This window comes from Ambystoma mexicanum, chromosome 1p (assembly GCF_040938575.1).
Source record: "Ambystoma mexicanum isolate Mex_15411 chromosome 1p, UKY_AmexF1_1, whole genome shotgun sequence".
In the NCBI taxonomy this organism is placed as follows: domain Eukaryota; kingdom Metazoa; phylum Chordata; class Amphibia; order Caudata; family Ambystomatidae; genus Ambystoma; species Ambystoma mexicanum.
Genome location: NC_090921.1, coordinates 1,293,552,751 through 1,293,696,929, shown reverse-complemented (window position 1 = coordinate 1,293,696,929; position 144,179 = coordinate 1,293,552,751). Strand labels below are relative to the sequence as shown.

Below are 144,179 nucleotides of genomic sequence, written 5' to 3'. Positions count from 1 at the left end.
CACCCACCAGCACAAGGAGGACCCAGGGAAGGGAGATGCGGGCTCAGGCTAAAACTGAACGTGAGCCGCTCCTGCCAAAACGCACGCATACATGCCAACATTCAGACACAGCTGGGAGGGAGATTTCCAAAGGGAAATCGGGAGACCAACATTTCCCCATAGGAATGCATTGGGGCTACAGCTATTTCAGGAGGGAGACAGTGAAAAATAGCCCGATTTTTCACAGAAAAATCGGGAGTCTCCAGCCTAAATCGGGAGGGTTGGCATGTATGCACACGTATCGTCCTTTCTGTGTTGTACAGGCGGCCACAACACTTCAAGCATGTCACTAGAGACCCTGCACCCACGACCACGGCCACTACCTGAGGAAGGATGGATGAGGCAAGAGGGGGTACCTTATCTACGGTACCCCCGGCTATGAGAACTTTTTTTTATTTTTTTAAAATTATTTTTATTTTTATAATGCTATTCTAATTAAACTATAATACTATGCCTAACCTCCCCCCAATGAAACACTGTAACCCCACCTCACCTACACTATCTCCAGCAAGGAAGGCCCAGCTACAGGGAAGGCTCAGGAGCAGGCAACAGGACTTCACAATCTCCAAGCCCAACCTTCGCCTGCCTCCCGAACCTTCCCTGGAACCTTAAATACCCCAAGGAGGCGCTCTGGCCCTCACGGCCACTCGCTGGCCATGTGCAGCGCCAAAATAATCCACCCCCCTATCGGACATGCCTCGTGCTGCAATGAGTGATATGTGCATGGCTTCGTGGCATGGGGCCTCCCCCACTCCCACTGTGCACGCAGGCCAATCCCCACCCCCCCAAGCTGATGGCAATTAAAAACAAACAGTGGAGAAGGGAGCAGGTTGTCACCTAAGTGGGTGGCTTCTCGAGTGTGCCTGTGATCTGTGGCGGCAGACAGCCATCTTAAGTTCAAACATTCACACGCACTGGTTGTATCCTCTATTAATGGCCAAACCCGCCCACAGCCCGTCGCCCGCCCCCGGATGCCTCCAGGCAGGGACTCAGGGCAGCCCTTCACGCGCTGGCCTGGCACTTCTCGCCTCACATGGGCGTGCGATAGTAAGGGGGCTGCCAGGGGTCAGTTTAGATTCCAGTGCGTTGCATATTGCTTCTGCCCGGGCATGATGGAGTAGTGACAGGAGAGCCTGCGGTGTGCCCAAGGGCGCAGCACTGGCAGTGCTCCTCCTGCAAGGGGCACGATATGGGAGAGAGGGGGGGGGTGGGGAGGGCGATCCCTGGTTAGCATTTTCGGTAAGAAATACAATTCCACAGTTGAAAAGAAAATGTGGATGTCCATCTATATTTTTTAGAAGTCAAAATACTTTCAAGGACGTTCATGACCAACAAATCGAAGTAATTAGGTAAAACGAATTGGGGGGATATTTTTGTTGTTGCATTACGAGTGGAGGTAAATTTCACTGCCGTAGGAGGTATTTCAAAACATCTGTCTAATTACTTTATTGCTGGAATATCACTGGAGGCATTTCAGAAAGACCACCCGCATGTATATATTCAAACCATTTCCACCCTCACTTTGAACGTGGGAATAGTATGCAGTACTGAGTAGGGTTACATACCACTACTATACATATTTTTGAAAGCACAAAAGAGTCAGATCAGACCCCTTTATGCATTACATAGGCACCGTATTATCCCCGTCGAATGCCCCCATTGAAAGCTTTTTGTTTCTCTCTGTATCTGTACAGTAAACAAAGTGTACAAAAATGTTGGGCCCTTTTACAGTTTTTACTTCCATGGCTGGAGTGGAGGTAAAATCTGACTACTGTCAAGGCGGAATACCACATTGTAATGCAGTGGTATGTTCACTGTCAGTGGTATTCCCAATACCACAGAAGCTAAACAATTCAGTACCTGTGAAAGAGTAGGTGCGAAAACAGGAAGTAGTTAGCGAATACTTCCGGTGTTAGCGTTAATCTGGAACCAGTCATGATGATCTTAGTTGTTCTACCTACTGTGCTTTCATGTGTTAAAACAAAACGGAAGACAAACAGCAATCACATTTGTAAATGCCCCAGGAATGGGAGAGAGAGGCTTTGATAGGTTTTCAAGGAAAACAAAAGTACACTCAGGAAGAATACGACCGAGGCTCCAAAACTGGAAGTCTTATTTGAAACACAAGTATGGAAGTCTTCACTCCTATTCTGCAGGAGTTGTATATCTAAAGCAGTGGCGTAGGTGGCATTGTCCTATGAGTTTTATCCACCTACAGGGCGCTTGCCCACATGCGCACGCTCCCCCCTCCCCCCCTCGCTTGCTCAGTCTTTGAATGAGCATTTAGTGTTTAAAACCCTATTGGCCCTCAGCTCTTGATGCAAGACACGTTGGAAAATGCTGGACATTCAGATGTTCTGTTCCAAGCATCCACCTCCTGATCATTGCCATGTCTTCACAGTGCTCCAGCCACCTCCATTAGGTTTGTAGATTCACTTTCAAGCGGTCCTAGGCCCAAATCCTAAGGATTGCACCCAGAATCCAACAAACTGAGATCAACACTCATCTGCGAATGTCGCTAGCCCCACCCATCTGACCTCTCTATAGAACATGGGCATTTTTGGGCCAGAAATTGAGTTGCCCGGTGAATTTCCAAAGCCTCTGTCAACTGTCAGAGTAGGAGTGAGAGTAGGAGTGAGATTCTGGCAGGGTCACGTGCTGCGTGTAGATAAAGCTTGGTAATGGACACTGCTTGTAGATAAAGTTCCGTAATCCATGCTGCTTGTAGATAAAACTCTGTAATCCACAGTGCGTGTAGATAAATCTTGGTAATCCACGCTGCTTGTAGATAAAGCTCGGTAATGCCTGTTACATGTTACATTTCTGATTCTGCGCTGTCTTTTGGTTTCTTGAGATACATCTGATGCAGGAAGACTGGCCTACTGATTGGCATACAGACTGGCCTACAGCTGAACACCCAAATCAAGCAATCGCAGAGCCGTGGAATGCATAATGCCCCAGAGTGCCGGGCATGATAACAGTTCCCCCTGAGAATGTACACAGCAATGATGCTGCTGGCTCAAGTCCCAAGGCTGATAGAGGCTGCCTCACAGAAACAGCCTGCTGTTACGAAATGTACTTTCTTTCCCCTCTTCAACGAAATAACCTGTTTGTTATGATACGTAATGTTAATGGGTGGAGAATAAGATGTAGCTACTGCGTTGTACATAAGGATAAGCCAGCCTTGGGATGGGCAAAGCCAAATGCATCCCTCCCAAGCACTGGTGTGTGTTAGCATTACAGCGCTTTTCACCCCATTTCTGGTCTCTTGTGTATTATTTGTGCCTGAGTGCAGAATGCCTGGAATGCCTCAATTGGCGTGGGGGAACTGGATGAGCACTGGTATCGTGGGGAGCAGGACAAGCCTGTAACAATGCCCACTGCTTGTAAGTAAAGCTCGGTAGTGCATGCTGCTTGTAGATACAGCTCGGCAATGAACATGTAGATAAAGCTCGATAATACATGCTGCTTGTAGATAAAGCCTGGTAATCCATGCTGCTTGTATATGAAGCTTGGTAATGCCCATTGCTTGTAATTAAAGCTGTGTATTGCTCAATGCTTGTAGATACAGCTCGGTAATGCACATGTAGATAAAGCTTGGTAATTGTTATTGTTATTGTTATTTTGCACTTATATAGCGCCTTATATACCATTGGTATGGTCTGAAGGCGCTGGTAGGTTGAACGCCCTTGGGAACCGAGGTTCAGATCAGTAGAGAGAGAACGGAGAGTCAAAAAGGTGCGTGTGAGCACCGGGTATGTGTGCAGCTCGTGCGGTACTCGTGTAATAGCTGCTTCTTAGCGGTAGATGTGGTGGTTTAGAGATCAGGAGAATGTGTTCGTTCTGGCAGGATTTATCCGGAACGGATGTGGCTGCGTTAGGCCTGAGGAAAACGCCTGGCTGGGGGTGTGATACCAGCAGTGTTTACATAGAATGATGTGGAGTAAGCGGCGGATGTTGGTATGAGAACAGATATACCGAATGGTGTCATAGTATCTCTGTGTTCTAGTTGAGTGGTGATGTAAGGAGAGAGTAAGCGTGGTGGTGTGATATGATGGGTTATATGCTCTTTCATTGAGCACACTTCTAAATGCAACTTTCCCAGAGAGGGTACTGGGCGAACTTCTAAATTCAATTTTCCATAGCAAGGCTACTGGGCGAACTTCTAAATACAATTTTCCACAGAGAGGTTTATTGGGCACACTTCTAAATTCAATTTACCAGAGAGGCTATTGGGCACACTTCTAAATTCAATTTACCAGAGAGGCTATTGGGTATACTTCTAAATGCAATTTTCACAGAGCGTCTACTGGGCATACTTCTAAATTCAATTTTCCAGAGAGGCTATTGGGAACACTTCTAAATGCAACTTTCATAGAGTGGCTATTGGGAACACTACTAAATTCACAGCGAGGTTATTGGGCATACTTCTAAATGCAACTTTCACAGAGGGTCTTGGGCACACTTCTAAATTCGATTTACCAGCGTGGATGTTGGGCACATTTCTAAATTCACGGAGAGGCTATAGGGCACACTTTCTAATGCAACTTTCACGTGCTAACAATCACATTTCTATCTAGATGCGACGCAGGCCAATATTCACAATTCCATCTAAGAGTGGACATGCTAACATTCATAATTCCATCTAAGTGTGGACATGCTAACATTCACAATTCCATCTAAGTGTGGACATGCTGACATTCACAATTCCATCTGAGTGTGGACATGCTAACATTCACAATTCTATCAAAGAGTGGACATGCTGACATTCACAATTCTATCTAAGTGGGGACATGCTAACATTCACAATTCCATCTAAGAGTGGACATGCTAACATTCATAATTCCATCTAAGTGTGGACATTCTAACATTCACAATTCCATCTAAGTGTGGACATGCTGACATTCACAATTCCATCTAAGTGGGGACATGCTAACATTCACAATTCTATCTAAGAGTGGACATGCTAACGTTCACAATTCTATCTACGAGTGGACATGCTAACATTCACAATTCTGTCTAAGTGGGGACATGCTAACATTCACAATTCCATCTAAGTGTGGACATGCTGACATTCACAATTCCATCTAAGTGTGGACATGCTAGTATTATGGCACTCTATGTTATTGGTAGGTAAGATAGAGTGACAGAGGTTTTCTGGAGTAGAGTGATTGCTCTATTCCCCACCCATGCCACACTCACGGTTTTTGTTGGTGTCTGTTGTCTTCCTTGGCGTCCCCTGCGGACACCTGCAGACACATCCTGGAGCCGCCAATGTAGGAGCCGCCCTTGGCCTTCGGGCCCTTAGCCGCAGGGGGCTGCCGGGCAGAGGGCTGCCCTGGGGGTTTCGGATTTGTCTGTCAAGGGGCCAATCACGGTGGGGGTGGGAAAAATACAATCGGAAAGCTGGTCGGGATCGAGGCAGCTTATCAGGGATGGTGGGAGGGAGCGAGGGCGGGCGCAAGGGGAGGCAGGAAAGACACGGGGAAAGACGCGGCCTGCGCTGGGGGGTATGGAGGGGCTGGGGTCTCTAAAGGGGTTACAGGCAGTGGATTCAAGGCCTAAGGAGGCTGGGGGGCTCACCCACTCACCTGCACGGCCCAGATGGAAGTGGCGTGCAGGTCGAGGTGGCGGCAACAACACGGAAATCAAGGCAGCCTATCAGGGATGGTGGGAGGGAGCGAGGGCGGGCGCAAGGGGAGGCAGGAAAGACACGGGGAAAGACGCGGCCTGCGCTGGGGGGTATGGAGGGGCTGGGGTCTCTAAAGGGGTTACAGGCAGTGGATTCAAGGCCTAAGGAGGCTGGGGGGCTCACCCACTCACCTGCACGGCCCAGATGGAAGTGGCGTGCAGGTCGAGGTGGCGGCAACAACACGGAAATCAAGGCAGCCTATCAGGGATGGTGGGAGGGAGCGAGGGCGGGCGCAAGGGGAGGCAGGAAAGACACGGGGAAAGACGCGGCCTGCGCTGGGGGGTATGGAGGGGCTGGGGTCTCTAAAGGGGTTACAGGCAGTGGATTCAAGGCCTAAGGAGGCTGGGGGGCTCACCCACTCACCTGCACAGCCCAGATGGAAGTGGCGTGCAGGTCGAGGTGGCGGCAACAACACGGAAATCAAGGCAGCCTATCAGGGATGGTGGGAGGGAGCGAGGGCGGGCGCAAGGGGAGGCAGGAAAGACACGGGGAAAGACGCGGCCTGCGCTGGGGGGTATGGAGGGGCTGGGGTCTCTAAAGGGGTTACAGGCAGTGGATTCAAGGCCTAAGGAGGCTGGGGGGCTCACCCACTCACCTGCACGGCCCAGATGGAAGTGGCGTGCAGGTCGAGGTGGCGGCAACAACACGGAAATCAAGACAGCCTATCAGGGATGGTGGGAGGGAGCGAGGGCGGGCGCAAGGGGAGGCAGGAAAGACACGGGGAAAGACGCGGCCTGCGCTGGGGGGTATGGAGGGGCTGGGGTCTCTAAAGGGGTTACAGGCAGTGGATTCAAGGCCTAAGGAGGCTGGGGGGCTCACCCACTCACCTGCACGGCCCAGATGGAAGTGGCGTGCAGGTCGAGGTGGCGGCAACAACACGGAAATCAAGGCAGCCTATCAGGGATGGTGGGAGGGAGCGAGGGCGGGCGCAAGGGGAGGCAGGAAAGACACGGGGAAAGACGCGGCCTGCGCTGGGGGGTATGGAGGGGCTGGGGTCTCTAAAGGGGTTACAGGCAGTGGATTCAAGGCCTAAGGAGGCTGGGGGGCTCACCCACTCACCTGCACGGCCCAGATGGAAGTGGCGTGCAGGTCGAGGTGGCGGCAACAACACGGAAATCAAGGCAGCCTATCAGGGATGGTGGGAGGGAGCGAGGGCGGGCGCAAGGGGAGGCAGGAAAGGCACGGGGAAAGACGCGGCCTGCGCTGGGGGGTATGGAGGGGCTGGGGTCTCTAAAGGGGTTACAGGCAGTGGATTCAAGGCCTAAGGAGGCTGGGGGCTCACCCACTCACCTGCACGGCCCAGATGGAAGTGGCGTGCAGGTCGAGGTGGCGGCAACAACACGGAAATCAAGGCAGCCTATCAGGGATGGTGGGAGGGAGCGAGGGCGGGCGCAAGGGGAGGCAGGAAAGACACGGGGAAAGACGCGGCCTGCGCTGGGGGGTATGGAGGGGCTGGGGTCTCTAAAGGGGTTACAGGCAGTGGATTCAAGGCCTAAGGAGGCTGGGGGGCTCACCCACTCACCTGCACGGCCCAGATGGAAGTGGCGTGCAGGTCGAGGTGGCGGCAACAACACGGAAATCAAGGCAGCCTATCAGGGATGGTGGAGGGAGCGAGGGCGGGCGCAAGGGGAGGCAGGAAAGACACGGGGAAAGACGCGGCCAGCGCTGGGGGGTATGGAGGGGCTGGGGTCTCTAAAGGGGTTACAGGCAGTGGATTCAAGGCCTAAGGAGGCTGGGGGGCTCACCCACTCACCTGCGCGTAAAGCTGCGTACTCCACGCTGTTTGTAGATAAATCTTGGTAATCCATGCCTCTTGTAGATAAAGCTCGGTAATGCCCACTGCTTGTAAGTAAAGCTTGCTAGTACATGTTGATTGTAGCTACAGCTAGGTAATGCACATGTAGATAAAGCTCAGTAATGCATGTTACTTGTAGATACAGTTCGGTAATCCATGCTGCTTGCACATAAAGCTTGGTAATGCCCACTGCTTGTAAGTAAGGCGCTGTAGTGCACACTGCTTGTAGATACAGCTAGTAATGCACATGTAGATAAAGCTCAATAGTGCATGCTGTTTGTAATTAAAGCTTGATAATCCATGCTGCTTGTAGATAAAACTCAGTAATGCATATGTAAATAAAGCTTGGCAATGCACACTGCTTGTAGGTAAAGCTCAAGAAAAGCGCAATAGAAAATGAATGCAACCCGAACTGATCAAAAGTTGATTGTTTTTGTCAGAAGACAGTATGTAAGTGTCAGATTTTGAAAAATGCTGAATTTCAGCCATTGACATGTTTGTGACTACTCCCATTTTTAGGCACCAACTCAATGGGGAAGCTGTTGTCACCAGTTGGGATGTAGGCACTAACTTAGTCTCGATGTTCATGTTTCACAGTTTTATGATATGTATTATGTTATGAATTCATTTTGTGGCTTTTCTTTGTGAATTCTAGGTTTTACGTTCAGTAAGCTTTCACCTATGTGTGTGTTTGTTTGTTTATTTATTTATATTGCACTCCCAACCCGGAGGTAACGGGGCGCAGTGTGTACATTTTCAGATGGAAAAGTGGGTTCATTTTTGGTTACTACGTATGTATTACAGGGCCTGCGGTAGGGCCCTGAGGTTATGGTTAAGTTGGTTCATGTGCTGCTGGGCCCATCTGTGATTTAAGGGGGTCTCCCAGACTACCCTACCTTGTCCCAAGCCTGAAGGAGAGGAGTGTCACAGGTGTTACACTTCAAATTCCCCTTCCCTTTTAAGAAGCCCTCCTGTGTTAAAAATAAGTTACTGCCCTTGTACTCCTGTGAGTTATGCCGGTAAAATGGCTCAACGCTCGTTGCTGTGAACTGTGCTTGATCTGCAGGTCGCAGATCAAAGTCCCGCCAAGGCCAACTCAGCCTTTCATCCTTGTGAGGTCGATAAATGAGTACCAATTTCGATCAGGTAATACTACTAATGTATGTAACTATGTCCTATGTAAAGAACTTTAGATTAAAGCGTTATATAAAAAAAAACAAATTATTATTATTAGTTATGGTTCTCCTGTGTGCCTGCCAAAAGCAAGAAATGCACGAGAAAGCCTTATTGATGTGGTTGACAGCAGCTTGCCACTAGAGTCTGCAAAGTGTGGACTAACGGTTGTCAGTCAGTGAGGATCTACATAACAGGTGTATTTGTAGAGCACACATTCACCCCCAGAAGTGTATCTTGGCACTATTGGCAGATAACAGATTTTTACTGATACCCAACTCAGTAGTACTCATTTTATCATCCTTGGAAGGATGAGTGGCTCTGCCGGGATTCGAACGATTGAACACAGGCCCTTGTAATGGATGCATTAGTCCACTGAGCCACAGACCCAGATAAGTGCAGAGAGGAGTTCCTTTCGACAGCAGGTAGACTGTGCATGAAAATTGTAAATTGGCGGACAGAACTAAATAAGGATTGGTGGCTGAATGAAATACGCCGAGGCGAGGCAGGCCCCTCGGCCCGGTTACATCAATCCTTATACCACAACCTTTATCGTCCGCAGGTTTAAACACTACCACATAGGGCAGACCAGGGACATGGCCAGGCCCCAATAAAAGCCACATACTTTCTGGTGGCAAGTTGAGGGACATCAGGAGTTGGTGAGCAAGTGTAGGAGGAAGCTGTGGAGCGAAGAAGAGGAAGACAGTTGGAGAAAGGATGAAGGGAAGAGAGGCGGTGTAGAGAGGCATTGGAATGGAAGCTCGAGGGCCATGCAGGAGATGTGGAGAGAACAGCACAGTAGAAGGAGAAGAAGGAGAGTTGTCAGGAGGAATATCAGTAAGGACAAGGTGGTAGAGAGATACACATGAGACATCAAGGAAGTGGTTGGAGTGAAGGCTGGAGGAGGCGTTGAGGGGAAGATAACACCAAGGAGGAGGAAAGGAGAGAAACTGGGAGGCCCAATTTGGAGTCAGGAAGATGTCAACCCAACAAGAGACCATGGTGATCTAGGGATGGGGAGGATCACGCTTGTGGCAGACTGTTGATGAGATACAGGAAGAGAGGGCCAGGGAGATGACTCAAGGTGCAGGAGATGTTTCGGCCCAAGACCATTGTGATCTGAGGAATAGGGCCAGGTCCCTGAGACGGGGAGATGGCAGGCGGGAAGTAAATGTTGAGATATTAAACAACTCAGGTTTATTTATTTATTTAATTTTATTGGGTTTTTATAACACGGCTAATACCGCGGGTCCGGGATTCGAACCTCGGTTGCTCTGCATGGTCTTGCTTCCAAGACCAGTGGATTGCCCCTGTGCTATCCTCCGTTCACCTCCTCAGGCTCTGGGGCTTCACCAGATCACATTCAGCCCCGGCCCACACCTTCTTGTGATCTAGCATGCATGTGCATGTCAAACCGAGATTCAGGAGCCAGTGGGACTCCCCCGACACAAGGAGGACCATCTTGTCTGTCATTAGCATTCCTCTCTCTATGTGTTTGTTCAGAGGGGCCTGTTCTTTGTGCTCTTAAGTGAACTAATGGGAAGGCTATGTTTATTTTTCTTCTACCTGGTTCTGCATACAACAGAAAAGTCCTTTTTAATGTGTATTGTGGTCACTTGATGTAAACAGTTTATCACACACCCTCGCCCTTAGCATCAGCATTTTGTGTGAATGGAATGGGAAATCTCTGACCAGTCCGGCAATCATCCTTATAGCTTGATAATTTCACATCTTCCAACATAATTCACTGTTAGTTCTATTTCAGGCCTCTACCTCCTCCTCTGGTCCGTCTGAGGCAGTCTCTCCTCCTCCTTTCTCCTCCTTTCCACTGTTCACCCTTGACGATGTTTCTAGACAAGGCTGATCTATGAAAGTCTTGTCAAAGCAGGTTCTCCCCTGCTCATCCAGAACCATCAAGGACCAAATCGACACCCTTGTTGCAGCCCTGTCCGACTTTGGCAATCATTCCTTTGCCACTGGAACTTTCCCCTCCCCCTCAAGCATTCTCTTGTGCACCCTGTTTTAAAGAAGCCCTCGGCCGATCCATCCTCTTCGGCTCACTATTGCCTGATCTCCATCATTCCTTTCCTGGGCAAACTCTTGGAAAAGCTGGCCATCTCCCAGCTTATTCTACATACTAAATCTGTTGGTTGCCTCCATGACCACCAGTCTGGATTCAGAGCTGCCAGAAGCATGGAAACTGCTCTCCTGAACACCCAACCTTGACGCTAATCTCCCTTCTGTCCTCATTCTCCTTGATCTATCCTCTGCTTTTGACACTGTCAACCATGCCATCCGCTCAATCGCCTCTGCAACAACCTTGGCCTGGTTGACCACTTTTCTCACCGACCGATCCTCTCATGTTCAATTGGGGTTTTCCCTCTCTTCTATCACTCTCCCTACTTATGGTGTTCCCCAGGGGTCTAACCTCTCTCCCTGGCTCTTCAAACACTATCTGGCACCTCTTGCCCACTCATCGCTACTTTCTGCTCCAATTTTCAATGTTAAGTGGATAACACTCAGCTCTCTTTCAGGCTCTCGTCAGCCACCTCTGCTTCTTCTCTCATACCAGAATGTCTGGGCGTAATTCAAGAATGGTGTGCCACCAATGATCTCTGCCCTAATATCACAAAGGTCAGCAATGTCCTCTTCTTCAAATGAAGTTTCAGTCTCAAAATCCTCCCCCTCCTCCTCACCTCTGTCTTTTTTCCTGATTTTCTTTCCTTCCTTGTTTACTGGTTTCTCCTTTTTTTATGAAGATATGGACGGCCACGAAAGGACGCCACCACGACACCGTATAGGTAAGGCGGTGAAAGATCCTCCGTGACCGTCGGATAAGGGGAAAAGCCAAAGGCACAAAAAACCCCTAGTGGAAGATTTCAGGTTGTGATCCGTAAGCAGGTTGGGTAAGCTTCACATGAAGGATCAATGTCCACAGAAACAGAAGGCGAAGACAGTCCAAAATAGCAGGCAAGGTCGGTACACAGGAAGAGGAACAGTTCACAAAAACGGGAGGCTGAGGCAGTCCAAAATAGCAGGCAAGGTCGGTACACGGGATGATATTATGTTCCACAACAGCGGAAGGCAGAGGCAGACCTAATAGCAGGTGAGAGGAAGGAAGGTAGAGCAGAGTGGGAGTAGAATAGCGAAAGTAAATAGAAGAAAAAAAAAGAGGAGGGAAGATGGGACGAGGGAGAGAGAGAGAGACGGGAAGAAAGGGGAGAAGGAACGAAAGTAAGGGGAGGAAGAAACTGCAGGAACGGGCGGAGGTAACACAGAAGGCTTCCTAGAGAGGCAAAAGCAAGCAGACAACCAGGGAGCGTTGCAACGCGTACGCGACCCGGGAGCGGAAGGCTAAAAGCTCCCGGTCGCGTACGCGAACGGAGAAAGACTAGACCTGCAAGCACGTATGGGAGAAAGGAACGTGACGGCAGGATCTATGGCGGACAGTGTCGATACCGATCCCAGACTCGCCATCTACCCCACGATGTGACAGTATGCCCCCTCCGAAAGCACACTCCCCCGGGTTTCCCTGGATGAAAACGGTGGAATTGACGTAACAATCGAGGGGCAGTAATGTGGGATTTTGGCTCCCAAGTATTTTCTGAACAGGGGTATCCCTTCCATTTTACCAAATATTCTAATCTGCCCCTATGATATCGTGAATCGCATATCTGAGCGACTTCATACTCTTCTTGTGTAGGGTCAGTAGGTAGATGATTGGGTTTAGACTTCCGGGACCAGATATCCTCTACAAAGGGTTTTAACTGAGACGTATGAAATACGGGATGAACCCTTCGGAGACTAACAGGAAGTTGAAGGCGAAATGCAACAGGATTTATTTTGTGTGTAATCTTGTAAGGACCTAAGAACTTGGGAGAGAATTTAGAGGGGTGTACCCACCGGGGTAAATATTTCGTAGACAGCATGACTCGGGATCCTACTTCCCACCCTGGGACTTGTCTGCGATGTTTGTTAGCCTGGGTTTTATAACGATCTTGTGCCTCCTGGAGGCTCAACTTAGCCTCAACATGAACCTTCTGAATGTGAGTAAGGGAAGAATCCACCGAGGGTATGTGCGAGGAGGTTAAAGAGATGGGTGGAATGGAATGTGGCTGATAGCCATAGGTGCAAAAGAAGGGACTTATACCAAGTGCAGAATGGACGGAATTGTTATATGAGAACTCGGCCAAGGGTAAAAGGGGAACCCAATTGTCCTGTTGTAGGTTGATGAAACATCTTAGATACTGTTCGAGGGTTCCATTAAGCCGCTCCGTCTGACCATTGGTCTGAGGGTGGAAACCCGAAGATAAGGCTCTTTCTATGCCCAATTTCTCACAAAAGGTCTTCCAAAAGCGTGAGGTGTATTGGCTTCCCCGATCGGAAATGATCTTAGTGGGTATTCCGTGTAGGCGAAATACATCTTTCAGAAAAACCTCTGCCATTTCAGCAGCGGAGGGAATGCCAGATAGGGGGGAAAAGTGAGCCAGTTTGGAAAAGGAGTCTACCACCACCATGACACAAGTGCAACCCTGAGACCTAGGTAACTCGACGATGAAATCTGTCGAAATGGTGTACCAAGGACCTGCAGGAACGTCATCGGACTCCAATAATCCTATGGGTCTTTGGTGTGACACTTTGTTGCGGAGACAAATAAGACAGGACCGTACATACTCCTTGGCGTCCTCCTTCAGGTTAGGCCAATAAAAGTGCCTTAAGAGGTATTCGTGGGTTCCTTTGATGCCTCTATGTCCTGCAATCCTAGAATCGTGACACCATAACAGCGCCGTCTTCCTCTTGTCCGATGTGGGTAGATACAATCTATCCTTTACCAGATAGAACCCATCTTTGATGTCGTACTTGATATCGACGGGGTGAAGGTCCCCTTCGAAATTTCCTTTAGAAGTATCTCTGACTTGCTTAAGGAACGTAGATAGTTCTCCGATCTGTTTGGTCTTGGGAAACATCAATACTCTGGTGCCTTCTGTCTCTGCAAGGTAATCACTGCGACGAGACAGTGCGTCCGCCACCAAGTTCTGTTCTCCAGGAATGTATGTGATGTTGAAGTCGAACTGTGCAAAAAAGTGTGCCCATCTTGCTTGTCGGGTGTTGTAACACTCAAACTGTTTCAACACTTGCAGGTTCTTGTGGTCAGTTCTGATGGTAAATGGAAAAATGCCTCCTTGCAACAGATGTCTCCACTCGACACACGCCAGTTTCATGGCAAGTAGTTCTCGTTCGATGACTGAGTAATTCTTTTGACTAGAGTTGAGTGTTTTCGAAAAATAAGAGACAGGATATTCGAGATCGTTATGTGCTTGAAGTAGGACTGCCCCAACTGCCGCTGCCGAAGCATCAGTCTCCAGGATGAAAGGAAGACCCTGATCCGGTTGCCGTAAAACTGGGGCGGAGCCAAAGTCTTCTTTGAGAAGATGGAAACTCTCCTCGGCTGCAGCAGACAAAGTGAACGGCATAGACGTCTTCTTAAGTAAAGATGTGATGGGTAACACTCTATGGGAGAAGTTTGGAATGAACTTCCGATAGAAGTTAGCAAGACCTAGAAACTTCTGTACTTCCTTTACTGATTTCGGCGAAGGCCAATTTAGAATAGATGTGACCTTCTGTGGGTCCATCGAGATACCTCTGCTGGAAAGGATAAACCCCAAATAGGAGATAGAGGATGCAGAAAAAACACATTTGTTCAGTTTGACGGAAAGATGATTGTCTTGGAGACGTTGAAAGACTTCTCTGACATGTTCTTTGTGATCTTCTGGTGTCCGAGAAAACACTAAAATGTCATCCAGATAGACGATGGTAGTATGGCATAGTAGATCTGAGAATAGGCGATCCATGAAGCGTTGAAATATGGAAGGAGCATTGACTAAGCCAAAAGGCATTACTTGATATTCAAATAGCCCGAATGGAGTCCGAAAGGCAGTCTTCCACTCATCTCCTGCTTGGACTCGAAGTAAGTGATAGGCGTTCCTTAGGTCAAGTTTTGTAAAGATGGTGGAGCCATGTACCGCTTGAATTATCTCTGTTATGAGAGGCATGGGATATCGGTCTTTGATGGTTACTTTGTTTAGTCCCTGGTAATCTATGCAGGGACGTAGCTCTTGTGACTCTTTCTTGGGTATGAAGAATAATGAGGCCCCTGCCGGAGACTTTGACGGTCTAATAAGTTCGTTGGCTAGATTTTTGTCCAGATATTCCCTGAGATAGTGTCTTTCTTCCAGAGACAGGGGAAACATCCGACAAAAGGGGACCAGGGCCCCTGGCATTAGATCAATCCCACAGTCTTCAGGACGATGTGGAGGAAATTCCAGAGGTATCTTTTCTGTGACTACCTCGGTGTACTCTTGAAGATAGGTGGGTAGACAATGTACGGTTCTGGACTCACAACAACTTGATGTCTTGACAACCTCGAATCTAGGTTCCGGTAGGCATTCAGACTTACAGATCGCAGAGTGAAAACTAAGGAGATTTTTTGTCCAATCTATTTTGGGATTGTGTTTCCGTTACCAGCCTATCCCAAGGATGATAGGGAAGTGGGCTGCACGGATAAGGTCGAATGAGATCTTTTCAGTATGTTGTTGAACCGACATCATTAGTTCTTCCGTGGTGTGAGTTATTAGGCCAGAGCTTAAAGGTTCGCCGTCGACCCCCTCCACCTTCTGGTCCTCCTTCTTGGCAATACGAGGCACACACTTCTGAGTGGCCCAATAGGTATCCATGAAATTGCCGGCGGCGCCACAATCCAATAGAGCCTGAGCCCGAGCCTGAATCTCCGAGTCGCCCAGTAATAGAGTTACTGATAGAATCATGAGGCGAGCATCTTCTGGGATCGCAGGCGTAGAGACCGAAAGAGTAACATAAGGACTAGTAGAAGCCCCTCGGAAGTTAGTCCTGACACTCACCGAGGGCGACCGTTTCCCGACCGTCTTGGAGGGACGTCTGGGCAGTCCCTAAGTAGATGAGTAGAAGCCCCGCAATACATGCACAGGTTTCCTTCTCTGCGCCTCTTTCGCTCCTCAGGTGTAAGTGGAGCACGAGTAGTCCCTATCTGCATAGGTTCTTCTCTATTGGATCTTGCAGCGGATGTAGGGATGGGAGGAAGGGGATCCAAAGGAAGAGACACATAGGGTTTGGATTTCCTTTTCTCAGCACGTCGCTCAGTCATACGAAAATCAATACGAAGTGTAGCAGTCACGAGATAATCAAACGTTGTTGGACGAGCGATCCGGGCCAGTTCATCTTTGAGGTCCTCTCTCAACCCACGTCGAAAGATTGCATACTGAGCTTGTTCCTGCCATCCTGCTTCAGAAGCAACCTGCTTGAAGTTCGTGATGTAAGTAAGCAAATCCGAATTGCCCTGGCGTATATCCAGTAAATCTTCAGACGCCAAATAAGTACTCTCGCTCGGTAAGAAGGTATGTTGTAACAAAGTTTTGAAGGCATTATAATCTTGCAGCACAGGGTCGGTTCGGTTCACTAGAGGGGTGGCCCAAGCAAGGGCATTGCCAGTCATATGTGTAATCATAAAGCCAATTTTGGCGTGATCAGAGTCAAAAGTCTGCGTACGAAAAGAAAAGTGAAGATTACAAGCGTCCAAAAATTCTTTGACCCTTTTGGGGGCCCCATCGAATTTGCTGGAGACTAAAGGAAGAGGAGGTAGATCTGTTGAAAGGCGCTCTCTTTCTGTCACCCGCTGTTGTAAAGCAGCGTTGGCACCTTTCAGGTTCTGTACAGCGGCTATCAGTTCTTGAATCTGTTGAGGGGTAGCCATTTCGATATTGGGGCGTTGCAAACTATCACAAAGGTCAGCAATGTCCTCTTCTTCAAATGAAGTTTCAGTCTCAAAATCCTCCCCCTCCTCCTCACCTCTGTCTTTTTTCCTGATTTTCTTTCCTTCCTTGTTTCCTGGTTTCTCCTTTTTTTATGAAGATATGGACGGCCACGAAAGGACGCCACCGCGACACCGTATATGTAAGGCGGTGAAAGATCCTCCGTGACCGTCGGATAAGGGGAAAAAGCCAAAGGCACAAAAAACCCCTAGTGGAAGATTTCAGGTTGTGATCCGTAAGCAGGTTGGGTAAGCTTCACATGAAGGATCAATGTACACAGAAACAGAAGGCGAAGACAGTCCAAAATAGCAGGCAAGGTCGGTACACAGGAAGAGGAACAGTTCACAAAAACAGGAGGCTGAGGCAGTCCAAAATAGCAGGCAAGGTCGGTACACGGGATGATATTATGTTCCACAACAGCGGAAGGCAGAGGCAGACCTAATAGCAGGCGAGAGGAAGGAAGGTAGAGCAGAGTGGGAGTAGAATAGCGAAAGTAAATAGAAGAAAAAAAAAGAGGAGGGAAGATGGGACGAAGGAAAGAGAGAGGGAGAGAGAGAGAGAGACGGGAAGAAAGGAGAGAAGGAACGAAAGTAAGGGGAGGAAGAAACTGCAGGAACGGGCGGAGGTAACACAGAAGGCTTCCTAGAGAGGCAAAAGCAAGCAGACAACCAGGGAGCGTTGCAACGCGTACGCGACCTGGGAGCGGAAGGCTAAAAGCTCCCGGTCGCGTACGCGAACGGAGAAAGACTAGACCTGCAAGCACGTATGGGAGAAAGGAACGTGACGGCAGGATCTATGGCGGACAGTGTCGATACCGATCCCAGACTCGCCATCTACCCCACGATGTGACACCTAATGCCAGTAAGACTGAGATCCTCCTCATTGGGACACCTGCTCCCTCCTTTCCTCTCTCACTCTGGCCACCCTCTCTGAGCCCTCTTCCTTCTCCTTATTCTGAGGCTAAGAACATTGGTGTCATCTTCGACTCCACCCTCTCCTTCTCTCCTCACATCTCTGATGTCTCTAAGAAGTCAAACTATCAGCTGCACCTCCTCAGAGGTATTCTTCCTTTCTCACTTTCCCCCAGGAGCTCACTGACTCCATAGCTCTGCTCCTCTCTAGGATGTATTATTGCAGCAGCCTCTTTCTAAATCTTCCTGCCTCTACTCTTCAACCTTTACAACTTATCCAGAGCAGGACTGCAAGACCTGCCCTTGGCCTCAAGCCCAGGGTTCCTATCTCTCCAGCTCTGAAATCTCTTCACTGGCTCCCTGTGGCTGCAAGGATCAAGTTCAAGACCTTCTGCATTGTCCACAGGCTTTCTGGGACCTGGGACCGCTATACCTCCAACTTTCCCCATCAAAACATCTTCCTTCTCGAGCTCTCTGCTCATCCACCTCCAATGCTCCGAGAGTCAGACGCTTCTCCAAGCAGAGAGTTGGGGGCAGATCTTTCTCCACGGCAGGTGCCTCCCTCTGGAACAGCCTCCATGTCTCTCTCAAACTTGAGCAGAACCACCTCCGGTTCCGGAAGCAACTCAATACCTTCCTTTTCGCTTCTTCTTTCTCTTTTCCTCTCCCTTGCTGATGCACCTGACTGCTCCTCGCACTGGTCACCCTCTGAATTCTGGCCCAGACTCCTGCATGTCCAATTGCCCTTGCAGTGCCTCCGGGTTCCTCAGCACATAAGGGTCTGCATCTGCAAACCTACAGTCCCTTCTCTCTGCACTTATGAGCCAGCCGCGGGCTGCACTTGTGAGTTAACTGCACTTCCCCCTTCCCCTCCCCCCTGGCACTTCTCCCTTTCCCACTTCCCTGCACTTGCGCAATCTGAATGACACGAAGCCTATTAAGATCGTTATTTTGTCCTCCCTTTTTTTCCCCCACCTTGTCTTGTCGCACCTAGAAACACTTGTGTACAGGCGCATTATAAATGCCACATCATATCATGTATCATATAATTTCTCATGTGAACACTCAAAAGAGAGATGGATTCTTTTTGAACCGCTCTTTAGAGATAATATGTTCACTGGCTTTCTTTTAGTTTTCTTCAAGCTTTCTCAGTTTCCTTCCCTCCAGCAATTTGGAATAATTTGGAAAATCAATTCCAATAATTATTGGTTGAGGTAAACCATTTATTAAAACTCTTTTCAAGGACCTCCAATGGGCCTCATTACAAGTTTGGAGGTACCCATGCCCTTGATAAGGGCATGGCTACCCCCAAACTCGGGTCCGGCTTCGGGTCCCGCAAAAGGGGACTTACCGGGCCATTCCAACCTCAGCGGGCCTGGTAACTCCCCTTTCGCGGGACCCGGACCCGGTACGTCCCCATTCCCATTTGAGCCCCCATAGGGCTCAATGGGAATGGGGACGATGGAAGCAGCGGTACCATTCGTCCAGTTCTGCTCGCGGGTGTCGCAAAGCACGCCTGGTCTGACCAGGCGTGCTGAGCGGCACCCGCGAGCATAACTCGTAATGTGGCGGTACAGTGATAACGGCGCCTGCAGCACTACCGGCGCCGTTATCACTCTACCGCCACTGTCGTAATGAGGACCATTAGCTTGCAAGGTACTTTTTGTTCCCATGCACACAAGTTATCCTAATTGCCAATTAGTGCGCATAGACTTGTGGTTCAACCAATTCAGGAATTATTGTCATTTTTCTACTTCTGGAATCCTACACAGTGGTGGTTTCTTTTTGTCCCAATTCAAATGACATGGTTCTCCATTATAAGTTTTTTTAGGCTTACTGATGCCACCTCAGAGGGAAACGGATGTGCCTCTCCACATGTGTTGTTGGAATGTTGTCAATTCCACTTACACTTGAAATTCAGAGTATAAAGTATGGCCTCAAAATAGGAAGAATAATTGTCTTCATAATCTTGCCCATTTATTTGAAGACATTATTATCCATCCCTATCTAACTCATGTCTATCTATCCATCGAATCACAGATCATCTTTATGGATAATTAAACAACAAATGCCCTAACCCTGCATAACTACAGTGCCTCACAGCTCGTATTTATGGAGTAGCTGGACACATAATTACACTATCTTTGTCTATCAGTATTTTTCGTATGTCGTTCATTGTTCAACATCCACTTCTACGGTAAGGCAAAGAGATTGCATCACCCACTTTGGTATAGGCAAAGAGTCTAGAAATATAATCCACTACAGTGTTTTCTATAATGTTGAGTGTGGTATTAGTGAGATGTTTTAGCTGCTTTACTGTCAGATCCTTCACTCAACATCATTGCCAGTAGCTTCATGGTTATCCAACCTCATTGTTCTACACTTTTTCTTCTATGACCTCTGGTCGAATCTCAACTCCACTAGCATGCACTTCTCAATGTTGGTATAGGTAGTGTCCCCTGCAGGGTTTAAGGCTACAAATGGCAGCTGAATCTCTCCTGTTGAAAACCGAGCAACACACTGGCCCGATCGTTCCTCCAGCCAGTTCACAGTGCAAACAAGCCCCTAGAATCATCTGATTTATGATATTTTGCAGTGAGAAACTCCAGCTACAGCAATAATAATGTGATGGTGCAGATAAGATCAGTGACACGTAAGGCCACGTCCCCGTCTATTCCCAAGTGGCAGCGAACATATGGAGAAAAAAAAACTAGAATAAGGCACCATTTTGTGTATTCCACCTCCATGTTGAATGTAGCACAAGTAGCATTAGAGTTAGTTTGCCACACTGTAGGGAGCTAGTTTGCCACATTAAAGGGAGAGTTATATACTGTCACGCCCCTCCGAGGACGGTTGTCCTTGTGGCATAAATGGACCTTAGGACGGCGGGTGTCGGCCATTTTTACTCACAAGATGGCCGCCGTAACCGGTGTTGCGGGTCTAGTCTCTGCACAACCCGGTTTCCAGGAAGTGCTGCCTCCCTACCCGGGAGTTGGTATATCTGTCTCCGAGATCAGCACAGAGTTGCGTTGCTACTCCGCTATCACAACGCTACGTAAGTTCGCTTCTAGGCTTCCTTATACGATTGAAAGACATTTCATTACAGCTGTCTAATTCTTTTCCTGTTCTGCCTCGCCCTTTTTAGTGCAGCTCCCTTTGCCTCCCTTTCTCCCGATTCCACGGACTCCGTCCCTCTCTAACCCAAGTCTGCCTTCCGGGGCTTCTCCGGATCGCGGTAAGCTGAATTCGATACTCTTCGGAATATCTGTTCCCGTCTTTCCTTCCTTCCCGGCTCACTATGCTATCTCCCTTCGCATAGGTACAGGAACAAGTCACCCCGACATTACGACCGCCCACGCAAGACTCTGCTACACCATAACAACTTCTAGCTCCGCCCTATTAGCCTCTCAGGTAAAGACTTCCCTGTGGCTTCCCATTATTCTTTTCTACTTTCCCACGGTTTTCTCATCCAACCTCTTTTATAATTATAGAAGTATCCTAAGGCTGACTGGCACCTTTCCCCACACAATGTTCCTGTTTAAGGGTAATTTACATTACTCAGATTCTTACATATCCACTATTCACTTACCTGCTGATACTTACCAGTCTCTTTCTCTTTCAAGACGAACGACCTTCGGACTGCTCCGGAACCTCCGTCTGCAACTGAAGACATCATACCGCTACCTTCGGCACAGGGTTTTCTTCCTCAGAGGGTTTCCCTAGGATTTCTTCTCCTGCCTGGTTTTATCTAGGGAGGGAAGAAGTACTTGGGAGGCTTTTCGCTTTCTTCTCTCCGCTTGAAAATTGAGGAGCCGTTTTTCCCTGCAGGAAGGTGCCAGTCATAGGAGGAGGAGGAACAGAGGTAACTGTGAGTCTCTGGGGGATACCTGCCAGTTGTTTTCAATTATAAATATTGTGATCAATCACATCGGTTTGACAGTTAGCAACACCCAAAGAGAACAGAAAGGATTATTATTAAATCCCTAATTGGATTCTGAGCAGGTTAACCCAGGGATTCAGAGTTACAAGGAAATATGGACGCCTCTCAACAACAACAATTAGTCACTGCAGTACAGGCGTTAACGGCAGAAGTGCAGGCTTTAAAACAAGAGAATGCCTATCTTAGGCAACAGGTAGGCAGAGTCCCTAGCTGTTCTGAGATACCTCCTGGGCCCATTCCAGGGGGTTTATACGATGGTAACCCTCATAAACTTAAGGCCTTTATTGAGGCTTGTACCATTCAGTTCTCTTTCAAGACAGCCTTTTTTCAGAGCGATCGTGATAAGGTAGGACACATGATTGCCAATCTATCAGGTCCCGCTTTAGCATGGGCCACGCCTCTGGTTACTACAAATAATGCCTTATTAGATTCCTACCCTGCCTTTTTGAACAGTCTTAGAGCCATGTTCAGCCGGCAAGAAATCACGGTTTCAGCCCAAGAACAATTATTGGATTTCAAACAGGGATCTCAAGATCTGTTATCCTATATCACCAATTTCAAGCAGTTGGCTGCTGGCACGTCTTGGGCAGACGATGCTCTGATCACTATCTTCCGCAGAGGATTAAACGAAGAGTTAAAGGATGAGATCTCCCGAGTACCCAGACCTCCAAATTTGGCAGAATTAATAACCATGGTCATGCAGATGGACTACCGACTGCAAGAAAGATTAAAAGAACGACGTCGCTGTCGTTCCGTGAGACACCCCATTACTTACTCTCCTAGCTTAGGGAAATCTCAAACGGAAGAACCCATGCAGATAGGGTCTATCAGAGGTTGTCTCACTCCCGAAGAGCGCAATAGACGTAGGGTTAAGGGTCTGTGTATGTATTGTGGGTCCAAGGAACACGCAGTTCAAGACTGTCCCCTCATCCCAACCAAACGACAGGGAAACGCCATTACCCAACCGCAAGGGGAACCGCGGCTAGGGAATCAGTAACAGGTTCCTCATCCTCTATGATACCATCACAAGTAACAGAGATCCCCGATCTTACTATGTTGGCATTGCAGGTCCAGATTAGATGGGGTGATTCAGATCCCATTCCGGTCACAGCCTTAATAGATTGCGGGGCCGCGGGAAATTTTGTTGATACCCTCTGGAAGACCACTCATAATATACCATGTTCAGTTAAGACTTTGGCTATTCCAGTCGAGTCAGTGGATGGTAGTCCGTTAACTTCAGGACCCGTAAAGGAACAAACCATAGCTTTGCAGATGAACATCTCCTCCCCTCAAGAAACTATAGTTTTTGATGTAATCCGTACGGCTCACTATCCAGTAATTCTAGGGCTACCCTGGCTTCGTGCTCACAATCCTTACATCAACTGGAAGGCGGGCACTGTCTTTTTGGGCTCTGAACATTGTTTGACGCACTGTCTGTTGGAGGGAGCAGTCGGATTTCGCCCGACTATCTCCATGTTGGAAAATCCAGGTTCCATCTCTATGTTGAACCAAATACAGGAATTACCCCTCGAATACAGACAATTTCAAACAGTCTTCTCTGATTCGGAATATGCAGAACTACCTCCACATCGGAGGGATGACTGTGCCTTGGAACTAGTTCCTGAGGCACCGATTCCTTTCGGCCGCATGTATGTCCTATCAGGACGAGAACGTGAAGTTCTTATGGAATATCTGCAAAAGAATCTTCGTAATGGTCTTATTCAAGAATCCACATCACCAGCTGGAGCTTCCTTATTCTTCATCCCCAAGAAAGAATCTACGGAACTCAGACCATGTATCGATTACCGGGGCTTGAACAAGATCACGATCCCTGATCGCTATCCCATGCCTCTCATACCTGATATACTCGAAGCCGTTAAAGGAGCCACCATTTTTACAAAACTGGATCTCCGCGGGGCTTACCATCTCATCCGTATACGAACTGGCGATGAGTGGAAAACGGCTTTCCGTACTCCTTTGGGACATTATGAATACAGGGTAATGCCTTTCGGCCTGTCCAACGCCCCCGCGGTCTTCCAACGCTTTATGGACCACCTGTTTTCAGACATTCTTCTTCACACCGTTATCGTCTATTTAGATGATATCCTGGTTTTTTCTACCTCTCCATCAGAACATCGTCAGCACATTAAAGAAGTCCTACGGAGACTGTTTAACAATCACCTCTATTGCAAATTGGAGAAATGTGAGTTTCACAGAAACCAGGTTGCCTATCTAGGATACATAATTTCGGCAAATGGAGTATCCATGGACCCTAGGAAGGTTTCAGTTGTCACCGATTGGCCTATGCCGGTGTGCGTCAAAGATCTACAGAGATTTCTGGGATTTACTAACTTTTACAGACGCTTTATCCCACATTATTCTCAAGAAATACTCCCACTGACGGCTCTTCTTAAAAAGAATGTCCGATTCCTTTGGTCAGTGGAGGCACGATTAGCATTCGAGAGACTAAAGGAACGCTTCCTCACAGGACCCATTTTGATCTCCCCAGATCAAGCCAAGAGATTTATCGTTGAATCTGATGCTTCTCATCAGGCCCTTGGGGCTGTTCTGCTCCAAGAAAACGACCAGGGAATAGAATGTCCTATAGCATATCTTTCAAAGACACTGTCTCCCTCTGAAATAAATTATTCAGTGCTTGAAAAAGAACTCCTAGCTATAAAAAGGGCATTTGAAGAGTGGTGACACCTACTATTGGGGGCAAGACACCCAGTGGAGGTTCGGACTGATCACAGTAATTTACGCGTCCTGCAATATGCTCAAACCCGAAATAGCCGACAGGCACGTTGGGCACACTTCTTTTCACAGTATGAGATTGTTTTCACCTTTATTCCCGGAAGAGTCAATCTCAAGGCTGACGCTTTGTCTAGAAAGGACTATAACTCCTCTACGCCTTTCCGGACAGAGCTTCTGTTTCCCAGAGCTACATTCGTGCAGGTGGTTACCACATTTCTACAAAACGTGGCTAACTCAACTTTGCGATTTATCCAATCAAATCCACAGTTTCTGGCGACCTGGAAACTCACCTTGGTCCAAGGTTGTGCTTATAATGACAAGATGCTTTTCCTCCCTTCGAGTGAATTACGAAGAACGGTTCTGAATCTTTGTCACGACTCCTACCTGGCCGGTCACAGAGGTGTGGCTAATACTAAAGAGCTGGTCCGGCGTAATTTCTGGTGGCCGGAAATGACTCAAGACATCATGGATTACGTATCCGCTTGTGCCATCTGCTTGCAATCTAAATGCCCGCGATCTGCCCCTTCGGGTCTTCTCTCAGTAATGCCAGTCCCTACTCGTCCTTGGCAAATGATTTCCACAGATTTTATTGTCGATTTGCCACCCTCAGACGGTTGTACAGTTGTCATGGTCACAATCGATTACTTCACAAAATTGGCACATTTTGTTCCCCTTCCACGGATTCCTACTACAGCCCAGATGGCAAAGATTTTTCTTTCACGGATTTTTTCTCTTCACGGACTTCCTGAGACCATCGTTTCTGATCGAGGTTCGCAATACACGTCTCGATATTGGCAGCAGGTATGCAAGAGTTTGCATATCTCCCGGGCATTGAGCTCAGGATTCCATCCACAGACAAACGGTCAGACGGAACGTCTGAATCAAACCCTTGAGGGTTATTTGCGCTGTTACATCTCCTCCTCGCAAGATAACTGGTGTTCCTTGTTGCCTTTGGCGGAATTTGCGTATAATAACTCTCGACACTCGGCCTTGGGGTTTAGCCCTTTCTTTTGCTCCTACGGTTATCACCCTCAGTGTTTTCCCAGCAGTCCGGTCTCCGCTTCTAGGTTTCCCGATGTGGATCTCCTCATCAATGCTATTCAGATGGGACATTGGACAGCCAGAACCTCTCTTCTGGAGGCCCAGGCCCGTGTCAAACGCTCTGCTGATAGACGTCGCACTCCAGCTCCAAGTTTGGTGCCAGGTGATGTCGTTTGGTTGGCTTCTCGATTTTTACCTCGTCATCTGGTGCAGTCCAAATTGTCCCCGAGATACTTCGGTCCCTTTCGCATTTTGCAACGAATGGGGTCGTCTGCTTACAAGCTCGAGCTCCCTCCGTCTTGGTCCAGGATTCATCCGGTGTTCCATGTGTCGCAATTGAAGAAAGACGTGGTGGATCGTTTTTCCCGAACACAGATGGGGGTACCCCCTCCTGTCTGCACCCCGATGGGACCCGAATATGAAGTGGCTGGTATTTGTGATTCTCGTTTTTTTTCGGGGACGTCTGCAGTTCTTGGTTGACTGGAAAGGGTATTCTCCGGCTGATCGCTCTTGGGAGCCTGCATCGGCTGTTCATGCTCCGGCCCGCCGATTTTTCCGGGCCCATCCGGCTAAACCGGGTGGCCCGAGGCATTTGAGGGGGCATACTGTCACGCCCCTCCGAGGACGGTTGTCCTTGTGGCATAAATGGACCTTAGGACGGCGGGTGTCGGCCATTTTTACTCACAAGATGGCCGCCGTAACCGGTGTTGCGGGTCTAGTCTCTGCACAACCCGGTTTCCAGGAAGTGCTGCCTCCCTACCCGGGAGTTGGTATATCTGTCTCAGAGATCAGCACAGAGTTGCGTTGCTACTCCGCTATCACAACGCTACGTAAGTTCGCTTCTAGGCTTCCTTATACGATTGAAAGACATTTCATTACAGCTGTCTAATTCTTTTCCTGTTCTGCCTCGCCCTTTTTAGTGCAGCTCCCTTTGCCTCCCTTTCTCCCGATTCCACGGACTCCGTCCCTCTCTAACCCAAGTCTGCCTTCCGGGGCTTCTCCGGATCGCGGTAAGCTGAATTCGATACTCTTCGGAATATCTGTTCCCGTCTTTCCTTCCTTCCCGGCTCACTATGCTATCTCCCTTCGCATAGGTACAGGAACAAGTCACCCCGACATTACGACCGCCCACGCAAGACTCTGCTACACCATAACAACTTCTAGCTCCGCCCTATTAGCCTCTCAGGTAAAGACTTCCCCGTGGCTTCCCATTATTCTTTTCTACTTTCCCACGGTTTTCTCATCCAACCTCTTTTATAATTATAGAAGTATCCTAAGGCTGACTGGCACCTTTCCCCACACAACGTTCCTGTTTAATGGTAATTTACATTACTCAGATTCTTACATATCCACTATTCACTTACCTGCTAATACTTACCAGTCTCTTTCTCTTTCAAGACGAACGACCTTCGGACTGCTCCGGAACCTCCGTCTGCAACTGAAGACATCATACCGCTACCTTCGGCACAGGGTTTTCTTCCCCAGAGGGTTTCCCTAGGATTTCTTCTCCTGCCTGGTTTTATCTAGGGAGGGAAGAAGTACTTGGGAGGCTTTTCGCTTTCTTCTCTCCGCTTGAAAATTGAGGAGCCGTTTTTCCCTGCAGGAAGGTGCCAGTCATAGGAGGAGGAGGAACAGAGGTAACGGTGAGTCCCTGGGGGATACCTGCCAGTTGTTTTCAATTATAAATATTGTGATCAATCACATCGGTTTGACATATACACAGAGAGAGCGTAGTGAATGGTGGAATGCATAGTTAGCTAGGATACATATATATAAAGCCGTCTGCTGACCCTTTTTGCACGGATAACTATCGCCCTATCTCTATCACCCCTTTTTTGTGAAAACCGATGGAGAGGCTGGTCATCCCCCAACTGACCCTCCACACCGAAGTGGCTGGCTGCCTCCATGACCAACAGACCTTCCCAAGTGCAAATGGGAACTTTTCTCTCCTCCACCTCACTCTCTACTTGTGACGTCCCTCTGTCCTATCGCCATGGCTCTTCAACATCTATCTGGCCCTTCTAGCCCAACTGGTCTCCACTTTCTCCCCTCATTTCCAGTGTTATGCAGACGACACGCAACTCTCTTTCAAGCTGCCATCCTCTACCTCCTCCACCTCCTCCCTCATACCTGACTGCCTGACTGCTATTTATTCAGGCATGGTGCTCTGACAATTGATCTCTGTCTTAATGCCAGTAAGACAGAGATCCATCTCATTGGGACGCCTGCTCCTTGTTTCCCCCTCACTCTCTGGCCAGACTCCTTGGGTCCCATCCCCTCACCCACTTGTGAGGCAAAACGCATTGGGATCCACTTTGACTTCTTTCTCTCTTTCTCTCTTTCTCTCCCCACATCACAGACCTTGCCAAGAAGGCCCACTTTCAGCTGCATCTCCTCAGGAGCATTTTTCCTTTCCTCACCTTCCCCCAGAAGCTCGATGTCTCCAGATCCCTCGTTCTCTTTAGGCTAGACTACTGCAACAGCCTCTTCCTCAATCTGCCTCTTTCCTCCCTTCGCCCCCTTCAACTAATCCAGAATAGGACTGCAAGACTTATCCTTGACCTCAAGCCCAGGGACCGCATCTCTCCAGCCATAAAAAACCCCCACTGGCTCCCGGTGACTGCAAGGATCGAATTCAAGACCCTCTGCATCATCCATAAGACTGTCTGGGACCTGGGACCTCTTAGCATCCAGCTTTCCCTCCCCAAATACCCCCTGCCAGAGTCCTTCGGTCCTCTGGCTCCAACTCTCTGCAGGTAAAACATTTCTTCAAGCAGAGAGTGGGAGGTAGATCCATTTCCTTGGCTGGCTCCTCCCTCTGGCACGGCCTCCCTCACCCCTCAGACCTGAGCCGGATCTTCTTAAGTTCCAGAACTTCTCAAGACTTTCCTTTTCTCCTTTCCCTTCCCTCTCCCCTTCCTGTGCTAACTCTCCCTCTGTCGCTGTGACTGTGGCCTAGTCCCTTCAGAGTCAGACGGGGCCAGATCACCCCCTACCAGTCCCTGCAGCATCCTTTGCCAGCACTTGCCCTTGGTCTCCCGTCCCCCCTCTTCCTCTGTTACTTGCCACCTTGGCTCGGCCAGTACTTGCCCACCCCCACCCTTGGGGGCACCCCACTACTGTACTTCTCCCTCTCCCCCTCCCCCTTGCACTTACCAACTTGTCATGGACTTGCATGGTAGGATTGTCACAAGGACAATCTTTTCTGTCACAAGGTTCTACTTTTGTGAGTCCCATGTTCACCTCGCCCCCAATCTTGTCTTGTGGTGCATGGAAACATTTGTGTATAGGCGCCATACAAATGTCCAAAAAATATATATATATATTTATTTTAAAGAAAGGAAAAGTAATTGCACTTCTCCACACAGGGACAGCACTCAATGCGGTCAGGACGCCAGTATAAAACTCCAAAAAGTAAGTCAATCCACCATTCGCCAGAGTTCTTATGCCATATCCAGTTTTATTCAAGGCATTACAACCTACGACGCGTTTCGCAATGCTCCCGTTTCTTGCTCACATATAAGTCACTTTAAAACATTGAATTATTGGTTCATCTGCACATTAAGCGTTTTTGTACTAAAATGACTAGATATGTGTTTACTGTGATTTTGCACAGACCACAGTCACTTTTATATTAAACAGTCATTAATGGGCATGGAAATTTCATTTACAAATCATGTTTCTTAGGCATTGAAGCCAGCCATAGGTAATTTTAATTCATTGAACAGCTAGCTTACTTGCACATTAAGCGGTGATGCACTCAGATGACTTAATATGTGTTTACACTGCGATTTTGTACAGCACACTGTCAACTTTAAAATCTAAAAGTTATTAATAGGTATGCATTTATGCTTACAATTTACCTCAATTGGATGGCAGATATATGTCATGATTTAAGGAGGGAAAGTAAGACACATTCCCAAAGAGAGGTATTAAGACCCTACATTCTATCTAATATGACAATGTTACAAAATGGCAGCAACGAAACACCCAGAAATAGAAGAGGTTTGTGTGCTTGGAACATGGAAGAGGGACAAAACCCTTTTACCATAGAGTTTTACTATGTTTATATGTTGTGTACTAACGCCAGAACAGTCGTGTTGCTATATATATATATATATATATAGCAACATTATAAATGACAAGAGGACAAGAGAAACAGTTTTTTCCTTTGCAAGGCCCTGCACAGCACATTGCCAAGAAAGCACAGTCTTGCCATTTAAATAGCTTAATATTGATTTTTGTTGGTCCACAATTGTGTTCAGATGACTGAAAGTGCCAAGGTTGAGGAAAAAGGGAGGATAGCTGAAACTGCACGAGTAGGCCTTTCCCATGGGTTCTGTTTAGATAAGCAATACTTGAGTTTATTGTGTTGCTAGCAGACAGAAATATACATGTCTCCATCGCCAGGTGCACACAGTAACATTGCCAATAACATACTAGCAAGATACACCCACAGCGCCCCCAATGATGAAAGTAGTCCAACGCACGCACAAAGAACACATTAATAGGTTGAATAAATTGAAGGCAAATTGTCTTGTAAACTGGTCTCACGCTACAATGAATAAGCTATGTATGCCATGACGAAATTAGATCAAACAACAGCAGACAGCAAAATGTATCAGCGGGAGTATGGGACGAGCTGTCCAAGGGTGAGAAAATTGTCTTGGAATTTGGGGCTCGACATGGGAATGATGAGATGGGAGTGAGTTTGATTAGTTCTTTGACCAAGGTGATGTTTCGATCTCTCCCTTCCGACCAGTAGCTAATTGGACTGTTCTGGATAGGTGTAACACCCAAGGCCACATCATTAACAGGCACCAGTTTTTTAACGATTATCAGCAAGTTGTGCTACCAACCAATAAGAGCACAGTCTGATGATGTCCGGGACATGATGTCTTGCATAGTGGGAGGGACTCTGGGCAGACTGAAAGATAATGATTAGCCAATTGAAAGGAGAAATGTACATAACATATGTGCCTTTATTTCAACAGCCAATGGCAACTTGTAAACTTTTTTTTTAATGAATATGACGACGAAATGTGTTTGGTTTATAACCCATGGGCTACCAGGAAGTAGTTGGCAATGTCTGTGGGCTTTGTTCCAGCCCATTGTATCAATAAAGCTGGTTTATTCATGCATCGTGGTTTGTGCCCTTATTTTTATTGGTGTAGATTATTGGAAGTGTGTTTACAATATCTTACAACTTTAGCAATGTATCTTCAGGTTTTCCTTCTGTTGTCATCTATCAACCCCCTTACATTTGTATAGCTTCTGTGAAGGCTTGGTTCTTTTCATTGTGTACTAGTCTTGGAGCCTTCCACTGCTGAACTTGGGCCAGTCCATAAACATCTGATTTTTTAGCTTACGTGATAAATATTTGTCAGAGCTGCATTTGCCCATCTGCCAGAATCTTCATCAAAGCCTTCGTGATGGCAAGTGTTGGTCTTTCTTCCTATGATCAAATGCAAGAGTTGAAGGTGGCAAGGCTAACATTTGTATAGCGTTCTTGGCATGCGTTTATTTTGCCTCTATCCTCCTTCTGTGGGTAGGACCAATCCTCAGGTCCTTGTGATCCCACTTCTTACACTGAGGGCCTGATTCTTAAAACATTTTCATACAAACTATGTATGCGATAGGGCAGACCGTTCACTAGTAGGAACACTTTTGTTGCGCACATTTACATGAGCTGGTTAAAGGAAGAGAGAGGAACTGTTTGGGAGCAGAGACAGAGGGGTGTCACATTGGAGAAGCAAAGCAAGGTGTGCCATCTGGATGGAAGAAGAAGTTAAAATTGTGCATGTGAGGAAACCTATTTGGAAGGTGGCAGGAGAGGAGAGTGGTGTCTTGGAGGAAGAGAGGAAGGAGGGAGACACAATCTGGCAAAAGGATGAGCGAGAGACCAATTTGAGCCATTTTAGAGAGTAGCGAGGTGAAGGAGACTGAAGTGGGGATTTGTTTTGGGGAGCAGGTGAGAAGTCATGATCTAGGATGGGAGATTTGATGTGGAAAGGAGAAATTAGAAGGCAAGGGAGGATTATAGGAAGATGGAAAGCTATCGTCAGAGGAAGGAGTTTTGTTGGCAGGAGAGATAAGAGACTGAAGGACTGAACAGCGAGAGAAGGGATAGAGGCAGGCCATCTTAGGCCAGGGAGAACGAGAGTCCACTCACCTAGGTAGCCAGGACCGGGAGGATCCACAGGAGCAGGTTGGTTCAGGGGAGAGTACAGAGTCAGGTTGAAGGACGAGAAGGCATGACTATGCCGGGGGACAGGAAAGACAGTCCAGGAGTAGGAAGGGCAGAAGAGGGGCCCAGGCAGAACACTAAAAGGAGTAGAGGGTTAAGTTGGGGTTAGGGCCACGCTCCTCTGTCAAACCCCACCAGAGCATACCAGGTTCACCCAGACAGAAGAGCCAATCCTGAGCCCAGCTTGGTAGAAAGACAATGGCGGCCTGCTGAGAGGATGCCCTAAAGAGACCCCCTAGGAGGCAGCAAGCAGTAGGTCCCTGAGCACACCTGGCTAACCGTGAGCTGTGTGTCCACGCCTGGAGGAAATGCATGCTCCAAGTTAGGGGTCGGAGGTCTGGATTACCCCTGCCGGCCTGAAACTGGGAGGAGTGATGACATCTTCCTCGAGGAGGGAACCATTTGATTTGCCTCTGTTTGTTTTGTTGGTCTTGGAGGACATTTTGGAATATCTTGCTTTGAACCCGTCACTTGGCCTTGGTTGCTCTGTTTTGTTTCTGGAACTTGGGGAGGCAGTACATGTATCTGACAGACCCTCTTTGGAGCAAGAGGGGAGAATCCTATTCTGTTGACCCACAGTAGAGAGAGACTGGCCCTTCGCTCACCAAACCTCTCACTTAGGAACACCATTACCCTGCCACTTTGAGACGCATTCGTCCTGACACATTGCTTATCGGGTTTTTCTACCATCCAGACATATTCTGTTTTGGTTTGTATTAAAGGGCTCATAAAACACCGTAAACTAACCTTTGTGTCTGAGTCTCCATTCTGGCAACATAGTGACAGGCAATTGTTCTGCCGTCCTGTCACAGGAGTCGGTTAGTTTGGGAGCTAGGCAGTAGCTTTGGGGGGATGGAAGTGCAGGAGGAGAGGCGGTACAATGGGTGCAGTTTGCTAAGCAGTGCAACACAGTTGTTTTCAAGGTGTGGTAAGAAGGAAAACATGTTGCCAAAAACCTGCTGCGTGCAAGACAAACCTTAGGAAAAGATACACATCCGGACTCCAGCCCAGGAGCATGGCCCTTGGCTTGTGGGTGAGAATAAAAGCACCCAGGCAAGGGGCCAGAGATTCCTGTGGGTAATCGTTCCCCTAAGGCGAGGTGAATTCACAACTACTTGCTGGTAGCCATGTGCTGCATCCACATCCCAGGAGCCTAGGATGACAGCATACAGCCAAAGCAGTCATAACATCCCTGCAAAGAAGCTAAGAAAGTGTGCTGGGCCCCTATAAAAATCCTTGAACCATAAGTGAGCTGAAGACAGTAAGCTGAGAAAGTGCCTTGGCGTGGGACACATTGCTGTTAGGTTAGCCCTTGCACCTGTTTTGTAACTTCTCCACATTGACACTCTTAGACCCTATTAGACTTCCTGTATTTGAGTTGTGGATCCAGACCCCTGTAGGAGTTTATCCAACCCATATTCCTGAAGCCCAAGAGGTGAGGCCACCCCAACGGACGAGTAACAGATCATAGCTATGCCAGAGGTTTGGCCCACAGATGTTGGAAACAATTCCCCACGCTAATGATTGCTTTGCTCCACTCCTTTTCACCGCTGTGTAGCACCGCCGAATTGGTCATCCTATTTTGTTAAAACTTCCATCACTCCCCTTAAGCCTGCATCCGACACTTTCAGTCAGAATAATAAATGTGTTTAACTTAATTTCGTATGTGTCCAGTAATCAGTTGTTATCACATTGTAACAAGACTCTGAGTGTGATTTCACTCACGGTCTTTAGTAAAAATGTGTGTACTTTAGTTACATTTCCCAACATGCAGCGTCAGTCTCTTTCTCTGCGTCTCTTGTGGGCCTTTCAGTATAAAGGGAAACATTGGTCCGCAACAATGAGGGCATTATACAATTAGTATGAGCAGGTATCAGAGACAAAACGCCTCTAAAATCAGAGGATAAAAAGATTTGAAAGAGAAATTGAAGAGTCCCATTAGAAATGTAAGAAACAAGAGTCACCGGTCTGACAGCTGCCCTGCTGTTTCCGCAATTGGTAAAAGATAAGCAGGTTGAGGAAATGGCGGAGAACATAATAGAATTCTTTTCTGGCATGCCGACGATTCCTCGACAGAACAGTCGTGTGGACGGTGCATCTGCCCCACATTTTCCATCTGTTGCCGTTTCTCCACTGCCCCCATTCCCCCAACTCCCTCCCCTGTCCTCTTCCCGCCCCCTCCCTCCCACCGGGCCCGTGATTGGTGGCTCTCTTAGGAAGCCAAGAACAACTTACAGCACCATGCCCAGGATGTTCTTTTAAGGCCCGCGAGAGTGGGTCCTGCCCTCCTGCCCTGCTGGCACCTTTGGCCTGGTGAGTGGTTTCCCACCTGCCTTCCCCTTTTTCCCACATTTTATTTAATTATTTTCCCCCTGTTTGCCATTTCTCCACTGCCTCCATTCCCCAACTCCCTCACCTGTACTCTGCCCACCCTCTCCCGCCTACCTGGCCCGTGATTGGTGGCTTCTTTCAGGAAGCCGCTCTATTCACAGAGGGCTACAGGGCAGCCTTGCCCTGGCAGCCAGCTAAGGGCAACGGCAAAGGGCAGCTCCCTTATGGGCAGCCCCTATTCCCTCTTTGTCCCTGTTCAGCGACAACCAGCTATAGTGGTACGGAGCGAGCACAGCCATTATTATGCTCTGGAAAACCCTGCCACGCTTATATTACTACTACCTGCTGGTTTATGGTCTTTCCATTGATGGAAATGCATCGAAATGCAAATCCATCGATGGAAATCCACCGAATGCCATTGCATCGAAATGCTATCTTTTACATTTAAAAGTGCATGTCCATATATATTCGATGGACATGCACTTTTTTTCAATGCTTTTTCTTTGTAACGTTAAAATGTTACATGGAGCTGTCCAGTGCTGACATTTCGGAACTGACCAGCTCCTTGTAACGTTTTAAAGTTTATTGTGTATTGGGGGTTCCCCACCCCAGCCCCCCCAAACCCGAACACACACCCCCTAACCCAACTCTAACCCCAACCCTAACCCTAATCTAACCCTTAATCTAACTCTTAATATATCCCTAAATGTAACCCTAGCCCCAAACCCTAACCCCTAAACCTAACCCCAACCCCATCTCTAACCCTAACCCTAAATGTAACCCTAATCTAACCTTTATCTAACCCTAAATCTAACCCTAGCCCCAACCCTAACCCCTAACCCAAACCCTATCCCTAACCCTAATCTAACCCTTAGTCTAACCCTAAATCTAACCCTAAATCTAACCCATGTCCATCGAAATGAAGCATTGAAAATTATTCAATGAATATGCTTTTCGATGGAAAGGCAATTCAATTAATCATTTTCGATGGAAAGGTATTCAATGAATACGTTTTAGATGGAAAGACCAGATATCCTACCTGCTCTTAACAATGTGCTGATTTACAATATGCTCTTTGGTTTACCATTGCACTGCCACTACATCGCATCTAGAGGATCTGGTAGGGTGACGTATCTGTTGGGAAAAGGGTGGTGGGTAGGGAATTTATTGCACTGGGCAATTTACTGACTCCAGGTTCACTTATACTCATGTATTGTTTGGTGCTCTTGCAGTGTATGTTTGAATCTAGGTGCATTTTCACAGTGTTATGTTCTGAATCTAGGTGCATTTTCACACAGCATATGTTCTGAATCTAAGTGCATTTTCAGAGTGTTAGGTGCATTTTCACGCCTTGTAGATTTTGAATCCACAATTACAAACTCACTGTATTTCCCGCTGCGCTCTGAAATGCCACCAGATTATGCCTTGCCACACATCGCACTATTTCAGGGCGGCCAACGTGTTGAATTTGGATGTTTGTTGTGGGCTGCCACTGTATAGAATTCAGATGAACGTGGAACAAATGCCCATGAACCCACTAACCACCTTCCAATACTCTGCCTACTCACCTTATAACACAGAACAACATACTATATACCTACACCGCAACAAAACATAAGGCCATCATAAACCACAACGAATTACACACATCACAGTAAACTAAGTCAACCACACAAACTGCTCACACATCCATACACCAAGCACATTTCAACCACCAAACAACACAAACCAGCACACAGTGACCATTTTTTCCTAACTGAATGCTACCACAACACATCTGGAATAATTAGCGCGGCGCAAGTGGGCAAAAACGTGCGAATCGCAGTGGAATAGCGAAAATCGCAGTGCAATTGCGAAAATCGCACGAAAAGCAGCGCACGTCGATTCATGGAAGGCCGTGCGCGAGAAAACCAGCGGATGTGCGATGAAAAAGTGTGCGGCGCACGTTGGCGCACAGGCCATCTAACAGCGTGCGCCAGGTCACAGCGAAAATCGCACAGGGCACAGCGAAATTCGCACATAGCGCGGCGCACGCAACAAAAGTAGGCGGAACACGGGCGTAACACTCGGAATGGGGAACAACTTGTCAAAACGTGGGCGTCACGGGGGAAGTACAGGGCACAAGTGCGCGGAACGCCCACACGCTCGCCTACAACACGTATTCATGGAATAGAATAGGGCAAAAAAGCGCACGCTCAAACCAGCGCACAGGCACAAACACGACCGCCACAAGAAAGCAGGCGGTAGCGTCTCTGCGGCTGTAAGAAATGTGCGCCAAAAGGTGCGCCAACAAATAGCACCTATATACTGCCATGATGAATGTCCCATACTGTGGCCCTCCAGGAAAAATGACGTGCAAAGGGGTACCCACAAACACGGACACCCGCTGACAAAAAATACGTGTGCGTGTATACCGGGGTGCGCGGGAAGTCTAACACGCGATTTCAGCAGGGTACGTGCATCACAGGGGTTCGCGTGAAGTTATTCACGCGATCGGGCCTGGGGGAGCGGGCTACGTGTATTTCAGGGGTTCGCGTGAAGTTTCACACGCGATCGGGTCTGGGGGAGCGGGCTACGTGTATTACAGAGGTTCGCGTGAAGTTCCTCACGCGATCGGGCCTGGGGGAGCGTGCTACGTGTATTTCAGGGGTTCGCGTGAAGTTTCACACGCGATCGGGCCTGGGGGAGCGGGCTACGTGTATTACAGGGGTTCGCGTGAAGTTCCTCACACGATCGGGCCTGGGGGAGCGGGCTACGTGTATTTCAGGGGTTCGCGTGAAGTTTCACACGCGATCGGGTCTGGGGGAGCGGGCTACGTGTATTACAGGGGTTCGCGTGAAGTTCCTCACGCGATCGGACCTGGGGGAGCGTGCTACGTGTATTTCAGGGGTTCGCGTGAAGTTTCACACGCGATCGGGCCTGGGGGAGCGGGCTACGTGTATTACAGGGGTTCGCGTGAAGTTTCACACGCGATCGGGCCTGGGGGAGCGGGCTACGTGTATTACAGGGGTTCGCGTGAAGTTCCTCAGGCGATCGGGCCTGGGGGAGCGTGCTACGTGTATTTCAGGGGTTCGCGTGAAGTTTCACACGCGATCGGGCCTGGGGGAGCGGGCTACGTGTATTACAGGGGTTCGCGTGAAGTTCCTCACGCGATCGGGCCTGGGGGAGCGGGCTACGTGTATTTCAGGGGTTCGCGTGAAGTTTCACACGCGATCGGGTCTGGGGGAGCGGGCTACGTGTATTACAGGGGTTCGCGGGAAGTTGCACACGCGAATAGCCTGGGCGCGTGTATTTCAGGGGTGCGCGGGAAGTTCCACACGCGAATAGCCTGGGCGCGTGTATTTCAGGGGTGCGCGGGAAGTTCCACACGCGAATAGGCTGGGCGCGTGTATTTCAGGGGTGCGCGGGAAGTTCCACATGCGAATAGCCTGGGCGCGTGTATTCCAGGGGTGCGCGGGAAGTCCCACACGCGAATAGCCTGGGCGCGTGTATTTCAGGGGTGCGCGGGAAGTTCCACATGTGATTTGACAGTGTGGGTCCTCCCAGGTGTACCCTGTACACCCTCCACGGCCCCTGCAGGCAGCCCACACCACAGGGGACTACCATGCATCCCTGGTCATGTCCCGCAGGCAGCCCACCCACCATGGGCATGCCCCCCAGCAAAGGCACATGTCTCCTTGAACTAATGAACACCAACTCATGTCCCCTTGCACCCCCACCCCCCAGCACTGTGGGGCACCTGCCAGCAGGCCCCCACTCATGTCTCCCACCACCCCCACCCCCCAGCCACCAGGGGCACCCTCCACCAGGCCCCCACTCATGTCTCCCACCACCCCCACACCCCAGCAGTGCAGGGTCACCCTCCACCAGGCCCCCACTCATGTCTCCCACCACCCCCACACCCCAGCAGTGCAGGGTCACCCTCCACCAGGCCCCCACTCATGTCTCCCACCACCCCCACCCCCCAGCCACCAGGGGCACCCTCCACCAGGCCCCCACTCATGTCTCCCATCACCCCCACACCCCAGCAGTGCAGGGTCACCCTCCACCAGGCCCCCACTCATGTCTCCCACCACCCCCACCCCCCAGGGGCACCCTCCACCAGGCCCCCACTCATGTCTCCCACCACCCCCACACCCCAGCAGTGCAGGGTCACCCTCCACCAGGCCCCCACTCATGTCTCCCACCACCCCCACCCCCCAGCCACCAGGGGCACCCTCCACCAGGCCCCCACTCATGTCTCCCACCACCCCCACCCCCCAGCAGTGCAGGGTCACCCTCCACCAGGCCCCCACTCATGTCTCCCACCACCCCCACACCCCAGCAGTGCAGGGTCACCCTCCACCAGGCCCCCACTCATGTCTCCCACCACCCCCACCCCCCAGCCACCAGGGGCACCCTCCACCAGGCCCCCACTCATGTCTCCCACCACCCCCACCCCCCAGCAGTGCAGGGTCACCCTCCACCAGGCCCCCACTCATGTCTCCCACCACCCCCACACCCCAGCAGTGCAGGGTCACCCTCCACCAGGCCCCCACTCATGTCTCCCACCACCCCCACCCCCCAGCCACCAGGGGCACCCTCCACCAGGCCCCCACTCATGTCTCCCATCACCCCCACCCCCCAGCAGTGCAGGGTCACCCTCCACCAGGCCCCCACTCATGTCTCCCACCACCCCCACACCCCAGCAGTGCAGGGTCACCCTCCACCAGGCCCCCACTCATGTCTCCCACCACCCCCACCCCCCAGCCACCAGGGGCACCCTCCACCAGGCCCCCACTCATGTCTCCCATCACCCCCACACCCCAGCAGTGCAGGGTCACCCTCCACCAGGCCCCCACTCATGTCTCCCACCACCCCCACCCCCCAGCCACCAGGGGCACCCTCCACCAGGCCCCCACTCATGTCTCCCACCACCCCCACACCCCAGCAGTGCAGGGTCACCCTCCACCAGGCCCCCACTCATGTCTCCCACCACCCCCACCCCCCAGCCACCAGGGGCACCCTCCACCAGGCCCCCACTCATGTCTCCCACCACCCCCACCCCCCAGCAGTGCAGGGTCACCCTCCACCAGGCCCCCACTCATGTCTCCCACCACCCCCACACCCCAGCAGTACAGGGTCACCCTCCACCAGGCCCCCACTCATGTCTCCCACCACCCCCACCCCCCAGCCACCAGGGGCACCCTCCACCAGGCCCCCACTCATGTCTCCCACCACCCCCACCCCCCAGCAGTGCAGGGTCACCCTCCACCAGGCCCCCACTCATGTCTCCCACCCCCCCCACACCCCAGCAGTGCAGGGTCACCCTCCACCAGGCCCCCACTCATGTCTCCCACCACCCCCACCCCCCCGCACCAGGGGCACCCTCCACCAGGCCCCCACTCATGTCTCCCATCACCCCCACCCCCCAGCAGTGCAGGGTCACCCTCCACCAGGCCCCCACTCATGTCTCCCACCACCCCCACACCCCAGCAGTGCAGGGTCACCCTCCACCAGGCCCCCACTCATGTCTCCCACCACCCCCACCCCCCAGCCACCAGGGGCACCCTCCACCAGGCCCCCACTCATGTCTCCCATCACCCCCACACCCCAGCAGTGCAGGGTCACCCTCCACCAGGCCCCCACTCATGTCTCCCACAACCCCCACCCCCCAGCCACCAGGGGCACCCTCCACCAGGCCCCCACTCATGTCTCCCACCACCCCCACACCCCAGCAGTGCAGGGTCACCCTCCACCAGGCCCCCACTCATGTCTCCCACCACCCCCACACCCCAGCAGTGCAGGGTCACCCTCCACCAGGCCCCCACTCATGTCTCCCACCACCCCCACCCCCCAGCAGTGCAGGGTCACCCTCCACCAGGCCCCCACTCATGTCTCCCACCACCCCCACCCCCCAGCCACCAGGGGCACCCTCCACCAGGCCCCCACTCATGTCTCCCATCACCCCCACACCCCAGCAGTGCAGGGTCACCCTCCACCAGGCCCCCACTCATGTCTCCCACAACCCCCACCCCCCAGCCACCAGGGGCACCCTCCACCAGGCCCCCACTCATGTCTCCCACCACCCCCACACCCCAGCAGTGCAGGGTCACCCTCCACCAGGCCCCCACTCATGTCTCCCACCACCCCCACACCCCAGCAGTGCAGGGTCACCCTCCACCAGGCCCCCACTCATGTCTCCCACCACCCCCACCCCCCAGCAGTGCAGGGTCACCCTCCACCAGGCCCCCACTCATGTCTCCCACCACCCCCACACCCCAGCAGTGCAGGGTCACCCTCCACCAGGCCCCCACTCATGTCTCCCACCACCCCCACCCCCCAGCCACCAGGGGCACCCTCCACCAGGCCCCCACTCATGTCACCCACCACCCCCACCCCCCAGCCACCAGGGGCACCCTCCACCAGGCCCCCACTCATGTCTCCCACCACCCCCACCCCCCAGCAGTGCAGGCTCAACCTCCACCAGGCCCCCACTCATGTCCCCCTGCACCCCCACCCCCCGGCAGTGCAGGGGCAGCCTCCACCAGGCCCCCACTCATGTCTCCCACCACCCCCACCCCCCTGCCACCATGTGCAGCCCCCACCAGGTCCTCACAATCCCCAATCATGTGCGTAATGGTCAGCCTCCACAGCCAAAAAGCCCTACCAAGTAACCCATTCACCCACATGGAAATGGAAATCACATGTTACACCCCCAATGTACATGAAGCAAATGAACCCATGTCCGTCACACACATATTTTCCAATTGAATGGGAAAACACACATGACATGCATGAAACCAATGAGATGAAACCACACAGTGAACAATGGAAAAAAAAATGTATTGAAAAAAATACGAATGCCAAAGAAAGAAAACTTACTACAATGTAAATGTGAAAAAATAAGCTGCATGTCCGCATAAAAACACAAAACTAGAAAATCAAATCAAAATTTTTTTGTCCAAAGTGAAATGTAAAAACTCTCCATGCAACAAAGAACTATGTACAAAAATAACAAGGGTCCATCATCACAACTGAACTAAGGAAACCTCCTAAAAAACCTACCTAAATATCAACTATATACAAAAAGTGGAGCAGTGTCCGTCGACTCCAAATCATAATAAGAACGAAAGGAAACCTAAAACTAAAGAACTATATACAAAGGCGGCAGGCAAGTCCAGCGGCTCACTCTGTGGTGTCCCGGGCCAGGGCATCATCGAACTCCTGTTCGATGTCCCGGAGGCGGTCCAGTTCCATGGCCCCGAGGGTCCGCAGGGACGACGCTGTGTCCTCCTCCAACCCCCTGCGGATTGCCTCGAGGCACTCGGCCCGCCTCAGGGCCCTCCGCATGGAGTTCTCCGCCCTGACCATTGTGAGCCGCGCCTCTTCCGCCCGCCGCCGCTCCGCACCTATGGCGTGGCCCAACCGCTGCCACACGGAAGACACTCTCTGTCCTGGGTCCCCCTGCCCTCCGGCCGATGCCTGCCCCTCCGATGTTGAAAGCCCCGAGCCTTCATGTCTCCCACCATCTTGCTGCTGCTGCTGCTCTGCCTCTGCCCGTGCACTGCCTCCTGCTGCCTGCACATCCTCCGCCGGCTGGGGTGCACCTGTTGATGTGGCCACCCCTGCTGGACCTCCGACTCCCGACTGTGGCAGGGATGCCTCCTCCACCAGCCTGGCCGCACTGTCAGAGGCAGCTCCACAGGGCACCCAGGTGACTGATGGGTGGGAAGATGGCACAGAGGACGACTGGCGCGTAGGGGGTCCAGTTGAGGAGGGGGTCGGAGCAAGCCCCATCAGACAGCGGAATCCGGCCTGGGTGACCTGTCCCAGCAGGCTGACGTGGTCAACGAGCCATTCGAGATGACGTGCAGTCTCTCCATGAAAAGACTGCAGGTCACCTCGCATGGCCCGTTGACGCAACGCCACACCAGCCAGGACAGGCTCAACCCGGACCTGGATGGCCACGTCCGCAGGCAGAGGAAGGCCAGTTGACGTCAGCTCATCCCCTGCCTGAAAACGGGTCTGGACGTAGGCATCCCTGCTGGTGCAAGATGATGCAGGGACAGGATCGCGGACAGGATTGCACACAGGCACCTCCGCGGCCGCCTGTGCTGCCTCCTGTCCCTGGTCCTGCACTGCACCACTAGCACCAGTGGGATCCCCACCTCCAGACCCTGTCTCTGGTGCTTGCGCGGCCCCCTCCTCCACCAAACCCCCCACCAACCTGGATGACTCTGTGCCATCTTCCCCTGTTGGGCCCTGTGGGGTCCCAGCTGCCCCTTCTGCTGCCGAGGAGTCCAACTGCAACCTCCGCCTCTTGGACCTCCCCCCGGCAGCTGCGGCCTGGGACGCGGCACCGGACTCCTCACTCCCCGACGAGATGACAACACGGGAGGGGAGCCGGGCCTTGCGTCTCCGGCTGGCGGTCGGATCCCCGCCGCTGTGCTCCACAGCACCTTCTCCGCCCTCTTCATCAGTTGACGCTGCAGACAGGGAGAAACAAAACACAGGCATCAGGGCACTGTACAATGGACACATACACGCATGGCAGTTGCACATGAGTGGCATTGGCAAACCTCAGACATGTCATCACAATCCCCAACACACATGTCATTGCAACTGGCACACATGAGCCATACCACAGCCATTTTGCAACTGCCACCACCATCCCTACACATACAACAGCATCAGCAGCCAAAGGGGAGCCAGACATCACATGCAACACAGGAAGTGCACCACACATGTACACACACCACCACACTTGCATGCATGTCTACACCTCTGCCAAGTGTCGCACTGTTCAGACGGGCATCCATGTCACATCTGCCAATCAGGCTTCCACATACCGCTGTCACATGCATCCATGTAGCATCACTGTTGCACCCTTGACATATACACACACATGCACATGTACACAGTGCTCATACATGCAGCCGAAAACAACATACATGCCTGACATCACGGACATGTCTACTTACATACACATTCATCCAAACATGTGTGCACGCACAACTGCATTTGCCATGCAAGCCCACACACACAAGCACCATCCATGTCTCACACATTACAGCCCTCGCATGTGTCAGCCCCACGGCCCTGTACACCCCCACCCATACTCCACCCCATACAAACAGATGTGCAACCGGCACAATGGGGAATGATCACCACACGCCCTGCTCACAACCCGGATGCATGTACACTCACCGCTCGACTCCAGACGGCTCTGCTTCTCTAGGACCTGGACGTGGAGCGCTGAGGATATGCGTTCCAGGACCCCCATCTGTTCTTCCGACAAGTGGCCCCGGCGCCCCTTGGCATCCGCTGCCTTCAAGAGGCGCCGGGCCTTGTTCAGGGTCCTGGACCTGAAGTCCTCCCAGCGCTTCCTGACATGTTGTAAGTCCCGGACTGCCACCCCCTCCGCGTTGATGGCAGTCACGATGTCAGTCCAGATCCGAGTCCGTCCTTCCTTGTCGGCGCGGGAACTTCCAAAGAGGGCATCATACTGCCCCAGGACTTGCTCCACCAGGACACCAACTTCGGTGGCACTGAAGCTGGTGCCCCTCTGCCTCTCTGGCCGGGGGTTGTCAGTGGTCACAGATGGTGTTAGCCCCGACATGACAACCCCAGAGGCAGGAGTGGGTGGGCAACTGGGTCCTGGGGCTGGGCTGTGGAGCGATGGAATTCCAGTCGGGAGTCTTCTGTTCCAGCAGGGGTGGTCACAGCAACAGCACCCCTGGCTGATGTGCAGGCAGCAAATGGCAGTGCACGTGGGCAGCAGGCAGTCAGGCAGCAGCAGATAGCAGGTGGGAGCGTGCTCGGGGCTCTGGGGGGCAGTAATTCGGCCTTCTGGGCAGGAGCGTGGTCTTCCGTGTGCTCACGCGTGGCCAGCTTGGTACGGAGTGAATTGGCACGTGAAAATCCTGCACGTCAGCGTGAAAACCGAGGAAAGGCCCTTAGCGCGTAAGCGCGTCAGCACGCATACGCGATTCCATTGGACCAAAGGCACTTAGCGCGTAAGCGCGTCTGTGACGTGACCCGCACGGGTGTTTCCCACACAGCACGTGATGACAGAGCACACGTGGAAAGACTGCACGTCAGAGTCTCATCGCGTGTAATTGGACAAAAGTGCGTGTACACGCGATTGGCCTATGTACGTGTATATGAGGTGTGCGCGGACACTTACACACGCAAGTACGTCAGCGCACCTGTATCCCGGTGTACGGCCATTTCCACCAATCACACGCAATGAGACTCTGACGTGCAGTCTTTCCACGTGTGCTCTGTCATCACGTGCTGTGTGGGAAACACCCGTGCGGGTCACGTCACAGACGCGCTTACGCGCTGAGGGCCTTTGGTCCAATGGAATCGCGTATGCGTGCTGACGCGCTTACGCGCTAAGGGCCTTTCCTCGGTTTTCACGCTGACGTGCAGGATTTTCACGTGCAAATTCACTCCGTACCAAGCTGGCCACGCGTGAGCACACGGAAGACCACGCTCCTGCCCAGAAGGCCGAATTACTGCCCCCCAGAGCCCCGAGCACGCTCCCACCTGCTATCTGCTGCTGCCTGACTGCCTGCTGCCCACGTGCACTGCCATTTGCTGCCTGCACATCAGCCAGGAGTGCTGTTGCTGTGACCACCCCTGCTGGAACAGAAGACTCCCGACTGGAATTCCATCGCTCCACAGCCCAGCCCCAGGACCCAGTTGCCCACCCACTCCTGCCTCTGGGGTTGTCATGTCGGGGCTAACACCATCTGTGACCACTGACAACCCCCGGCCAGAGAGGCAGAGGGGCACCAGCTTCAGTGCCACCGAAGTTGGTGTCCTGGTGGAGCAAGTCCTGGGGCAGTATGATGCCCTCTTTGGAAGTTCCCGCGCCGACAAGGAAGGACGGACTCGGATCTGGACTGACATCGTGACTGCCATCAACGCGGAGGGGGTGGCAGTCCGGGACTTACAACATGTCAGGAAGCGCTGGGAGGACTTCAGGTCCAGGACCCTGAACAAGGCCCGGCGCCTCTTGAAGGCAGCGGATGCCAAGGGGCGCCGGGGCCACTTGTCGGAAGAACAGATGGGGGTCCTGGAACGCATATCCCCAGCGCTCCACGTCCAGGTCCTAGAGAAGCAGAGCCGTCTGGAGTCGAGCGGTGAGTGTACATGCATCCTGGTTGTGAGCAGAGCGTGTGGTGATCATTCCCCATTGTGCCGGTTGCACATCTGTTTGTATGGGGTGGAGTATGGGTGGGGGTGTACAGGGCCGTGGGGCTGACACATGCGAGGGCTGTAATGTGTGAGACATGGATGGTGCTTGTGTGTGTGGGCTTGCATGGCAAATGCAGTTGTGCGTGCACACATGTTTGGATGAATGTGTATGTAAGTAGACATGTCCGTGATGTCAGGCATGTATGTTGTTTTCGGCTGCATGTATGAGCACTGTGTACATGTGCATGTGTGTGTATTTGTCAAAGGTGCAACAGTGATGCTACATGGATGCATGTGACAGCGGTATGTGGAAGCCTGATTGGCAGATGTGACATGGATGCCCGTCTGAACAGTGCGACACTTGGCAGAGGTGTAGACATGCATGCAAGTGTGGTGGTGTGTGTACATGTGTGGTGCACTTCCTGTGTTGCATGTGATGTATGGCTCCCCTTTGGCTGCTGATGCTGTTGTATGTGTAGGGATGGTGGTGGCAGTTGCGATATGGCTGTGGTATGGCTCATGTGTGCCAGTTGCAATGACATGTGTGTTGGGGATTGTGATGACATGTCTGAGGTTTGCCAATGCCACTCATGTGCAACTGTCATGCGTGTATGTGTCCATTGTACAGTGCCCTGATGCCTGTGTTTTGTTTCTCCCTGTCTGCAGCGTCAACTGATGAAGAGGGCGGAGAAGGTGCTGTGGAGCACAGCGGCGGGGATCCGACCGCCAGCCGGAGACGCAAGGCCCGGCTCCCCTCCCGTGTTGTCATCTCGTCGGGGAGTGAGGAGTCCGGTGCCGCGTCCCAGGCCGCAGCTGCCGGGGGGAGGTCCAAGAGGCGGAGGTTGGAGTTGGACTCCTCGGCAGCAGAAGGGGCAGCTGGGACCCCACAGGGCCCAACAGGGGAAGATGGCACGGAGTCATCCAGGTTGGTGGGGGGTCTGGTGGAGGAGGAGGCCGTGCAAGCACCAGAGACGGGGTCTGGAGGTGGGGATCCCACTGGTGCTAGTGGTGCAGTCCAGGACCAGGGACAGGAGGCAGCACAGGCGGCCGCGGAGGTGCCTGTGTGCAATCCTGTCCCCGATCCTGTCCCTGCATCATCTTGCACCAGCAGGGATGCCTACGTCCAGACCCGTTTCCAGGCAGGGGATGAGCTGACTTCAACTGGCCTTCCTCTGCCTGCGGACGTGGCTATCCAGGTCCGGGTTGAGCCTGTCCTGGCTGGTGTGGCGTTGCGTCAACGGGCCATGCGAGGTGACCTGCAGTCTTTTCATGGAGAGACAGCACGTCATCTCGAATGGCTCGTTGACCACGTCAGCCTGCTGGGACAGGTCACCCAGACCGGATTCCTCCGTCTGATGGGGCTTGTTCCGACCCCCTCCTCAACTGGACCCCCTACGCGCCAGTCGTCCTCTGTGCCATCTTCCCACCCATCAGTCACCTGGGTGCCCTGTGGAGCTGCCTCTGACAGTGCGGCCAGGCTGGTGGAGGAGGCATCCCTGCCACAGTCGGGAGTCGGACGTCCAGCAGGGGTGGCCACATCAACAACTGCACCCCAGCAGGCGGAGGATGTGCAGGCAGCAGGAGGCAGTGCACGGGCAGAGGCAGAGCAGCAGCAGCAACATGGTGGGAGCCATGAAGGCTCGGGGCCTTCGACATCGGAGGGGCAGGCATCGGCCGGAGGGCAGGAGGACCCAGGACAGAGAGTGTCTTCCGTGTGGCAGCGGTTGGGCCACGCCATAGGTGCGGAGCGGCGGCGGGCGGAAGAGGCGCGGCTCACAATGGTCAGGGCGGAGAACTCCATGCGGAGGGCCCTGAGGCGGGCCGAGTGCCTCGAGACAATCCGCAGGGGGTTGGAGGAGGACACGGCGTCGTCCCTGCGGACCCTCGGGGCCATGGAACTGGACCGCCTCCGGGACATCGAACAGGAGTTCGATGATGCCCTGGCCCGGAACACCACAGAGTGAGCCGCTGGACTTGCCCGCCGCCTTTGTATATAGTTCTTTAGTTTTAGGTTTCCTTTGTTTTTTCTTATGATTTGGAGTCGACGGACACTGCTCCACTTTTTGTATATAGTTGATATTTAGGTAGGTTTTTTAGGAGGTTTCCTTAGTTCAGTTGTGATGATGGACCCTTGTTATTTTTGTACATAGTTCTTTGTTGCATGGAGAGTTTTGACATTTCACTTTGGACAAAAATTTTTGGATTAGATTTTCTAGTTTTGTGTTTTTATGCGGACATGCAGCTTCTTTTTTCACATTTACATTGTGGTTAGTTTTCTTTCTTTAGCATTCGTATTTTTTTCAAATACATTTTTTTTCCATTGTTCACTGTGTGGTTTCATCTCATTGGTTTCATGCATGTCATGTTGTGTGTTTTCCCATTCAATTGGAAAATATGTGTGTGACGGACATGGGTTCATTTGCTTCATGAACATTGGGGGTGTAACATGTGATTTCCATTTCCATGTGGGTGAATGGGTTACTTGGTAGGGCTTTTTGGCTGTGGAGGCTGACCATTACGCACATGATTGGGGATTGTGAGGACCTGGTGGGGGCTGCACATGGTGGCAGGGGGGTGGGGGTGGTGGGAGACATGAGTGGGGGCCTGGTGGAGGGTGCCCCTGCACTGCTGGGGTGTGGGGGTGGTGGGAGACATGAGTGGGGGCCTGGTGGAGGGTGACCCTGGTGGCTGGGGGGTGGGGGTGGTGGGTGACATGAGAGGGGGCCTGGTGGAGGCTGCCCCTGCACTGCTGGGGGGTGGGGGTGGTGGGAGACATGAGTGGGGGCCTGGTGGAGGGTGACCCTGCACTGCTGGGGGGTGGGGGTGGTGGGAGACATGAGTGGGGGCCTGGTGGAGGGTGACCCTGGTGGCTGGGGGGTGGGGGTGGTGGGTGACATGAGTGGGGGCCTGGTGGAGGGTGACCCTGGTGGCTGGGGAGTGGGGGTGGTGGGTGACATGAGTGGGGGCCTGGTGGAGGGTGACCCTGCACTGCTGGGGGGTGGGGGTGGTGGGAGACATGAGTGGGGGCCTGGTGGAGGGTGACCCTGCACTGCTGGGGGGTGGGGGTGGTGGGAGACATGAGTGGGGGCCTGGTGGGGGCTGCCCATGGTGGCAGGGGGGTGGGGGTGGTGGGAGACATGAGTGGGGGCCTGGTGGAGGGTGACCCTGGTGGCTGTGGGGTGGGGGTGGTGGGTGACATGAGTGGGGGCCTGGTGGAGGGTGACCCTGGTGGCTGGGGGGTGGGGGTGGTGGGAGACATGAGTGGGGGCCTGGTGGAGGTTGGCCCTGCACTGCTGGGGTGTGGGGGTGGTGGGAGACATGAGTGGGGGCCTGGTGGAGGGTGACCCTGGTGGCTGGGGGGTGGGGGTGGTGGGAGACATGAGTGGGGGCCTGGTGGAGGGTGACCCTGCACTGCTGGGGGGTGGGGGTGGTGGGAGACATGAGTGGGGGCCTGGTGGAGGCTGCCCCTGCACTGCTGGGGTGTGGGGGTGGTGGGAGACATGAGTGGGGGCCTGGTGGAGGGTGACCCTGGTGGCTGGGGGTGGTGGGTGACATGAGTGGGGGCCTGGTGGAGGGTGACCCTGGTGGCTGGGGGGTGGGGGTGGTGGGTGACATGAGTGGGGGCCTGGTGGAGGGTGACCCTGCACTGCTGGGGGGTGGGGGTGGTGGGAGACATGAGTGGGGGCCTGGTGGAGGGTGACCCTGCACTGCTGGGGGGTGGGGGTGGTGGGAGACATGAGTGGGGGCCTGGTGGGGGCTGCCCATGGTGGCAGGGGGGTGGGGGTGGTGGGAGACATGAGTGGGGGCCTGGTGGAGGGTGACCCTGGTGGCTGGGGGTGGTGGGTGACATGAGTGGGGGCCTGGTGGAGGGTGACCCTGCACTGCTGGGGGGTGGGGGTGGTGGGAGACATGAGTGGGGGCCTGGTGGAGGGTGACCCTGCACTGCTGGGGGGTGGGGGTGGTGGGAGACATGAGTGGGGGCCTGGTGGGGGCTGCCCATGGTGGCAGGGGGGTGGGGGTGGGGGGAGACATGAGTGGGGGCCTGGTGGAGGCTGCCCCTGCACTGCTGGGGTGTGGGGGTGGTGGGAGACATGAGTGGGGGCCTGGTGGAGGGTGACCCTGGTGGCTGGGGGGTGGGGGTGGTGGGTGACATGAGTGGGGGCCTGGTGGAGGCTGCCCCTGCACTGCTGGGGGGTGGGGGTGGTGGGAGACATGAGTGGGGGCCTGGTGGAGGGTGACCCTGGTGGCTGGGGGGTGGGGGTGGTGGGTGACATGAGTGGGGGCCTGGTGGAGGCTGCCCCTGCACTGCTGGGGTGTGGGGGTGGTGGGAGACATGAGTGGGGGCCTGGTGGAGGGTGACCCTGGTGGCTGGGGGGTGGGGGTGGTGGGTGACATGAGTGGGGGCCTGGTGGAGGGTGACCCTGCACTGCTGGGGGGTGGGGGTGGTGGGAGACATGAGTGGGGGCCTGGTGGAGGGTGACCCTGCACTGCTGGGGGGTGGGGGTGGTGGGAGACATGAGTGGGGGCCTGGTGGAGGGTGACCCTGGTGGCTGGGGGGTGGGGGTGGTGGGTGACATGAGTGGGGGCCTGGTGGAGGGTGACCCTGGTGGCTGGGGGTGGTGGGTGACATGAGTGGGGGCCTGGTGGAGGGTGACCCTGCACTGCTGGGGGGTGGGGGTGGTGGGAGACATGAGTGGGGGCCTGGTGGAGGGTGACCCTGCACTGCTGGGGGGTGGGGGTGGTGGGAGACATGAGTGGGGGCCTGGTGGGGGCTGCCCATGGTGGCAGGGGGGTGGGGGTGGTGGGAGACATGAGTGGGGGCCTGGTGGAGGGTGACCCTGGTGGCTGGGGGGTGGGGGTGGTGGGTGACATGAGTGGGGGCCTGGTGGAGGGTGACCCTGGTGGCTGGGGGGTGGGGGTGGTGGGTGACATGAGTGGGGGCCTGGTGGAGGCTGCCCCTGCACTGCTGGGGGGTGGGGGTGGTGGGAGACATGAGTGGGGGCCTGGTGGAGGGTGACCCTGGTGGCTGGGGGGTGGGGGTGGTGGGTGACATGAGTGGGGGCCTGGTGGAGGCTGCCCCTGCACTGCTGGGGGGTGGGGGTGGTGGGAGACATGGATGGGGGCCTGGTGGAGGGTGCCCCTGGTGGCGGGGGGGTGGGGGTGATAGGGGACATGAGTGGGGGCCTGGTGGAGGCTGCCCCTGCACTGCTGGGGGGTGGGGGTGCAGGGGGACATGAGCAGGTGTGCAGGGTAGTCCTCTGTTTTGTGGGCTGCCTGCAGGGGCCGTGGAGGGTGTACAGGGAACACCTGTGAGGACCCACCCAGCCTAATTGCGTGTGATAATTCCCGCACACCCCTGTAATACACGTACCTGGCCAAATCGCATGTGAGAATTCCCGCGCACCCCTGTAATACACGTACCCAGCCGAATCGCGTGTAGAACTTCCCGTGTACCCCTGTAATACACGTACCCAGCCAAATCGCGTGTGATAATTCCCACATACCCCTGTAATACACGTACCCTGGCCAATCGCGTGTAGAACTTCCCACGCACCCCTGTAATACACGTACCAAGCCAAATCGCGTGTGATAATTCCCACGCACCCCTGTAATACACGTACCCAGCCAAATCGCGTGTGATAATTCCCGCGCACCCCTGGAATACACGTACCCAGCCAAATCGCGTGTGATAATTCCCGCGCACCCCTGTAATACACGTACCCAGCCAAATCGCGTGTGATAATTCCTGCGTACCCCTGTGATACACGTGCCCTGGCTAATCGCGTGTAAAACTTCACGCGTACCCCTGATATGCACGTTACCCGCTTTGCGTTCCTTGTTTGGCAGCCCTGTGGACTGGTCCAGGGTTAGCGCTGCCCTTTGCGATGATTTAGCGATTTTGATGGCTTTTCCTTGCGCGAGGGCGTTCTTGGGGGCGTTACTGGCGCTGCTGCAGGGTCGCTGCGATACTCTGCGCCACGGCTGGTTTGGGAGCCTGAAATCCATGAATACGCTGTGCGCGGAAATCGGTTTTAGCGCACGTGCCTGGCGCAGACAATCGCACGCGGACACTCTGCGCCAGCCGCTTGCGACACTTTTCTGCGAAATTCTATGAATTACCCTGCAAAGCTCTTGCGCTTTTCCCTCTCAATCCCACTAACAAAGCTCCCCCAGCCCTCCTTCCTTTACTGATCCGCCATAGCGCCAAGAGACTGTGTAAGTGCCAGCAGTGCACGGTACAAGATCAAATAACATAACATAACTTCTCCTGAACTTTAGGTGGTCTGGTTGAGGTCTCCATTCCTGTGGGAGACCATTCCACATCTCTGGCCCTGGCCTGCTACTGTCAATATCCCTCCTTTCACCCATTCCCTCTAGTTTCTGTGTAGCATGTCCGGGCTTGATCATAAGATACTTCTAGGAATGTACTTGTTTTTTCACTAAAATCTTAAAGTGCAAAAAATTTCCTTTGCACTGCCTGTGTCTTCTTAACCACAGGCCGCTGTGTTTTATGACAGCCGTGATCCTATTTTTGCCCTGCACCTTCATTTTGTACAGGTGCTGCTGCACTAATTTAATGCTGGTGGAATGGTGATCTCATCCTCAGGCCTGTTACTTAGCCCGGGTGAGGCGGTCGGCTACCAGGGGCGCAGTTGCCCTGGGGGGGCACATTTGTCCTGTCAGGTGAAATTTCCCTGGAGCCGAAATTTCCCCTTCGAGTGCGATTGCCCTGGGGCGAGTAACGCCGGCAGGTGCTGCCTCTGCCTCTTCTGACCCACGTAACGTTACGTGAGTCAGAGAAGCTCTCTGAGCCCGGGTCACAATTTTTTTAAGTGTCGCGCAGCAACCAAATCTTTTTTGATGGTTTCCAGAATCCACCACTTCAGCCGTATTAATCAGTCCTCCAGGGTCATGAGGTTCCTTTGAGAAGTAAGTTTATGCTTTATAAATAATAACAAAGTTTAAAAGAGGGGTTGGAAGGGCTCCACGTTGGTTTGAACGTGTGTTTAGTTTCCACTGTGGAGAAGACATGACTGAATTGATGGTAATCAGCACTTTTTCGAACTTCAGAGACCGCTGCAAACAGTTTTATATTAAGTTTGCTGTTCTTTTGGATCTTTGCAAAATCTCACTCCAGTCCCTTTTCATGCACCCCACTGTGTCACGATCACAAAGGAGGCAGCATTTCTCCAGGACAAAGTGGAACGTGGAGTTTATTATCTCAGTCACTCTTGCAGATCTCCAGCGATTCCTATATCCACCTTTCTGGATTTATTTTCTTTTATTGTTAGCTGGCACTGAAGTGCTACTTATAAGCTGAAACTATTGCATTAACCTACCGCTAGGAGGGTGATTGGTTGTGAGGAGAAACACACAACTTGTGGGTGGGGCTTGGTTATTCCCCCACCTGTCTCCCCACTGCTGTGCTAATCCGTGTGGCCATTCCCACCCACTACCTGCACCTCCTGCCCAAAATAGGTCTTCCTTGGATCTATTTGAGCCAGTTCTATCAAGCCATAGCATTAACTGTGTGATTTAAGGCCCGCTAGTGTTATCTTGGAGTACTCTTCTGAGCGTTAATGGCTAAATAGTAGCTGTAAATGCGCTACTGGTGTAATAAAAAAGTCTTAACAAGGTGTACCTTGAGCAACTTGATGTATATGCAGTAGGTGTGTCCTCACATCTGTTCTTTGCACTGAAATCTGGGCCTGGGTATAGGCATTAGATAGGAATTCGTCCACATATCTATCATTTTCCAGCTGTTGCCATCTAATGTCCAGGTAGCAACGTTATGGCAGTGCCTGAAAAACAGTGCTGGAAATGGAAACATTTACTCTGGGAACCATTTCCTCCTGGAGCATGGGGGTGCAAGGGTAGGGAGAGGAGAGTGTGGGGACAAGTGGCCTGGCCATAAAAGCAAGGAGCATTTTGGGAACATAAGAACGCCCACAATTTAACATTTTAAACCTGTCTGTGATAGTGAACCTTTTGAGCGAGTAATGGAAGTTGGACTATGTTAATTTATTTGGTCCTAATACTCACCGTAACAATAAAATGTCTGTAAATTGCAGATCGTATATACCAATTTGGACACCTTCTGAAAAGGATGTCAGGTTTTGGCTGTTCCTGCATTCCTTCTTGAATGCTGAATCTTATGATGCAAGGGCAACTCATGCGTAAGAGCTCGGCATGGGAACAGATCTGGGATTTTCCGAGGCTAACCCGCCCTGACTGAGCCTTGTCTCCATCTTGTTCAGGCCCATTTCCTACCCTGCTGGCAAATGCCCATGACATGCCATCACAAAACCAATGGTGGTTTCCTATTGTAGAGCACACAACAGAAATGCGTTTGGTGCTTAAATAATGATTGTTAGAATTACTCAACTTAATGGTGGTCACGTCATTAGCCTCAATAGGGTGGAAGGCTCTGGTTCAAAACTGTGACCTACCGTTACGCGCAGAACAGATTGGTAGCAAACAATCACCCCACAGAGCCATCTTCTGGCTAAAACACTGGTGCTCTAGTATATTGGTCCTTTGCAGGAGTTACTGCAGTGCCTGCAATGCTGCTTTTCCCGGTGCTTCTTCGGAGGCCCTGTTGCCTGTCAGATAGCCTTTGCCCTGATCCTACTGCTGTTCTGGGTGCCCCTCTGCTGGCCCTTTTGCAGTTTAAGGTGCCACTTCAGGGGTCCTGCTGCAATTCACTGCTTTTGCTCGGGTCCAATGTCATGCAAGGTACCCTATGGTCGTGCGTTAATTTAAGGCGCAAGTGCTGTTGCGGCACTGCTGCAGCTCAAGATGCCCATCTCCAGCCCTGGGGACATGTTTCCTGGGAGTTAAATTGAACTGCATGAAACAAAAGGAGGGTGGGGGGCATGCTTCCATGGAATTGTTTAATTTCCTAAAGTGGTGAACTTGGTGGATTGCACAAGCGTTCGTCTTGTACTGCTGCAAGGACATGAAGAGAAATTCTGCAAACGTAACATGACATACTCTATACGTGTGGCGTGTGCAGCCAGCATTAAAATTACGCACTGCTGTGCGAATTACCCTAGCTCAACCCATGACTGCTACACCTGCCAGAGCCATGTCCTACCTGTAATAATAAGATGTCTCCCATAGGAAGGTGGATGGCTGGTGGGTATGTGGAGCAGTAGAGTGTTTGCATCTGATAATGTATGCATGTCCTTCTTTTACAATGCTGCATGCCTCTCTAGTGGGCACAGAGGCCCACCTAAAGACCTGGAGTACTATTGAGTATATATATGGGTCTCTTGAAGAGTGAGCTCAGATGCCTTAAGCCGCAGTTGCAACACTCCCATTTGCCTGCAAAGAAGATGAAGAGATGAAGGAGGAGGAGAAGAGGTAACAGAAGTAGGCAACAACCATGATGGCGATGGCTGTGATCAGAATGAGGGACTGGCAAGGTGGAAGGGACTAGTGAACAATGTTTTTTTTATTAAAGTGTACCTCGTATCCTGTATCAGGACTTTTTACACACAGAACTCTTGTCAATGCGGCCCTTTTGATTCTTCCTTGTGTACCACCTACACAGGCTATTTATGACAGCACCCCCATAAATCATGGAGCTCACTGGTGACAGCCTGGCCAGCAGTAGCCTGCAAATCCACTCTTTACTTTAGCAATCCACACAGTTCCTTGAAAGAAGCAACTGGGATGAGTCCTGATCCGTTTAATTTTTTTAAATCTCTCCTCTGTTAATGATCATATCAAGTTAATAACTTCTGAGTAATGTACAATGGAATTTGTGTTTTGTTCACTTTTTTTCAACTGATTGTATTTTGTAGGTTACAGTGTTATTAAAGTGTTTTGAATCATGAACATGCTTTTCACGTTGCTTTAGGACACATGTAGTATTGTGTAAAATGAAAATGGTCTTATATAAAGGCTGCATTTCTGCTACATTTTCCTCTGTTTTAATTGGCTTTAATGGAGGCAGTTGTAGCAGCATGGGCATTTCAGACTTTGTTTTCTTTCCATAACAGAAGCACATCAATTGCATATAATGGCTTGGGGTTCTTGATTTCTTGGAGTTTTAGGAGAGCCTCCCAGCAAGCAGTTATTTGCCATGTGTGAGAAGGAAAAGCTTTTGGTGTTCTATATGAAGACAGGGTCGGATTGGCCCCTCGGCCGGGCCGAAATCGTGCCTGGGGAGTGGGGGCTGGTTTCTGGCCATGCCTGGGCCAGTTCAAAAGAAAAAAAAAAATCTTTTTTTCAAATGTTCTTTTTTTTTTTCAAAAAGCCTGTCATCCTTCTTAGGTCCATAAATGAGTATCAACACAGGTTGGGTGATATTGTATGCATATTTGTTCTATAAAAAATAAAAAAGAGCTTAAGCATAAGTGCTATATAATAACATATTATCATTTGGCCTTTGACGTCTGCTTGGATTCACAGTAATTTAGCTGAAAGGTTGTGTTTCATCGCTTCCCGGGATGTCACTTTGGGGTGGGGTCAAATGACATCACTTCTGGTGATGTCATCAGAGGTTATGGGTCGTGAGGCGAGGGGTTGGCTACTTTTTTGAGGCTAGTGGTGGGCAACTTTTTTTTGGGTGACCGGGCCTATTTCTTGTCCCAGTCCGACCCTGTATGAAGATGTGTTTTTTTTTTTACTTAAGATTGCATTTGTTCGCGTGCATGAAAGGGCACTGTACATAGTTTGATTTCTTATAGAACAAGGAATAGCTAGGCATGTGGTCTGAACTTTACTTAACTCCCTTTCTGACCGCCCACAGCAAGCAGGTATAATGGAACCAGGTTGAAGCAGTGCTGTATATATTTTCGGTGGCACAGATTGTACTGTTAACCTCTCAACGGGGCTGCTTTATATTCAGACAAAGTAGCCTAATTTATCAGCAGAGCTGCTATAGGCATGTCATGGCACAATGCCAATTATTCACAGCAGGACTGATTGTATCATGTCCATATTTCTTTGCATGACTGCTATGGTTTGGGAAGGTACCTGCATTTCCTAACAGATTTACTGTAACGACACAGCACCATGTGTTGGCGTTTTCTGCAGAGAGCTAAAGTACTGAGCAAGCACAGTGTCGGAGCTCTTCCCACCATCCTTCTAAGCTGGTATGATGCACACAGGCGGAAAGTGTGAAAAGATGGCATTGCTGTCATATGCTTCAATCTCTCCTACTCTGTCTTGCACTTTTTCAAAACCTCTGCTTCTCCCATGTCCGATTATTGAGTTCCACTGCCAAATATCTAGCACATTTCAAAGCCTCATTATGAATCTCCTGACTCATATGTAGGATGGTCCAAACAGGCTTAGAGCTTTTGACAAGCCAGTTATGTCTGGCAAACCTTACAATGAACTGCCAGTGCCCTAAGCCTATGTGCCTTTCAGATTCAACAGCCTGTTGAGAAACATAGCTCAATGGGTCAATAATCCTGCTGCAGAGATCATTGAGTAACCTGTCAGTTCAAATCTTGGTAAAAGGTGAGTTAATGCGCTTGCATCAGAAGCAACAGTAACAGTAACAGAACCGACTTAGCTTTCGACTTATCAAAAGGACTATTAAAGGTTCGGTGATTCAGAACACACACATCTCATCAGGGATGCTATACCAGTAATGGCTCAGAACACCACCTCATCAGGGAGAACACACACCTCGCATCAGGGCTGCTATACTTGTGATTGCTCAGAATACACACCTCTCATCTGGGCTGCTATACCTGTATTGGCTCAGACGTAAAACACGTACATCCCATGAGAGCTGCTATACCTGTAATGACTCAGAACAGACACATTCCATCAGGACTGCTATACCTGCAATGGCTCAGAACAAGCACATCCCATGAGGTCTGCTATACTTGAAATGGCACATAGTGCTGGTAAAGCATCTGCATTACGCACATGCTGCATCTGGTGAGACAAACCTCTGACTCTATCATTCCCAGCCTAATGTTATGTTATGTTATGTTATTTAGCATTTATATAGCGCCTTATATACCATTGGTATGGTCTGAAGGCGCTGGTAGGTTGAACGCCCTTGGGAACCGAAGTTTAGGTCAGTAGAGAGAGTAGAGAGAGTACAAAAAGTGCGTGTGCGCACCAGGTATGTGTGCAGCTGGTGCGGAATTCAAGTGGTAGCTGCTTCTTAGCGGTAGGTGTGGTGGTTGGGAGATCAGGAGTATGTGTTCGCTCTGGCCGGCTTTATACAGGACGAGTGTGGCTGCGTTAGGCCTGAGGAGAACGCCTGGCTGGGGGATGTGTAACCAGCAGTGTTTACTTAGAGTGATGGGGAGTGAGCGGTAGATGTTGATATGAGAACAGTTATACCGAATGGTGTCATAGTATCTCTGTGTTCTAGTTGAGTGGTGGTGTAAAGGGGAGAGTAAGCGTGGGGTGTGGTATGATGTATGTTGCTTCAGGTGTTCCCTGTATTCCAAAGCCTGTTACACAGGCTCACCTGTACACAGAGATGATGTTCGGTCAGCCTCAAGATTCAATTTGCTTAGAGGGGGTATTTAGATTATTAGTTACCGTTTTAGATTCTACTTTGTACAGCTATACTGCTAGTTATACTAATATGATTGAGTAGGGTGCACTTTGAATTCAACTTTCTCAGAGAGGCTATTGGTCACAACTACTAAATGCAATTGGGTACCCTTCTAAAATCAGGTTTTCTCAGATAGGCAATTGTGCGTAGCTCCTAAGTGCGGTTGGGTACCCTTCTAAATTCCACTTTTCTCAGAGAGGTTATTGGTCACAACTTCTAAATGAAATTGGGTACACTTCTAAATGCACCTTTCTCAGAGGGACTATTGGGCGCAACTTCTGCATGCAACTGGGTACAATTGGGTACAGAGCAATTGGGGGCAATTCCTAACTACAATTGGGTACACTTTTAAATCAGCTTTCTCAAAAAGGCTATTGGGCGGAACTTCAAATGCAATTGGGTACACTTCTAAATGCAATTGGTATACTTCTTAAATGGAATTGGGTACATTTCTAAATGCAATTGGGTACACTTCTAAATGCAGTTTTCTCAAAGAGGCTATTGGGCGCAGTTTTTAAATGCAATTGGGAGGAACTTCTAACTACAATTGGGTACACGTCTAATTCAGCTTTTCAAAGTGGCTATTGGGAGTAATTTCTAAATGCAATTGGGTACATTTCCAAATCAACTTTCTCAGAGAGGCTATTGGGCGCAAATTCAAAATGCAATTGGGTGAAATTTGAATCCAACTTTCTCAGAGAGGGTATTGGTCACAGCCTAAGAATGCACTTGGGAGCCACTTCTAAATACAATTGGGTAGACTTCTAAATCAGCTTTCTCAAAGAGGTTATTGGGCGCAACTTCTAGATGCAATTGGGTACAATTCTAAATTCAACTTTCTCAGAGAGGCTATTGGGCGCAAACTTCTAAATGTAATTGGGTACACTTATAAATGCAATTGGGTACAATTCTAAATGCAATTGGGTACACTTCTAAATGCAATTGGGTACACTTCTAAATTCAGCTTTCTCAGAGAGGGTAATGGGCGCAACATCTAAATGCAATTGGGTACAATTCTAAATTCAACTTTCTCAGAGAGGCTATTGGGCGCAACTTCTAAATGCAATTGTGTACAATTCTAAATTCAACTTTCTCAGAGAGGCTATTGGGCGCAAACTTCTAAGTGCAATTGGGTACACTTCTAAATGCAATTGGGTACACTTGTAAATGCAATTGGGTACACTTCTAAAATCAGCTTTCTCAGAGAGGCTATTGGGCGCAACTTCTAAATGCAATTGGGTACACTTCTAAAATCAGCATTCTCTGAGAGGCTAATGGGCGCAACTTCTAAATGCAATTGGGTACACTTCTAAATGCAATTGTGTACACTTCTAAAATCAGCTTTATCAGAGAGGCTATTGGGCGCAATTTCTAAATGCAATTGGGTACACTTCGAAATTCAGCTTTCTCAGAGAGGCTTATGGGCGCAACTTTTAAATGCAATTGGGTACAATTCTAAATTCAACTTTCTCAGAGAGGCTATTGGGTGCAACTTCTAAATGCAATTGGGTACAATTCTAAATTCAACTTTCGCAGAGAGGCTATTGGGTGCAACTTCTAAATGCAATTCGGTACAATTCTAAATTCAACTTTCGCAGAGAGGCTATTGGGTGCAACTTCTAAATGCAATTGGGTACAATTCTAAATTCAATTTTCTCAGAGAGGCTATTGGGCGCAAACTTCTAAATGCAATTGGGTACACTTCTAAATGCAATTGGGTACACTTCTAAATGCAATTGGGTACACCTCTAAATGCTATTTTGTACACTTCTAAAATCAGCTTTCTCAGAAAGGCTATTGGGCGCAAACTTCTAAATGCAATTGGGTACACTTCTAAATGCACTTGTGTACACTTCTAAATTCAACTTTCTCAGAGAGGCTAATGGGCGCAACTTCTAAATGCACTTGGGTACAATTCTAAATTCAACTTTTTCAGAGAGGCTATTGGGTGCAACTTCTAAATGCAATTGGGTACAATTCTAAATTCAACTTTTTCAGAGAGGCTGTTGGGCGCAAACTTCTAAATGCAATTGGGTACACTTATAAATGCAATTAGTTACACTTATAAATGCTATTGTGTACACTTCTAAAATCAGCTTTCTCAGAGAGGCTATTGGGTGCAACTTCTAAATGCAATTGGGTACAATTCTAAATTCAACTTTCGCAGAGAGGCTATTGGGTGCAACTTCTAAATGCAATTCGGTACAATTCTAAATTCAACTTTCGCAGAGAGGCTATTGGGTGCAACTTCTAAATGCAATTGGGTACAATTCTAAATTCAATTTTCTCAGAGAGGCTATTGGGCGCAAACTTCTTAATGCAATTGGGTACACTTCTAAATGCAATTGGGTACACTTCTAAATGCAATTGGGTACACCTCTAAATGCTATTTTGTACACTTCTAAAATCAGCTTTCTCAGAAAGGCTATTGGGCGCAAACTTCTAAATGCAATTGGGTACACTTCTAAATGCACTTGTGTACACTTCTAAATTCAACTTTCTCAGAGAGGCTAATGGGCGCAACTTCTAAATGCACTTGGGTACAATTCTAAATTCAACTTTCTCAGAGAGGCTATTGGGTGCAACTTCTAAATGCAATTGGGTACAATTCTAAATTCAACTTTTTCAGAGAGGCTGTTGGGCGCAAACTTCTAAATGCAATTGGGTACACTTATAAATGCAATTAGTTACACTTATAAATGCTATTGTGTACACTTCTAAAATCAGCTTTCTCAGAGAGGCTATTGGGCGCAAACTTCTAAATGCACTTGGGTACAATTCTAAATTCAACTTTTTCAGAGAGGCTGTTGGGCGCAAACTTCTAAATGCAATTGGGTACACTTATAAATGCAATTAGTTACACTTATAAATGCTATTGTGTACACTTCTAAAATCAGCTTTCTCAGAGAGGCTATTGGGCGCAAACTTCTAAATGCACTTGTGTACACTTCTAAATTCAACTTTCTCAGAGAGGCTATTGGGCGCAACTTCTAAATGCAATTGGGTACAATTCTAAATTCAACTTTCTGAGAGAGGCTATTGGGTGCAACTTCTAAATGCAATTGGGTACACTTCTAAAATCAGCTTTCTCAGAGAGGCTATTGGGCGCAACTTCTAAGTGTAATTTGGTACAATTCTAAATTCAACTTTCGCTGAGAGGCTATTGGGTGCAACTTCTAAATGCAATTGGGTACAATTCTAAATTCAACTTTCTCAGAGAGGCTATTGGGCGCAAACTTCTAAATGCAATTGGGTACACTTCTAAATTCAATTGGGTACACTTATAAATGCAATTGGGTACACTTATAAGTGCTATTGTGTACACTTCTAAAATCAGCTTTCTCAGAGAGGCTATTGGGCGCAAACTTCTAAATGCAATTGGGTACACTTCTAAATTCAATTGGGTACACTTATAAATGCAATTGGGTACACTTATAAGTGCTATTGTGTACACTTCTAAAATCAGCTTTCTCAGAGAGGCTAATGGGCGCAACTTCTAAATGCACTTGTGTACACTTCTAAATTCAACTTTCTCAGAGAGGCTAATGGGCGCAACTTCTAAATGCACTTGGGTACAATTCTAAATTCAACTTTCTCAGAGAGGCTATTGGGTGCAACTTCTAAATGCAATTGGGTACAATTCTAAATTCAACTTTCTCAGAGAGGCTATTGGGTGCAAACTTCTAAATGCAATTGGGTACAATTCTAAATTCAACTTTCTCAGAGAGGCTATTGGGTGCAAACTTCTAAATGCAATTGGGTACAATTCTAAATGCAATTGGGTACACTTCTAAATGCAATTGGGTACACTTCTAAAATCAACTTTCTCTGAGAGGCTATTGGGCGCAAACTAATGGCCAAAAGATTTGCACACATCTAGAAGGAGCACCCAATAGTAATGCTGCACTAGATTTGTAAATAGAAAAGGCATTTTCTGATTTTTCGATATTTATTGCTGCTATGTCAAAAGACAACCAGAAAAACAGGCGAGGAAGTGCCACTCTGAACCTAAGTAGTACAGGAGAACAAAGTTTGGGTGGGAGGCAAGGGAGGGCAGAACAGAGAACATACTGGACATTCCAAAATAGGAATTCGAGCAATAGAAACAGAGACCAGTGAGCAACAAGAAAGGGCAAAAAAGAAAGTGAGAAGAGAAACAGAGGTAAAAAAAGGACACACACACACACACACTAGGAGTGAGGGAAAGAAGCAGGGCAAAGGAGATATTTAGAGACAGTAAAATAAGAAAATACAGATCAAAGGCAGTGAGGGAAAGCTGGAAATAGAAAAGCAATACTAGAGAAAGGCAGGACAATAACATAAGGGGCAGTGCAAGAAAGATAATCACAAGGAGTAGCAACCACAACAGAGAACATTAAAAAAACAGATGTAGCCAGAGTAATGACAGGAGAGGGCAAGAGGAGTTATATCAACTGATACAGCAAGTTATAGGTGGGAAAAAGCAATAATAGAATGCAGATATGGGAAAGACAGAGTGACGGAGCAGCAGACCGCAAAACGTGGCATAGCAACACTTAACGGTGAGAGACAGAACATCAGTTAAGTGAGAAACTGGGAAAACCAAGCAGCAAAGGGAAGGATAAATGGAGCAAAAACATGGAGTGGCTGTCAAGCAGGTAGAAATAGGCATCAACAGCAGGTCCGAGAGGCAGAGAAGTGATGCTGGCAGAGTGAGGGACTTCATGAATGATGTAACTAGCTGGCCTCTATAGTAGTTCTTAACAGAGTTTTGGTGTCCAAGTATATTGAAGATGAAGCTGGGTAGTATGCACCTTCAAGTTCATTGTCACTAATGTTTTCGAACGCAGTTTTAATTTTACGCACAAATTGGATAGTTGTCAGGCAGTGTTTACTCTCTTGCGAAGGAGGAAACTAATGTGTACTCTCTTGAAATTGGATTTACTCTCTAATTCTAAAAAATTGTGAGTGAAATACTTTCACGCCAAAATCTTTTCTGGAGCACTGCTCGTATCTTCCAGAACAGTGCAAGAGCACATAACAGCCAGCACCACAGGTGCGCACGGAACATCAGTCAACAAAGCAGCACCCATCAGGCCTCAGAGAAACACATGTTTTTATTAGTTCCAGAGACATTTCTAAATGTTATCAAAATACGTAGATTGCAGGGCCAGGAGACAGGGTGTGGGGAAATCAAAAGTGCCCTTAACATAGACAAAAAATGGACACAAAACTTTAAAAACCAAGTCTAGTATTTTGTGTACTCTGTTTTGTCTGAGGAATTACTGCAAAGTTCTTGAATCACGATGTAATACAACGTGTTCCATTAGTATAGCAGTGATTTATTGACGTTGGGTAGGACTTACTTAACCACGGAGTGTAGTTTGGTCATGGCATGCATGTCGTGCGCATTTTAGTGTTTTGCCCTGGGCACCAGAGGGACTAGAAACTGCCCTGCTTGTACTTGAGGGGCACTGGATTGAGGGATATGACCTGCAATGAAAAGACGGCTGTGTTATTTTTTTCCCGTCATTTGACACTTGTTATCCTTCGGGACAGAACGTTTCGGCGCAACGAACTGGGCGCAGGATGTTTTGGTGCGGACGTTTGTCCGCAGGTCCTGTTTCAGTGCGCTCTGTTGGCCGCAGCCAGTTGGTCGCGGGGGCCCCTGGGTGAAGGACGTTTCGGCGCTGAACAGTGCATCCCTGGTCACAAGGACAGCCGGGTTCATGACACGAGTGACTGCCTCCACCAAGCAGTTAAATCCAGTGGAGAAACTTTGCTGAAAATGTTGGGGGGGACATGAGCTCTGAAAAAAAGGTTCCCCATTCAAATGAATGGGGACAAAATAGTGTGCCCTGAAAGTTGGGGAGGACAAACACCCCCGTCCCCCCTAAAATTACGCCCATGGTTAAATCATCCCCTGACCCTCATAAGTACCTGCAAACTCTTCCTCTGCCTGAAGATGATGTACCAAAATGCTTGCTGTTCTGCACACTATTATGGGCCTGATTCATCGAATTTCTTTGCACCTTTCAAAGTGACATTGCACTGCTGAAAAGTGGCTTTGCAGTGCTGGCACAAGCCCTGATTCATGGAACTTTGCAACGTGTATTTTTGCAGTGCAAAGTCCCTGCAAAGCCAATGCCCAATCATTTTTGCAGTACAAAATGACTTAATACACTTTGCACAGTTCCATGAATAAGAGTTTGTGTCGGCAGTGCAGTCACTTTGAACCATGCAAAAAAGTCCGTGAATCGGGCCCTGTGAGTGAGATGCGTTGGCATTCTGTGGTTTCTGCTTATGAATGTGTGTAGTGCCCACTGCTAACAGAATCATTGTGTGGACACTTCAGCCCCGCACTGCTAACAGACAAGTCCGTTTGGTAATTTTGTTTTTGGTGGGAAAAACCCCTGTACTGAAACGCGGCACATATTTGCATATCCCCTTACCACTCGTATAAAAATAACTTGCGTGCGGTAATACTTAACATTCCCAAACGTTGATTTAGATGGTACCACGTACACAACAGGGAGGAGACTGTATTAATTCTCAGATACAGACAGCAGTGCTGTGTGTAACATGGAGTCCTCAGGATTCTCTGCAAGTCTGATTTGCAGAGGGCTGCCCTGGAATTCCAGATCAGCAAAGAAATGGGATGCCGTGCAGCTCTTTGTGAATCTTTTACATGCTGATGTGCTGTTTATAAACATTAGCTCGGCGTAACCTGCATTCATTTCCCAGCAGAGCGGCACTCGCAGCCAAACCATAAACACGCACACATTTTACATCAATGAAAGGGGTGTCAGGGAACGCAGCTTTACATCCATCGCTTCATTCCTCACAGGAGGCAGCCCCCGAGAGCCGATTTGGCACGAGTCCCGTTTGCAGATAGGCCCTCTCCCCGGATTCGCCTTAGCGCCAAAAGGGACCGCGCGGCCAAGGGGCCGCGCCAAAACAGCGTGCGCCGAGAAGGCCGCCTCAAAACCGGATGTACGGTCATCCCTTGAATGCAAGATATTTTGCTGGCAACACTGCCCTCTAGTGGAATACCTCCACTCTATTTTCTATGGATGCGGTGTTTGGTTTTCCAACAGCGCTGAGAAAGCTTAAACTGGATAATAAATATCCTTGTTCAGCCTTCAGGAAGGATTTGAATTCCGATAAGGCGTGAACATTTGTTGATGTTTTTAAACAGTTTTATGGTGGGGGCAGCGAACCCTGCAAAGGTGGCACGTAGAATTGAAGGGGACTTGATGAAGCCGGGCAGTGGGGCATAACTCGGTACTAGTGGCAAGAGCGCTTATTAATGCCTTATTCGGACCATCCAGCTTATAGAGAGTTTGCACTCCAACAAAAAAGCACATTTGTGAAATGCTGCTAAAAAGGCGCAAAAATGTAATATTGTACACATCTGTCACTTAATTTAATTAATCAGACATTCAAATACATGTCCATCCAAATCCAAGTCTGTCTATGCAACACTATATAAATGTACTTTGTAACTCGCTTAAAGAAACTATGTTGCATGTTCACAAATATGCCAACATGTACCAACTCAGTATCAAGTAATCCTGTAACCTATGCAAAAGAAGGGGTGTCTGGGAAACTCTCTACCAGCACGAACACAGCCCATTGACTTGTTCTTGGGTGAATGGCCCCTGGGAGAGTCTCAACCAAGTCTTTAGCTCACTGTTCTTTTCACAGAGAAGAAATTTCCCTGCATATCAGTCTTTGTCCTGCCCAGAGGCAGTCCAGCACCGAAATGCTAGGCAGTTCTCCTCTGAACAAGAGTACCACAGCAACCCCATACACGTGTATCAGCCTTGTTGGGCATCATCAGTGAGGTGAAGCTGTGCCTCTCTAAGAACAGTGAGCAAGGGGTCCACGTCTGGATCGCCCTGGTAACTTAGGGTTAGACCCAAAGTTAATTTATGCAAAAGAAGGGGTGTCTGGGAAACTCTCTACCAGCACGAACACAGCCCATTGACTTGTTCTTGGGTGAATGGCCCCTGGGAGAGTCTCAACCAAGTCTTTAGCTCACTGTTCTTTTCACAGAGAAGAAATTTGCCTGCATATCAGTCTTTGTCCTGCCCAGAGGCAGTCCAGCACCGAAATGCTAGGCAGTTCTCCTCTGAACAAGAGTACCACAGCAACCCCATACACGTGTTTCAGCCTTGTTGGGCATCATCAGTGAGGTGAAGCTGCGCCTCTCTAAGAACAGTGAGCAAGGGGTCCACGTCTGGATCGCCCTGGTAACTTAGGGTTAGACCTAATCCTGTAACCTACGCCGCGATACCCGAGGGTTTGGGCGTATAACCAAATTAAATAAATAAATAAAATTAAAAAATAAAATGTCACTTTCTCAGTTCCAATTCCCACAGCTTCAGTGGCCCAAACCCAACAAATCATTCATATGAAGGGACTGCCTTTATGAGCAATTCTTTTCAATCCAGAGACACAATAATGATTTTAGAAATGGTTTTCTGTATGTTCCTGTAACTATTACAATTAAAAATGAATGCTGGGAAATGTGCACATGTGTGCTGCAATATTTTCTTTTTCTTGCCGCAAAGTTTGGATTCCCGCACCACCAGGCTGGTAATTGCAAATGCTCACAATGGGAGCACTAAAGCGGTGCTGAGGAATCGCAGCACTGCTGGCACATCCCGCGGCCAGGCGTGTCAATGCCAGCCCCTTGATGCTGACTGCCGCCTCTCAATCACTTGTGATCCCCCAATTGCGGTGCGATCTATGGTGAAGTCTGCGCAGAGAAACGTACAACCAGTTGTGAAGCAGCGGGCCTGCGTAGCTCATGCCGCGCGTCAACGCCGGTGGCGGACATCCGGTGTTGCGAATGATGGATCCGCCCCGGCTGGGTGCGTCAGTGGAATACACGCACCGGTTCTGGGGGGTATTTGCCAGGCACTGCCATAGTGGTATTAACTGTCCCGGGAAGATAGCTCAGCAGTAACGTGTTCGCCTTGGAAACAAGACGACACGAAGCAACACAGGTTCGATCCCCGGGTCCATGCATAGAAACCTCTGGGTATTAAGCACGTTATAAATACACAACTAAGACATATTTCTATAACAGCGCCTCAATGCTCCCAGGCTGTGTGAGCGATTTAAAAATGCAAATAAATAAATACAAATAAATAAACTGGCCACAGATGGTAGCAGCTGAACTCCTCGAAATAGATCGAGGGACAGTTGCATTAGGAAATTGCCACAGCTACCACCATTGAGTTCTTGGCAGAAGCTTTGACAGCGAAGAAATCCCCTGGTGCTTAGTGCTAGCAAACGGTGGCCAGTGCACCTCAAAAGAGATGTTTTGGTATTTTTGAAAATTGTGATACATTACAGGTCTGCTCTATACTACCACTTGGAAGTGAATGGTCAGGCAAAACACGTGAATAGGTTCCGAAAATAAAGCCTGCAGCTTGCCGTAGGGGCTAATTCTGATTGCCATTGCAGGGTGCAACAGGCCATTGAGGGGCACAGAGTGACTGCAACCTCCACGGTGGGAGCCACCCCCCTCCTTTGCTCTAATGTGGGCTTACCTAACAAAAAAATCCAATATGGGGTTATGTCGAAGGTCTGTAACTATAAAAGACATAGCGGGGGGTTATCCCCCTCCCTACACATAATAAGAAAAGCAATGAGACCAGGCTATCATCCGCTCATAATAATCTGCACAGAAACAGCTAAAAGTTTGGAAACACAAAGATCGCAGTTTATTGGAGCACAGAAATCAGGGCGGTACCAGCCACATCAATAAACAATATCATAATTCAAGGGGTGAACCATGCCACTCCCCGTTTGCCATTTGCAAACAGCAGCCATCCGCTTCTGGTTTCCATGACTACCAGTCAGTCTAAACAGCAGCCATCCGCTTCTGGTTTCCATGACTACCAGTCAGTCTAAACAGCAGCCATCCGCTTCTGGTTTCCATGACTACCAGTCAGTCTAAAGAGCGGCCACCCGCTTCTGGTTTTCAGAACTGCCACTCAGTCTTTCTCTGGACCACTGACTTCAGGTCACTGAGTCTTGGCTGTCCTTAAGGGAGTAAGTGTCTGACGATCGGCTTTGGCTCGAGTGCGGCAATTCCGGAACCTCTCGTGGCTGCAACCAAAGCATCAAAGTTCTCCTCTCCGGCTAGGACCGCCCCCCAACTCCGCCTGCGACAGAAAAAAGATCTTAGCACATACTTAGACAATCAGATTTGTCAAACATTTCTCCTATACACGAGTACCGTCGATATTCCAAATTACACTACAGGACCTGAAACGGAAAAGTTATTCATAAAAAGATATTCCCAAATTTACACTACCAGACCTGTAACGGAAAGGTTACTCCTCACTATGCACGCTTTTCATTATAACAATCCGACATCCTACCTAGAACACATTGGAACCCCATTAGTCACCTACCAGCTCCTGGGTCAATACCTCCACCTGCACCCACAGCAGGTACTGCAAAAGGGAGGGTGGAATTTCAAGCGGGGGGCGGTGGAAAACAAAGTGGATGGGCCCCCGTCTTATGAGTGCTCCCCGGGCCCGAGACCGGATGTGTCGGACCTGGGGACGCCTACTTCTGCCTCCAGGTGTGAGGAGGATGGGAGGTGTTGGGTGTCCCTGGGAGGGGTGGCCAGATGGGCAGCCCGCTATGTGGGCTGTCCCTCTAGCACCCCCTGTGGGGTGGGGTCACCCTCTTAGCCAGGCGATTCCCCACTCTGCCCCCCCTGCAGATAATAATACAAGCAATGAGACCTGGGTATAATCAGCTCATAATAATCCACACAGAAAAAGTTGCAAAGTTTGCAAAAACAAAGATCACAGTTTATTGGAGCATAGAAATCGGGGCGGTCCCAGCCACATCAGTAAACAAGATTATAATCCTAGGGTTGACCCGTGCCACTCCCCATTTGCCATTTGCAAAGAGCGGCCATCCACTTCTGGATTTCAGAACTGCCAGTCAGTCTTTCTCAGGACCACTGACTTCAGGTGACAGAGTCTCTGTTGTCCCCAAGGGGAGCCAGTGTCCGTCGACCGGCTTTGGCTCGAGTGTGGACATTCCGGAACCGCTCATGGCCACAACCACAGCATCAAAGTTCTCCTTTCCGGCTAGGACCACCCCCCCAACTCTGCCACGCTTTGGGGGTGGCTCCCCCGACTCCCCAATGCACCCATACCTATGCTCCTTATCGGCATGCACATCTCATACCTACGTCCACTTACGCACATCCTGCCCCGTCCGGGGCCATGACCCCCCCCACGGGGAAAAACCTTTGGTATGTTCACATAACTCCCTGCGATGAGAGCGCCTGGCATCTGTCTGCCAGGTCAGTTACTCCCATAAGCTTTGTATGAATCACTTACTCTTCTGCTCCAGTGCGGACAGGCCGCCTTTGGTACCCAACTGACAAGTCGATCACTTTCCCATAACTCGTGTGGATCAACCATTTCTGTTCAGGGGCACGGCCCACCTCTGGTATCTGACACCAGGTCACTGGCAGGTCAGTCACTGTCATAACTATTCCACTAACCAAATAGTACGTTCTAAGCTGAGTTACAGCCCCCATTTGTGCAGTTTCCCAGACCTACAGTGATTTCATGAACCGACAACAGGCAGGTTGCACCCTGGGGCTTAACTTGCTGGGTTATCTCCCCAGTGTGCAGGTACCATTTGTTGGTATTCCTGCGTAACAGGGCGCCCAGGGGTATCACTTTTCTGCCAAAGTGTCGTTATTAGCCCATAATCATAAACACCTGTTCTTACCGTCGCAACGTAGTCGGCACTCATCACCTAAGAAAATGTAAGGGTTTGTTAGACCCCGCTAGGATGTCGACCTGTGGCGTGCCGTTCCCAAACCCATATTGCTGCAGCGAGCACTCAACCCCGTAGTTATCCTGCTCTAAACCAGGAGTTTAACATTGTTGAGGCGTGTTTGCAACCTTTCGGCTAATTAGAGGAGCTCTGTGTTAGTGCACTTTTCCCATTATTCCCACGGCATCTTAACAGGTCGTACTGCCATACCGACCTCGCACAATAACCCGGGGACCCTGAGAGACACTAATACTGTGAAGTATCCGCCCAACTGGCCGCTGTTCCTTTAATTTCTCTGTCCAATAAATACCCTGCTAGCCAACAGTTTGCAGGGACCAGCGCTGGGCTGTCGCATCTCAATGGTCAGTCGCCCACCATGTTAGGTGATGTTCCACCCCTTTGGCCGTAACATGCTTTCTCTTAGTTGGCCTGTGGAGAACTATCCTGGCAACGAAAATGCCCTAATATCCTACAAGTGGCCCAAGCCTCCCTAGTCTCTTGTGCAATTGAAGGCGTGGTGACCACCCCAAAAACCTGGTAACAATGTACATGCCTTCCACTTTTGGACCCTCAAATTGTTCATAAAACCATAATTTTAAATTGTCAGTGTACTAAAGCCATCCATCCACTCTTACCGTAGGCATGTACCTGTGGGAGTGTCCCACACCTTACAAAACCTCTGGGCACTTCTGTTATGCTCATGGCCATACTCCTGAGACCCGCTAGAAGCGGTCCTCGTCGTACTTAGATATCTCCATTCCCTATGACAGCACATCAACATAAGTCTGTCATTGACACCGTAAGTAAGCAGAACAATGCCCCCCCAGTTGGCCCCATCAGTGATGAAGGACCCTCTTGTGGGTCTGTAATTCCATTATCCTTTGGTTCCTACCACCAAACCAGCTCTAATGACAGGGGGTGTTCTAAATGGCAACCTTGTCTGGCCATGCTGAAGCTCTGGCGACCACCACAAACCAACCACCCTCTCCCTCTATCAACATTGGTCCGTTAAATGGTACCTAGGGTCTATTAGGGTGGGGGGATGGAGGGCCAAAATCCAAATCCTTCCCTTACCTTATTCTTACTCAAGGACCCACATTTCCACGCTTTTGTGGCAGCACCTCTGTTGCGGAGCTGCCGGCAAGTCAAGCCCTCACTACACCGGGCACACACACCTACTACAGTACGCGTACCCGCGCATCACATGCAATTAGTTCAAACCAAACCCACTTGGTTGCGCTTTCCTTTGAGTGTCCAATTGTCAGATGTACTTCCTTAATGCTACTGTGGTATGTACTAATAACATAAGCCTCAAACCTGATATGGGGGGGGGGGAAACCTGTCAGTCCCCGCCGTGTTCCCTTGGCATCCCTTGAATGATATGATATTGATAAAACCCCTGGATAGAAATGCTTCCAAAAGTGACACTACCCGAAGGGAAAGGGAACATTGGGGGGAACCAGGCCACCTATCTTACTAGGCCTTGCATTATTCTGACCGTGCCAAAAGCCATCACTAGTCACATAATAAAGCATCCTCATCACGACCTCCCTGCTACTCCTACCTTGTCTAGCCACCTTTTGTCCAGACGCATCATAAATACCAAATAATAAGTAATAATGTAATTGTATTTTAGCACTATAGGATAGCAGACACATCGGACACAACCTCCATGCAATATTATTACTGCCCAATCAAAATTGGTACTTATTTATGAACCCCAGAAAGTAGGCCTTGCCGTGATCAGGACATGTGACCTGCAGATCAAGCACAGGTCGCGGCATTATCGTTTAGTCCGCTGGCCCGTCGTACCGGTTTTATTCATTACCCAACCATTCACCTGCAGTTGGCGCAGAATTCGCAGAGAAGTTCCAAGTAAATGTGCTGAATCCTTTGTCATGATGTAATAATCCGAATAAGCAGGGCTCAAGTCCAGGGTACACGCGGGGGGATGGAGTCCACCCGCTTTATTCAGAGGGTGGACTCAGTCCCCCCCCAGCTAAAATGAGAAACATTGAATGTCCTCTTTGAATTTAGGAATTAAAGCCATCCTCGGAAGTCGGCAGATTTGTAGGCCGGACACTTCACCACTACACTATATAACCTGATGAAAAATAACAAACAACTAAAGGTGAAATGTCCCATTTCGGTACTTCAGGTTCCAGGGAAAACATTTTTATTGCTTCTTGGACTTTAAAACATGCACAGCCTTTAAAGTTTTCAAAAACACTATTAGAAGAAAATATCCTCTCTTGGTTTTGTGTGTGTGTTGATTTTATGAAAGACAAATGCCATTCGTCCTGTTCAATTTGCGTAGTTATCCACAGCCAATTTAATGAAATATGCATAGTTCGCCTTGATATGCTAATTTCTGGCGACATCACATTGCCATTGCGTTTGTTGAGGAGTCCCCCACTTTAATTTTTAGGACTTGACCCCTGCAAATAAGTCACCTTCCAATGCCTCTACTGTACTTAAAGACAGCCACTGGCAGTGGGTATTACGGTTTTACCCAAATTGACCTTTTTTCAATTGACCTTTTGTCCTAATTGACCTAATAATAGTGGTCCTAATTGACTTTCTACACAATTGACCTTTATCTTTATTTTACTTTGTATATATGTGTGGGGTGGGTTTGGGGTAATAAATAATATGATGGGATTCAGTGGGGGTTGCTGTTATTTTTTTTGATTGAGTGGGGGGTTTCCCTCCGCATATATGTCCTAATTGACTTTTATTTCACAATCAATTGTGCAGAAGGTCAATTCTCCCGCAATCAATTGTGAAAAGGTCAATTAGTATACATCTGTAATTATCTGCATGGGAGTCCCTATTGCCGTGGTATTAAGTAAAGAACTGCTAAGAAAACAGAGAAGCAGTCATTTTCAGACAATATGCAAGCCGAGGATCCCAAAACCAGCGGCACCAAGTGGCCTTATGCCACACAATGTACAAGCCATGGCTATTATAAAACGGGTAACGCCTCTCATGGGAACCAGGCCTAACATTACAACCCTTAATTGAGCAAAGGATCCATTTTACGAAATGGTTAAACTCTCTTTAAGGAATGTGGCATCTTCTTCGCAAACCTTTCGCCGGGCCCTGAAAAACATGTCTACGCTTCTTGAAGCGGGTAGCAGTAACTGTACTCCCTAAGAAGGTGCTTAATTGGGCCGTGTGGGCTGCGTACAACGAAAACGTGGGCTGGAGCCATGCAATCCGGGGAATCAGAGCCCAGGGTTAATCGGCAATTCTGAACCGTTAATATAAACACTTAGCCCATTCCCTGAACCATGAACGCTTTACAATCCTGTCTGTATTCCTTAAACGGCAGTGAATCGGGCAACTTCTCCCGTGTCTTCCCACAGCACATGCAGTGCTCCCTCAATCGGGAAATGCTATCCTTGAAAACATGGCCACCAACCGCCCAGACCACATTTTCCCACACAGAATCCTCCACTGAGTAAAACAATTGCCTGCATACTGTCCCTTGCCGGTAAGGCGAGCAGACCCAGAAAAGAATGCCTGCAGTCCATCTAGGCCACCCCAACGGCATGTAGCATAATTATGACCACAAAAAAGATGACGACGGCACCCCAAGACCACAAACGACTTCATGCGGCGGGGCTGCAGAAAACAAAGTGGAGGTGCAACCGCAGCCCCTGCCTTATGAGCGCTCCCCGGGCCTCAGACCGGACCGGTCAGACCGGGGTGCCACAAAGCATCACCTATATTTGGTGGGAGTCTGGGTGAAGATAAGGTTCAAACACTGGAACAAGAATCTGTCTCGTCAGAGACGCCATTTGGGGTAGCAGGCAGCTGCCACTCCTGGCTTCTCCTTTGCGACCCCTGGCATTGCCTTTGCCGCCCCAGGGCATCCCTTTCCCCATCTTTCACTCCTGCCTCCAAATGCTCAGAGATTAGACTTCACTGCAGGGCTTGCACTCGTCAGCGGAGGTGGGGTGTGGGGTGGTAGGGGGGAGAGGTAAGCAATACATCAAGCACCTCAGCTCTGTTCTCCTCACCAGGACTCCTCTTAGTACTGGCCAGGCCTCGCCATCATGTCTGGTCAGGCCTCGCTACCAGATCTGGCCCGGCCAAGTTTTCAGATCTGGCCAGGCTTACAATCTCTTGTAATCCTATTGTTGTCCCATAACTGCTGGTTTTCTACGAGGAACAGTTAGGTGTTAGTTGTTTCCATTGTACTATGTGACATACTGATTTTAGTACTTGTATTCGGCATTATTTGGTATTGAATGCCACAACAGCGACCAATGATACACACCGACCAATCAATGGGGATAAGCCAAGGTAAATATCCCATGACATACTAAACGACCAAACAGGAGACAGCTGCAATACGACCGAAGACAATACACATAGCAAGACAAAGACAGAAACACTAGGACGAATCATCAAGAGAACTATGACCGTAATCACAACCATCCCCAACAGCCCTGAGGACAAAATATAGAGAGGGAAAGGAAGCACTGCACCACGAGCCCCAATTCAGTGGGTGAGAAACAGAATTTTTTAGCACTACACACCGTCCCCCAATGCACAGCAGGAAACACAATGCCCCACCTCACAAAACTACAACTAAACAATAGCCCCAAGGATGTTCACCCCACGGAAACCAAAGAACACAGGCTCACCAAGACGGATGCACCAGGACACCACATCAACACGGCTCTGACCCTGAACTAATCAAAGCCTCAACCGACCAGGGTCACACTAAATAACCTGAGAATAGATACTACATACCCAGTCCCACATCTGATGATCGGGTTCAGACGCACCCACCAATCCAAACTTTACCCAATATGATACAGCTGGATCAGCGCAGCACCACCAAAGCGAGCCGGCCCACGAGGAACCATCAACAACCCAACCCACAGGCATACAACTCTAACTGAATCATAAGTACCTGAATCAGGATACAGACCCCCACTTACCCAACCCTCAATCTTCTGCATGCTTAAACCACACAAAGCCACACAACCATTTCTCTCACAGCAATCAGCACGCACTTTACCACACCGCATCAACAACACATCAACTTCACCCACAGCACTCGAGGCCTCGCCCGATCCGATACTAGCACCAACGCCCAGCACTCGGTGTATACGGAGCTGAGAAGCTGCCAACAGCACATCACTTCTCCCTCTCTCCTTCTCCCCTCCTCCCGACTAACCCTACCCGTCCTTCCTGTTTACAGATTCTCCAGAGCGCCTGGGGACCAATTCCGTTGGTGACGGTGCGCTATAAAAGTACCTTTAACATAACATAACATAACAACAGGGGATATTGAGGCTGCACTTGAGATATGATCACAGCATCTGGACATGCGATGCTGTGGCTTATACATGATAACTGCATCAGGCTTTCTTCCGGTGCCACTTGAGGCTGCGATTAGAATACGATGGCATAACATGCCAATTTGTACCTTACATATGGTGAGTTGACCCGGCATATATCGAATCAGCTACGAGATGGGTGCAACACTCGACTGGGATATTCAAGTTGCTTGAAATATATAATCGCCACAATGTTCAGGAATGCATAGAAAGTTGTGACCCGCTAGGATATATCGCCACCCAGTGGTTTTTTGGAGCAACGGCAATTGTTAGATAAGGCACAAACGGGATTTTGCGCTGTTGGGCCGTCTACTATGCCAGGGAAAAGCCTGTGCCTCGGTAGGCACCAGTGTGCAGGCGGCTCCGTGCCAAGAAGGGGAGATTGTGCGTTGTTGTGCCGTGCTCGTATTCATCACCACCCTTAGCCCCACTGCTTTTTGGTCCCGCCTCCACCGCGTTGCCAGGCTGCTTTGCGGTAAAGATGTTCCGGTATCATTTGGAATACGGAAGCGTTTTGTTACGGGGATTTGTGTCTTCAATACAGACCGGTTACCAGGTTTTAATCGAGAGGAGGATAAGTGGCACACGATGCCAGGCAAGAAGATAGGGCAGTGGGGTTGGCAATTTTGGTACGGTTGGTAAGGGCAATTCCGCGATTACCCAGGTTGTTGGTAATGCCTGTATTTTGCCTATCCCAGGTGATCACAGAGCGGTGCAGGAATGGGACTTGCGAGCCAGATGAGTGAACGTCTCAGCGTGCAGTTGAGTGCAGGGGTGGACTGGGAACTAAAAGATGCCCCGGAAATAATTACTGGGGACCAAAAGAGGCCCTGGAAATAATGTTCAAAGTGGCCCCATATGTCACATTTTCAGCCAGCCCAATGCTTTTCCTATGAGAAAATTTGAAAATACCACACAAAAGAAGCCCAGGGTGCAGAGGCCTACCTGGAAATCTCCAGAGTTCCCTATAGGCCAGTCCACCCCTGGTAGAGTGGAGTGCCCAGTTCACATACGTTGAGGAGGTTTGATGAGTGTAGCATATAGCCTCAAAAGATGAGCATCATAGGTACCACAGGGTGTGGGCACATATGTCGGGACAGGTGCAGTGGGGGTACTCAGGGTGATAGTAGATTGGACACTCCTGGTAGAGAATTGTGACGAGATTCTCAATGAGTCACAAGGCAAGTCCAATAGGTTTTCAGTTTTTATTACAACAATTTATAGAAAAGGCAATTGGGGCTCCAAGTGTAAAGGTGGTACCTACCCTTTCCATCATCCTTAAATGGGGTCCCCAAGCTGTTGGCCCGGGTCATTGGCCCACTGCCGTTGCAGGCAGGGCTCGAGTCCTAAAAACAAAGTAAGACTACTCTGACGTATGCAGTGGGGAGTGACTTGGACGCAATTCAAAGACATTTGCATATTTCGTTTTAGGATGTCTCAACTCAAAAAAAGAAGCATTTCCTAAGAGAACATGATTTCTTAAAACATTGCTTGCTAAATAGAAAAGGTGTGCACCTTTTATATCTCAATATGAGTTGTTGCTATGTTATGTTATTTTACATTTATATAGCGCCTTATATACCATTGGTATGGTCTGAACGCGCTGGTAGGTTGAACGCCCTTGGGAACCGAAGTTCAAATCAGTAGAGAGAGTAGAGAGAGTCAAAAGGTGCATGTGAGCACCAGGTATGTGTGCAGCTCATGCGATATCCGTGTAGTAGCTGCTTCTTAGCGGTAGGTGTGGTGGTTGAGAGGTCAGGAGAATGTGTTCGTTCAGGCAGGTTTTATCCAGAATGGCTGCGGCTGTGTTAGGCCTGAGGAGAACGCCTGGCTGGGGGGTGTGAGACCAGCAGTGTCAACTTAGAATGATGTGGGGTGAGCGGCAGATGTTGGTATGAGAACAGTTATACCGAATGGTGTCATAGTATCTCTGTGTTCTAGTTGAGTGGTGATGTAAAGGAGAGAGTAAGCATGGTGGTGTGATATGATGAGTTATATGCTCTTTCAAACGTTCTTTGCATTCTAAACATACTATATACGTCACGCAATATTTATGCGTTCCAGTCCGTACCGTGAACAGCTATCCATTCTATGCACCCCAGTCAGGTCCAAATACACTCTGGTCCGCCCTGCGCGGTCTAGTCTGCTCCGCGCATGAGCTCTTGTCTGCCACACGACTGTCCACTTGTCCGCACCACGCATGCCCTCTTGTCTGTCTCATGCATGCACTTTGACTGCCCCAGGCATCCACTCTTGACTGCCCCAGGCATGCACTCTTGACTGCCCCAGGCATGCACTCCTGACTGGTTCATGCTCTACGCATTCAGTAGCTCAACGTACTCATCCATTCTACGCACTCATCAGTACTGGATGCGTCAGTGCTCATTCGTTCTACGTGCTCGTTGGCTCTATGCGACGCGTCAGTTCACTCTGGCCACTTGATCGCTTGAGGTACTCATCCGCTTTATGCCCTCACGCATGCTCTGCGTTTACCTGTTTTACGCACTTATCCCCTCTATGCACTCACCCCCTCTACGCACTCACCCCTTCTATGGACTCCCCTCTATGGACTCACCCCCTCTACGGACTCACCCCGCCTACGGACTCACCCGCTCCACGCACTTAACCGTTCCACGCACTCATCCTCTCTGCACTCATCCGTTTTAATCACTCGTGATTTTCACGCTTCCAGCAGTAATATCTTGTTCTATATATTCATCTCTACACTCATCTGTCCTATGCCTTCATTTACTCTGAGTATACCTCCACTTCATATATTCATCTGTTCGATACGCCTATCCGCTCCATACTCCATTCGGCTTCATACACTCAACCCCTCCATACACCGATCTGCTGACTGCATACCTTCATTTACTCTGAATATACATCCACTTCATATATTCATCCGTTTCATACGTCTATCCGCTCCATACTCCCCTCGGCTTCATACACCTAACCTCTCCATACACCGATCTGCTGACTGCATACATCTAACCTCTCATACACCGATCTGCTGGGTGCATACACCTAACTGCTCCATACACCCGTCCGTTCCATACACCCATCCGCTCCATGCACTCATCCGCTCCATGCACTCATCCGCTCTATGCACTCATCCGCTCCATACACCCATGCGTTCTATACACCATGCGTTCCATTCCACCGTCCGCTCCATACACTCATCCGTTCCATACACTGATCCACTCCCTACACTCATCCACTCCCTACACTCATCCACTCCCTACACTCATCCACTCCCTACACTCACAATCATTTGCTCACAGATTCTTGTGGTCTCGTGGCTAAGTGTCTTGCCTCATAGCCGCACGACCCGGTTCGAATCCCGGACACAGTTCTGTGGTATCAAGTGGAGGAATCACTTTTTTATTTAAAATAAAATGAATTCATTGAAAAAACAGAGGGGAGGGGTGTCCGCCCCATGAAAAAAGTGGGTGTACGCAACCATCCACCCACGTGTTCCCTCAACTTGAGCCCTGGTTGCAGGGCTTCTCTGGATTTTCCATCAGCATCCCTTGAGCCTGGGCTTCCCTGGAATTTCCATGAGCATCCCTTGAGCCTGGGCTCCCCTGTTAAGCCTCGGGTTTCCTGGATTTTCCATCAGCATCCCTTGAGCCTGGGCTTCCCTGTTAAGCCCGGGCTTTCCTGTATTTTCCATCAGCATCCCTTAAGGCTGGGCTTCCCTGGATTTTCCATCAGTATCCCTTGAGCCTGGGCTTCCCTGGATTTTCCATCAGCATCCCTGGAGCCTGGGCTTCCCTGTTAAGCCTGGGCTTCCCTGGATTTTCCATCAGCATCCCTTGAGCCTAGGCTTCCCTGTTAAGCCTGGGCTTTCCTGGATTTTCCATCAGCATCCTTGAGCCTGGGCTTCCCTGGATTTTCTATAAACAACTGAAGAGGACAAATTGAGATCAAACTCCTGCCCCCTCATCCCAGGCACATCAACAGAAAGAACAGCAGGAAGAATAATGAGCGCACTCATACTTTTGCACCAGGCCCCAGTGCGCCCATGGGTGACAAATATGCTGATAGACACCCATTTCACCAACACTGCAACCTACATGCTAGATTAGCCTCAATGCAGCAATACCGCCATGCAGAATCTACAAAACACAAGAATTCCTGTTTAAAGGCTTGTAGATGCGCACATGAATTAACCTAACAGCACTATAACTCATCAATTCAAGCATTATAAAATGGCACAGTGTAAAGCCATGCTTCAGGAAAATTACAAAAGATGAACAATAAGAGGCTGCCCGGGAACAGGGAGGACTGGAGGGCCTGTAAATCTATAACTGGGGGGGTTGTCCTACCCTCTAAAATTCAAATACATGCAATCCAATTTAAATGCATAATGGTTTGGACCCTTGTGAAAACCGAATGAAATGGGGCATTCACCATTTGAGACAAAAGCACACTGGTAATGAACACATATATCCTTGATTTTTAGTGATACCAGCTTTTTATTAATTAGCTGATATTCTGGTTTTACTTTACATATTATTTGAGTATTTTTTGTGTCAACAGCAATTCATGATGAACATTGTGATGAAAAACAACATAGTTGTGTCTAAAATACAGTACACACATTTCCAGGTTTACAAAGCGTGATGAATACGCTAATACATTTGGAAAACAACTTGCTAATAGATGAAAACCAACATGTAGTTAAGTGCAATAAACACAGAATGTGAGTGAAAATGAAGGAGACATTAGCTGAAGGTCTCCTATGCCCAGCTAGAGTCTGACCTTGTAGTTGGTCTACGTCTAGGTGAAATGTTAGAGATATAAATGCAGCACTAGGTAGAGTCCCAGGATAGTCTGGGCCTGTGTGCTGCTGACGTTTCGGCTGAAGAGATGAAAGCCTCCTTCTAGGGCCAAGAGAGTCAGGGCACTCACTGGTCGTGCTGGGAGCAGGATAGATGCTAAGTATGGGCGTAAAGGCTGGGCAAATGGAAGGTCGGAAGTCCCAAATAGGGCAGATGGTTGGATGATAGCCGGATCGAGGGAGGTGGACCCGCCTGGCGGAGGCGTGGGCCCCTGAGGGTTGAATCAAGGTCCAGGAGGTAGAATTAGGGCAGGAACCCTTAAAGCTCCATCTGAATAGGAACAGGTGCTGAAGTGGGGCTTAAATGTGGACAGCTCAGGTGGAAGTCATCATGGGAAATGGCACGCAGAAAGTCTGAAGGGCTCGCCCTGCAGAAGTCTGGGTGCTCGGGATCAGGACCGGCGTCTAAGAAAATTACAGCCAAGTACACTTGTCTCACTGAACACCAGCCACAGTGGGGATTCGGGCTGGCTTCAGGACTGCGCCTCACAAGCCCAGGAGCAACTCAAGGCCTTGCAGCAAGATAAGATTCCTCACTTTGAGCGACAGTGAACTCTGGCAGACAAATATTTTTAATTCTTCATAATTACGAGTAATTCAGAGCAGAAAACCCAGAGCCCAGCGTTTTTCTCTGGGAACTAAAGACATTTCCGCAAGATCCAGACATCATTTGAAACATATATTGTAACAAGAGACCTCAATCACCTCAATCACCACTGAGGGCCCATAGGCGAAAAGCCTGCTCAGCTAAAACTGATGGGAACAAATTCACAATGCAACATTTTTGAATTAGCTCACTGGGAAAAACCGCCAAGCCAGCCCCCTGACAACGGAGGTCCAATCATCAGGATTTCTATAAAGGAATTATATGTGACCAATCACTCAGCAGCCAATCTCAGGATGAGATAGGTTTCTGGGAGATGGTCAAATTTTGTGATGTCAGCCTGCAATGTGTTACAAAGCTGGCTTGCAAGCCAGTCTCTCTGAGAGAGTGTGCCTGGATTTTCTTTGTGCACGAATCCCTGTGTGTTTGTTTGCTGCCCAGAAATAAACTACAGTTTGGAACATGCTACTTGCCTAGACTCTGCTGCATTCCTTTGGACAAAATGGGAGGTGTTGGGGCCTCCCATACCTGGAACCCCCAGAGGCCTGGTGGGGGGGTCCAACTTCTCCCCAACACATCCCTTGAGCCTGGGCTTCCCTGGATTTCCAGTTGTATTCTTCCAGTCCTCGCGTCCTTTGGCTTCTCAGAAGGTCTTTCCCAGACGTGGGTATTGTTGTTCGCCTCCTGGTGGGGCTTCCGATGCTTATGGGCAAGGTTTAGGGAGGGTTCATATAGCCCATTGTTGAAGGTATTATTCAGTCCTGAGAGGGCCTCCGTATGCCTTTCTTCAGTGGCTACCTGACTCTGCACAAATAGTGGAGAGCAAATATTTTATAGAACAGCTGTGATACCGTGGGGCGGACAGCTCCCCAACACTGCTGCCACTACTTACCGCTGGTCCCCTCAGTGCCAACATAGTTGGAGTTAAAGCACTGGCTAATTGGGGTGGATGGATGACTATGGCATATATGCGATTTACAAATGGCAATCAACCTAACTTCAAATAAAATAACATATTAGTTGTGTTTATTAATGAAAAACAGTTTGTGCTTCAACATATAATCATTGCTAATATTTTGCTATTTATTTTTTAAAAACATTTATTTATTTGCATTTTTAAAGCACTCACACAGCCCTGGGGTATCGAGGCGCTGTTACAGGAATATGTCTTAGTTGTTTATTTATAACGCGCTTAATACCAAAGGTTTCTAAGCACGGACCCCGGGATCGAACCTGTGGTGCTACATGTCGTCTTGTTTCTAAGGTGAGCACGTTGCCGCTGAGCTATCCCCCCAGGATAGCTATGACTCTATCAGCGGCAACTGGAACTTATTGACTGTCTAGCTACAGAAACATAGAGCAAACAGGCTTTCCTCCAAAGGTAAATTAATGAAGAATGCAGGCAAAACCCTTACTGAACTGATTAACGTTCCTATTAAACGTTTCCGCAAGATCTCCTTGTGTGGGTTGGCACTCAGGACAGGTACTTTTCCTTGGCCCCTGGCACTTCCCTGTGTTGGTTCTGCTGGTTGTCCTGTTGGGTTAACCCACACTGCTGCGGCACTGTTTCTGGTTATTACAGTAGCAGAGCTGCGCCAATGTTATGGAGGCTTACGTGAGCAGTGATTAGGCCTGTCCAGCACGGGCGCCCAGCATTCTCACCTTACAACTCATTGCTATGCTTGGAAATGTGTAACTAGTACTGCTGCACCACAGTGGGTCATCGAGTTAATGAATTACAATGAGCCGACCCAGTCTGTGGCCAATGTACACTGCTGTTGCTTGCTGTGGGACTACTACTAACTGACAGTTAAAATAGTAAGGTTGCCTAAACAGCACTTCATAATCAAACTGATCCTGAGACAATAAGTACCAGGGGTCCAAAACAAGTGCCAGGATTTAGCCCTGGCACACACCCTCATTCATTTGGCACTGGAAAGAATGTTTTCCAAGTTTACTTGTCTATTGTCACTCACAGGGATCAGGTTTACTATCTGTTAACTCTCTTTGGGGATTTCTCCACTGTCAAGTATCAGGATGAATTAGATAGACAATATTTTCCCAGGACGGGACAGAGACCTGCCTCTGGCCTCCAGTCGCTCTTGTTCATCTCCACAGACCAGGTTGGCTTTGACAGGGTTTCTGTGTTTCCCAAGGCCCTGGTTTCATGTTCCCATAGCAGTCTTGTGGCGATTCCTCCTCTGGCAGATTGCAGTATGGGTCTGTGGCCCAGATGTCCTTTTCAGATGGGGTAGCCTTTTGTCCCTTGAGTCTGGCCCACTCTTGCTCAACCTCTCTGATGAGCTCTCTTATGAAGTCATCCTGAGCTCTCTTGCGCTCTTTCTGTTTTCTTCGCCATCTCCTGTCCCACTGTTCTCTAAGGGGTATGGCAGGATTTGGACTACAGGTTGTCCATTCCTCATCTTGGAACTTGGTCCCGTTGACCTCTTCAGATTTCTAGTCAATGTATTCCTCTTAGATGTCTGGCCACTCTCTTTCCCCTGCCAATCCCACTCTTCAGATTTGTTCTCAACATCACTTTGACAATGTAGGACTGGTCTTCTGTGCTTTGGTTTCTGGGCGCCAAGTGGTTTGGTACCAAATCTTCAGCCGGGAAGTGGCGAGGAAACAATTTCCAGAGTGTTCTGGTTAAGAAGTGTGGTTCCTTCTCTCTAAACTTGAATATATCGAGATAAGTAAGCTTTGGGGTCCTGGAAATATCGCACAACCTCTGCCATTCGGCTGAAAGGACGTGAAGCTCCATGTAGATAATGGTTTAGAGTAAAGTAAGCCTTGTACAAGCTAGGGTGAGATGGGTCCCTCTGTTTCCACGGAATCCCCTCCCGGTGTCTACAGGAAACTGAACGAACGGAAGGTTGGAGAGGCCACTGAGCAGGCGTACGATCCAGGGAATCCGAAGTTGAAAAATACGAATGGTGAGTAAAACTGAGTGAGGTGGCAAAAGTGTGAATGGGCAGTGGGAGAAGAGAACGATAATGGGACAATAAGTAACAGAGGGAGGTGGGGATAACGTAACTTGAAAACGATGAGTGTTAAACATTGAGTAAAATTGACTTGAGGAGAGGCCAAGCAATTAAGAAGTATCGTGAGGAGAGGCCACGATAAAAGAGTATGGGCCTCATTACGACCCAGGCGCTAAGTTACCGCCTGGGCCGTGACTTTACCACCATGGCGTAAACTACGTTTACACCATGGTGGTTGGCGGATTTACCGCCCCATTCCAACCTTGGCGGGGCGGTAAATCCCCATTTTCCCATTTACCCTTCCCCATTCCCATTTTTCCCCATAGGGCATAATGGGAGTGGGGAAGGCGTTAATTACGCCACCGTAAATTACGGTGGCGTAATTAACTCCATGGTCCCTTAGCGCCATGGATTTTAACACCTGCTAAAAGCAGGTGTTAAAACCTCCATGGCGCTAAGGGACCTCGCACTCAGGCGGTAAGGGTCGGCGCTGTTTACGCCGCCGTAAAACCCTTACCGCCTGAGTCGTAATGAGGCCCTATGCCCTAGATACCTGCGTTTTAAAGAACGGTCAGAAGGAATCGCACCCAGAGCCCTTTAAAGGTGAAGAAGACTAATTCAAAGAGGTCAATTCACACTGCGATTGGAGTACATTTTTAGAGGGTAGGACAGTCTTGGAGAGTAGACTGTGAGAAATACATGTGGCCGGCCGAGTCTGTTTGTCTGTCTGTCTGTTTTATGTGATTGTGTAATGATGACGAAATAATAGACGAGAATGATAAAGGTAAGAGGAGAAAAGAGAGAGTTAAAGAACTAAGCATGTATTTAATGAACTTGAATTGATGGTGTTTTTAGCAGATTAAAGTAAAAAACATAATAAATAGAGGGTTTGGAGCCTGCGACGATTGGTGCACGCTCATATTATTTTGTTTTCATTGAAAATTATTATTAAAATTTGCAAAGAGTAAACAGTGAGTATTGATGGTCAAAGAGTGATGTATCAAAAATGGAGGATAAACAGTGAGTATTGACGGTTAAAGAGTCACGTATCAAAAATGCAGGATATTACTCTGCTTATACATTTCTGTAAGCATGCACCCAAGCTTAGGCAGTATAGTACGGAATGGGTTAAAGGAACCGCAGATACAATGTTCATGCCATGGCCACAAGGGAGATCACTATTGAAGGCAGTTCTATCTAAGATGACATATTTGCATGCTGCATATACAAGGAAAAAAGGTAGACAAACGACTAGTGAGCTAGAGCTCTAGAAAATGTACCAGGAGAGAGAGAACTTGCCTCCTGTAGCTTGAATACTTAATGTATGCAAAGAGGGGGTGAGGAGTCTTCAGCTCCACCCACCGCACCTGAAGCAGACAGAGATAGTAAGAAGGATAACGGGCTGTGCCCATCAAGAGAGTTCAAGGCAGCAACGGAGTATGGTAGCTCAGCACACGAGTGACCTGCGCAAAGCAGCAATGAGGATTCAGAGAAAATTATTGAGAGAGATGTAATCTCTGAGGTCCCGAGGGACAAGGAGAGACACGATAAGGAGAGAAGCGAACAACCAAGTATATCTTTAGATATAGGATGGGACATAAAAGGATAAAAAGAGGAAAGAGATAAGACTGATGAGTTAACGCTTATACAGAACGAATGAATGGGTGGTCAGATTTTGCTCAAACTTGAGGGTAAGAGCATCGAGGACGTGAGGCAAAGGGTAAATCGAGAAGAACACAAATTAAAGGATAACAGAAGGTAAAGAGCACCCAACATTGATCGTATGGAAACGGAAGTAATGAATCCTAATCCAGTAGTGACATGGGAACATTTGGAAGAGTTCTTTCCAGCACGTGAGTCAACAATAGGTCAGACCAGAGCAAATCTGAGGAATGAGTTTGGCTCTAGAAGCATTGGGGATGTAATCGATAAAGTCCCTCATGATGTAAAGATCAAGAAAGTACTTCAGGGGAAGGGTAAAAATGATCGTCTCAAGAGTACGCAGCTGTACGACAAAGAGGGAGCCTCATGTAGCTCTAAACCAAAGGAGCTGTCTTTAAATAGACTGACTTTGAAGGGAGATGATGAAGAGAGAAGTCACACAAACTAGGGACAGGATATGTCTAACGAGAATAGAGAATCTATTCATGAGGAGGAAGGTAATACATGTGGCCCTGAAGGGTGCTTTTCAATGGATAAGAGAGTAGGATGGTCAGATTTAGACCTCCCTATATCTTGGGCGTCAAAATCATTGACACGGCTAAATCAACCGTAAGAGCAGTCCCATGGTCAGAGGGGGGACTCACCAACATATGTGAGCAAGCTAAGGTCACTGCCAGGTAGAAGGCGGTGCAGAACCATTGTCCTTGCTACGGATAGACAAACAATGGGTGACAAATGCGAGTTTGGGGTTTCACAGTGCCCGCTGATGGAGAAGGGAGGGGCCAGACCACAGTACATACCTTGGCCACAAATGAAGAATAATAATTCAAGTTTTGGCACTGGGAAATAGATATATATGTTAGAGAAAAGAGCAGGAGCAAACATACTACCTATAGGGGACATTAAAGGTCTCCTGATTGCTATCCTCAGGGAGAGGACTGATGACGTTTCGTCGAGAGCAGGCTATTCTGGTGTTACCTCGGTAAACACAGCTCGTAGTGGAGCACTGTTCTAAAAACTGACAGGTGACGGGTCGGAAAGCGCTTAGAGTGATTTATCTGGATATATCAGATGTAAGAGCTTTAATTATGCCAAGGGCTGCTAGACACAGTACAGAGGAGGCTCAAGAAATTGGTGGGCATGGAAGCAAAACCGTGGTCAGAGATTCAGCTGACCATTGCACATTATTGCAGGCTCTTGCAAGATGAGAATTGAAAGAAAAATGATGTAAGAAAAGGAGAAGAGACAAAGGTCGTTCAAATCAAAATAACAGTAGATTTGCACCACAGGGAAGGGGAAGCTTTTGAGTTAGGGGCTTCCAGAATAATCAGGAAAATGTATAGAATAATCAAAGTGGGCTTCAGAACATGCAGAATGATAATCAAGGCATACAGGAGGGGCAAATGAAAAGAGCTCATCCTATATGGTGGATATGTGGTATGATGGAGCACTTTTGTGCACGTGTAAAAAAAGGAGTTGGGCAGAAAAGGCAAATAGTGGGGACTTCAAACCCGCCTGCATATTCGCAGCAGAATGGAGATGGGTTTTCTCAGAATCAAATAGTAGCAGACTAGCGCCGAGGGTGCAGCAGGACTTTCAAGCGCAGTAGTTGTCCATGTAGATACAGCAAAGCACAAACACAGGGTAATTAATGACTCGTAAGAATAAGCAGAGTCACTGTTGATAGAGGGAATCCTGTTTATAGATACAGGGATAAGAATGTGTCCATAATAAGATGGTTCAATGAGAGATTTGAATATGTTCAATGCTATTGGCGACGCCTAACAATCCTCATGAGGGAACTGAGGGTTTACGGTAATATAGAAGGCAAATCTTTTTTGTTTTCTCTAGTAGACACGGGTGTAATACACTCATGTTTATGAGAGGGGAAGATGCCATAAATGCTCAAGGGTTTACAGTAGGTACAAGCAGAGTTCCTTACACTGACATATTGCCAGTCTTTATAGAAGTAAAGGGGCATGTCTGTGCCTTTATTGTTACATTTAAGGCAAACATATGTCCATGTATTAGGTCAAGATCCGAGGACCAAATTGAGTATAATGATTTTGTTTATTATTGAAAACACAGTGTAGTGTGATCATCACCAGGAATGCATTGTTTAAACAAGAGTGAATGTATTATGGCATTTATAGGAGGGACGGTTGTATGAGGAATCACATTAGGGTTAAAAGCTTTTCACGATGGGTTACAAGCCCCTTGCATATTACAGTAAGATTTTGGACCCAGTAGTAAGGGGTCATGTTCTTTGCAAACAGTTTCTGACAGCAGCCGGGTTCGCCATTAAGAAGGCTGCAAGTATAGCAATGGGATGTTCTATGGCGTTTTGTTGAACATGCAGTATTTGCCCCCTTTTTTAACCTAAAAGCATGTTGACATTTCAGAAGGCTTCTGCCTATGAGGTGGTCATATCGAATCCAGCGATTAAAATAGTCCGTTGCAGAATAATTAATCCTGCCATGTTCGTATCGAGACCACTGGCAGAGGGTGAGCACGCACATGATTGTTCGAACTATGAGGAGTTCTAGGATGAGCTCCCAAGGGTGAAGGAAAATGCAGTGGCAGCTGGGGAGATTCTTTTTTATTGACAGTTCTTCTAAGAATCGATCAAATGATGGACAAAGATGTACAAAGGCCTCTGTGATATTATTACACAGCCAATGGAGAGTTTGAAATAAGGTGCATGGCTACCGTCTCACCTTTCGACATGAAGCTTTAGAATTAGTGGCGCTGGTTGTCACGCTCAAGAAATACGCAGACCAGGAAGTAACGCTGTACAGTAACTCCGCCTACGTGACGTCGACAGTGCACGCAGGGCTAGCACATTGGAAAAGGAGGGGCTACCTCTGAGCCGACGGCACTCCGGTGCAATACGCAGCCTTATTGGGTAGACTTATTAGAGCACTACAACTCCCAATAGCCATCGCAGTAGTTAAAAGTGTGCAGCTCACACTAAAAGGGCAGATTTTATTTCACTTGGAAATCAAAAAAGCAGATGCATGTATAGAAGTAGTTATGTCATTTGATACATTTGATATGAATGAAAGCATGGTAGTAATGATGAGTGTGTTTAAACTGTTGTAAATATTTTTTGTTTAGAATTTAATTGATAAGGATTTAAAGGGAAGCGCCTCAAGATAAGAAAAACATGTGGACACACAGAGGGTGTTCAAACACCTCTAAGGTATTGTGACGACAAGACAGCCTTGGTATACCGGTGATGCCTGAAGCCTTATTAAGGGTGGCGTTGGAATAGCTACACTACCCTGCACACGTTACTAGAGAGAACCTCGCTGCAACGAGTGCGGAGGATTGGTTTGTTCCAAATATAGTAGAATATGTTGCATTTTGTGTAAGTAAGTGTATCGTCTGTTAAAAGTTTACTGCTGGGCACACATTGCGCACAATTAGAGGAGTTATTCCGAGACCTAATGGTCCCTTTCAGCACTTGCATATTGACTAAAATCTATATGCTGCAAGTATGCAATGTATAAAGAGAGATAATCATAGTGGTATGTACTTTCTTGAGGTGGATTAAAACTGGACCGTGTGTAAACCCAGATGCCACCAGTGCAGCCAAAAATGGTAGTATGAAAAGTATTCCTAGATGAAGAATATGGGAATTACTGAGACTAGATAATGACCCTTAGTTGTGTTAAGAAAAAGGTGAATACAAAAGCTTGTTGCCTAGAATGAAGCACAAGTTTTCATAGACATATCACCAGCAGGCGAACAAGGTCTGTGAAAGACTCAACAGCTTGCTTAAAGAGAGAATAGTTTAATTAAAAGTGACCGTGAAAAAAGAATGGTTGCATTGTCTATCACTGACATTATATGCATCAAGAAATCAGCCAGATTAAGAATACCATCTTGTCTCACAAGAGAGTGACAAGGAGGCGAATGAGGACACCTCTCACACCTCCATCTAGAATTAGAAGTGATGCCCAGCCAACAGCAGAATTGCTAGGAAAGGAGCTACGTGTGTACCTTACGTGTATGACTTCAAGTATCTCTGTCATTTCAGATCAGCTCAAGCGACAAGGGTGTGGGGCAGCGCAGAACACAGAAGGCGATGCTACAACAACCGGAGATGATCAGCTTTGTGTTTCCAAACGTTAAACGTTTCCCCGGAGATGCGGTCATAATTCGGAAACTTTGCTAAAGAAGGTGGAACGAGCTTTGTTTCAGAGGCCCATTCCTAGTGGAGGACATTACACCCGTCTGCAGTTAAGAAACAGAAGAATGGCCCAATTGTGAGACGATTGCTTGCAGCTATCATTGAACAGATCCTTCAGCTTCCTCAGTTCAGTCGGGGAAACACAAATGCCCCTGTCACCGGATAATGCGCATAGACTGGTCAGTTTAATATTCTACCACCTGATTGAAGAATGTCCACATCTTGATGGGAGAAAAACTGATGTCAGAAAATTCCTGAGAGAACCAAGAAACAATGCAGCGTTCAATCAAATATTGAGAGATATTATATTTCAAGTGAATGGGTACTCCGAGAGAACATTAAGAACTGAATGAGACTTTCAAGGAAGAAGATCCAAAAGTCTACTGATGGAGGAACTTTTGTTTCATGCTGAAAGAAAATCATCATGTCGTCTGGTGAGAGGTTAATTGGTGGCATGCATTGGGAATTTGTGTTCATCATCGAATAAATAAGCCAGCTAAAGCTGATTAAGGAACCTTTGAGCCGATTCAGCAGATTGCAGAAATAGTGCATGATGTTGCCCTATTAAAGATGATTTTTCCCTTCCTTAAAATTAACATGGGCAGCATCAGTAGCAACTTCGTCACGGCAGATCATGAGAGACATCCACGATGTGCAAAAGGCATTTGCAGCAAGTGGTCCTACATTTGCGTAATTTACACTTGTATTGTGTTCATAATGGTATTGCTCTCACTTACAGTATGCACAGCTTACTATGTGGAGACGCATGAAGTAAAGATTCCTGTGTATCCTCCTGTGCAAGAGAAGAGTACAGACTTGGCAACTACTAAGCATACCTTATGTAATTGTTCCTACTCTACAGGTACACGTGAGAGCACCTGTTCCTATGATAAATAAGCCTAGGTTACCTTTTAAGGAAAGAACACAAATTGAGGTTATGGCAGATCTTATATGGCAATCATTTGTGGTTGCTAGAAAAAGGCAGCTGGATAGGATGAGGCTTCTGGAACTATCTCCTACTCAGGTAGCACATGTAAACACACCCAGTCCACTGATGAATGTTTCTATGATTGGTCCAGTAAGAAGAAACTATTCTGACATACTTCATGAAATGATTATAGAAGCTCAAAAGAGAAGAGCAAGACCCAAGAGAAGTGCTAGGGAGGATGATCATGAGCTAAATGATTACCTGGACACTAGAGTACATTTGGGGAATAATATTTGGTATCAGCATATGAAGGAAGTGGCAGGGAGGATGATCATGAGCTAAATGATTACCTGGACACTAGAGTACATTTGGGGAATAATATTTGGTATCAGCATATGAAGGAAGTGGCAAGGAGAACCTCATAGGGGGAATGCTTTGTGTGTGCACTCCTGCCTTATAGCATGGGGAAGTCTAAGATCTTCATTGTTATTGAAATAGACGTCCAGAAGGCACATTGTCTGTCACACATAGCGCTCTGCAGAACAAGAGGCCAGTTCATGGGTCAAGATGCCTCAAATGGGCAACTGGATAGACAGACCCAGATGAAGATGATTCTATCCAAGATACGAAGACAAGAAATAAGGCACAGACGAAGGATCTTGTGATCAGATATGAGAAGCCTGGAGTAAAAGGAGCTGAAATCATACGAGAGGCAAACAAAAAACTTGAGGCTGCAGGAAAATCTGCAGAGTAAATTAATAGATGGAAAAACAGAGGCCAGATGCGGATTTGGTGATCTGTGTCATCATCAGATGGTTGGGAAGAAGGAGTGGTTATATGCCAAGCGTGCAAACCATTATGGCCAAGACTTGCTAAGCTATTGACCTGGGTCGAAGACAGAGGAGGACCCCTACAAATAGTGCCTTTGGAAAGTTCAAAGCTGTGCTTTGGAAACAAAGGCACAAGAAAAGTTGGAGAGAATAAGAGCTGTGGTTATATCTTTGATGTACCAGGAATGAAAATTGGGACAGCAGTAATCATTTATCATTATTGGGCTTGTGGATCCAAAGCATATATGAAGCTGCCCAAAGATTGGGGAGGACTGTCAAGACTTGATTTCCGCGCAGACTATCTAGACCTCCGTCCCCAAGCACCAGTCAGGGAGATAAGTACTAACTCGCTGACTGGTTATTGAGGCCACAGGTGGCTGGAACAAGAGCATCGGATCCCCAGGTAGCTGAAATGGAAACAGGATATTAATGAATCAATCACAGTACTGTATAATGCACAAGAACCATAACGAGACAAGTAGAGAAATGGCACCTACCAGTTGTGTTACTGAGGATGGTATGTAAGTGAGGGAAGGAAACAAGGTCCCTGAATTCAGGAAGCAGTTCCCCCCTGGGCCGGTGCAGTATTGTGGAGCAGTAATAATCCATCAGCTTAGATACCTGGTCCAAGGAAGCATGTGACGTGGTACCACTACGATAGTTGTAGCATGAATGGCAATGACCCCGTTATAGGGGCCTGGGTGAGGCTGTGCGTGATACAAAGGGAAAATCCAAAAGCAATCTGAATAACAGAATCCGAGGTCGGGTATGTCCGGTTTAGTTACATTAAGGAAAGGTTTTCATAGTCACAATCCATAACATAACCCAAACACCACTCTGCTACAACCTACAAATCACCACTCCTGCACCTCCATTTAAAGTGTTTAAGTTGTGAACCTAAAAATGGATACCTACATGAATCTTTTAAGTGTGTGCTTTTGGAACTCTTGCAGTGTACCATGGGATCCGGACACAGAGTGGCTGGAAAAACAGGAAGAGCATCTCTGCCAGGTAGACCTGATAAGGCATCTGCCTTGCTGTGCACAACACCAGGGCGGTGATGGATGACGACTTCATAGGCAGAGAAAAAGAAGTGTCAACGGACTTGGCAGCTGTTGACACATTTCATGCCAGCTAGGTCTTGTAGGATACAGTGGTCTGAGTATACCGTTATCGGGTGTTTAGACCGGAGTAGATGGTGTCTCCAGACTTGAAATGCATCTTCAACAGCTAGAAGTTCTTTCTCTGTGACAGTATAATGAGTCTTGGTTGGTGTGAATTTACGGGAGTGGTATGCCACTGCATGTAGGAGTCCGGTGGTCGGACATGACTGAGAAAGAACCGCCCCCATAGCATAGGATGGTGCATCCGCCTCAACCACAAACGGTAGCTCGGCATTGGGATGTTGTAATATGGGCACAGTAGTGAAAGCTATTTTCAAAGCCACAAAGGCCTCCTGATGTGTTGGGGTCCAAATAAAAGGGTTCTGTGGGCTGGTGAGTTTGGTCAATGGGGAAGCAATGGCAGAGAAACCTGAGATGAATGTCTATAAAAGTTCTCAAATCCTAGAAATGATTGCAGAGACTTGACACTGGTGGGGATAGGCCATTCGAGGACTGTACAGACTTTGGATGTATTCATAGAAAGAGCCCTGGACGTGATGTCTAACCCTAAAGATTCAACTTTAGTGGCGTGAGAAAGGCACTTTTTGGGTTTTACATAGAGTGAGTTTGCCTTGAGGCGAGTGAGGACCTCCCGGACGTGTTTTACGTGTATGTGAAAGGACGGGTAAAAAATCAAGATGTCCTCTAAGTAGACGATCACATATGCGTCAATGATGTCATGGAACAGGTCATTCATGAACCTTTGAAAAGTTGTGGGGGCGTTGCATAGGCCAAACGGCATGACTGTATATTCATACAGTCCGTGCCAGGTGCAAAATGCTGTTTTCCACTCGTCGCCCCTTCTTATGCGGACCAGGTTGTAGGCCCCCCTGAGATCCAGCTTGGTAAATACTGTGGCATGAGTTAGTTGGTTGAGCAAGAGATTGATCAGTGGTACGGGGTACCGGTCTCTTATTGTTATCTGATTGAGTCGCCTGTAGTCCACACAAGGATGAAGATCACCTTCCCTCTTTGGTACACAGAAGATGGGGCTGGCTGTAGGTGATTGGGAAGGCCTGATGTGTCCCAACCGGAGGGAGGTTTGTATATGTTCTTTCAGGGCTTGGTCTTCGGATGGGGACAAGGAGTAAATGCGACCACATGGTATGTCTACCTCAGGGACAAGATCTAGAGGACAATCGTATTGCTGGTGAGGTGGGAGATGTTCCGCGCAGCCCTTGTCAAATACCTCAGAAAAATTGGGATATTCAGCAGGGATGCTGGGAGTAATTGCACCCATGTCATGGGTTGGAAGTTCTTGTGACGTGGCCGGATGGTGTCAAATGGGCAATGGAACCAGTGCTTGACATGGAGAATCAAGGCTGTCAATGGACATTAGACAGTGTCCTTGGCAGTAAAGTGAATTAAAAAAGATTTGGCGCTGGGACCATTCAATCATAGGGTTGTGAGCCCTCAACCATGGTATACTGAGGATAATGCCGAATTGGGGAGTGGTGATTAAGTTGAAAGACACTACCTCTTTATGGGTATCATAAATGATGAGTGTTAGTGGCACTGTCTGTTATTTAATCAGCCCTGAGATTAGCAGAAAACCGTCCACAGCCTGTACGGGTTTGGGGCGACTCTTGTTCTGTAATGGAAGGTTCATGGATGTTGCCAAGGTATCAGGTAATATAATCGCGGCAGAAATGTCAAGGTAAAAAAATATTGCGGCAAAAATGCCGCCGTTTGACACGGTAAAAGTGTGCCCCATTATACCATTTAAGGGGAGAAGGGGTGGCGGGGGTGTCCCCCGCTCCCCTCAAATGGTATAATGGGTCCGGGGGTTGCAGGGGTGTCCCCCACATGTTTTACATGCACTGCGGCACAAAAACGGCGGCATTTTTGCTGCAATATTTTGTTACGACGGCAATGTTTGCCGCGATTATATCACATGGAACCGTTGCCAATGTGATATCAATGTAATTGCCTGTGGCACCTGAATCTATCACTTATTGGACATGGTGGGCCTCATTACAACGTAGGCGGTAGGGGGTTAACAGTGCTGGTGGAGCTGCCGCCGCGGTTACCCCGTACCGCCCCATTACAAAGTCTCCTTGCAGGACCTGCTAAGGACGCCTGGTTTTACCAGACCAGACCAGGATGCAAACAACGGGTCCGTCATTAACGGTCCCGTTGTTTGCATCCTCCCCATTCCCATTGAGCCCTATGGGGGCTCGAATGGGAATGGGGATGTACCGGGTCAGGGTTCCTTGAATGGGGAAATACCGGGCCCTCCAAGGTCGGACTGGCCCGGTATTTCCCCGTTCAGGGAACCCGGACCCGGTACCCGGTACCCGGTATGGGGGTAGCCATGCCGCTAAAAGCGGCATGGCTCCCTCCATACTCGGAATGAGGCCCGGTGTCTGATGTAATTTGTGGGTATCAAAAGGACTTGGATCACCATAGGTTTTGCAAGGCCGAGTAAATGGTTTTGAGCGAAGTGGGTCGAGGTTAGGCTCATCCGTGCCCCCAAGTCTAGGGATGAGCTTTATGAAAACTCGAAGGTCTTTTTGGGTGTTTTGGGCACTCTTTAACATAATGACCATTCAGGCCACAATAGAAGCAGGCATTGGATGTCCGGCGTCGTTCGCTTTTTGTGGAAGAGATTGGGCCACGGACCCCACCTATCTGCAAAGAATCGCCAGATGAAGGACCGGTAGAAAAAGACAAGCAAGGAGTTCTGGTTTCCGTCTTGCGTTCAGCCCTTTGGGCATCTACCTGGAGCACCAAATCCACCAGTTCTTGGTACTGGACTAGTAATATGGGAACCACGGTCAATGCATCCTTCATGGTATCGCTAAGACCTCTGTAAAAGACTACAGCCTTTTTGTTTTCAGGCCGAACTGTCTCTACTGACAAATGATTAAATCGGGTTATATACTCAACCAGAGTGGCCTTCCCTGAACCAAGTCTAATAACTCCAAATCACGGGTTTGATCCTTATGACGGGTATCAAATACTTTGGTCATTTCAGCCACTAACTGATGATAAAAATCGTAAAGTACTGGACTGTTGTTCTCCAATAGCGGATTAGCCCATGTGGCTGCTATGCCACTCAGATGGGAAAGAGTGAAGGCTGCTTTGGTGGTGGAGTTAGGGAAGGCCTGTGGACGACATAAAAAATTGAGTTTGCATTGATTTAGGAAGGTCCTAAACTTCTGGGGGTCACCTTGACATTTCTCAGGGGCCACTTGGGGAAAAGGAGTGAGTGCATAAACCAGATTCTGTGGTGCAGTGCTGCCTGAGGGACCAGGTTGGACAGGTTGATCCCCGAATTCAGGGTCAGGGGGAAGGCATGGTGTTCGCTTTGGATAGCGTCTAAGCGCTGATTTATGGCAGTGGTGGCAGCTGACATATCAGCCCGCAATACTGTCATTGCCTGGACCAAGGTGGCTAGTGGGTCCCCTGTGGGGGTATCCACAGTCCAAACGGTATACTGCTTTTCAGTCTCTCAAGACTTGATTTCCGCGTAGACTATACCTCCGTCCCCAAGCACCAGTCAGGGAGATAAGCACTAACTCGCTGACCGGTTATTGAGGGCACATGTGGCTGGAACAAGAGCACCGGGTACCCAGGTAGCTGAAATGGAAACAGGATATTAATGAATCAATCACAGTACAGTATAATGCACAAGAACCATAACAAGACAAGTAGAGAAATAGCACATAGCAGTTGTGTTACTGAGGATGGTATGTAAGTGAGGAAAGGAAACAGGGTCCCTCAATTCAGGAAGCAGTTCCCCCCACTAGGGTGGTGCAGTATTGTGGAGCAGTAATAATCCAGCTACTTAGATGCCTCATCCACGGAAGCACGTGACGTGGTACCACTACGATAGTTGTAGCGTGAATGGCAATGACCCAGGTATAGGCGCCTGGGTGAGGCCGTGCGTGATACAAAGGGAAAATTCAAAAGCAATCTGAATAACAGAATCTGAGGTCGGGTATGTCCGGTACCACAAGAGAGGAGCGCCGTAGCAAAAAGGTATCGTAAAGCAGTCTGTAAAAGCTTTGCCAAAGGTAGTTGCAGTTCGTGTAAATCCGAATGGAAAGTAAGCGTCTTAGCCGAGTAGAGTTCCAAGAGCAATCCGTGAAGCTAAGCCGTGGTCATAATCCAGGAGAAACCTGAGTCTGTAATACAAGAGATGACGCTAACAGCTGGGAGAGAACACAGCTGAGAAGCGCAGAGTGGAGCATCCAGCGTTCTCTTATACCATTGCTCTGGTAACCCGATCACATGACAGCGTCCGTGCCACGTGATCGGACGGCCGTGCTGTATGTGCGCCCCCCAATTTCCATGGCAACTGCCATCTGAAACGCGGCTGGAGCCGCCAATGGAACAACTTCTGTGAGGAGTTAGTGCCGATTCTTGGTTGACATCTGAGGCGGCTTGCAAAACTACCGCCATGTCACTGTCTGGTAGGGTGCCCTTGTGTACCGTGAGTGTGTTTAGCAGGAGTTATGAACTGGTGTGCTGGATGCGTGAAAAGGACGATGCACACTGGTGAATGTTCATGTTCCTGCGTTGGTGATTCCTAAACGTGATTTGAATCTTGACAGTTTCCAGAAAGCAGATGCTCATTTGAGGAAGAAGAGATCTGTGGAGCACATAAATCAAATGAAGCTAACGAAGCTACACGTCTAGATGATAGATGAAGTAGAAGACATTGCTGATGACAGCTGGTTTGTATCACTTTTTTCTTGGGTTCCACAATGGATGGCAGACATGTTCAAGTTCCTTGGAGCCCTGATCGTGTTACTGTTGCTGGGATTCTGTGTGATCAAGATACTAATCACACAGTGCAAGAAGACAGCAAAGAAAGCTACAGGGATGAAAATCATGATCGATGTTGATTCAGGATGGAAGGCCAGAGATCTAACAGATGAAGAGATCAGAGACTTTGTGAAGGCCAGTATCCATGCACCTGAGGGAAATGAACTTCCTGTAGCCAAAGGACCATAAGAAGTATGTGGGAAGATGGATCTATTGCAGTCTAAGTGGACAGTGCATGCTCATGACTTGGAACAAGGATGAGCATGTGAAATCAGCTGGATGCCTGAAGGGAGTCATAAAGATATGGATTTTTAAGAAGCATTTCTTCAGACAAGAATGTCTAGATGTGAAGAATGATGGGAGAGTGGTCGATTAATCGCCCAGAGGGGGAAGTGTAGAGACGGAGCTCGTTACCCCCACTTCAATCACCTCGCCCATAGCGCCTATATGTTGGATGCCAGAGTGTGAGAAACGTGCGGTACCAGTGAAAATACTGATAAATAGGAGAATCTGGGAGGCAAGGTTCCCATTGAGAAAACCATACCTGCATATTAGACAGTACAATGTTCATTTGAATGAAATTCTGGAAGAAACAGGACAAATGAATGGTGAAGATGAATGGTGACATGATACAAAGCAGAGCTGACGTGCATAGGAGAGATGCCGAGGCTAGAGAATACAGGCAATCCTATAAGGTATCAAGAAGGTATCGAAGATAAGTGTCATTTTGGGATCAAGATGAAGAAGTATATGCTACAAGACAGATGAAGATATCAAGCTGTTTTACACACATACATGCAAAGAAATGCAAGCAGACAAAGGGGGTCGTTACGAGTTTGGAGGTAGCCATGGTGCTATTAGCGCCATGGCTGCCTCCAAACTCGGGTCCACGTCCGGGTTCTTAGAATGGGGACTTACCGAGTCATTCCAACCTTGGAGGACCCGGTAAGTCCCCATTCAAAATCCCAATCCCCATGCGAGCCCCGATAGGGCTCAATGGGAATGGGGAGGGAGCTAATAACGGTCCCGTTAATAATGGGCTCGTTATTAGCTCCCTGGTCCCTTAGCGGCTCCCGCTATGACGGCTGGTTTTGCCAGCCGGCCTTAGTGGGACCCGCTAAGGGACCTCGTAATGCGGCAGTAAGGGGTTAACGGCACCGGCATCCTTACCGGCGCCGTTAACCCCTTACCGCCGCACTGGTAATGACCCCAAAAGTATTCTTAAAGGTTAGCTTTATAGTGAATAGATTGCAGCATGCGCCAATATACATATATATATATATTGGAGTCAGTAAAGAATGGATGTTTCCACTACGTTCAATAGCGGAGCTGAGCCAAAGAAGGAAAGCCTCTTTTCCAGTATGTTGCATTTAGAAAAACAAGTGAATTACAGGCGAATCTCAGAAAGATGAGGCTGGATGAGCCAATAAACCAAGGCCATATCAGGCTGGAGGGAGCCGACATTGGATACAAATCATGTGAAAGAATGAAGCTCCTGTTCAAGAGGCATGGACAAAAACAAGAAGACATCAGAGGTCAACTAGAAAATAGTATTTTAATACACTAGAAACTCGATTTTGTGGTCTTCAGTCATGTGGGGAGAAGAAGTTGGTTGAGCATGATGGTCACACCTACGCATGAGCGCGGAGCGTTCCTTCACTCCCCTGAATTCTCCAGAGCAAGGAACATTTCCAAGGCCGAGTTCAAAGTCCTAATTGATAGCAGACCTCTGAGGTGATAATGGATGGCTATGTTAATTGGTGGGAAGTTATGGTTAAGACGAGCTCACCATCACCTGGACACTCAGCCTGCGTGCTGCTATACATTGGTGGGAAGGTACTGACGGATGTTAGAAGCCAACCAATGATAGGGGACCGCATGATCAAGGGTCCTATAGTTGTTTAGCCAATAGAACATTGTGTATTTAGTGGCGCTCATACTGACATGTTTAAGGGAAGGGCTTAGTTAAGTAGCAAATCACATTATTCCACTGCCCTAGACGAGTATGTTAGACCCTATCACACTTGCCACTAGGTTTTTGTAGTTTGCCACGTAGGATGACGTTAGTAATACCTGTGTAAACGTCACCTATGATTATTTTTTGGTATGTAATCTAGCTTTTTTTTAAATGCATTGAGATCGTGATGAGAAACGTCCGTTGACGTCCATTGTACTCCCTGTTTTAGATAATTGATATTAAAACAGTTATCCTTTTGCCAACTACCCGAGTCATTTTGATTATTGATGTTTGAATAATTTCTGCATCGCCCATCCATTGTTAGGGTATTGCTATCTCATCTTAAAGGGCTTGGAACTCCAGTTCACTTCCTTCCTCTAGATGTTCATCCCAACCTCCTCCTCATGGCTCTCCTCCTTGCTTCCTCTAATGTCTCCATCAACCCATTCCTCCAGATTATTCTCCTCCTCTCCTTCCTTGGGGTTACCTCCAATTTACCCTCTATAGCCGCCCCCTCCTTTCCCTCCTCCATTAATACTCCCTCTAGCCCCCATACTCCTTTTGATGTTCTCCACTTTCTCCGCCACACTTCTCTGCATCACCACTTTCTCCTCCTTGCACTTCCCACCTGCCCTCTCGCCTTTCCTCTCCCACCTTCTTCCACCTTTTTCCTCCACCAACACTGCAGGATTCTTACCCTTCTGACTTCAAACGCCCCCATCCCGATGGGAAATCCACACTTTATGTATGGTGTCTGCCCTCGCTTAATGCTATTCAGGTGTTTGCCGTGTTAGACTCAGAGCTGGATTGGTTGAAGGTGGTATTAGCAGTGATTACTTTGTAAGAAAATAAGTGCCAGGGCCGAAATATTTTTTGGCTCCCTGTTTACTTTTGACACCACCCACTGTTGCTCCATACAGTGTCACCCGGCTGCTCCATACAGTGTCAACATATTTGGGGTTAAATCTCCCAACCCAACTCCCACTGGTTCATTGAGGGTGAAATCAACATAATGGCCCTCATTACGACCCTGGCGGAAAGGGGTTTACGCCGGCGTAAACCACGGCGCCCCTTTCCGCCTGAGTACGAGTTCCCGTAGCGCCATGGTGATTTTTACGCCTGATTTTTGCAGGCGGAAAAATCCATGGCGCTACGGGACTTGTTGTTAATTACGCCACCGTAATTTACGGTGGCGTAATTATCGCCTTCCCCACTCCCATTATACCCTATGGGGCAAAAATGGGAATGGGGAAGGGTAAATGGGGATTGGGGACTTACCGCCCCGCCAAGGTCGGAATGGGGCGGTAGGTCCGCCAACCACCATGGCGGAGTTGGCAGCTTAGCGCCATGGACCATGGTGCAAATTGCACCATGGTTCTCCGCCAGGGTCGTAATGAGGGCCAATGTATTAATTGTGTCTTGAAATAAAATAAATGTTTAAGTGTTTTACTTAAACACATCATTGTTAACATTTTGCTCGAATCCTATTTTTGTCAAGTGTAGCATGTTAACCATCTAACTACAGGAAAAAAGAGAAAACATGCTTACCTCCTATGGTAAGTTGATGGACGAATGCAGGCAAAAGCATTACTGAACTGATGAGTTGCCTGTCAACATTGCAGCAATATCATCTTGCATAAGTTGGCACTCATGGCTGGCTCTCCTGTTCGATATGGGTCTTTCCACTGACTTTGCCCCTTTGTTGTGGCTGTTGGCTGGTGACTGTCCTTATGTTGTCAACCCACCTTGTTGGTTATTACAGTAGAGAATGTGCAGCAATGTCATGCAGGCCAAGTGGAGCAGTGAGTGGACATGGCCAGCATTAGTGTCCAGGATTGTCACTTAGCATTACGACCTGGGCACAAAGGGATACCGGGCACCGGTAATGACACCGGTGCCGGTAATCCCTTTGCGCACTATTCCGAGGACCCTTTGTGGGTCCCTACCTTAACGCCTGGTTTTACCTGGTTTTACCAGGCGTTAAGGACGGGACCCGCAAAGGGATACTGGGGTCAATAACGGTACCGCAATTTACGGTACCGTTATTGACGCCTTCCCATTGAGCCCTATGGGGGCTCGAATGGGGAATGGCTTTTCAAATGGGGACTTACCGGTCCCGCCAAGGTTGGACTAGACCGGTAAGTCCCCATACCCCAAGTCGGTGGCAGTACCGGTATTGGGGCTAGTCATGGCGCTATCAGCGCCATGACTAGCACCAACCTCGACATGAGGGCCATTGTATTTCATGAAAATTGATAAATAGTCCTGCCCTGCCATCTTTGGTCATCATGTTTCTGAATAACAATGTGCCAGCCCAGGAGGCAGAGACCCTGGCCAGTGCACACTGGTGTTGAATGTTATGTTACTATGACCGGCTAACAGTTAAAATAATAAAGTTGGCAAAACACCACAACATAATCCAGATGGGCTTAATAATAAGTGCTGGGGCTCAGAAATAAGTGCTGCGGCTGAGCCCTGGCAAGCCCCCCACAAATTAAGCACTGGGTATGAGGCATCTTTTTGGTTGCGCAAGCACTGGGTATGAGGCATCTTTTTGGTTGCGCCTGTAGCCCTGCTGCCTCCCATAAGGAACCGTGGTCCATTCCTTGATGGAAGCCCGACTGCCATTTTGTGTTTCCATTCTGCCAATAAGCGGAGTGAGGTTGCTGTACCAAAGCAGGCACAGTGCAGTACCCCTCAGTGTGACTTTCTGGCATATGTGGCAGAGACAACCAAGCCTTTCTCTGTGCAAGCCTTTTTTTGGGTATATTTGATTCTGGGTATCTGCCTTTCTCTCGCCGGTCACATTTTTCCCTGCTCTGTTTCTCCATGTTCATTCTCCCTCTCTGTATGTAGCCCGTGTCCTGATCGAGTGGTGTCTCATGTGCCCTGGAGGATGTTGCTCTTGGTAGCAAGTCTTGCTTCAGTTTGCTCTGGTGTCTCTTGTGCCCTGGAGAAAGTTGCTCTTGTCCTCTGGTCAGCAAGCCGTGCTACAGTTTGCTCTGGTGTCTCATTTGCCCTGGAGAAAGTTGCTCTTGTCCTCTGGTCAGCAAGCCATGCTACAGTTTGCTCTGGTGTCTCATGTGCCCTGGAGAAAGTTGCTCTTGCCCTCTGGTCAGCAAGCCGTGCTACAGTTTGCTCTGGTGTCTCATTTGCCCTGGAGAAAGTTGCTCTTGTCCTCTGGTCAGCAAGCCGTGCTACAGTTTGCTCTGGTGTCTCATGTGCCCTGGAGAAAGTTGCTCTTGCCCTCTGGTCAGCAAGCCGTGCTACAGTTTGCTCTGGTGTCTCATTTGCCCTGGAGAAAGTTGCTCTTGTCCTCTGGTCAGCAAGCCGTGCTACAGTTTGCTCTGGTGTCTCATGTGCCCTGGAGAAAGTTGCTCTTGTCCTCTGGTCAGCAAGCCGTGCTACAGTTTGCTCTGGTGTCTCATTTGCCCTGGAGAAAGTTGCTCTTGTCCTCTGGTCAGCAAGCCGTGCTACAGTTTGCTCTGGTGTCTCATTTGCCCTGGAGAAAGTTGCTCTTGTCCTCTGGTCGGCAAGTTGTGCTGCTGTTTGTTCTTGTGTTTCAGAACTCTGGATATTGATTTTCGCTTTGCGTCAGATGGAGATTAACCTTGCCATTTCCCATATTTGGAGTGGCATGATAAAGAAAATGTTGATTTTTTTTGTATATTCCCTTTAAAAAATTCTTTAACAAACACTTTCGAACTGTATACAGTAGTAATACATTTCAAAGCAATAACCAACACATCGAACATTTTGACCCAGACACTTTTCCAAATTTTGCCTCCTTCCAGTACTTACTGTAGTGAATCGGGGTGAGCATCAGTAAATGACGGTGTCTACGGAGTGAATTTTGTGCATCCAAACATAGACTACAATCGTGCCCCAGACAAAAGAGGAATCCATGCAAAATTGGTAGCAGTGGGTTCAACGGTGTGGATTTGAATAGCCGGACAAACACACACACACATACATTCCTCTTTATATTTAAAGATTGTGTAACCCACCTTCCCACTGGACCTAAGGGTGAAATACCAGGATCTCCCTTGGGAGTTGAGGGCTCCAATCATTTTTGATGGGTCACATTTTGTGGATCTTTCCCCTGCAAGATTGCTGGTAATCGGAGGGGTTTACCTAACGAGGCGTTATCCTTAAAGGGGAATGCATGATGTAGCTCTCTGTGATTTGCCCCTGCCAAACTGGCCAGGGGTTGCTCCCTGCACTGTCATCATGTCACGCGTCAGATAGCGGGTGGCAGCACCCAGCCTCCTTGGCTGCCCCACCCCAAGGGTCAGGCAGGGGACTTTGTTAAACTCTGGTGTTGCTCTTAATAAAAAAGCTCACATCTTCACCTGCGGTCTACCTCATTACGAGGCAGGCGGTAGTCGTGCCTGGAACACAGGCACAGCTGCTGCCGGTATTCATTTTTTTCTGGCACCCAGAAAAGGGCAATTACTGGGTCATTATGACCTTGCCGGACCCGCTAATTGCCCTTTTCTGGGTGCCGGAAAAAATTCTTCCCCATTCCCATTGAGCCCTGCAGGGCTCAATGGGAATGGGGAAGGTGGTAGCACCGGTACCGTTAATAACGTTACCGGTGCTACTGTCATGTGCTACTGTCATGTCCTTGGTACGGCCACCAAGTCAGGCCTGGTGGCTGCAAAGGCACCCGCGAGCAGAACTCATAGTTGGCTGGTACGGTAACAACGGTACCGGCAAGCTTACCGGTACCTTTGTTACTGTACCGGTAAACTCATAATGAGGCCCAGACTAGATGACGATGGTGACAAAGAAAGCAAAATTAACATTTAACAAGGATTTTGCAAAGTTCATGAATAATTATGCTACCTTGTTCAACTGTTGCGTGCATTGATGTCAAACGTGCTGTGCTACGAGTGGAGTAAGGTGTGTCCGCAACAGTTTGAACAGATCAAGGAACAAAACACACAGTGAACAAACCTGTTGGGCGCTCATGTGAAGCAGGCTGTCAGTGTGTTATTCAAGCAAGTAAGTAAGTGCATTAGCCCTGGGACAGTTTTATCACGAAAGAAAAAGGATGGGAGAAAACCATTTTCTTTTCATCGAGAACATCAAGAGAGGCTGAGCAGCAATGAGTGGTGGTGGAATGCGAAACCTTGGTGTCGCGAGGTAACAGTGTCCGTGGAAGTCACGAGACCAAGGTAAGTTGTACAAACGTGGTGCTTGACTGTCCTTCAGTCCGTAGCACACCCTGAGTTGACACAGGTAGGAATGATAGGTTTATAAGACACGATGTGACAGAAACTGGTTCCCCCACACCCTTCCAGCCAGCTCCTTCTCCTAACTGACTCAACCGTCCTTTTCAGAACCTTAGGGAAACATACATTCCATGAGGCATTGAGCCTCTGACATCACACCCACCTACACAACAGCAAGCTACCACACCTGGCTTGCACGTGGGTGGTGGGAAAATGTAAAGCATTTGTTTGGGGCATGTAATTCCTGACGAGAAGAGGTCCCAATCCTGCTCTAGTGGCTGTCTCGGGTTAGACGGGTCTAATTTTAGCATGATTGCACGAGTACGAGTTTAAGCTGGTTCCAGGAAATGAAAACGTGAACTGCTTATCAGCAATAGTAATTGAGCCAGAAAAGGGTGGGGAGGATGATCGACAGCACAGCCGCTTGGGTGGGTTTGGGGTCAGCAGTGAATGATGTTATCTCAGAGCAAACGGTGGAAGTGTAATACAAACCCATGCCCGCATCGAACTGCGCTGGCTCCCGCTGCAAGACTGTAACATCTTCAAATCCTGCTGCATCATCTACAAGGCTGTCACCCTGAAGTCCCCAAGCTACCTCACTGCCATCTCCAGAGACACATGATCCATCAGAGGTAAAGACATGTGTAGACTTCGGATCCACTGGTGTAGGAAGAGCCAGAAGACAGGCCTTCTCTGTCTACACCGCAATACTCTGGAACCTCCTCCCTGTCAACATCAGACTCGCTGATTAATCAGATTAATTTCAAATATAGCTGGGGACTGCAGCAGAAGCAACATTAATTTCCTCTCCTGCTGCTAGTCACTGAAGTTGCTTGGGCCATCCTGGGACCTGTCTCAAAGGAGAATGAGTGAAACACCGTTTTATGCCCTGTTATGCTACGTTATTGAATCTACTATAGCACAGCTCATGCTGTTTCTATGGTTTCTAGACACTACATGATCTGCAAGGGGTAGGGTAGGGGAATAATATACTAGCAGGGTGAGCATGGTAAGGTTTCTTTGCTACAGTGTTGATGTGTGCAGAGTTGAAAGGATAGGGCTCTCTGTGGGGTGTATGCTTGAGATATGTTGTGAGCTGTCTGAAGAGGTGGTTCATTTGTGCTCCAGGGTGCTAAGGTAATTGTGTGGTTGCCTGTGGTGTGCAAGAGCAGTGCATAAGGAGCCAGAGAGTTATATTCGTGTATCTATGGTGGGTTAGTGTGTCATTTAGTGACATTTAGTGTATGTCCTGGAGGTGTAGATTCCATTGTGACCTGTGTTGTTTCGGTGGAGGAGTTGTGTGTTGAGATGTGTTGTCGGTTAGTGTGGGAGGTGGAACGATTTTGGCATGGCTTTTGTTACCATCTCCTTCTGCAATCAGTGCCGAATATGATTACATGGGCATGCCATGCAAGCATAGGAATTTTGGCTTTCTTTGTGCACTAGAAAAAAGCAACAGCACACATGAAAAGGAAGTGTTTTGTTTCTGTTTTTTTTTGCCAGCAACTCACCAGGAATCCAAGGAGCAGAGGAGTAGTGGACCAGAGGACAAACTCACCAGGGAGCCGAGGACCCAAAGGGCGAAGGACTAGAGGAGCATTTCACCAGGGACTAGGGTTACAAGATGACTCCGTGTCATGAAGAACACCATACTGTACTCCTGGACTTTGCTTTTACATTTGTTTTACTTCAGTCCAGTTTATTCAATGGTAGTGAGTGACTGCCGACAGGTGATTGCTGGCAACTACAAAGTGTATTTAGTTTTAGGTAGGAGTATGGGCTTACCCAAGGTTTTGAATTTCTGTTTTGCTTTATGAATATAAATATTTATTTGGAGAAAATGATACAGTAATGGTATAAAATTAATATTAAAGCATCACCTGGATTGACGCCCACTGCTATGCATGTAGGACTGTGTCATTGTAATGAGCAAAAAAATAGAACTGCATACGGCTCTGACTAGTGTTAGCCAGAGCCCTCTGCAGTTCTATTTTTTTGCTCATTACGATACATTTACTCTTTGTTTGTAAGACTGTGTTTTAGTGTAAAACATGACTCAAAGATAACACTAACAAATGTGCTCTAAAGAGATGTGTGTGTCAAGTAGTATTTTATTTAATTTGCATGCAGAGTTGATTCAAAGATTATCTATTTATTCGTATTTTGCTTTGATATTTCCTTAGGGGATTAATCTAGTGCGTTCTTCCTGATTACCGGAGGTGGGGGTCATCATGGGCTGGGCGGAGTGGTAAAAATGCAGCGGTAACGCTATCACCGCCACAATACCGCTCCGCCCAATCCCGAGCTTGGGTGGAAAGTTGAAGATTTACCTCCAGCTTTTAGCTGAAGGTAAATCTTGCCACTTTCTGCCCATTTTCAGCGCTATTAGTGCTGTGGTAATAGCACCCAGAACAATGGACCTAATGGGAATGGGGACTTATAGCCTCCCCGCCCTCCACTCGGGATCCAGCGCTAATGGCGCCGGACCAAATTGTGGTAACGCAATTTGCGTTGGGCGGTATCCCATCGTCTAGTCAAGCCCCAATGCAACAGGAGCGAATAAGGATTGCACATCAAAGGTCAAGCACCGTTCATCACACCCCGCCCCTCCCCCACCTCTCCTATGGCCTCTCGCCAGACCCCACTAATTCCTTTTTTCATGCTGCTCGCGTACCACCAGTTTATTTTACCCACTTCCACCATTGCTTGGAGCTGAAATTGAGGGAGGCATCAGAGGAATATGGGGTATATAAGTTCAAATGATCAATGAAGGTTAGTTGGTCAATAAAAAGATGTATGAGGACTACTCTGAAGAGTTGTGTCCACGCGGCAAGTAAACTGATCATAGAAGGTGGAATTTGGACTGAATGTGTATGAGACTAGTCACATGTGTTCCACCAGATGTCAGAAAAGCTATTTGATGAAAGCGTTTAGATGGCCAATGGCTATGGGTGGGACACAAAGAAGAGTGGATGGGGTGTAAGGGTGCCCAGAAGCAGACTGTACTGGTGCAGGTAATGTGCGTTGGTACTGGTGCAGATAATGTGCGTTTTGTAAGGCAGTATGTCGAAGTTTTCGCAACTACTGCATTGGGAACTTGGCTGAGTAAAGCAACAAGATGGCCGCCTAAAATTGAGGCTTTCCCACGAGATCTGGGATTGTATCCCAACCCCCGGAAGATCCTATAGAGGTAGGGCACAGTAGACCGAAGGCTGAGAGCATGCTTTTGGAAACGCAATAGATTTAAGATGGCAGCCCCACATCTACAGAACGGAGCGAGTGCTCAGCGCTAAATGGGCGTTGCTCATGGTGATGGATCCTGCCCTGCTGCTGCCAGATTGGCCGTTGGTGACATCTCAGAGCCATCCCAGGCGAGCGGTGCAGCATCCTCTGTGAGCAGCAGGTAAGGTTCTTTGGAGGAAGAAGAAGAAGAAGAAGAAGAAGAAGAAGAAGAAGAAGAAGAAGAAGAAGAAGAAGAAGAAGAAGAAGAAGGAGGCGGCTGTGGTGTAACTATTGCTGGTGTTGTGAACATCCCTTCTGGCGGTGCATCGGGGAATGGCTGTTCGGTAAGGAGGCTGTCTCTGTTACCTGGTCAGTAGGCTGAAGCTTCCTAGTTCTAAAGCGATGAGACAAATGAGGACCCCCCCACTGTCAATTTGTCGGGGTCTTCTGGTCTTTGCTGAGCTGCATGCTATCACAGAGAATTAAAAGCAAGAGGGATGTCGTCTCATACTGTGGCCCGACCCAAAAGACAACTGTGAGAAGCAACGAGTAGAAACAACTGGCTATATGGCATATAAACAGGAATCACATGTCACTCCCACTAAAGAGGCCAGTGAAGCCAGACTGATCACTCTGTGTTTGAGGAAACACTGAGTTACCAAGGAAGAGACCCAACTTATCTGTCACAGTGCTCCTTGTGCTGCAGAAAGACACAAGAAAGCTTGGAGGAGAGGGAACAATGCTGGGGCCTCTGTGGCTGGGAGGGATTGTGAAAAAGCAAAAGAAATAATCTTCAGCCGTCACTGAGAGCCTCCCGTGCAATAATACAAAAGTGTTATTCCATGGAGGAACAACATTTTTCCTAAAAGCACCATATTCTGTGAAAGAAAGAATGTGCCTGCCTGACCTCAAAGCCTTCAGTCTTACAAGTTCCTGATTTTCAGCCTGACAACAGCCCAAGCAGCCGTCAGTAATGCAGGCAAGCCATGCAGTGGCCTGTCCAGGGAGTGGCCTGGGGTGGCTCGTGCTATCTGATTGGCCACCCCAGGTGCCACCCCATTATCCTAAACTATGATCATTATGTGAGTGTGCGCCCATACTTCATTCCACCCCTGCATAAGTCAGTGCCCCACTTGGGCCACCCCAGTCAAAAGAGCCTGGGCACGCCACTAAGGCTATGCCAGGGGATTCTCCTTGCAGAGAACTCCTTTTGCATAAAAAAGGAGCTAAACTACGGCACCTTGCAGTGTCCTGAACAGCTTTTGGGCAAGCTTTACAGCATTTAAGCTAGGCTTTTCCTGGATGGCAGTGCCACTATTCTGATTTACTTAAGGCTCAGCATTTGCAGCTTCAAAGTACGAAAGCTCCCTTCCAATCCACTTGCCCACCTCAGACTGGCAGCGCTGGAAACTGAAAAGGAGAATGCCAGCTTTCCCCTAAGGCTCAGAATCCGGCCCTGACTTGCAAATGCTGTTACAGTACTGCCAGGAATGTGTGAAGATATTGGATCTCCATTTCATCAGAGCCATAACGTAAATGGAAGACGTAGAAGCCTTGCCTAAGGCTTTTTGCGCCATACATTCACGCCACAGATTAGTTTCATTAATTTGTATGATAGGGCGGTGGGGGGACCGCAACGTGTGTTTCCAGTGCTTCCTTCCTGTCCGCCATACAAATATTCCCAACATGTGTGTCGGCAAGGATGTTCATGCTGGCGAACAATGCACTGGATCCCTATGGGATGCGCCGACTTTATGCGCTACAAAAAAGCAGGTGGGCCCAAAAAGGATCTATTGTAAATGCTTCCTGCCATGTGTACGTGGCAGGCAGCGTGTACTTAATTTGCAAGGTGGAGTGCATAAGTGTAGATGAAAAAGGTGGCATACAAGCGTGCACACCGCCTTTAGCCCTACACTTTTGCACTCCGTCGTGCAAATGACCAAAATTCAGCGGCGGGGACCCACCTGTGTATATGTCTGCACGTAGCGTGTCCCCGCTGCCGAATTACACCGCTCACCAAAATTAGCTCCATTGAGTATTGTTTGCAGCGAAAAAACCTCAGGCTCAGTGATCTGGTGGAATGTGCGGAGGCAAAGGGCCTACTGCAGTACTTAAAAGAAATGTGCACAGTCATTCTGGAGGACCAAGACTTGCATAGGGTTAAGCTTGCGTCAGCCAGAGGAGGGTTGACAAAGGTTCTTGTCTCTTCTGCCTGCCTCTATTCCACTCATATTACTCTTTAATTGTGACCCTTTCTTTTCCTTTCTACTTCTGCTCCCATCGCCTCGCTCCTCTTGTTATGGAGTTTTTTACGTTCTAGAGGCCTGTTAAAACTATTCTGGTTCTGCTTGCCAGTATCCTGCAGCTCGAATCCAGCCTTCAAGCTTTTTTGTATTCCCTTGGGTTTTTACCTCAATCAAGTGATTACTTTGGTGGCCGCCCACCTCCCATTGTACCCAATTGTCATTGTTAGTTGGGAGCAAGGTGGCAGCTAGGAGAGCTCGACCTTTTGACTTCTCCACACACCTTGAGGAGTCAGGCAAGGCCTTTCCTTCGAGAAACAGACAGTTCTGTCATATTCTGGAATTCACCTGCTTTGTGTTGTTTGTCAGAAGCGATTTTAACGTGCAAATGGATCCTGGACTTTACAGGTCAAGTTATAAAACAGGAAAGGAGTGGTTCTGCTAAAGAAACGAAAATCCCAAATAGGGGAAATGGGTCTGGTACATGTGTTGGACTAACAAACCAGGGGGAAAATCTATTTGCATGTCCACAGATATAGTCCTGATTGACAAGTGGTTTGTTAGTCGGAGGAGTGCTCCTATGGTGGAAAAGATTGATTCTGGGATGATAGTTGCATACGATATTGTCTCTCTGAGTTTAGAGACAGCTGTAGCCCTGAAAGAACAAAGACCAATAATGTAGAGGTTGGGATCCTTCCCTTTTCATGACCCTGTATGTTAGTCGAACAATGAAGAGAGCCACATGGTGCCTTCCTAGTTGCCGCTCTTTTTCCCTACTTAAGCAGCCTTCCAGCCTCTTTTCTTTTCTTTTGCAGATGGGGAGCAGGTGCAAGTGGATCTAGGTCACCTGGCCTAAGCCCTGCCCACCAGGTGTCTTCCTGGTTGCCGATCTTTTTCCCTACTTAAGCAGCCCTCCAGCCTCTTTAGCTTTGCAGATGGGGAGCAGGTGCAAGTGGATCTAGGTCACCGGGCCTAATCCCTGCCCACCTGGTGCCTTCCTGCTTGCCGCTCTTTTTCCCTACTTAAGCAGCCCTCCAGCCTCTTCATTTGCAGATGGGGAGCAGGTGGAAGTGGATCTAAGTCACCTGACCTAAGCACCACACACCTTCTTAGCCCTGCCTTTTCCTCTCTCGCCCAGACATCCGAAGTGAAGGGCAGTCGAAGTAAAGGGCAATTCCTGTTCAGACCAGGAGGACCCAGGGCCTCAACCCCTCGCCAGACAGCAGGTAAGCATGAACCAACATGTGTTTACTCCCTCTGCACCCACTGGCCATCCGCACCATCATCAGACAACGTCAACTTCTCAGGTGCTGGGGTGAGGACAGGTGCTCTGTGGCACATTAAGTTGTGTATTTGTAAAAGTTGTATTCTCGCACCGCTGCAGTGTTTGCCCACTCCCCCCCTCTCTGAATTGTATTGCTTTGTGTTCTGCTGCACTCCCACCCCTAGCATCTTTTTCGAAACCGTGCCTCTGCAACTTTCTCTCATTTTTACTTTTTAGAGAGCGGTTTCTTTTCCAATGCGATCCCCTCTCTGATGATGTAGTCCTGTCGTGGGTCATCCCGGATCCACCCATCCAGACGCCCTGCACCGGGTTCTCCGGCCAACAACGCGCCTGGCTATCCCTACATACCCACAGTCAATCTATTTGGTAATTTGTTGTGCCTCTAGGCCTCTGACTTTCTCTCTAAGCAATCTCGGTAGTAACCCAGAAAAGGTCCATCTCTTTCATATCATTTACTTTGTTTATGTCTGCTTCCCCACAGGGTCCAGTTGTTGTGTGTTATCTCGCCCTGAGGAAGGCAACTTTAATTATGTCATGGAACTATTGGCCAGACAGGTGGGTTGTTTGCCGAAACGTGTTCTAAAGATGTCAATTTAAATTTGCTCTTTATGTTACTAATTTTTGACACGCACACGTAGGCAGACCTGTCAACAAATTGAAAAACATAGAACAATCCTAATTCTGCCAATCTTTTGAAAACAACTTGTGTAGTGGCTAAATATAAGCCATAAATAGGAATGTTGGCTTAGGTTCAGGTCACCACTCAGCATTGGCAGCCTTTTGTCCGTTTTCTTTCAGTGTTCTCTTTTATTTATTCTGTTTAAAACTTAAAAGAAAAACCTATATTTGTATTCCTGTGTTTTCAACTATTAACCTTCTAACTAATAGACAAATGCATTTATATGTTTATCACATTGTTTCTTCTTTAGCTGTTCATGTATTATTCATATATTTTTGTTAAATAAATATTTTCACTGTTTTTCAAATATGAGACTACCCTGATTGCTTTCTGAGTCTGTAACAGCCTACAATCTATTGGAGTGATACCCTTGCGGTACACTTATTATAAATAACTTTTTACTTGAACAAATTTCTAAATTGAATTTACAGCAGTACGGACCCCATTGGTTTAGTATTGTGTTCTGCTGCATTCTTCCTTCTTCTAGGTTTACATTTGTTAACTGCTTTGTTTTTTTGTATATTGTTCTGTGTTCTGCTGTGCTCCACCCTCCTCCAGGTTCTCTTTTTAATGACTGCTCTGTTCCTGATGCCCTGGTAACCTGATTTGCTTACCGGACTGCCTTGTTTTCTGCCTGCTCTTCCATCTGATCTATTGTCTACTTAGTCAATCGTCCACTATTGTCTTGACCCTTTCTGTGTCCTCTGCTTGCACCCTTCCTTGTGTCCTCCTCTAGTGTCTCCCCCCCACCTTTCCCTTCCACCCTTCTTCCTCACTCCTCTTTCCCCCGCCTACTCTATGGTGCTCTCTGTGTCTCCTATCTTTTCAAACTGCTTCTCTACCGACTATCCTGCTCTCCTCACTAAGTCTGGTAGAAAGAAGTTCAAAAAGGATATTCTGGTCTCCTACCCAGGCCTCCCTATCGCTGACACCTATTCCAGTGCATCCTCCAGACAGACCCTCACTGACATCCTCTTTGTCGTTCCCTCGCCAGACCTATGGACTCTTCATATGGTCTGTGTGCTCTCTCCTATTTCTTCTTCTCCCATTAATGGTGGCAACCGGTAGGAGGCCCTCCTGGCCCCCTTCCACTCCTCTAAGGTCATCATTAATGTTTACCAGAATGGCACAGTCTTGATCCAAGGCCCTCAAGTCAACCTTCTCCTCTTTGATGGACGCTTCCCGTGCCTCATCAATTTCCTTTCTTCTCCTGCTGTCCCTTCTCTCCCTTCTTTGGCGTCCTTGTGTCCCCCTCTTCCTCCTCCTTGGCTACCTTGCCCTCTCCTCCTTCCTCTTCTGCTTCCCCTCGGGCTCCTTCTACACCTCCACAGAGCGTACCTCTGATTTGTACCCCTCCCGAGAAGTCTTTCAAGGTTGGCAGCCTTCTCCATATTGCCATTCTCAACTCCCGCTCAGCTGTCAAACACTCCTCTGACATAGGCTGCCTCCCAGAAGAACTTGATCTCGATGACTGCGGTTTCACGAAGACATAGTTCACGGGCAGCTCTGTCACGAGCTTTGAAACTCTCCTCCCTGATGGCTACAAGATCCTCTCCGTGCCCAGATCCAACCGTTCCGGAGGGGGTGTAGCCTTGATCTTGTCGTAGTGGATTCCTGCCTCTGTCATTCCTATGCAGGCCTACTCCTCTTTTGAATGCCTTGTCTGCAGGCTCTCTCTCTCTTTCCTGGCCACTTTCTTACCATGGCTACTATCTATCAGCCACCTGGTCAGATCACCTCCTTCCTCTTTGAGCGGGAGGACCTCTCCTTCACCCTCCTGGCCTCGACCACTCAACTCCTCCTTCTTGGAGACTTTCCCATCCACCTGGATGCTTCCTGACCATTCTCTGGACTCTTTTGCGACCTCTGTGATTCTCTCTATCTTTCTATTCTCCCCTCTGGCTAGACTCACTCTGTAGGGCACACTCTGGATGTTCTGATCTCCTCATACCTCCCACTCTCTATCCCCCTCACCACTACTCTCTCCTGGAGTGATCACTTTCTCCTTTCCTCCCATCTCTCCCACTCTACTCCTCAAGCCAAGCCAAATCCAGCACAGCCACCTACCTTCTCGGTCATCCGACCCATGAAGCCAGTGTCAGTTGAGGCTTTCTCTGCCACTTTTTCTCCCCATCCTCCTCCTCTGGCTGACACACATCCTGACACAGCCCTTTCCATGCTCCACTCGTCTATCTCTGATACTCTCAATGTTCTTGGCCCTGTCATGAGGATCCGCTTGAAACCCAAAGCCAAGTGCAACTCCTGGTATGACTCTGACCTCGTCAACCTTAAACGCAAGTGCAGGGTGGCTGAGAGGAAAAGGCTATCTTCTTGTGGATCCTCTGACAAACTGGCCTGCTGCCTACTCCAATGGCCTGCGTCTCTGCGGCATCTAACAACTCGGCCGAACTCTTTAAAATCTGCAAGGAGCTGGTCAATCCTGCTGCAGTCTCTACCTCTCCTGTCCCCTCCCAGGCCCTCTGCACGGCCCTGGCTTCTCATTTCATCTCTAAAACCCAGGACATCCTGTCCACCTTCTCGTCCTTTCCTCCTCCTCCCTCTATTCTCCCCTCTACCTCCGGCTCACCTGTGGCCGCCTCTCCTCCCTCTTTCTCTTCCTTTCCTCCGTTCTCCCCTGACAAGGTTTCTAGACAAGTGCAATCTATGAAAGTCTTTTTAAAAAATGGGTTCTTCCCTATTCTTCCAAAACCATCAAGGACCACTTTAACACCCTTGCTCCTGCCCTGTGGACTTTTGCAACCACTCCTTCACCACTGGAGCATTCCCTTCCCCCTGAATCACTCTCTTGTGCACCCTCTTCTCAAGAGACCCTCAGGCAACCCCTCCTGTCCGGCTAACTATCTCCCCATCTCCATCACTCATTTCCTGGGCAAACTCCTGGAAAAGCTGCCCATCTCCCAGCTCAATCTTCACACTGAATCTGTTGGTTGTCTCCATGACCATCAGTCTGGCTTCAGAGCAGCCAGAAGCACGGAAACTGCTCTCCTGAACATCCGTGAAGACCTGCTCTCTAACCTTGATTCTAATCTCACCTCAGTTCTCATCTTACTTGATCTCTCTTCTGCCTTTGACACACTCAACCATTACATCCTACTAAATCGTCTCTGTGATAACCTTGGTATTACTGATCAGGCCCTGGGCTGACTGACCTTGCTCCTCCCTGATCAACCCTCCCAGGTCCACCTTGGGTCCTTCCTTACTTTCTCACTCTCTACCTTTGGTGTTCCTCAGGTGTCTAACCTCTCTCCATGGCTGTTCAACCAATACCTGACACCTCCTGCCCACCGCATTGCCTCTCTCTGCTCCAACTTTCAGTGCTATGCTGATGACACTCAGCTCGGTTTCAGGCTCTCCTCTGCCACCTCTTCTCCTTCTCTCATCTCTGACTGTCTGTCTGCTATCCAGGAGTGGTGTGCCACCAACGATCTCTGCCTTAATGCCAGTAAAACAGAGATTCTGCTCATCGGCACACCTGCACCATACTTTCCTGTCACTCTCTAGCCGGTCTCTCTTGGCCCTCTTCCTGCTCCCACCTGTGAGGGTAAGAACCTCAGGGCCATCTTTGACGCCACTCTCTCCTTTTGTCCTCACATCTCTGACGTCTCTAAGAAGTCAAACTACCAACTGCACCTCGTCAGAGGTATTCTTCAGTTCCTCTCCTTCCCCCAGAAGCTCACTGTCTCTAGAGCTCTGGTTCTCTCTAGGCTGGGCTACTGCAACAGCCTCTTTCTAAATCTGCCTGTTTCTACTCTTCGCCCTCTGCAACTCACCCAGAACAGGACTGCAAGAATTGTCCTTGGCCTCAAGCCCAGGGATCGTATCTCTCCAGCACTGAAATCTCTGCATTGACTCCCAGTGGCTGCAAGGATTAAGTTCAAGACCCTCTGCACTGTCCACAAGGCCTTCCGGCACCTGGGGCCTCAATACCTCCAACTCTCTCTTCGTAAATACCTTCCTACTCGAGCTCTTCGCTCCTCCACCTCCAACTCACTCAGGGTCAGTTGCTTCTTCAAGCAACGAGTTGGTGGTAGATCTCTTTCTTCGACTGGGGCCTCCCTCTGGAAAAGCCTGTCTGCCTCTCTGAAACTTGAGGAGAACCATCTATGGTTCCAGAAGCACCCCAAGAACTTCCTCTTTGCTTCTGCTTTCTCTCTTCCTCTCCCCTGCTGATTTCCTGTCTAATAATGCACTGGTCACCTGGCTACCCTCTGATTTTGGGCCCAGGTCCCTGCCCGCCCAGTTGCACACTCGCACTGCCTCCCGGCAACCCTTGCACTTGGGTCTGTATCTGTAACCCTACAGTCCCGCTGCCTGCACTTTGGACACCTACTGTCTGCACTTACCCTTGCACCTGCCACCTGCTGGCCGCACTGCTTGTTATTGTTTGGATCTCATGTACAGCACTATCCCCTCCCCTTTTCCCTGGCATTTTCCCCCTCCCTTCTCCCCTGGACTTGCCTGATCTCATTGTCTCTTAGCCTAGTAAGATCGTTGTCTCTGTCCTTCCTCTGTTCCCCCTTCCTTGTCTCGTCGCGGCTTGAAACACTTGTTTATAGGCGCTTTACAAATGCCATATCATATCGAGACCATATCGACCAGAGAGATATTTCCATTGGGATGTTCTGAGATGTACTGAGAGTGGTTGTGCAGAGGAAAATGATCTCATTATTCTCCAACTTTGTCAGACTCAGGGAACTAGAAGGGAAGAAACTGAAGGAAGAACTTAAGGACCCTGAGAAGCAGCATGTGTTCAAGACTATAGATGTTTTGGAGGAAATGTGCTACTTTGAGGCGTCAATTGAATGGTTTTCTAATGAAACAGGCTGATTTCCGTATATTACAATAAATCCCTACCTAGGAAGGCCCTACCAAAAATGTACACACAACCCTATCTCAGTTCAAGGTCTATTTAATGAAAAGGGGAACACCTAATTCATTGTAATCATGCTAACACACACTCACTTTCCAAGAAGAGCTCGATTATCCGGAATGGATATCTCTGGCCCTAGGGGATACCGTATGAAATGCCTTTCTAACAGGGATCGCAAAAAGAACCCAACAAGCAATTCACTTATAGACACAATTGACAGTGGCCGACAAACTCAAAAACCCAAAACACATAGACAACCTTTGGTTAAAACCTCTATACATTCAAAGGGAGAGTCTGTTCTGACTTGAGTGTCATGTAGACCGATGAGACCTCCGTCCCCAAGTGACGTACAGGGGAACTAAAGAAACCCGCTGTACGACCTTTGAGGCCACAGGTGGGAGATGACTTCCCAGATCCACGGAACCTCTGGAACACCGATGCTGCTGTCAAAAAGGAACGAGGTTAAGTACCAGGCAACTACAATACATATACAGTAAACCAAGGATCTAAATGGTCTTACCTATCGGGTGTTAGGAAAACCCAGGAAACCTAGTAGAGGTTCGAGATTCAGATGATGCGGCAGTCCCTGAAATAGTAGGACCGCAAGATAGCGTGGATGTAGGAACAGCCACCTGTAGGAGTGAGGGCGTGACTTGAATCCCCAGAAGGGAAATGGCGTAGGAGTTCAGTGAAGTACCAAAGGATGATCCAAAGACAAGTCAGGAAGTAGTCCAAAGTCCGGCAACAGGTAAACAGTTCCAAGCAAAGGTACAAGGGGAATCCGAAGACAAAGACAACAGTGGAGCAATGCGTAACGCCAAACAGAGTCTGAAGACAGCTGAGAAGCAATGAGTGTTCTGTCTCTCAGATCTTTATACTGTGCGTCTCTGGGTCATGTGACGTCTCTGGGTCACGTGACGTCCACCAAGGTCACGTGAGGAACGCCACTCTGGATCACGTGATCGACGTGGAGACGTAACACCGCCCCTTCTGCTGTACGTTCTCCAAGGCAATTGCCAATGCAGACAGGGTTGCAATCGAGCCCGTACACCATAGCTAGTACGGAGTTTCCGGTCCTTTGGGTTCACCGAATCACCTGAGCCTCGAACCGTGGGAGGAGATGTTGGGGAAATGTGAGCAGTGTTCTGGTGTGTAGCGGACTGGTGTGCAGAGGATCGCCTAACATAGCCCCTCCCCAACGGCCCACGACCCCGTGGGCAGGACGGATGATCCCTATGGAAGCGGGCCACCAACCGAGGGGCATCTAGATCCAAGGTGGAAACCCAAGAACGCTCCTCCGGGCCGTAACCCTTCCAATCCACTAGATACTGGAGCCTACCCCTAAACCATCGGGACCCCAAAATGGCCGACACCTCAAAGACATCAGGAGAGGCTAGGGACACCGGCGCAACAGGGGTACGGAGACGGACAGTCGGGACAAGGCTTGAGGAGGGAGACATGAAACACAGGATGGATACGCCAAGAACTAGGAAGCACTAGACGAAACGCCTCCGGGTTAACAACCTGAGAAATCACATATAGGCCGACAAAACGAGGCAGCAATTTCCGGCAACCCACTAGGCGAAGATGACGTGAAGACAACCAGACCCGAGAACCCACCACCAAAGGAGGAGCAGCTAGACGTTTTTCATCCACACGGGCCTTCATAGAAGCCTTTGCTTCAGTGAGATGGACCACAGTACTAGCATGTATAGCAGACAGATCCCCAAGACATGTCGTGGCCGCAGGATTCGAAGAAAGAGAAGCATCGGGGACCGGCAAGACCTTGGGATGTTGGCCGTAGAGGGCGTAGAAAGGCGAATAACCTGTAGCTGAATGAGCCGCGTTATTGTATGCGAACTCAGCAAGCCGTATAACGGCCAACCAGGAGGTCTGGTGTTGCAATATAAGGCAGCGAAGATACTGCTCCATGGATTGATTCGTCCTTTCCGTCTGCCCATCAGTCTCAGGATGATAGGCCGAAGAATACCTGGTATCAATGCCCAACAATTTAGTCAACGACCTCCAAAAACGAGAGGTGAACTGTGATCCTCGATCGGATATAATGACCGAAGGGAGTCCAAATAACATGAACACGTGTTCAAAAAACAAGTCCGCCAAGACCGGAGCCGAAGGAATACCCTTACAAGGAACAAAATGAGCCATTTTAGGGAACGTGTCCACCACTACCCAGATGGAGTCAAAACCTTGTGACTTGGGGAGGTCGGTAACGAAATCCATAGACAGTGTATGCCAAGGTCTGGGAGGTACCAGAAGCGGAAGTAGCAACCCAACCGGTCGGCCTCTCCGATGTTTAACCTGAGCACACACTGCGCACGAATTGACATAACACTCCACGTCGCGCTTCATAGAGGGCCACCAACACCAGCGCTTGAGTAGATCTAAAGTGCGCTCCTGACCGGGATGGGCATTAAAAGGAGCATCATGAGACCACTCAAGGGCCAGATTACGAGTGTCAGGTGTGGGAAGGAACAGACGTTCATGCACGAAAGGCAAACCATCAGAATACACGGGGTCCCATTCTCGCAACTGTTCGGAATGAATGCTAGTCCAGGATCGGATCGAGTCTAATAATGACAATGAGGGTGTACAGAGGCAAATTACATGACTCTTTCCGAGAACAGTGTCGGGGAATGTTGGCAACTGGACCCCACCTGGGGAACGCGACAAGGCGTCTGCTTTACCATGTGAAGTTCCAGGACGATGCGTAATCTGAAAATCAAAAGAGGAAAAGAAAAGATGCCACCGAACCTGTCTGCTATTAATGCACTTCAATGAAGCCAGATCCTGTAAATTACGATGATCTGAGTATACAGTGATGGGATGTTTAGCCCCCAGAAGATGATGGCGCCAAACACGAAAGGCGTCCATGACAGCCAGGAGTTCCTTCTCCGTAACGGTGTAGTGTGTCTCAGTACTGGAGAACTTACGGGAATGGTATGCCACTGGGTGTAATTTGCCTGTTGTAGGACATGATTGGGACAATACCGCACCGAGAGCAAAAGAAGAGGCATCCGCCTCAACTATGAATGGAAGATCAGGATTGGGGTGTTGGAGCACCGGTGCGGTAGTGAAAGCGTTTTTCAAAGCCTCAAAAGCCTCCTGATGTTCTCTTTGCCAACGATAAGGTACCTGAGGGCTGGTCAGGGCCGTGAGCGGGGCAACGATTGTGGAAAAGGAGGAAATGAAACGCCTATAGAAGTTGGCGAAGCCCAAAAAGGACTGTAATGACTTGAGTGTTTGAGGTACTGGCCACTCTAAGACTGCTCTGACCTTGGAATCGTTCATGGATAATGCTCCCGGAGTAATGTGAAATCCCAGAAACTCAACAGACGTTTTATGAAACTGACATTTCTCAGGTTTGGCAAATAAGGAATGTTCTCTGAGACGGGATAATACTTCTCGGACATGTTTTACATGGTCATCAAGATTACGAGAAAAGATCAAGATGTCGTCCAGGTACACAACCATGTATACATCCAAAATATCCCTGAATATGTCATTCATAAAGCGTTGGAATGTGGCCGGGGCATTACACAGACCAAAGGGCATGACTAGGTATTCATACAAGCCGTAACGAGTACAGAAAGCAGTTTTCCACTCATCACCCTCGCAAACGCGTACTAGATTGTATGCGCCGCGCAGATCAAGCTTGGTGAAAACAGAAGCATGTGATAAGTGGTCCAGAAGGGGTGTGATTAACGGAATTGGATACCTATCCTTTTTTGTGATGGCATTAAGACGTCGATAATCCACACAAGGACGTAAATCCCCCTCTTTCTTAGGTACAAAAAATATAGGGCTTGCCGCTGGTGAAGTAGAGGGACGGATGTGTCCTAAACGAAGGGTGTTCTGTACATACTCTTTCAATGCTAGTTCCTCCGAAGGAGATAAAGAATAAATCCTGCCCGAAGGAATAGAGGAATCAGGGATGAATTTGATTGGGCAGTCGTATGGTCTATGCGGAGGTAGTACCTCAGCAGAGCCACGATCAAAAACTGATTCGAATGCTTTGTACTCCGATGGTATCCCAGACACCAACCCCCCAACTGTATGTGGAGTCACAAGCTCAGATCCATCAACACTCAGCGTGAGTTGAGCTAAGGCTCCCAAAGCCAGAGAAGGAGTATCAGTTGTTTGATGGGTCGGGAGACAATAATTCTGACAGATCTCGGATTCGAAGAGCACAGTGCCTGATTGCCAATTAATCAATGGATTGTGTTCACGTAACCATGGTATCCCTAATATGATACCGAATTGAGGTGTGGTGATTAAGTCAAAACTTAAGGTCTCTATGTGAATATCTTGTATGGTCAACAAGAGAGGTGCAGTTTGGTGTCTAACAGGACCAGAAACTAACTCAGAACCATCTACGGCTTGAACAGGTTCAGGTCGGGTTTTTACCACTAAAGGTAGATTGAGGGAATGGGCTAACGCAATGTCTATGTAATTTCCAGTGGCACCTGAATCAATGATGATTGTGACTGCATGAAGAAGGCCTGTAGAGGGACATAGAGTAGCGTTTACAGAGACGGGTTGAACCCGAGCAAAGGCAAGAGAGGTACCCGGAGATGGAGACTGAACACTCGACCTGCTCTCCGGATCTAAGGTCGAGCTGTCCGAAAAACCTGACTCTTCTTGGGACATCGAGGACACTCTTTCACATAATGTCCCGTGGTGCCACAATAAAAGCAGGCATTATCCACCCTTCTACGTTCCCTCTCCGATGTTGTAATAGGGCTACGTAAACCTCCCACTTGCATAGGTTCTTCCGTACTGGAAGCAGGAGTACTGGCAAGTGTAGGATGGGAAGAAACCCCCAACTCGGCTCTACGCTCCGATCGCCGTGCATCTACTTGTAGTGCAAGATCAACTAGTTCCTGATACTGTGTGGGCATAGAAGGGATCACTGCTAAAGCGTCTTTCATTATGTTACTCAACCCTCTATAAAAGACAACTGCCCGCTTGTTTTCTGGCCATGATGTTTCAGCTACTAATTGATTGAACCGGGTGATGTATTCTATCAAGGTCCTTCTACCCTGGGTTAGTTCTAACAACTCCAAATCCCTAGACTGTGCCTTGTGTCGGGTATCAAATACTCGAGACATTTCTAGAACCAACAGATCAAAGTCATAAAGGACTGGGTTATTATTCTCCAACAGAGGATTAGCCGAAGCGGCAGCTGTCCCGGCTAAATGGGAAAGGGCAAAGGCGGCTTTAGCAGTGGAAGTAGGAAAGGACAAAGGTCTGCACAAAAAATGTAACTTGCACTGGTTAATGAAGGTCCTGAATTTCTTGGGGTCACCTTGAAAACGTTCAGGAGCGGCCAGGGGGGAAGGGGTTGGGAGGATCACCGGAGTTGGGACTGTGGTATTAGTCAAGGGAGGAGGTGTGGTTGAGGAACTAGCGTCTCCGAACTCAGGGTCTGCAGGAAGGGAATGCTGAACACTCTGTATGGAGTCTAACCTTTGGTGGATCACTGTATTCGCGGCGGCCATATCTGCCCTTAATACTGTAATTGCCTGGACTAAAGCAGCTATGGGTTCTTCCGTGGATCCCTGCATTGTCTGACACGACTATATGGCTTCTCAGTCTGTTCTGACTTGAGTGTCGTGTAGACCGATGAGACCTCCGTCCCCAAGTGACGTACAGGGGAACTAAAGAAACCCGCTGTACGACCTTTGAGGCCACAGGTGGGAGATGACTTCCCAGATCCACGGAACCTCTGGAACACCGATGCTGCTGTCAAAAAGGAACGAGGTTAAGTACCAGGCAACTACAATACATATACAGTAAACCAAGGATCTAAATGGTCTTACCTATCGGGTGTTAGGAAAACCCAGGAAACCTAGTAGAGGTTCGAGATTCAGATGATGCGGCAGTCCCTGAAATAGTAGGACCGCAAGATAGCGTGGATGTAGGAACAGCCACCTGTAGGAGTGAGGGCGTGACTTGAATCCCCAGAAGGGAAATGGCGTAGGAGTTCAGTGAAGTACCAAAGGATGATCCAAAGACAAGTCAGGAAGTAGTCCAAAGTCCGGCAACAGGTAAACAGTTCCAAGCAAAGGTACAAGGGGAATCCGAAGACAAAGACAACAGTGGAGCAATGCGTAACGCCAAACAGAGTCTGAAGACAGCTGAGAAGCAATGAGTGTTCTGTCTCTCAGATCTTTATACTGTGCGTCTCTGGGTCATGTGACGTCTCTGGGTCACGTGACGTCCACCAAGGTCACGTGAGGAACGCCACTCTGGATCACGTGATCGACGTGGAGACGTAACACCGCCCCTTCTGCTGTACGTTCTCCAAGGCAATTGCCAATGCAGACAGGGTTGCAATCGAGCCCGTACACCATAGCTAGTACGGAGTTTCCGGTCCTTTGGGTTCACCGAATCACCTGAGCCTCGAACCGTGGGAGGAGATGTTGGGGAAATGTGAGCAGTGTTCTGGTGTGTAGCGGACTGGTGTGCAGAGGATCGCCTAACATAGCCCCTCCCCAACGGCCCACGACCCCGTGGGCAGGACGGATGATCCCTATGGAAGCGGGCCACCAACCGAGGGGCATCTAGATCCAAGGTGGAAACCCAAGAACGCTCCTCCGGGCCGTAACCCTTCCAATCCACTAGATACTGGAGCCTACCCCTAAACCATCGGGACCCCAAAATGGCCGACACCTCAAAGACATCAGGAGAGGCTAGGGACACCGGCGCAACAGGGGTACGGAGACGGACAGAGTCGGGACAAGGCTTGAGGAGGGAGACATGAAACACAGGATGAATACGCCAAGAACTAGGAAGCACTAGACGAAACGCCTCCGGGTTAACAACCTGAGAAATCACATATGGGCCGACAAAACGAGGCAGCAATTTCCGGCAACCCACTAGGCGAAGATGACGTGAAGACAACCAGACCCGAGAACCCACCACCAAAGGAGGAGCAGCTAGACGTTTTTCATCCACACGGGCCTTCATAGAAGCCTTTGCTTCAGTGAGATGGACCACAGTACTAGCATGTATAGCAGACAGATCCCCAAGACATGTCGTGGCCGCAGGATTCGAAGAAAGAGAAGCATCGGGGACCGGCAAGACCTTGGGATGTTGGCCGTAGAGGGCGTAGAAAGGCGAATAACCTGTAGCTGAATGAGCCGCGTTATTGTATGCGAACTCAGCAAGCCGTATAACGGCCAACCAGGAGGTCTGGTGTTGCAATATAAGGCAGCGAAGATACTGCTCCATGGATTGATTTGTCCTTTCCGTCTGCCCATCAGTCTCAGGATGATAGGCCGAAGAATACCTGGTATCAATGCCCAACAATTTAGTCAACGACCTCCAAAAACGAGAGGTGAACTGTGATCCTCGATCGGATATAATGACCGAAGGGAGTCCAAATAACATGAACACGTGTTCAAAAAACAAGTCCGCCAAGACCGGAGCCGAAGGAATACCCTTACAAGGAACAAAACGAGCCATTTTAGGGAACGTGTCCACCACTACCCAGATGGAGTCAAAACCTTGTGACTTGGGGAGGTCGGTAACGAAATCCATAGACAGTGTATGCCAAGGTCTGGGAGGTACCAGAAGCGGAAGTAGCAACCCAACCGGTCGGCCTCTCCGATGTTTAGCCTGAGCACACACTGCGCACGAATTGACATAACACTCCACGTCGCGCTTCATAGAGGGCCACCAACACCAGCGCTTGAGAAGATCTAAAGTGCGCTCCTGACCGGGATGGGCATTAAAAGAAGCATCATGAGACCACTCAAGGGCCAGATTACGAGTGTCAGGTGTGGGAAGGAACAGACGTTCATGCACGAAAGGCAAACCATCAGAATACACGGGGTCCCATTCTCGCAACTGTTCGGAATGAATGCTAGTCCAGGATCGGATCGAGTCTAATAATGACAATGAGGGTGTACAGAGGGAAATTACATGACTCTTTCCGAGAACAGTGTCGGGGAATGTTGGCAACTGGACCCCACCTGGGGAACGCGACAAGGCGTCTGCTTTACCATGTGAAGTTCCAGGACGATGCGTAATCTGAAAATCAAAAGAGGAAAAGAAAAGATGCCACCGAACCTGTCTGCTATTAATGCACTTCAATGAAGCCAGATCCTGTAAATTACGATGATCTGAGTATACAGTGATGGGATGTTTAGCCCCCAGAAGATGATGGCGCCAAACACGAAAGGCGTCCATGACAGCCAGGAGTTCCTTCTCCGTAACGGTGTAGTGTGTCTCAGTACTGGAGAACTTACAGGAATGGTATGCCACTGGGTGTAATTTGCCTGTTGTAGGACATGATTGGGACAATACCGCACCGAGAGCAAAAGAAGAGGCATCCGCCTCAACTATGAATGGAAGATCAGGATTGGGGTGTTGGAGCACCGGTGCGGTAGTGAAAGCGTTTTTCAAAGCCTCAAAAGCCTCCTGATGTTCTCTTTGCCAACGATAGGGTACCTGAGGGCTGGTCAGGGCCGTGAGCGGGGCAACGATTGTGGAAAAGGAGGAAATGAAACGCCTATAGAAGTTGGCGAAGCCCAAAAAGGACTGTAATGACTTGAGTGTTTGAGGTACTGGCCACTCTAAGACTGCTCTGACCTTGGAATCGTTCATGGATAATGCTCCCGGAGTAATGTGAAATCCCAGAAACTCAACAGACGTTTTATGAAACTGACATTTCTCAGGTTTGGCAAATAAGGAATGTTCTCTGAGACGGGATAATACTTCTCGGACATGTTTTACATGGTCATCAAGATTACGAGAAAAGATCAAGATGTCGTCCAGGTACACAACCATGTATACATCCAAAATATCCCTGAATATGTCATTCATAAAGCGTTGGAATGTGGCCGGGGCATTACACAGACCAAAGGGCATGACTAGGTATTCATACAAGCCGTAACGAGTACAGAAAGCAGTTTTCCACTCATCATCCTCGCAAACGCGTACTAGATTGTATGCGCCGCGCAGATCAAGCTTGGTGAAAACAGAAGCATGTGATAAGTGGTCCAGAAGGGGTGTGATTAACGGAATTGGATACCTATCCTTTTTTGTGATGGCATTAAGACGTCGATAATCCACACAAGGACGTAAATCCCCCTCTTTCTTAGGTACAAAAAATATAGGGCTTGCCGCTGGTGAAGTAGAGGGACGGATGTGTCCTAAACGAAGGGCGTTCTGTACATACTCTTTCAATGCTAGTTCCTCCGAAGGAGATAAAGAATAAATCCTGCCCGAAGGAATAGAGGAATCAGGGATTAATTCGATTGGGCAGTCGTATGGTCTATGCGGAGGTAGTACCTCAGCAGAGCCACGATCAAAAACTGATTCGAATGCTTTGTACTCCGATGGTATCCCAGACACCAACCCCCCAACTGTATGTGGAGTCACAAGCTCAGATCCATCAACACTCAGCGTGAGTTGAGCTAAGGCTCCCAAAACCCGAGAAGGAGTATCAGTTGTTTGATGGGTCGGGAGACAATAATTCTGACAGATCTCGGATTCGAAGAGCACAGTGCCTGATTGCCAATTAATCGATGGATTGTGTTCACGTAACCATGGTATCCCTAATATGATACCGAATTGAGGTGTGGTGATTAAGTCAAAACTTAAGGTCTCTGTGTGAATATCTTGTATGGTCAACAAGAGAGGTGCAGTTTGGTGTCTAACAGGACCAGAAACTAACTCAGAACCATCTACGGCTTGAACAGGTTCAGGTCGGGTTTTTACCACTAAAGGTAGATTGAGGGAATGGGCTAACGCAATGTCTATGTAATTTCCAGTGGCACCTGAATCAATGATGATTGTGACTGCATGAAGAAGGCCTGTAGAGGGACATAGAGTAGCGTTTACAGAGACGGGTTGAACCCGAGCAAAGGCAAGAGAGGTACCCGGAGATGGAGACTGAACACTCGACCTGCTCTCCGGATCTAAGGTCGAGCTGTCCGAAAAACCTGACTCTTCTTGGGACGTCGAGGACACTCTTTCACATAATGTCCCGTGGTGCCACAATAAAAGCAGGCATTATCCATCCTTCTACGTTCCCTCTCCGATGTTGTAATAGGGCTACGTAAACCTCCCACTTGCATAGGTTCTTCCGTACTGGAAGCAGGAGTACTGGCAAGTGTAGGATGGGAAGAAACCCCCAACTCGGCTCTACGCTCCGATCGCCGTGCATCTACTTGTAGTGCAAGATCAACTAGTTCCTGATACTGTGTGGGCATAGAAGGGATCACTGCTAAAGCGTCTTTCATTATGTTACTCAACCCTCTATAAAAGACAACTGCCCGCTTGTTTTCTGGCCATGATGTTTCAGCTACTAATTGATTGAACCGGGTGATGTATTCTATCAAGGTCCTTCTACCCTGGGTTAGTTCTAACAACTCCAAATCCCTAGACTGTGCCTTGTGTCGGGTATCAAATACTCGAGACATTTCTAGAACCAACAGATCAAAGTCATAAAGGACTGGGTTATTATTCTCCAACAGAGGATTAGCCGAAGCGGCAGCTGTCCCGGCTAAATGGGAAAGGGCAAAGGCAGCTTTAGCAGTGGAAGTAGGAAAGGACAAAGGTCTGCACAAAAAATGTAACTTGCACTTGTTAATGAAGGTCCTGAATTTCTTGGGGTCACCTTGAAAACGTTCAGGAGCGGCCAGGGGGGAAGGGGTTGGGAGGATCACCGGAGTTGGGACTGTGGTATTAGTCAAGGGAGGAGGTGTGGTTGAGGAACTAGCGTCTCCGAACTCAGGGTCTGCAGGAAGGGAATGCTGAACACTCTGTATGGAGTCTAACCTTTGGTGGATCACTGTATTCGCGGCGGCCATATCTGCCCTTAATACTGTAATTGCCTGGACTAAAGCAGCTATGGGTTCTTCCGTGGATCCCTGCATTGTCTGACACGACTATATGGCTTCTCAGTCTGTTCTGACTTGAGTGTCGTGTAGACCGATGAGACCTCCGTCCCCAAGTGACGTACAGGGGAACTAAAGAAACCCGCTGTACGACCTTTGAGGCCACAGGTGGGAGATGACTTCCCAGATCCACGGAACCTCTGGAACACCGATGCTGCTGTCAAAAAGGAACGAGGTTAAGTACCAGGCAACTACAATACATATACAGTAAACCAAGGATCTAAATGGTCTTACCTATCGGGTGTTAGGAAAACCCAGGAAACCTAGTAGAGGTTCGAGATTCAGATGATGCGGCAGTCCCTGAAATAGTAGGACCGCAAGATAGCGTGGATGTAGGAACAGCCACCTGTAGGAGTGAGGGCGTGACTTGAATCCCCAGAAGGGAAATGGCGTAGGAGTTCAGTGAAGTACCAAAGGATGATCCAAAGACAAGTCAGGAAGTAGTCCAAAGTCCGGCAACAGGTAAACAGTTCCAAGCAAAGGTACAAGGGGAATCCGAAGACAAAGACAACAGTGGAGCAATGCGTAACGCCAAACAGAGTCTGAAGACAGCTGAGAAGCAATGAGTGTTCTGTCTCTCAGATCTTTATACTGTGCGTCTCTGGGTCATGTGACGTCTCTGGGTCACGTGACGTCCACCAAGGTCACGTGAGGAACGCCACTCTGGATCACGTGATCGACGTGGAGACGTAACACCGCCCCTTCTGCTGTACGTTCTCCAAGGCAATTGCCAATGCAGACAGGGTTGCAATCGAGCCCGTACACCATAGCTAGTACGGAGTTTCCGGTCCTTTGAGTTCACCGAATCACCTGAGCCTCGAACCGTGGGAGGAGATGTTGGGGAAATGTGAGCAGTGTTCTGGTGTGTAGCGGACTGGTGTGCAGAGGATCGCCTAACATAGCCCCTCCCCAACGGCCCACGACCCCGTGGGCAGGACGGATGATCCCTATGGAAGCGGGCCACCAACCGAGGGGCATCTAGATCCAAGGTGGAAACCCAAGAACGCTCCTCCGGGCCGTAACCCTTCCAATCCACTAGATACTGGAGCCTACCCCTAAACCATCGGGACCCCAAAATGGCCGACACCTCAAAGACATCAGGAGAGGCTAGGGACACCGGCGCAACAGGGGTACGGAGACGGACAGAGTCGGGACAAGGCTTGAGGAGGGAGACATGAAACACAGGATGGATACGCCAAGAACTAGGAAGCACTAGACGAAACGCCTCCGGGTTAACAACCTGAGAAATCACATATGGGCCGACAAAACGAGGCAGCAATTTCCGGCAACCCACTAGGCGAAGATGACGTGAAGACAACCAGACCCGAGAACCCACCACCAAAGGAGGAGCAGCTAGACGTTTTTCATCCACACGGGCCTTCATAGAAGCCTTTGCTTCAGTGAGATGGACCACAGTACTAGCATGTATAGCAGACAGATCCCCAAGACATGTCGTGGCCGCAGGATTCGAAGAAAGAGAAGCATCGGGGACCGGCAAGACCTTGGGATGTTGGCCGTAGAGGGCGTAGAAAGGCGAATAACCTGTAGCTGAATGAGCCGCGTTATTGTATGCGAACTCAGCAAGCCGTATAACGGCCAACCAGGAGGTCTGGTGTTGCAATATAAGGCAGCGAAGATACTGCTCCATGGATTGATTTGTCCTTTCCGTCTGCCCATCAGTCTCAGGATGATAGGCCGAAGAATACCTGGTATCAATGCCCAACAATTTAGTCAACGACCTCCAAAAACGAGAGGTGAACTGTGATCCTCGATCGGATATAATGACCGAAGGGAGTCCAAATAACATGAACACGTGTTCAAAAAACAAGTCCGCCAAGACCGGAGCCGAAGGAATACCCTTACAAGGAACAAAACGAGCCATTTTAGGGAACGTGTCCACCACTACCCAGATGGAGTCAAAACCTTGTGACTTGGGGAGGTCGGTAACGAAATCCATAGACAGTGTATGCCAAGGTCTGGGAGGTACCAGAAGCGGAAGTAGCAACCCAACCGGTCGGCCTCTCCGATGTTTAGCCTGAGCACACACTGCGCACGAATTGACATAACACTCCACGTCGCGCTTCATAGAGGGCCACCAACACCAGCGCTTGAGAAGATCTAAAGTGCGCTCCTGACCGGGATGGGCATTAAAAGGAGCATCATGAGACCACTCAAGGGCCAGATTACGAGTGTCAGGTGTGGGAAGGAACAGACGTTCATGCACGAAAGGCAAACCATCAGAATACACGGGGTCCCATTCTCGCAACTGTTCGGAATGAATGCTAGTCCAGGATCGGATCGAGTCTAATAATGACAATGAGGGTGTACAGAGGCAAATTACATGACTCTTTCCGAGAACAGTGTCGGGGAATGTTGGCAACTGGACCCCACCTGGGGAACGCGACAAGGCGTCTGCTTTACCATGTGAAGTTCCAGGACGATGCGTAATCTGAAAATCAAAAGAGGAAAAGAAAAGATGCCACCGAACCTGTCTGCTATTAATGCACTTCAATGAAGCCAGATCCTGTAAATTACGATGATCTGAGTATACAGTGATGGGATGTTTAGCCCCCAGAAGATGATGGCGCCAAACACGAAAGGCGTCCATGACAGCCAGGAGTTCCTTCTCCGTAACGGTGTAGTGTGTCTCAGTACTGGAGAACTTACGGGAATGGTATGCCACTGGGTGTAATTTGCCTGTTGTAGGACATGATTGGGACAATACCGCACCGAGAGCAAAAGAAGAGGCATCCGCCTCAACTATGAATGGAAGATCAGGATTGGGGTGTTGGAGCACCGGTGCGGTAGTGAAAGCGTTTTTCAAAGCCTCAAAAGCCTCCTGATGTTCTCTTTGCCAACGATAGGGTACCTGAGGGCTGGTCAGGGCCGTGAGCGGGGCAACGATTGTGGAAAAGGAGGAAATGAAACGCCTATAGAAGTTGGCGAAGCCCAAAAAGGACTGTAATGACTTGAGTGTTTGAGGTACTGGCCACTCTAAGACTGCTCTGACCTTGGAATCGTTCATGGATAATGCTCCCGGAGTAATGTGAAATCCCAGAAACTCAACAGACGTTTTATGAAACTGACATTTCTCAGGTTTGGCAAATAAGGAATGTTCTCTGAGACGGGATAATACTTCTCGGACATGTTTTACATGGTCATCAAGATTACGAGAAAAGATCAAGATGTCGTCCAGGTACACAACCATGTATACATCCAAAATATCCCTGAATATGTCATTCATAAAGCGTTGGAATGTGGCCGGGGCATTACACAGACCAAAGGGCATGACTAGGTATTCATACAAGCCGTAACGAGTACAGAAAGCAGTTTTCCACTCATCACCCTCGCAAACGCGTACTAGATTGTATGCGCCGCGCAGATCAAGCTTGGTGAAAACAGAAGCATGTGATAAGTGGTCCAGAAGGGGTGTGATTAACGGAATTGGATACCTATCCTTTTTTGTGATGGCATTAAGACGTCGATAATCCACACAAGGACGTAAATCCCCCTCTTTCTTAGGTACAAAAAATATAGGGCTTGCCGCTGGTGAAGTAGAGGGACGGATGTGTCCTAAAAGAAGGGCGTTCTGTACATACTCTTTCAATGCTAGTTCCTCCGAAGGAGATAAAGAATAAATCCTGCCCGAAGGAATAGAGGAATCAGGGATGAATTCGATTGGGCAGTCGTATGGTCTATGCGGAGGTAGTACCTCAGCAGAGCCACGATCAAAAACTGATTCGAATGCTTTGTACTCCGATGGTATCCCAGACACCAACCCCCCAACTGTATGTGGAGTCACAAGCTCAGATCCATCAACACTCAGCGTGAGTTGAGCTAAGGCTCCCAAAGCCCGAGAAGGAGTATCAGTTGTTTGATGGGTCGGGAGACAATAATTCTGACAGATCTCGGATTCGAAGAGCACAGTGCCTGATTGCCAATTAATCAATGGATTGTGTTCACGTAACCATGGTATCCCTAATATGATACCGAATTGAGGTGTGGTGATTAAGTCAAAACATAAGGTCTCTGTGTGAATATCTTGTATGGTCAACAAGAGAGGTGCAGTTTGGTGTCTAACAGGACCAGAAACTAACTCAGAACCATCTACGGCTTGAACAGGTTCAGGTCGGGTTTTTACCACTAAAGGTAGATTGAGGGAATGGGCTAACGCAATGTCTATGTAATTTCCAGTGGCACCTGAATCAATGATGATTGTGACTGCATGAAGAAGGCCTGTAGAGGGACATAGAGTAGCGTTTACAGAGACGGGTTGAACCCGAGCAAAGGCAAGAGAGGTACCCGGAGATGGAGACTGAACACTCGACCTGCTCTCCGGATCTAAGGTCGAGCTGTCCGAAAAACCTGACTCTTCTTGGGACGTCGAGGACACTCTTTCACATAATGTCCCGTGGTGCCACAATAAAAGCAGGCATTATCCACCCTTCTACGTTCCCTCTCCGATGTTGTAATAGGGCTACGTAAACCTCCCACTTGCATAGGTTCTTCCGTACTGGAAGCAGGAGTACTGGCAAGTGTAGGATGGGAAGAAACCCCCAACTCGGCTCTACGCTCCGATCGCCGTGCATCTACTTGGCCGACAAACTCAAAAACCCAAAACACATAGACAACCTTTGGTTAAAACCCCTATACATTCAAAGGGAGAGTCTGTTCTTACTTGAGTGTCGTGTAGACCGATGAGACCTCCGTCCCCAAGTGACGTACAGGGGAACTAAAGAAACCCGCTGTACGACCTTTGAGGCCACAGGTGGGAGATGACTTCCCAGATCCACGGAACCTCTGGAACACCGATGCTGCTGTCAAAAAGGAACGAGGTTAAGTACCAGGCAACTACAATACATATACAGTAAACCAAGGATCTAAATGGTCTTACCTATCGGGTGTTAGGAAAACCCAGGAAACCTAGTAGAGGTTCGAGATTCAGATGATGCGGCAGTCCCTGAAATAGTAGGCCCGCAAGATAGCGTGGATGTAGGAACAGCCACCTGTAGGAGTGAGGGCGTGACTTGAATCCCCAGAAGGGAAATGGCGTAGGAGTTCAGTGAAGTACCAAAGGATGATCCAAAGACAAGTCAGGAAGTAGTCCAAAGTCCGGCAACAGGTAAACAGTTCCAAGCAAAGGTACAAGGGGAATCCGAAGACAAAGACAACAGTGGAGCAATGCGTAACGCCAAACAGAGTCTGAAGACAGCTGAGAAGCAATGAGTGTTCTGTCTCTCAGATCTTTATACTGTGCGTCTTTGGGTCATGTGACGTCTCTGGGTCACGTGACGTCCACCAAGGTCACGTGAGGAACGCCACTCTGGATCACGTGATCAACGTGGAGACGTAACACCGCCCCTTCTGCTGTACGTTCTCCCAGGCAATTGCCAATGCAGAAAGGGTTGCAATCGAGCCCGTACACCATAGCTAGTACGGAGTTTCCGGTCCTTTGGGTTCACCGAATCACCTGAGCCTCGAACCGTGGGAGGAGATGTTGGGGAAATGTGAGCAGTGTTCTGGTGTGTAGCGGACTGGTGTGCAGAGGATCGCCTAACAGAGTCTAACGATTTATTCTACTACCCTACGCGTGTGTATAATTATAAAAATAGTGATTATTCTAAATAATCACTCCAATGATACACAGATTTTCTCCTGTCCATGGGTTGACCGGTTTCTGCAAACAAAAAATGTGCTACATTCCCTCAGTACCAAAAAGACCGATTGTTTTGGGGGTCCATCCTTCCGGGTCACTCCATTCTGTCGATTACAAAATATTTTGGTTTCACCTTCTCAATGACGATTGCTTATATTGATGAGCGACTCATATTTCTACTCTCTTCTGAAATCCCTACTAGATCCTTTCTTCAATGTATTCTCTTAAGATGCTCCTAAAATCAAAGTGTTTGGCTGTCAGTACACAAAGACTCTGCTTATATTCTGGTCATGTATTGCAACCTGAGTGTTTGTCAACTAACAGAATTTTGCTGAGCAAAATGGTGTCCCGTGTGCGGCTAATTACAGACAGTCGTGAACGTTCTATGGACATGGTAACAAACAAGCTGGAATGCTGGTCTGTCGGCGTATGGCTAAATTAGACTAATTCATGCGTACATTGCAGACACTGGATGGGCTCTGTAGTCATAGCAAAACTTACCAAACACTGGGCCTCATTCCGAGTCCAACGGTAACCATGCCGATGCTACCGGCAGGTTGCTGGCGGACTCAGAGGGCTTCATTCCGAGTGGGGCGGTAAGGGATACCTGGCATCGGTAAGAAGACCGGTGCCGGTAATCCCTTACCGCCCTACTACGAGTTCCCTTAGTGGGTCCCTCCTTTAACGCCTGGTCTGACCAGGCGTTATGGATGGGACCCGTTAAGGGAAATCAGAGCCAATAACGGTACCACAAATTGCGGTACCGTTATTAGCGCCTTCCCCATTCCCATTGAGCCCTATGGGGGCTCAAATGGGAATGAGGAATGGCTTTTTCAATGGGGACTTACCGGTCCCGCAAAGGTCGGACTACACCGGTAAGTCCCCATTGAACCATACCAGTGCCGGACCCATTATTGGAGGCAGTCATGGCACAAATTGCGCCATGACTACCCCCAATCTCGGAATGAGGCCCAGAATAATTTACCGGCACCTGACCTCCCAGGGCCACCAGCTCATTCCCAGTCGGGGGGGGCGAAAATTCAGGCGCCGGTAATTCTTTAAATCCCCATACGCCTGAGAGTGGGGACACGGGAGCAGTGGCCGGTGCCCCTGTGAAAAGTCTGTCTACCGTGGCCTCTGCGCCCGCCACGGTCAGACCTGTCCGGCACAGTGGTTCCCACAGGCAGACTTGTAGTTTGCCGGTCCGGAAACAAGGGTGGCAGTAAGCTTACCGGCACCCTTGTTTCCGGACAGGCAAACCTATAATGAGGCCCATTGTATCAGGTGGAACCCGTGGATGACAAGTTTCAAGAAGAATCTCTTGATGGGTGAATCTCTCTAAATTGAGTAATTTGCAGAGAGCTGGCCATGTGAGCCCTATACAAACACAGGAGGGTCTGCGGGAGATACATAAGTGTAAACTAAATAAAGCACCAGGGCCTGAGGGCTCAACGGCTGTTTTCTACAAGGAAATGAATGTGGTTCTGGCCTAAACTCCGGCAGAGGTATCAACTCTTTTTTGCAAACAGGAGGGACCAAAGGCTCAATGTTGGAGGCTGCTGTTTGGTGTAGCGCCAAATACAGTGGGCTGTGGTCTTCCTACTATTGCCAATAGATATTTTAATCGCATATGCAAAGATGTACACAGATATACTGATTTTGAGGCTTTAGTTGCTGCTTTCTGGACTCACAGACACTGAGCAATTAGGTTTGGACTGGTGACAATCTCAGACAGGTTTTGCATCTAGTGCAGAGATCTTCAAACTGTGGGGCGTGCCCCACTGAGGAGAGCAGTCTCACTTGGGGTAGGGGGTGGATGCGTGATCCCAGCCAGAAATAAAAATAATTGTAAACATTATTTTTAAAAAGCATTTTTTTATGGAGGAAAGAAAAAGCAGGGAGCTCGTCCATAATGGGTGGGGGGTGTTGACCCAGTGGCCCACCTCACCCATTATGGAGGAGCTGAGGAGCCAGCACAGTGAAACACTGAGCACTCCCTCAGATGCTTTTTCCAGCTGAGGGTGCGCTCCTGGGCTTGCTGAACTGTCAAAGGGCAACAGTGTTTCCCTTTGACAGTTCAGTTCCCCAGCCGCACATGCTCAATGAGCCATGCAAGGCTTGGGCCGTTTTGCTTTGCCACCCTTACATAGTTCATTGGAAATGCTGGCTGGGAAACTGCATGTCTGTATGTGCATGGGGGGGCTCTTGTGCCTCCTCGCACATACAGACAGAGCAGGCTAGTGTGGGTCGTTTCAGCACTCACGCTCAGGCCCCTGCACGCATTTGCAGGAACCAGGAAGCTCTTGCTTCGCGATTCGTGTTCATGATGCAGGAGCTTGGGCGCTGGGGAGGAAACCTGCGGACCGGGGCAGAAGATACGTTTATGTTCATTTCTTTTTTATTTAAATATGTGTATGGATGTGTGCATGCTTGTGTTATGAGTGAGTGTATAATGGTGGGGGCTCAGGTGAATGATAGAGTGCTTGCTGTGTGAATGCGTGTGTGTGTTTGTGCTGGTCCATTGAGCTGATTTTGGCAAGTGGGGGGAAGGAGGGTTGCACAAACCCCTACCCACTTGCCAAAATCAGCTCTCCTTCTGAGACGCTGTGATGCTCAAGGGACAGGGATGTTATTTAGATGTCCAGTCAAAAATACCATGCTTTCCCCCTGGGCCCCCCAACACCTTGCATACACCCATAATCACATTGATTTTGTGAAGATGTATTAGGCGCAGTGGGACCTAGGGGACAGGGATGGTAACTTTTTACTGGATATCTATCATAGATGTCCAGAAGAAATTCCATGCCTCTCCCTTGTGCCCCCCAGCACCAATTACAAACTGTTTAGCTTTTCACCCAATTTTTTTAAGTATGCTCTAAAATGAAACCTTTTAACCCATTATTTTAAAGAATTCCCAGGGGGGATTCTCTGGGGGGGGGACCCACCCAAATCTCCCCAAACCCCCCCTTGATTGGTTCAGTCTCCCTCGCTACGCTCGGTCGCTATGGCATACTTAGGGGAAATATTTATGCGCCTCCATTTAAAAAAATCACCAGCCGCCACTAGCCCTGGGACTGTGCTGGGAACAGGGTGGGGGAGGGAGGGAGTCAGGGGTCTGTGGTGAGAGCAGGATGGGGAGGAACCGTGGGATAGTGGTGGGAGCAGGGTGGGGAGAGCCCAGGGTCTGTGGTGGGGTGGGGAGAACCCAGGCACTGGGTAGGAGTGCGATGTGGGAGCCCAGCGACAGTGATGGGGGCAGGTGGAGGAGCCCAGGGACTATACTGGGAGTAGGGTGGGGTGACAGCGCACAATAGTTCATAGTCATTTGGCCTTATGGTCCATTCAGAATTTTTGGGGGGACCAGGCCAATAAAGTTTGAAGACCACTGGCCGACCGGGACTTAGAGCAGAATAGGCATGCAGAAGCAAAGCTGTGAGAGAAACCAGAACGACGAAAGAGCAGTCCAGAGTGGCACACAGACAGTAAAACGTTGCTGCGTAAACACGAACGGGACCGAAGATGCCACACAGAGCCAGTGAGTCAACCCAGGCATAGTGGTGACCCCAGGTTGTTTCGGCAACCGTGCCAAATACAAAGTATAATATTTAAGCCGCAGAAACAGAGAAAATAAAGAGACTGATTGAAAATCAAGAAGGCATATAGCAAGTTAGGACCCCAGTCATATATGAATGTCTGGGACGCAAATCTGGCGAGAACCTGAAACGATTGATGTATCAAGGCGATGTAAGATACCAAGAGAGGTATAGGCAATTGTGGAAGTGAAAGAGGAACCACGTGTGAAATGGAGAAGTCCTGGCAGGCGAGTAAACCAGGCAATTACAAGTGTGTGTGTGAATTTCAAAAGCCCCGTCAAAGAGTACACCAGGCAATCACAAGTGCTTAGGAAGTCCTGGCAGGGGAGTATACCAGGCAGTTACAGATCTACAAGAAGTCATAAGATAACGTGTGAATATAAAAAGTCCTGGCAGGAGCGTAAACCAGCCAATTACAGGTGTGTGTGTGAATACCAAAGGCCCTGGCAGGAGAGTATACCAGGCAATCATGAGTGCATAAGAAGACCTGGCATGGGAGCGTATAGGCGGTTGCAAATCTACAGAAATGTACAAGAAAAGATATAGAATTGTGTTTGCTAAACAAGAAGGAAACTTTGAAAGACGTGGAAAGCAAAAGGCTGAGCAGCTTTGTGAATAACAGTGTTATTGTGGGCCAAGAAAGACACAAAGAACTATTAAACCTAGAATAATTTTGTATTAGGAAGAATCGAGGGGAAGGGAACCACCCTCTGGAACCAAGGCCCCTTTGACCTTGGAGAACCTTTGTGTGAACATTTGTGTTGACAAATCATTTGCATTGAGGCAGAATCCAGGGGAAGGGAACCACCCTCTGGAGCCGAGGCTTTTTGACCTTGGAGAACTTTTGTATTGAAGAATCATTTGTATTGAGGAAGAACCCAGGTGAAGAGAGTCACCCTCGGGAACCAAGACTCTTCGACCTTGGGGAAATGTTATATTGGAGCTGTTCAAATTTCCTTTATTAACTCTTTTTGTGAACTCCTAAGGTTAAAGACATTTCCCTTTTCACATTATAGTTTTAGTTTATAGTGTGAGGGTCGAAATTGGCCTTTTGGACACAAGGACAGTTTTGATTTTGACCTCCGGACACAGGCAGATCCTCAGTTTTTGGATCTAGGTAGGGAAATTCCTCTCAGAGCAGGGTTCTAGAGGCCTTTTCCCAACCGTTTTGATTTCAATAAAAGTCTTTAACCAAAAACATTGCAACCTTGTGTCCTGGTTTTATTCCTGACTTCACAGCAGACAAGTTGATTAAATACCTTCGGGAAGTATGGCACTAGTTCTTTGGGATATTCATTACATAATAATCTTAACCCGCTGTTTGATTTAATTACAAGAGACGTCCTGAAGTGCAGCTTGGTGGCCGTATCATATTTTTGTTGTGCAGGATGACAGTTACTAAAATGTATACTCTTCCAACGTGTTTGTGAGACTGTTTCATTTGAGAAATTGAGATCAAGAATTCTGAACTTTGCAGCACAAATGAAAAAAATAATTCCTTATATGGCTGGTTCTCATTGCTTCCATCTATCAAATCGTATCAAGGTATGGTGGTTGCAAATATTATTTATGGGTTAGAGTACTTTGCTAACGAGAGCTGAATTAGATCATCTTGAGAGTTTGCTGTGGGGAAAAGTATTAATATTCCAAAACTGCGTTCTTGCTCGTGTTTTACGCTATGAGTTAGGTTTAACCTCATTACAAGCCAAGGTCGATTGGAATCAGTTATTAAGCTATTGCAAGCTAATAAATCTGCCGATAGATTCCTTGTTTGTTGATTCAGACACGCTGACCATTCATGGCTCCTGTAAGGTCTTAAAGTGATTTATACAAAATAGCAAAGTTCTATTAGCTTTGATTGGATCTTGAATTGGTCGATAATCCAGGTTCAACAAAGAGAAAATGATGTAGATGGGACTGGTGTATAATGAGAGATACTATTTCAACCTATACATTGTTTAGGGGCGTGGCCTCAAAGTGAAATATCCGGGCTGATCCCTCTTTATCTCTCCAAATCCCCATGGTACAAAAATCGCTCTTTGTTTTCAAAGTTCTATTCGAATGTATTGCCCACGAAATAATTAATTGAAATTAGCAGCCTAGGGAATGATTTTGTAGATCCTGTGGAGATATGGATGAGATGGAGACTTAGATGCACGTTTGTATCCATTGCCCTTCAGTGGTGGAGCCATTCTGTATTATTTGTAATGATTCAATCCATCCATGATGAGATGTGGAACTGAAAGACAAACTAATACATTTCACACAGACACACACACGTTCTGTGTACAAACTTAGTTTACTTTGCACTTGCAGAAATGTGTTTGGCAATTGGGCTAAAGAAGCTTGGATTGGAAAATGGAAGACTGACCAAAATGAAAATGTGTGACTGTCTGTCTCTAAATTCAATTCACTAGTTTTCAATTTCTCTTGCTAAGTAGTTGTCTGCAGTGCAGCAGCGCCGGATGGTGCTAGAGACCCTGATTGAAGTTCAGTTCCCAAACTCACCCTCCGGCCCCTTCAATCCCTTCACTTGCCTTCTAGACAGTAGCCTGCTGCCACAGCCTGCCAGGTTGCTGGAAATGATGATCTGATGATCCCACCCACATCCCTTCCGTTTACTTTGCAATTGCAAAATAGAGGGATATCCATCCATCCACCCCTATTCTTATCATGCAGGTTAGAGAGTCTCTCTCTTGTTACTAGTAGGACGAGCGGCAGGCATCACCGACCTGAGATGGTGGAGTGCACACATGTCACGCAGGTGACCGGTCACAGGTGCTGCTGGTGCTGTAGACATTGTGCCTGGCGGTGCCATGGTGCATAATCATTACCTGCAAGCAGGCAGGCTCCGGCTGCAGCCAGGCCAGCCCGTGATTCTTCCCGGCACTCACCTCGCTCGTGCAGTTATCAAAATCTCACTATGGTGGCACTATCGCTTGGCGCAATGACATTGCAGTGATAATGACAGTGCTGCTGCTGCCAGTGCATTGCAAGGAAAATCACACTATGATGCAATACTGTCTGACACTAGACTCAACTCTGCAGTTTCGATTGGATTTCACCACCCAGGCCTGGGCCCGGTGGGCCAGACTATTTGGAGCCGTGACTGAGCCCGCTCCAGGACTGCCAGGCACATTTGCTACAAAGTTGCAAGTTGCTAGCATCCGGCCAGCAGAATTACAAGTGTCTGGGAGTAGTCCACCTGCCACCATCACGATCACGCAGCACGCTCTGCACAAGTCGACGTGCAGGACCGCTCACTGCTAGGACGCACACCACTTTCAGACTCTGTGTGTGAGTGGCTGAGAGCCAGCCTGAGCCTGCTGCCCTGTGCCCACTGCCAGTGCCCACTCCCCAGCCCTGTGTGTGTGCCTCATTGGCCTGGCATGACCTGGCCCTGCCTGACACCCGGCGCTGCCTGCCCCTGGACAGACAGAGAGAGAGACTGTGCTGTGCAGCCGTCCGTCGATGGAGGCGAAGTGCCAGACCTCCTGCTGCCTGCTCGTTGTGCCGGGACTGGCCATGCTGTTGTATATCGAGTGTGCCGGTCGGAGGACGCAGCTAGGAGGAACCACTCGAGTTGCCGGGTGGTGGACTAACATTGATTCCGAGCCTTCCGGGGAGGCTTTACCATGGCGAAATGGTGTTGACACGCTAGATGCTAACCAGTAATAAGTTGATGGGGCACAATCATTTTGCACAACTAATGACAAGGACATCCATCCCCGAATATGTGCGGGTGGCAAGTACAAGAACGCAGGCACAAATTTCATGTGCAGATTGTTCTGGCAATACAGTGAAGCAATTGGAAGATCTGGAAGCTAATCCAGATGTTTTTCTGTCCTGAAGAAGGTGGTTTAAGAAGCTGAGTACCACTGGAACCGGTTGACCAATTTGGAATGAGGAAAAGGATTTTGAGCTCATCCATGCAAAATTGTGGTTTTTAGAAATATCCGAATGAGCAGTGTGACACTAGCTCATTGTGGATGGTGTATGTAAGCCTGATTCCCATTGGTTTACATTGTTCACATATTGTTTTAAGTCAGATGAGCATTGACATTAGTCTAATGAAACAAGTGTCTACAGGTGTGTCACAATGAATATCTATGCATGGACATAAAATATATGCCTGTGTGCTCTTCTATTTGTTGTGAATAGTCTGATCAGATGAATACAAAGGAATTGCACCAGTCCAGTACTATTTATTTATGTATATTAGTTATGAGGTTGCGTACTAACATTGAGGTGGTAGACAGTCAGGGAGAGTTCCTTGGGTCTTTTCACCCTAGAGAGGCGGCACATCAGCGCAGACTAGGGCTAGTCACTCTATGAGGGCATTTAGGGTCTTTCAATAGGGATGAGGACAGCCCAGTAAGTGCCACTACCAGCCCGGGAACCACAATTGGAAATTCGAAATCGGAGGAGAGAGAGAGGATAACAACAGCAATCTAACAAGTAAGTGTTGTGCGGCACTGCTACTATCTGTGAGGATTTGTTAAAGCCTCCAGCAGCTTTGCCTTTCGTTTCTTTTGTGTTTTCTTCCGTTTGTTTCAGTTGTGTTGCCAATTGCCGTAGAGGAGCCTCTGTTTTCTCCAGAGGGGCACAGCACACCACGACCACCCCACCCCCCAACCCCTTTATGGTAGCATGACGTGCGGCTGCCCCATTGGAACGGTTCGCTACCATGCTGCCTTAGCTCAGCGGGTTGGGCGCTTGCCGCGGGGACCTATCCCCACTGCTGAGTGCTGACCGTTGAACATTATGGACTAGATGTGGACAGCAACAGCCCCTGGGCCTGTTTTGAAGGGTTGGACTGGGGCATAACATTGCCTCGGGCTGAAGGGGCCCACATTCATTCCTTTTGTGCCAGATTGATTTGGTACCCATTCCCACGGGGGAGTTTTTTGATAAAATGTGATGTAAATTGCACAATTTAAAGAACATTTATTCAAGAACAATGGTCAAAACTACTAGCCACATTATAGTGAAGTAACTCATCAAACTGACCCACATTGGCCAAAAAAACGGGCCCATACTAACATTTGGCCTTTTTGGTTCAGGCATTGCCATATTTCCCTATAGGCCAGTCTGGGCTAGTCTGAGCCTGGAAACGCGTAAATGTAACTCCTATTACAAGTATTGTTATGATATGGTAAGGTACCGCAGTGGACTCACACGATTGCCAGCCTTTGCCATCAGACAACCGCAACTATTAGCACAATGTCCTCCTGGGCATCTCAATGTGTTGGCAGCGATCAAGCTTGCTTCATGAGGATCTCATTTATAGAGCTTCAGTTAGATGGACCATGTTTGAGCTCTTCTTAATAAGTGTTACTACCCACATGGTACTCACGCACCCCCAGGTGAGGGACGTCAAGGAGGTACACCACACACCTCGTATTCATGGTTTCATATAGTAGGCGAGCAAAGGTGACAAAATGGACATACAGCATTTGTATTCGCCATGAAGAATCAACTTCAAAACAATCCTTTGTGCGAATTTGCGACGCAAAACCATGCGTGCGACACTGCGAGGCTAAATGTTGCACCTGACAGTGTTTTTAGAAGCATTGAGTCCGTTATTAAGATGGCTTGAAAAACACGTGATAAAAACTTTCAATTTGAAAACCTTCGTAAAGCATAGCAAGCCAAAGGGACCAAATCTTAATTATGGCACAGGTGGTACTGCAGGCTGGCAGGATCCTCTGTGGAGGTTACTGCCTTGCGTTCCTTTAGTTCACCCGGATCAGCCGCCCATATCATAGCGTTTTGGGGTGTAGAGGTGCTTCACCTGATGTTATAAATTTGCTTGCACAGCAGCTGAGCTCTTGCTCTCACCATGTACTCTGAGCCAGTGTGTCCCTGCCAATTGGATTTCCTCACGATGTTGCGGCAGCAAATTGCATTGCAAGCTTTCTTGCCCGCCTGTGTGTTGGCTTGGGGGTGGTGTGGGTGCAGGCAGCTTTGCATTGAGTGATGTAGAATGCTTTCATTTATTTCCCCCAGTCACCAGGCGGCCCAGCCCCAGCTAGAAACCAAAAATCAGACCTTACACAAATACATTTGTATCAGTATTGTACCTGTTTTGATGTTGGGAGCAAAGTGTGCCTGTGTTAATTTTGGACAGACAAGGCTGATAGGCTACTGATAGGCTCCTGCCTCAATCCCATACTGATGCGCCGCTCCGTTTGATAAAATCAAACTGAGACCCACTTTCTGTCATGCTTTGTCTGGTGTTTCTGCATTGGTGAGTGGCTGCTGGGCTTGTTGCCTTGTCCTCTTGCCACTGTTGTATGGGCTGGCGGCTGCTGCCTCTTTAGCCGGGATGATGCGATGTCTGTCTACTATGTGACCTTGCCTACTGCACAGGATGCACCTTACCATGCGTCGCTTGCTCAATTGGATGGATGGTGTGCTGACATATTTGCAATGCAAATGGCAATTCATTCCTTTTCTGAACCCCTGTTTGAGTAGCCTGCCAAGGGAGAGTTTTTTTTGGATAAAATATGATGCGAACTGTGCATTTTAAAGAATATTTATTCAGTAATACTGGTCAAAACTACTAGCCGCATGGTGAAGTAACTTATCAAATAAACAGGCCCACACATTGCAGGTTTAGGAAGGCAGAGGGTGTGGGCCCGTGCCCACTTGTCCCACAACAAACCAACATTGCCTAGAGTCTGTTGTTTTCCTTATTTGCCATGTAAATTAAATTGAACTCCGTTAAATGCATTACCATGGAAGACGAAACGTCTTCTGAGACAGATGTTTCATTTCCCCACGGGCAATGGTTCAATGATGAATTTTGCATTCGGTTTAGTTCATCAATTTATTAGAGAATGTCATTCTTGTTGCAGTTCAACTTGAATCATTGGTAAGTTAGCGGTGTAAACTTAATTAAAACATGCACCAATCTGTGCTGCTTTCCTTCTCTTTCTGCAGAACAACAGCATGAATCCAGAATCATCAGCCAAACCAAAAATGTCTGGTGCCACAAGACGAAAACAGGTGAGCAAACAAAAACTTGCTGATGCAGCAAAATCATCCCAAGATATTTTGTCCGCTTTCAAGATCCAGCCCAAACGTTCCATTGACAAGCAGGAAGGAACAAAGGTACGTTATTGCCCATTCAAGTAGTGTCAGTGTTTTTAACCGCTGAATGATGTTATTGTAGTTACAAGATTCTTTCAATCCTAAACTTTCAGAACTCAGCAGGAAAAACCCCTTCATTCTGTCCCTCATGCTTCTGGTGATAAACATATGTCTACTGCTTCTCCTATCACGATACATTCCACAGATCACCCATCATGCACTGACATTCCTGAGCGTCCACAATGCTCTACTGAATCTGCAGAGGGTCTGACTCCTGATCACTCAACAGACACTGTTACCCAGCCTGAAATTATGCTTTTTCGCACAACTGCTAATTGAGCTAAAACTCTTGAAGATACCAATGTTGGCACACAAGTAGTACAAGACATGGATACCGAGGACATTGCGGAATGCAGTAGGATTGTCAAAATGCAGATCACACTTGACATGCAGCAAGATTACCCAACAGATGCATACCCCTTCCAGAGCAGGGCATTGTCTACACCTTTAGTTCAAACACTTCTTGCAGCTGGTCCATATCAGCCTGGATTAAAAGATGGCTATAAGAAAGTCCATATGACTCCAATCTTCGAAGATTCAGCCAAGAGTGGTATAAAAAAAAAGTTGCAGGGGGATTCTCTGTAGTAAGGCCGCGGTTAGTGTATTCTCCTAGAAGTAACTGTCTTTTTTTGCTTTGCATGTTGGCTATTTAATGATAAACATATGAGCACTTTTTGAAAGGTTTGGTCGG

General features: G+C 48.7%; 1 long non-coding RNA gene across 1 annotated transcript; it reads left to right on the top strand.

Moving 5' to 3' along the window:
- The first annotated feature begins 51,797 nt into the window (after positions 1-51,797).
- LOC138574740 (uncharacterized) lies at positions 51,798-143,444 on the top strand. Its single transcript, XR_011303941.1, has 3 exons — positions 51,798-51,884; positions 110,803-111,141; positions 143,279-143,444. It is a non-coding gene; the product is annotated as an uncharacterized lncRNA (long non-coding RNA).
- The last annotated feature ends 735 nt before the right edge of the window (positions 143,445-144,179 follow it).